Here is a 144,179-nt window from a genome sequence, read left to right on the forward strand (position 1 = left end):
TGAGGAGGGGTCATGGGACCCTTGATGTGTAGCCAGTTGGTGAAAAGTACAGGAGGCTCAGGCTTGTGATTGGCACCTGAAGTGGGGGCAGTCTTGTGGGACTGAGCCCTGAACCTGTGCGTTTTAATGCTAACTCCACACAGGTAGTGTCAGAATTGAATTGAATTGTAGACACCCAGCTGGTGTGGGAGAAGTGTTCAGTGTGAGTAGTACAACAGACAAAAGGTTTTTTTTCTTATTTAGAGAGAAACAGAGCAAAGCATATAAGGAATTTCTCTGCATTATTTCTTACTATTGCATGTGAATCTATAATTATCTCAATAAAAATTTCAATTAAAAATACATGCAATATAGTAGTATGGAAAGTGAAAACTGAGTCTTCTCTCCACGGCTTACCCTAATTCCATTTTCTAGAGGGAATGTTAACACTATAATGTATATCCTTCCAGACTTTTTCCTGTACTTACACATATTTCTCAACAAAAAATGGGGCTATGCTCCTTACCTATGTCAGTAGCTTATTTTTTTCACTTAGAAAACAGACATCTTGGGGCCGGCCCGGCCGCACAGCAGTTAAGTTCGCACATTCTGCATTGGCGGCCCCGGGTTCGCCAGTTCAGATCCCGGGTGCGGACATGGCACCGCTTGTCACGCCATGTTGTGGTAGGCATCCCACATATAAAATAGAGGAAGATGGGCATGGATGTTAGCTCAGGGCCAGTCTCCCTCAGCAAAAAGAGGAGGATTGGTGACAGATGTTAGCTCAGGGCTAATCTTCCTCAAAAAAAACCACACACAAAAACACAGAAAAACAGACATCCTTCCATGGCATTTAGGGTCACCAGATATAGCAAATAAAAACAGAAGATGCCCAGTTAAATCTGAATTTTGGTTAAATAATAGGTAACTTTTTAGTATAAAGATGTTACTAGTATGTTGCCATTTTGTCTAGCAACCCTAGTGGAGTATACTTACCTAATTCTTTTGAAAAATTGGTTGAGTAGTATTCCATTGTACAACATTTAGCTTTTGCCTATTGATGAGGGTGCTCTTTAGATCAGAGTGGTCATCATCATTCTCATTAATACATAAAGCCCTTATATTTGTATGGTGCCTTAAATTTTAAGTGTTCAAGTTTCTCTCACGTTCAGTTCAGCAAACATTAACTGAGAACTACAGCAGAAAAAGCCTGGGCTTCGGACCCCTGGCTCTGCTTCTTACCAGACACCTAAACTTCTTGAGCCTCAGTTTCCTCATCTGTAAAGTGGGAGTAGGAATACATACTCTGCAGGATTAGGAATGATGTATATGCAACCCCTGGTACAGTGTCTAGCAGAGATTGGAAACTCAAGAGATAAATCATTGTTCATTTATAGTAATGTTAAAGTATTGTGGTAGGTGCTAAGGAACGAGCAGAATTAAGAAACATATTCCTGACATTTTTTGTTACTTTTTATTTTGATGTAACTTCAAACTTACTGGAAAGTTGCAGGAATAGAGCAGAACAAGGAACTCCCACATACACTTTGCCCAGATTCACTAATTCTATATTTTGTCCTATCAGCATCATCATCGTTCTTCTTCTTTCCTCTCACTCTCTCTCTCTCCATGTTTTCCCAAGAACGAGGGCATTCTCTTAGATAACCACAGTTCAACTGTCAAAATTAGGAAATTTAACAAATTCCCAAAGTAGTTTTCAAATTCAAATTCCTGAAGTATTTTTAATAGGTTTTTAAGTCTATCTCTTTTTCCAGCAGGACGGTGGCCACGAACTGAATTTTGTGTGGCTTCCCATTTTCTCGTGGATTGGATATAAGAATCAGGGCGTGGTTTATAGCTTGAGGCCCGCTAACCTGGACCGCCTTGGAAGGGAAACAGCATTGCCCTGAATGGACTGAAGCCTTTGCTTCCCGTCCCCACTGATGCCCTGGCCACGTGTGGTGCTGACATTCAGGCATTCATCCTGCCACCAGAGAAGCACAGCTGCCACCCTGCCTTGCCAGGCCGTGATCCTCCCATGCCGGCAGAGTGGCTGCTTGGGCTCCTTCTGAAATGCACATCTGCTCATCTCCCTTTTCTGGTCAGCACCCCTGCCAACTCCAGCCTGGCACACATGGCCCTTCACAATGGGTCCTGCGATTACCCACTTTTCCTTTCTTGCCACACCCACATGCCCTTCTCCGAGGAGACTTGTGCTTTCTTGCCTCTGTGCTTCTGCACACATAGCTTCCTCTGGGGAATACTCTTACCTTCTCAAATTTTTCCATTTTATTCGGGGCCTAACTCCAGGACAAAATACTTCACTCCCCTGGTCAGAAATAATTGCTCCCCTCTGAGCTCTAACCAGCGGGGCTGCATGCGCTTGTATTCAGTACTTCCGTTTCGCCCGTTGTTGGAGTTGGTTGTCTGTGAATCTGTCTTTGAGCTACCTTGGGCGGAAGCCACATCTCTTTTCCTCCTTTCTCTGGCCCTGAATCGAGTCTGGCATAGGGTGGACACTGGTGACTGATGAAAGTAAACAGCACAAACTACCCTTGTGAGAGGGGAAGACCTTTGCTTATAGAGATGATGCATGTAAGCGCACATTAATTGTTCGAAAAATCGTAGTGCGGTTTTTTTTTTTTTTACTTTTTTTTGAGGAAGATGCGCCCTGAGCTAACATCTGCTGCTAATCCTCCTCTTTTTGCTGAGGAAGCCTGGTCCTGAGCTAACATCCATGCCCATCTTCCTCTACTTTATATGTGGGACGCCTACCACAGCATGGCCTTGCCAAGCAGTGCCATGTCCTCACCTGGGATCCAAGCCGCCGAACCCGGGACACCAAAGCGGAACGTGCGCACTTCACCGCAGCACCATCGGGCCGGCCCCAGTAGTGCGTTTTATTATTGCTGTTAATGGTGGTATTATTGGCAAGGATGCTACATCCCAAATGGCCTGACCCACTCAGTTAGTGACTCATGAAACAGGGAGCAGCAGAATCACATCCAACCTCTTTACTGCCCATTTGAGGAAATAGGTCCGCAGGCTCTTCTTTCAGGTCGGGCCCTGGAGCTCAGAGCCGTGCCTCCATGCACTGGACTATTTTCTCCTGGGGCATAATTATTCCCCTTAATTCAGTAATAGTTAAACTCTTTTGAGTAAGTACACTCAGAATAACTTTGAAAAACTTTAAGTAGACATCTAAATTTTCTCATCATAATTTTGAATAGTCACAAATGTTGTAATTTTTGGATCATTGTAAAATTGTTTTTTTAAAAAGCTTGGTTATTGTAAACCTCCAAAAGTAAAGCCGTAACATCACTTCTTTAAAGATAACCAATGGGGGCTGGCCTGGTGGTATAGTGGTTAAGTTTGCATGCTCTGCTTCAGTGGCCCTGGGTTTTTGGGTTCAGATCCCAGGCACAGACCTACACACTGCTCATCAAGCCATGCTGTGGCAGTGTACCACATACAAAATAGAGGAAGACTGGCACAGATGTTAGCTCGGGGCCAATCTTCCTCAAGACAAAAGAGGAAAATTGGCAATAGATGTTAGCCAAGAAAGGCAAGAGAGAAAGAGAGAGAGAGAGAGAGAGAAAGAGAGAGAGAGAGGGAGAGAGAGAGGGAGGAAGAAGGAAGGAAAGAAAGAAAGAAAGAAAGAAAGAAAGAAAGAAAGAAAGAAAGAAAGATAACCAGTGGATTAGAAATACCAGGGTGATTTGATACCCATCATCATCCACTAAAGAAATACACAACCTCTTTTTTAACATTTGCTCATTTCCCCTCCTTTTTCCTTACTGATATTTCCATTCCAAAGAACGTTATCTTAATTTAATGGTTTTTTTTTTTTTTTTTGCTTGAAAATCTTTTATGGAGCACTCTATCGTACTTCATTGCAATAAAAATACATATATAACACTATATCGCCTCACAGGTAGGTGGAGCAGAGGAGCTTTAAGGCAGTGAAGTGACTGTATAATACCGTAATGGTGGCTACATGTCATTGTACATTTGTCCAGACCCATAAAGTGTGCACCGCCAGAGGGAACCCTAATGTAAACTATGGTCTTTGGCTGACAGTGTGTCAACATAGGTTCATCAGTTACAACAGATGTAACCACTCTGATGGAGGATACTGATAATGGGAGAGTCTACACATGTGTGGGGGCAGAGGGTTTGGGGAAATCTCTGTACCGTGCCCTTAAATCAGCTGTAAACCTAACACTACTCAAAAATACAAAGTCTATTTAAAATAGACCTATACAGGGGCAGCCCTAGTGGCTTAGTGGTTAAGTGCCCTGGCTTTGGTGGTGCAGGTTTAGTTCCCAGGTGCGGACCTACACTGTTCTGTTAGCAGCCATGCTGTGCTGGCAGCCCACACACTAAAAATAGAGGAAGATTGGCACAGATGTTAGCTCAGGGTGAATTTTCCTCAGCAAAAAGATAAACAAATAAAATACATATATAAATTTATATTTAATATATTTTTTCCCATGGCTATAATTTTTTAATTTTTTTCTTCTGGATCGAGTTATCATTACAAACCGTAATTCATGATGAAAATTACACAAATAATGACTGAACAGTAAAATAGGAAGACTTCTATTACGATGCTGGGTTGGTATTTACGGTACCTTGAGTTATCTAAGGGACAATCAATTTGGCCCCTAGGGGGGTTTTATTTTTTGTGGCAACACATTTTGGTAAGATTTGGGGAGGGGAGAGGTGTACTTGTCTTTTGTTGGGTGGGAGAAGGGCCACTGGGCAAGGGGAGGATGAACACGAGAACGGTGACTACTAGCGACTTCTCTGCAGATCAATTGTAGGAAACAACGTAAGAAAGTTGAGCTATGTGGGAACTTGTCCCCGCCACCTGGAAAATCTCCCTGTGCCCCGCGGGGGGCTACCCCAGTTCGAGCACCAAAGGCTTCAGTCACCCCTCAGCAGCCCGAGGCCGCCTGGCCCTCCCAGCCCGCAGCCAGGCCTCGCAGCTCCTAGGCGACCGAGCGCCGCCGCCCGCCCCGCCCCTTCCGGCCCCGCCCCTTCCGGCCCGGGAGGTTTGATTCCTTGGCGGGCGGAAGCGGCCAGAACGCGGCGGTCGGAAAGGTTGGCAGGCGTCCTCCGCGCTCGCCGCTTGGCCCCGGACGGCAGGCCGCCGCCTCAGTCCTCCTGCCCGGCCCCCGCGCTCCGCCCTCAGGTCAGTGGCCCCCCGCGGGAGCCGCCGAGTCCGGGCGGCCGCCGCCTCAGTCCTCGGGCCCGGCTCCTGCGCTCCGCCCTCGGGTCGGTGGTCCCCGCGGGAGCAGCCGGGTCCGGCGGGCCGCCGCCTCAGTCCTCGGCCCGGCCCCCGCGCTCCGCCTTCGGGTCGGTGGTCCCCGCGGGAGCCGCCGGGTCCGGGCGGGGTGGCGCGGGGGCGGCGGCGCGGGCCCCTGGCCTGGGTCCCAGGCGACTGAGAATTTCACCGGAGCCCCGCCGTGGAGCCCGTTCCCCGGATAAGCTCGTCCCCCTTCCGACGCCCGGTCCGCTCCGCTGGTCCCCGGCTCAGGGTTACCATGGGGACCGCAGGCGGAGCGACTGACCACGCAGGCTCGGCCGGGAGGACCCCCTCGGCGTCTGCAGGACCCGGGCTCCGCGGACCAACTTCAGAGCAGGCTCGGAAGTTCCTTCTCTTGAACGGCGAAGTCTCCGGGGGCGGCCCTGTAGAAAAGGACACGCGTTACCACCCGCTTCTCAGAGTCCACATCCTTGCCGTCCCTTCGCCCCAGAGTGGGTTAGAGGCCACGCTAGAGGGGTTCAGGCACCGCGTGCTGTGGCAGTGAGAGGAGCAGCTGCTCCGGGAAACGCGTGGGGACGGGGGCCTCCCGGAGCAGGGCGTGCGGGGAGCGGCAGGCTCGAGCGCTCTGGGAGGGACGCGCTTGAGCTTTGCCTTCGGCGTCTCTGGTGGCGCAGTGGGGGAGGCGGGGCGGGATGTCAGGGGCCTGCAGGTTGCTTGGAGGCCAGCGTTCCTAACGTTGTGTTGGCATTTTGGTTTCTGGGTCCCACGTTCTGTGGGAGAAGTCAGAAAAGCCCTTACTGCACCTTCGTGGGCTCCTTTCACCCGTGGATCTGTCCACCCCGTGTGTCTCCTGTGGACCAAGGAGATGGGCAGGTCGTCCCTTAATGCCTTTAGGAAGGAATGCCTCTTGGTTGGTGCTCCCAGAAGCCTTTGCAAGGGAGCAGGACAGCATGTTAATTAAATGTATTACAAGGCCACATTATAAGCCGTCTGCCTTCTGCTTCTCATTTGAAATTTCCCCGCATCCATGTCTTTCCAAGCTCACTAGATAAGATAAATGTATTACTAGATAAGATAAATGTACTACATAGCAGGTAATAGCATAATGCTGTTAGTAAGAAATACTGTTAGTGAGAACATGTCCCCGATTTGTTGCTATCCTATAAAATTTAGTGGTAAACCTTCTCTTATTGTCTAGACAATTCCTTGTTTCCTCAGGGGAGTTCAAGATCCCAATTCTATGGCTCCCAATTCTTCTGTTTAGTTACGCTCAGGGGGTCCTTCACGTGTCTGATTGGGGTCTAGTTTCCCTCATTATCCACAGTGGAGAGGCTGCCGTCCACACTGACTGATCGTATACCTCCTTTAGCAGCTACAAGTTGGGTTATTCCAATCACATCTTTCTTGTGTTCTATATTTCCAAACCCTGGAGGATAAACAGGGCACTTAATCTTTAGAACCAGCTTCACATCCACAAATTTAAAACCGAGTAAAATCTGTTATTATTCTAGCAGTTTGCAATGCGAACACCAGTTTTCTTGTACAGTAGCAAGTACGATGTTCCCGATTCAATAGATATAATCTAGGCCCACATTGGTGTTACTCACCGAAGACATGGTGTAATTGAGGGATGGGGGTAGATAGAGAAAATGGCGAAGTTGATGCATGGTTTGAGCTCTGCTAGTTGACCAGAGGTCTGGATCTGGAAGTTCAAAGCTCATTTGGGAGAAATCTATCAAGAAGTTAATTATAATACTCTTAGATCCCTCATCTGGGGGAGTGAATTCCAACATTACACAAACTGCTCTCTCTGAGTGTGGCAATTTAAAATAGCCCAGTCCTTTGTGTGAAATTCAGATGTGTGCAATGGTGGCGATTAGGATTCTTGCATTTCCTGAGGCCTACTTCTTTCCCTTTGTCCATTTCCATCTCACGGTTTGTAAACTTTGGTCTCTGTGCTCCTCTTCAGCCTCTGTGTTCTGAGTACCCTAGTACTGCATTAGTTGGGGCTGTGCTCTCTGATGAACCTGATGGCCTACGTCCATAGCAGGCAACTTTCCAAACATTTATAGACTGACATTCCACTATTTCCAGTCTCCTGCTCTTTCTCTTCCCCCTCATCAAGATCCCAAAGATTTCTTAGTCGTGTGCTGACCTCTGTACCTTTACTGCTGTTATTGCCTGTTTTGAAATTTCTTAGTCCTGTGATTCCTGTCTGGTGAGGGTGTGCTTTCACTGCATTCCCACGTTTGCCCCGCTGACAAATGCCCTTGAAGAGATTTCCGAGATAGTGCTGCTGCTAAGGAGATTTCTCCTCCTGTGCCTCAGGTGCCCGGTGAGAATAAGTATGTCCTCTGTGGTGTCTCCTTGCCTGGAGGAACTTTTGTCACTCCAGTGAAAGCAGAACTGTTTCATTTTATACCACCAGCTTTCCCTCAGCAGCAGGCCTGACTGTTTCTTCCCTTTGCCTACCCAATTCATGCAGGCTCAACAAGAATAAAAGCTCATACTTTTTATTAAGTTGATCCAGTGCCATCTCTTTTTGGGAAATGGCTAATATTGTTTATTGGATCGGAATGTCTTTTGCTCATCATGTTTATCTTTCTAGCTTTTTCGGCTTCGACATTGAGATTAAAACCATTTTTTCTTTAAAGCTGATTTTTTTCTTGAGTTTTGATATTTTTGCTTCCAAAGCTTCTGTTCACTGACACATTGTTAGTGGCTTTTTACTTGCTGATGGAGCTTTACCTTTCATCTCCAAGTAAAATGATTCATGGAATCAGAGTGCTTTAGGTATTTTAAAAGGACATTTAAAAAAATACCCTTTGTGGCTCTTGGGCTTTTGATAATTTCATTCATTGTTTTATCCACCTCAATATAAGATGATCCATCCTTGCTGTAGTCAGGACCTACCCTGTGACTGTCTTTTCCTTTATAAACTCACCACACCCCTGACATTGCACTCACGCTCCAGGTCTTCCAAAGGCATGACCATGGTTAAAGCTTTGTAACATGCCGATCACTCTGTTCTGGATGAGGAGAGGATGAAGAACAGAGAACTTAAAGGTAGGGAACATGGTGCTGGCCACCTGTCCATCCCAGGTCCGTCATTGGGCTTGTGGGGCTCTCTGTTGGTGAAAGAGAAAGGAGACTGTCTGGCTCTAGAAATGACCACTAGCACCGGGTCTCTACTACCGAGAGGCAGTGATCAAGATGCATGAGCTTTGCCCTTTCCAGTGGGGACCTTGCTTCCCAAGTCCCAGTGGTTATGCGTGTACTCACCTAAGTGTTAGAGAAAATGGGGTCCCGGGATCCTGAACCCTGTGCTGCCATAGCTAGTCCACTGCTAGGTCACCAAGGGAGATTTGTGCACAAGGGACAGGCCAGGCAAAGGAAGAGTTCCTCACCAGCTGTATCTTGGCCTCAAACCTCTTTTTTCCAGAGCCCTGGTGTGCTGTGCTGGACCATATGGGAGATTCTGTGTGTCTGACTCAGTGACCTCCACTTGCTTGGGACCCTTTGGTTCCTGCTTGGCTTTCTAAGGGGTGTGGGGGCCTCTCTTCCCAGGGTTGAGATCCCAAGTCCTGTCCTTCCATACCAGCCTCTGGGAAGAAAAAACCCGTAGAGCAACCATTTCTGTACCGGTTCAGAGCGCTTTCACCACAGGTCTACCTATAAAGAAAGCTCCACTTTGCAGCACCTAAACTCAGTCCCTATGACTTGACCTATCTATGAGTACTTTTAGAAAATTTATTTAGAAATCTGCTTCCCAGAAACTTTCTTTTACTAAAACTGGACATGCAGAAGTTTTTAATTTTAATGTTTAATGTGTTAATTTTTTATGATTAGCATTTTCTGTTTCTATTTAAAAGATATTCTTCTATCCTGAAATCATGACAAAATTCTTTCAAAGTTTTAAAGGTTTATCTTTCGTATTTGTCTTTACTTGATCTGGAATTTATTTTTGTGTATGATATGAATAATCAGTTTTTCTTTCATATAGCTAATCAGTTTTTCCAGTATCATTTATATGCCTGAGATTTACTTATATTTGCAATTACAAGAACGGAAGAGATAACCTCATAATTGTTCCTTTTTAGATCATGTACTATTTCTGTTTTACAGGTTCTTTTTTAATTTTGAATAAACTTCCAGGAGGACTATGAAAGATTATGATGAACTTCTCAAATACTATGAATTATATGAAACTATTGGGACAGGTAATTGTTATTTTTTCCTTGGAGGCAGAGATCAAGTCTTTGAGAGTAAAGTGTATTTGGACAGTCATAAGCTTTTTAGTCTAACCCATGTAGTTTTAAAATTCTTGAACCTACTTTAGTAAAAAAAAGAAAGTGGAGCAAGAGAGTAGAGAGTAGGAGAGGCTTTGTTGGTCATTTGATTTAGAATAAAAATCACTGAAGGGTTTTGAGCCAAGGAGTGATCTGACCTTTGTTTTTAAGGGTCAGTCTGACTGCTTGGTTGTGAAAAGATGGGGAGGAGGAGGGCAAGGGCTGAAGCAGAGAGTGTGAGGAGGGTATTGCAATAATTCAGGGCAGTGATGCTGGAGATGAGGGTGACTTGGATGAGAGCGATAGTAGTGAAGGTTGTGAAGGGGTGGCATTCTGTATACAGACAGACACACATACAACATGTGTGTGTGAATTTTAATTTATTTATTGAGGTGTAACCCATAGTAAAATATGCAGAGTGCACTAATCTTTTTTTTTCCCCTCTGTACTACTTTTTTTTTTATTGTAGTAAAATATACATAACATAAAATTTGTCATTTCAACCATTGTTTTTAATTTTATTGAGGTCATATTGGCTTATAACATTGTGTAATTTCAGGTGTAAATCATTATATATCAGCTTCGATATAGACTGCATCATGCTCACCACAGGTAGTCTAGTTTTTATCTGTCACCATACACATGTGCCCTTTTACCCCTTTTGCCCACCCCTCAAACCCTTACCCTCAGGTAACCACTAATCTGTTCTCTTTATCCATGTGTTTATCTTCCACATGTGAGTGAAATCATATGGTGTTTGTCTTTCTCTGTCTGGCTTATTTTGCTTAACATACTACCCTCAGGGTCCATCCATGTTGTTGCAGATGGGACGATTTTGTCTTCTTTATGGCCAAGTAGTATTCCATTCTATATATATATATACCACATCTTTATCCAGTCATCAGTACATGGGCACTTGGGTTCCTTCCATGTCTTGGCTATTGTGAATAATGCTGCAATGAACATAGGGGTGCATAGAATTCTTTGTATTGTTGATTTCATGTTATTTGGATAAATACGTGGTAGTGGAATAGCTGGATCACATGGTATTTCTATTTTTAATTTTTTGAGTCTCCATACTGTTTTCTATAATGGCTGTATGAGCATTCCAACCAGCAATGCATGAGGGTTCCCTTTTCTCCAAATCTGCTCCCAACACTTATTATTTCTTGTCTTGTTAATATAGCCATTCTGACGGGTGTGAGGTGATCTCTCATTGTAGTTTTGATTTGCATTTCTCTAATAATTGGTGATGTTGAATGGTTTTCATGTGCTTGTTGGCCATTTGTGTACCTTTGGAAAAATGTCTATTCAGATCTTCTGCCCATTTTTTTGATTGAGCTGTTTTTTTTTTGTTGTTGAGTTGTATGAATTCTTTATATATTTTGAAAATTAATCCCTTGTCAGATATATGATTTGCAAATATTTTCTCCCAGTTGATGGATTGTCTTTTCATTTTGGTCATGATTTCCTTTGCCTTGCAAAAGCTTTTTAGTCTGATGTAGTCTCATTTGTTTATATTTTCTTTTGTTTCCCTTGCCTGAGTAGATATGGTATTTGATAAGATGCTGTGAAGACCGATATCAAAGAGTGTACTATCAATATTTTCTTCTAGGAGTTTTATCGTTTCAGGTCTTACATTCAAGTCTTTAATCCATTTTGAGTTAATTTTTGTGTATGGTGTAAGATAATGGTCTACTTTTATTCTTTTGCAAGTGGCTGTCCAGTTTCACAGCACCATTTATTGAAGAGACTTTCCTTTCTCCATTGTATGTTCTTGGCTCCTTTGTCAAAGATTAGCTTTCCGTAAATGTGTGGCTTTATTTCTGGGCTTTCAGTTCTGTTCCATTGATCTGTGTGTATCTTGTTGTGCTAGTACCATGCTGTTTTGATTTTACCTTGGTTTTGTAGTTCTTTTTTTCTCAGGATTGCTTTGGCTATTCTGGGTTTTGTTTTCCCCTATAAATTTTAGGATTCTTTGTTCTATTTCTGTGAAGAATGTTGTTGGGATCCTGATTGGGATTGCATTGAATCTGTAGATTGCTTTAGGTAATATGGACAGTTTAACTATGATTGTTTTTCCAATCCATGAGAATGGAATATCTTTCCATTTCTTTATGTCTTCTTTGATTTCTTTAAATAATGTCTTAGAGTTTTCAGTGTATAAGTCTTTCACCTCCTTGGTTAAATTTATTCCTAGATATTTTGTTCTTTTTGTTGTGATTGCAAATGAGATTGTATTTTTGACTTCTCTTTCTGTTAGTTTGTTATTAGTGTATAGAAATGCAACTACTTGTGTGTGTTGATTTTGTATCCTGCAACTTTGCTGTAGTTGATTATTTCTAATAGCTTTCTGTTGGATTCTTTAGGGTTTTCTGGATATGGAATCATGTCGTCTGCAAACAGTCAGAGATTTACTTCTTTCTTTCCAATTTGGATACCTTTTATTTCTTTTTCTTGCCTAATTGCATTGGCCAAAACCTCCAGTACTGTGTTAAATAGGAGTGGTGACAGTGGGCACCCTTGTCTTGTTGCTGTTCTCAGAGGGATGACTTTCAGTTTTTCCCCATTGAGTATGATGTTGGCTGTGGATTTGTCATATATGACCCTTATTATGTTGAGGTACTTGCTTTCTATACCCATTTTTATTCAGAGTTTTTATCATAAATGGATGTTGGATCTTGTCAAGTGCTCTCTCCGCATCTATTGAGATGAGCATGTGATTTTCACTCCTCATTTTGTTAATGTGGTGTATCACATTGATTGATTTGCAGATGTTGAATCATCCCTGTGTCCCTAGTATAAATCCCACTTCATCCTGGTGTATGATCCTTTTAATATATTGCTCTATTTGTCTGCCAATATTTTGCTGAGATTTTTGCATCTATGTTCATCAGTGATGTTAGCCTGTAATTTTCCTTCTTTGTGTTGTCCTTGTCTGGTTTCAGTATCAAGGTAATGTTGGCCTCATAGAATGAGTTAGGAAGTATCTCTTCTTGTTCAATTTTTTGGGATAGTTTGAGAAGGATAGGTATTAAATCTTCTTTGACTGTTTGGTAGAATTCTCCAGAGAAGCCATCTTTTCCTGGACTTTTGTTTTTTGGGAGGTATTTGATTGCTGTTTCAATCTCTTTACTTGTGATTGGTCTATTCAGATTCTCTATTTTTTCTTGATTCACTTTTGGGAGTTTATAGAGTCTAAGAATTGATCCATTTCTTCTAGGTTGTCCAATTTGTTGGCCTCTAGTTTATATAGTATTCTTTTATAATCCTTTGTATTTCTGTGGTATCTGTTGTAATTTCTCCTCTTTCATTTCTAATTTTATTTGTTTGAGCCTTCTCTCTTTTTTCTTTAGTGAATCTAGCTAAGGTTTTGTCAATTTTATCTGTCTTCTCAAAGAACCAACTCTTAGTTTCATTGATCCTTTCTATTGTTTCTTTATTCTCTATTTCATTTATTTCTGCTCTAATTTTTATTATTTCCCTCCTTCTGCTGACTTTGGGCTTTGTTTGTTCTTTTTCTATTTCTGTTAGGTGTAGTTTAACATTACTTATTTCAGATTTTTCTTTGTTGAGGTAGCCCTGCAGTGCTATAAATTTTCCTTTTAGGATTTCTTTTGCTGTATCCTATAAGAGTTGATATGTTGTGATCTCATTCTCATTTGTCTTCAGGTATTTTTTGATTTCACCTTTGATTTTTTTGTTGATCCACTGGTTGTTCAGTAGCATGTTATTTAGTCTCCATCTGTGACTTTCCCAGCGTTTTCTTGTAGTTGCTTTCTAGCTTCATAGTATTGTGGTTGGAAAAGATGCTTGATATGATTTCAATTTTCTTAACTTTATTGAGGCTTTCCTTGTTTCCCAACATATGACCTATCTTTGAGAATGTTCCATGTGCACTTGAGAAGAATGTGTCTTCCACTGTTTGGGGATGGAATGTTCTACATGTATCTATTAAGTCCATCTGGTCTAGTATTTTATTTAAGGCCACTGTTTCCTTGTTGACTTTTTGTCTGGGTGATTTATCCATTGATGTAAGTGGGGTGTTTAGGTCCCCTATTATTATGATGTTGCTGTCAGTTTCTCTCTTTAGGTCTGTTAATAATTGCTTTATATACTTTGGTGCTTCTGTGTTAGGTATATATATATATATTCATAAGTGTTATGTCCTCTTGGTGGATTGTCCTTTTATCGTTATTATCTGCCCCTCTTTGTCTCTCATTGTCTTTTTTATCTTGAAGTCAGCTTTGTCTGATATAAGTATGACAACACCTGCTTTCCTTTTTGTTTTTTGGTGAGGAAGATTGGCCCTGAGCTAACATCTGTTGCCAATCTTTTCCTTTCCTTTTTCTGCTTTATTTCCCCAAGTCCCCCCAGTACATAGTTGTATATCCCAGTTGCAGGTCCCTCTAGTTGTGGCATGTGGGATGCTGCCTCATCGTGGCCTGAGGAGCAGTGCCATGTCCTTGCCCAGGATCCCAACCAGCAAAAACCCTGGGCTGCCACAGCAGAGTGCACGAACTTAACCACTCGGCCACGGGGCGGGCCTCAAGAGTGCACTAATCTTGATGGTGTTTTACATGCATGTACATCCCTATCTTCCCTGCTCAGATCAGAACATAGAACATTTCCTTCCATTTCCTGCCTCCTTTCCCCCAAGATTACCATTGACAAATTTTGAAGACAGAGCCGATGGGATTTGTTGATGGGTTGGATATGGGGTGTGAGACAAAAGGGACGGGCTAAGGGTGACTCCTGGCTTTTTGGCCTGAGCACCTGGGAAAATGGAGTAGCCATTTACTGAGATGGGGAAGACCATGGGAGGGACTACCAGGAGCTTCTTTGTAGAAATACTCAGTTGGAGATTTCTTTTAGATACCTAAGTGTGGACATTTATCCAGCTTTTGATTTCAGTTTTGAAACATAATTGCTTATCTTCACAGTTTTAAAACTGAATGGAAGTTTCATATTATTTGTTTTTTGTCTCTGTACTTTATAGTGTGTTCTTGCAATGTTAATTATAAAGCAAATTTCTAAAGAATGAATTCTATTTTTCTACTTCCTCCTTACAAAATTAGAGATATACTATCATGGTGAAAAAAAAACATCTTGGCTAGACATTGGATGAGAGAGTATAGGGTTATGGCTGACACTTTGGAAGCAACAGGAAGAAAGAGCCACAAACTTCCAGGAAGATAGGGGTCAATGGAGCCTTTTAAAAGTGTGTGGAAAAGTATTTGTCTCTGAGTCCTCAGTTTGCTTGGATGATGATATTTAGGTTAGTCTTGCTTATCTCTTCATAATACATTTTCCTGTACTTAGGTGGCTTTGCAAAGGTCAAACTTGCCTGCCATATCCTCACTGGAGAAATGGTTGCTATAAAAATCATGGATAAGAATGCACTAGGGGTAAGTTCAAAATTATTTTTTAAATATTTATATGTTGGTATTGTGAATTAAAATCCAACTTTGCTCTAATGTTCTAGTTAACTGCTGTTTTATTTGAATAATATTTCTGTAGCTTTTTAAACATTTTTTAAATTGCCAGTTATATATCTATGGTTTTAAAAAGTCATTTTGGGGCGGGAGTTACTTTGTGCCTGATTTTAACGCAGGGCAGTGGTGCATAGTTGAAGTCTATAGGATCTGTTTTTCTGCAGTTGTTTCATAGTCTTGTAGGTGTCCTGGGTATTAATATTGCATTTCTTTATCCTTTCATGATACACTTACTAAATGTCAATCTATTTTATAGTATAGATAGGTAGGTCAGTCTTATGTCCCAGAATTTTATTCAAAGTGCCCTTAGAAGTTATCAGATGAAATCCTTTTCCTAATCAGCCTCTTTTTTCCTCTACATGAATGCTTCTAGAATTGAGCTACTCATCATCTCCTCAAGCAGCCCGTTCAGTTTGTGATCTTGCCTATAATGTATATAGTTTTTTTTGTTATTTTGTTGAAGGGAAACCTGTATCCTTAGATTGTCTTTTTGGGCCTTTTATACCCTTTCCAGTGTTTGAAGTCATCCCAAGTTGTCTTTTTTTCCTAGTTCTTTCTACCATCCCTCATGTGGTTTGATGTCTTCTTTTCTTTGTGCTGGTCTCCTGCTGAGAATTCACTCTCAGTATGTATCTGTGGCTATTTCTTTTTTTGATGATAAATTTAAAAAATTAAAAAAATCTTTTGTTTTCTAACCAAATATCTCTTAAGTGCTAAAGAAAAATTTTTTTTCTTCTGGATTGAGTTAGCATTATAATTACTAGTAGTATACAATTAAGTAAAACAACACAAACATTTTATAAATGTTAATAATTATCAAACATAAAAAACAATTCACTAAAATGCCTTTTTAAATTAGACACTCTGGACTCTTTTTTGGTCTCCCATGTTGCTGAAATGAGACAGAATTTAACATCACTTGTTACCTTGTTTTTGTTTTTAAGAATGTAAGTGCAGATTAGCATACATAAATAAGTCAAAGGGAATGTAAGGGATTTGTTACAGAAATGTAGCGCAATTCTTTGACCTCCTTCAAAAATATATGCCTCAATCACACAGTGACCTATATTAGAAATTATTTTTAATACTCTATCAACTGGCAGTTCAGGCTCTCTTTTAATATTTTTGTTTTTCAGTACTCAATAATGTATTTAGTTAACTAATAAAAAGGCATTAAAAAACATTTTTTCTTGAGCATTTAAACACTGATTATAAATATGATTAATTTCCTTAAATAGCTTAAGCTTGTTACAACTTTAGTATGACTTAGTCACTTGAATACTTCAAACACTTAAATGGCGAGTGAAATGTGAACTGTTATTACAAAATGTATTACCACACTGATACTCAAAACTTATAACACATCAATAACGTCAATATGATGATGTTAATTCATTATTTCTAAACTTGTTTTTATATTTTCTAATGTTATTATACTTATTTTAATTTCTAGGATTTTAATAATATTTTGATTACTTGAGAAGTTTTGGCCATCAGACTCCCACTTGCCACGAAAAAAGAAGAAACAAAGATTATCATATCAGAATAGTCAAAGTTATGACTGTTTCGTGGTCGAGACCTGATATCTGGTTGCATGGTCATTATAACTGGATCTTGAGACAGTGATTATTAGATTGAGTCTCTTTGTGTTTGTTTTTTTGTTTGTTTGTTTCTTTGGGAGGAAGATTGGCCCTGAGCTAACATCTGTTGCCAATTTTCATCTTTTTGCTTGAGGAAGATTGTCACTGAGCTAACATCTGTGCCAGTCTTCCTCTATTTTATGTGGGATGCTGCCACAGTCTGGCTTGATGAGAGGTGCTATGTCTGCCAGGATCTGAACCTGTGAACCCTGGGCCACTGAAGTGGAGCATGCAAACTTAGCTACTACACCACTGGCCCAACCCCATGTCCCTTTTTATAATAAAATTTTACTTGTTACTTCATGGATATTTGGATTTCTGTCTTTAATATGGATTTGAAAATTTTTTCATCTTGGCTTATCCTCCCCTACAACCAAAATTTTTTTTGTAATTAAGTTTTTTTCCAAGTTTTTATTTAAAACATTTCAAGCCCCTAGAAAAGTTGGAAGACTGAGACAGTGAATACCTGCATACCCTTTCACCAACATTCACTGAGTTTTAGCTCAGCTTGTTACTTAGGGACACTGCTGAGACCAAAAGTGGTATCCCGGGCATGCACAGAGTAGAGTGTCTGTCATTTTCCTTGTTTGGAATGCTAACCTTCTATAGGAGTCTGAGGTTTTTAATTTTTCTGGATGTTGTACTATTGACCCACATTGAACTTGTCTTTCATAAAACCCTCAGGCCTGTTTTATGTACATACAAATAAGCTGTGTTATGATATTTTTCTGAATTGTTGAACAATTTGTTTTGAAGCTGTTGATCATTTTTGCTGCTCTCTATTAAAGCTGCTGATATATTGATGCTTGGAGCATTTCCCAAATAGGTTTATTGTTCATTCCATATAATGTTTTGTCATAGAGCGATTTGCCCCGGATCAAAACAGAGATCGATGCCCTGAAGAACCTGAGACATCAGCATATATGTCAACTCTACCATGTGCTAGAGACAGCGAACAAAATATTCATGGTTCTTGAGGTTAGTAGTATGTTCCAGAGACCTGAAAGTATTTGGTCACTGTCTTAGTGTTTGTGCTACTATAGGAAACACCACAGACTGGGTGGCTCATGAACAGCAGAAATTTATTTTGCACAGTTCTAGAGCCTGGAAGTCTAAGATAAGTCACCAGCGTGGTCAGGTGAGGGTCCTCTTTCTGGTTCACAGCTGGCACCTTCTGGCTGTGTCCTCACATGGTGTCGGGGACAAGAAATCTCCCTAGATTATCTTTTATAAGAGCACTAATTCCATTCGTGAGTGCTCTGCTCTCATGTCTTAATCATCTCCCAAAACCCCCGCCTCCTAATTCCATCATCTTTGGGGATTAGGACTTCAACATATAAATTTGGGGAGGGGGATGCAAACATTCAGACCATAGTGGTCGCTTTATTAATAGTTAAGAGAAAAGTACATTTCACCTGAAAGATTAGAATGTTTAGTGGCTTACCTGTTTGAATTCTGTCTGTAAGAGTTTAGATCAAGTAAAGATATATAATAAATTGAAGATTCATTGTAAATGTAGTCTTGCTAATATACTTGTAATGGAGTGGTATAGTTTAGTGGATAGAATATGTTAAAATTTTGTTCCTAGAGGGAAGAATCCATTTCGATTTTACATAGTATATTAGTCTAGGGCTGTCATAACAAATTGCCACAAACTTGGTGGCTTAAAACAACAGAATTTAGGGTAAGCCCTGTGGTGTAGTGGTTAAAAGTACAGCGCATTCTGCTTCAGTGGCCTGGTTTCACAGGTTTGGATCCCGGGTGTGGACCTACACCACTTGTCAAGCCATGCTGTGGCAGTGACCCACACACAAAATAGAGGAAGATTGGCACAGATGTTAGCTCAGGGCTAATCTTCCTCAAGCCAAAAAAAAGAAGAAGAAGATTGGCAGCACGTGTTAGCTCAGAGCAAATCTTCCTCACCAAAAAAAACACACCACACAGAAATTTATTGTCTCACAGTTCCGGAGGCTAGAAGCCTGAAACAAAGTGTGGATGAGGTTGTTTCCTTATGGAGAATCTGTTCCATGCCTTTTTCCTAGTTTCTGGGGGTTGCTGGCAATTGTTGGCATTCCTTGGTTTATAGATGTACCACTCCAGTCTCTGCCTCTGTCTTCAGTTGTCAGTTTCTTCTTTGTGTGTCTGTGTCTTTGTCCAAATTTCCCTCTTCAGATAAGGACACAAGTCATTGGATTAGGGCCCACGCTAATCCAGTATGACCTCATTTTGACTGGGTTACATCTACAAAGACCTGATTTACAAATAGGATCACTTTCACTGGTACTGGGTGTTAGCACTGAAACATAGCTTTTTGGGGGACACAGTTCAACCCATAGCCTATAGTTAGCCTTCACTGTATGTGTTATGCAAACCAAACTCTTTCAGGTTTTAACTGCCCTTTTTGGCTTCGAGAGTAAAGTCTTTGGAACTTATATCATTCATCTGGTTTCATTTTCCTTAGTCTCAGGCAGATAATTTCTAACTGCACATCATTTTCACAGATTAGCACTGTTTTAAAAGCACATTTTAAAATTCATGATGCCAAAAATTTTGGACCTAGAACCATTTTCTCTTTATTACATAGTAGATACATCCACATGGTCTACAGTGGTGATTTTAAAACTTTTTTTAGTTGATCTCTTTGTCCAAATTAAATTCTTAAAGAACAGCAAAAAACCTTGAACTTAGGACAAAATTTAAAAGGTACAAGAGAGTATATATTAAAAAGTGACATTCTCTCTCCCATATCCGAGTCACCCAGTTCCCTTCCCCTGAGTCAGTCACTTGCTTTTCTTTATTTCCTGTAGATATGCCATGTATTTATAAACACCTACATATATTTTATATGTATATAAATGTATGTATGTGTTTTTATATATATACATATATATGTGTAGTTTATTCTTTTCTGTCACACAAATGGTCACATACTATAATATCATTCTGTACTTGTTTTTTTCCCCCTCACTTAACCTTTTAGCTTGGAGACCACCTAGCTACATTCATAGAGATTTTAGATGCTTTTGTTTCTTTTTATTTTATATTTATTTATTTGGAAATATAAAGTAGGCTGTTTTCTTTATGTAAATCTTATTGGATAGCATTTAAAAAATTGACAATTGAGGTATAATTGACATACAATAAAATGTACACATTAGGTATATACAGTTTGGCAAAGGTACGTACCCATGTACTTCCCACCCCAGTCAAGGTATAAAACATTCCCATCACCCCAGAAAGTTTTCCCCTGACCCTTTGAAGTTAATCCTACCCACCCACTGCCCTTCCCAGCCGTAGTCTGATATCTGTCACTATAGATTAGTTTTAACTGTTGTGGAACTTGAGATAAATAGAATCATACAGTCTGTACTCTTGTGTTTGGCTTCTTTTGTTCAGCATAATGCTTTTGCAAGTCACCATATCAATATATGCTCTTTTACACTTTGCTTTTTGCACTTAATACTGAATATTGTTTTATATTAGTTCATAAAGAGCTTTTCTTATGGCTGCATAGAATTCCACTTTATAGCTGTGTCATAATTCATATCTGTGAGCATTTGGGTTGTTTCCAGTCTTTTTGCTGTTGCAAATAATGCTGCTGCAGTGAATGACCTTGAACGTGCATTGTTTTGAATATGAGAATCTATCTATAGGAATGGTTCCTCAGTGAGGAACTATGAGGTCAAAGGCTGTATACACTTATCATTTTAATTGATATTGCTTAAATGAAATGAAATCTTAAATGGAAACCCCAGTTTGCAGAAAGTTGGAGCTGCTCTGGAGAAGAAGGGATGGAAAGCCTGGAGCTTCATGCTCTGGCACCTGTTCTCCTGAAGCCTCTGTGGACCCTGTGTAGAACTGGGCTCCTTTAGTACAGACTGAAAATCACTGGTGTTTGGGATGGAGAAGCAGTAATGCTGCTGGGTTTTTTTTGTGTTAAGTAACCACACTAAATGTGAGTGCATTAAGATGAGAATGGATTTAATACTTTGCTATAAAATATAAAACCCTGAATGAGCTTAAAAATCACAGTGGTAGTTGGTTGTACTTCTACCTACTGGTAATAAAATTGGTTGAGAAGAAGAGCTGTTTTTCTCTTTCCTAGAATCACTGTTGACTTTTTTGATCCTGAGTGTATTTTTGAATGTATTTCACTTTGTTCCCTTGCCGATAAGTTGAATTAATAATATCTCTGAGTTAAGTATAATTTTTTATTTTAAATTGCTTGGAAGTGAGTTTTGTAAGTAGTAACTGTCTCTGTGGCTGTGTTGCTGTTGAAGTACTGCCCTGGAGGAGAGCTGTTTGACTACATCATCTCCCAGGATCGCCTGTCAGAGGAGGAGACGCGCGTCATCTTCCGGCAGATAGTAGCTGCAGTTGCTTACGTGCACAGCCAGGGCTATGCTCACAGGGACCTCAAACCAGTAAGTGACTGCATCACAGTTAGACGCTCACTCCAGAGTTCAACATCATTTATCTGTTTTTACTAGCTTTCCAGATCTTCTCTCTGTTTAGGATCTATCTTGGCTTTGCTTCTTTTTTTTGTTTCACTCATCATATATCACGTTTTTTTTCCTCTTTTACTTTTGACTTCTGATGGGCTTTATTGGATGGACTTATTAGTGGCATTTTATCTGTCTGTCGATTGTGTGTGACATTATAAATGTCTTTGTAATCAGCTGTGGACTATCAACCTCAGGTGTTTATCTCTAGGAAAGAAGAATTTTGAGTATTTTCTTCAAGAGTATTGTCATTATTTCCATTCAGTACTCTTTCCCTAACCCATTTTCCTTTCATTTTAATTCATTACACCTCAGAAAGGAACAGTTCAATGGAATTGACAGAATCTACTTTTCAAGGACAGAACAAAATGTGAATACTCTTAAGTCTGCAGGCCCTGAATAATATGGATGATGGTGAACGTGGCTTTTAATGTTACTTGGTACCAGAGTCAGGGACCTAGAATTGGTCTGACAAGATATGGCAGTGTTACTCTACTTTCCCATCTGTTTATACCCAACCCTTTAATTTGAGGTCACTCTTTTGGTTTAAACTTGCCTTTGGCATACATTGTGTTTGCTTTTAGTTGAACTTCAGACCACCAAGGCGAAAACGGTTTATCCTAATATGTCTCAAGGGGAAGTGGGATAGTTATCAACATTCCTCCTCTCTCTCTGTTTATACTTCTTATCATTTCATTTTTTTAAAATGTTTTTCACTCTGTTGTACACAGGCTATTTAATATAAACAACTTTAAGTCATTTTTACAAAGGGCTAGACATATATAAGTTATATAAGGAAGTCAGTATATAGTTATGAAAATATGTTTTTGTCCCCAGGAAAATTTGTTGTTTGATGAATATCATAAATTAAAGCTGATTGACTTTGGTCTCTGTGCAAAACCCAAGGTAAGTACAGAAATAAAAATGCATTTATTTCCTTTGTAAATGCACCTCTTAATGTGTTATCTTGCATTGACTTCCACTTAGTCTTTATTGAGCCTGGTCTCATCCATTGAGAAGAATGTTAAATTTCATCCCTTCTATAAGTTCTCTAGATGATTCTACTATGTAGCCAAGATTGAGCACAACTGCTCTAGGTCCAGGATTTGTCCTGCTGAAGACCCCATGGGTGTGCTGTGAGAGAATTTGCACTGCTGAGGTGACAAGGGGCCACCGCAGCATGAATGCCGCATTGACCATGTGTTTGCAGTTTGAGTATGTTGCCACTAGATGATGCCTTTGTTCTTTTAGATATGAGTTTTGGGAATTTAGTGCAAATCTAATCTTTGTTATCCAAATGGTTATATAACCAACCATTAGTTACATTTTGAGAGATAGTCCCCTTTCCTTATAAAAGAAGAAGGAAAAAGTTCACATGCATTTTTAAATTTATACTGTTACGTGTTTCCTTAGTTTGCACCCCGCAGTTAGGCACTGGTGTTCTCCAGCACACCTTCTCTTTGAGGTGACGTTGAACTCTCCGGCTCAGCTGTCTGCAGCAGGGCTCCGTGTGGCTGCCTGTTGGAGGCTTCCTCCTGAGTTCTCTAATGATGGTTCTCACAGTCTCTAAAATGAGCTGTCTGTACTCATTCAGAATGTTGAAATTGCAGACCTGTCTCAGTCCTGTGTAGTCCCACGCTTATTTCCTGCCCCAGTGAGAATTAGCTAGGTGCAAAGGGAAGCAGATTTTGCCCCTTTGGCTGAATGTCTTATTCTTTCTGATTTTCCTCTCCTTCCCTTGGCCCTTCAGAGATCCTCAGTGGAGCCTTGTGTCTGGGAACTAAATGCTAGAAGGCATCTTTTTGATCCTCACGCGTATAAAGATAAAACATACTTTGAGCAGATAAAGTGGTTTTAAGTCACATTCTCCACAGGAGGCAGTGGAGAATATTTGACAGAGTCCTTTAGCCTTTCTTTATGGCTGCCGCAGATTCGACCCACACAGACACCATCTAAGGAAGCAGGAGTTGGCTAGGAGTGGATTGCCTTAGCTTTCTGCTGAGGAGCTCACTTCTGGGCATGTTGTTGCAGTTGTCAATGAATCTCACAGTTTCACAAGTCATTCGCCACTTGTAGAACTCTATACAAGTGTTGGGCAGTAGTAGCAATTTCATTATGTCTCAATATTTCTGTGGGAGAGCAGAGGAGGTTAAGCAGATTCCTCATTTTAACAGATCTGGAAGCTCATGTTGTGATTTGTGTTATAACTGAGTCTGAAAACAGACTCCCAAGGCACTGTTCTAGGTAGCATATTGCTCTCTTCCCTGTAAGGAAGAAGCTGCTCTTCTGTATTGGTAAAGATTTGATATTGGAGGTAAAGTCCAGTAAAGAAATAGTCCTTTTTCCTCAAGTGCTTGGAGGTGAGAAGACGTGTGTGCTTCCGTGTATGCTAAGCTGATTATCATGCGAGTGGATATCTAGGGAAATATGAACCTCACTCGACTGGGGTACGGGGGAAAGGATGTTGCTCATACCAGGTTGTAGCAGTACTGGAAGTCCAGAGAAGAGTGAACCACACATGCATGTAGGCAGAGAGCATTGGGTTGGCTGCAGAAGTCTCTTATTTGGGTAATTCTTCATCTAGCTTCTCTTTGCTGTGCTGAAAGAATGTTTATCAAGGTTTTAATTCTCTTAAGTGCTGTAATTACGAAGTGTTTCATTTCTACCTTATTGGCAGGATAACAAGGATTACCACCTACAGACATGCTGTGGGAGTCTTGCTTATGCAGCACCTGAATTAATACAAGGCAAATCATATCTGGGCTCAGAGGTAATTATTCATTGATTAATTCAGTATGTAACCAATATGCACATATTGGTGACCTGTAGTGAGTCAGGCATTGTGCATTGGGGATATAATGATGTGGTAAGAAATAATCTTGTTAATCAGAGAGTTCAGTCTGTTCAGAGAGTGAGATATGTAAAGTAATACAGGAAATCAATAACCTGTAAGAAATATAATACATAGCATACTCATGAAGCAAGGGTATATTTCTGGTGTCCTTGTTTTGGTTTCTTTGGTGTTAAACAGTGCTGTAGTTTAGACTGGTTAGTCCAGCCCAGTAGGGCACAAGGCCAGGGTTGCAGGCTCAGTTTTCAGAAATGCTGCTTAGCACAAAGAAAACCTGTGTTTTGTCCATAACCAACTCTCCGAGGCCAGCAGTCCTGTGGAGGAGGCCCAGGCTCAGAAGGCCTGGGCATTGCCTGCTTTACCGCCAGCTACCACAAGCCACTCAGCCCCTTCCATTCTCTGGAGTGCTAGTTGAGCTGATATTAGCATCATAAGATAAAAAAGGTTTAGTCGTTAAAAGCTCAGGAAATGCTGGGTTGAAGAGTTTCCTTTAGTTCAGGATATCTCTGAACCTTTAATATGTTCTTATACGGTATGATCCTTTGGGTATGGGAGTGCCACAGATAGCAGCTGATCTCGATTTTACTTGCCTACAGAAACTACTTTTTATGTGGAGCATCTTTTGGAACTAGTGTTATGTGAGAGAAATTTGGGGATATGCTAGTTTATTTAATTTGTAATGTGAGAAGACAGTAACTAACTTATTTTTGGTGAGTTTTTATTTGGATATAATCTCAAACTTACAGAAGAGTTGCAAATATGGAGTGAGGAACTGCTGTATATATTTCATCAAATTCACAATTATTTACATTTTTCCCTATTTGCGTTATCACTCTCTATGTTTATGTATATATATGTATATTATCTTTTTGAACCAATTGAGAGTAAGTTGGAGACATCATAGTTGTTTATCATTAAATGCTAAGTATATATTTCCTAAAAGCAAGGATCTTCTCTCTTATAACTGCACTTTACTTGTCAAAATCAGGGAATTTAACATTGATACTATTTATCTAACCCAGAATTCATGTTCAAAAAGTGCTAATTGTACCAATAATGTCCGTTAGAGCTATGTTTTCCCTCCAGTCCAGGATTCAGTTCAGGATCATACATTGCATTTAGTTGTTGTGTTTCTTTGATCTTTAATTTGGAAGAGTCCCTTGGGCTTTCTTTATTTTCCTTGGCTTTGACATTTTTGAGGAAGCCAGTTATTTTGTAGAATGTCTCTCAGTTTGAGTTTGTGTGATGCTTCCTTATGATGAAATTCAGGTCGTGCATTTTTGGCACAAATACCACCAAAGTGATGTTGTGGCCTTCTTGGTGCATCATAGGAAAGGGAATAAACTTTCACTGAGCATTCATCATTGTTCTGGAATCATACTAGATCCTTTTTTTTTCATTTGTGGTAAAATACACAACATAAAATTTACCATCTTAACCAATTTTTTTGAGTGTCTTAACTATTTTTAAGTGTATAGTTACTATCTTAACCATTTTAAATGTGCAATTCAGTAATGTTAGGTACATTCACCTTGTTGTGCAACCAATCTCCAGGACTCTTTTCATTTTGCAAAACTGAAACTCTACTCATTAAACAATTACTCTCTATTTGTTTTTCCCCACCCCGGGCAACCATCCTTCTTTCTGTCTCTCTGAATTTGACTACACTAGGTGCCTTATATGGTGGAGTCATACAACATTTGTCTTTTTGTGTCTGGCTTATTTCACTTCATATAGTGTCCTCAAGGTTCATGCGTGTTGTAGCATGTGTCAGGATTTCCTTCCTTCTTAAGGCTGAATAATATATTATTCTTTTGTTTGCATATACCACATTTTGTTTATCCATTTATCCATGGATGGACAGTGGGATTGCTTCTACCTTTTGGTTATTGTGAATAATGCTGATGGGAACAAATATCTCTTTGAGATCTTGCTTTCACTTTTTTTTGATGTATACCCCAAAGTGGAATTGCTGGATTGTATGGTAATTCTGTTTTTAATTTTTTGAGGAACTGCCATACTGTTTTCCATGGTGGCAGCAACATTTTACGCTCCACAACAATGCACAAGGGTTCCACATGCATTTAGGCCACAAAAATCCTTTGGAGTGAATGCTATTATTCCATTTTATAAGATAAGGAAGATGAAGAAATTGAGGCTCAAAAATTAAGTGCCTTTACAGGGTCACACAGCTGATAACTAGAGGTCAAGATTTGAACTGAGTAAGGCTTTACTACATGCCTGTGCTCTTTCCACTATTCTATCAAGTCTCCCAGAAGGAGGGATAATCATATGCCCAATGCTCACAAGATTCCTAGAGGGCTGATGATGAGGCCCTGGTGATTCGAATGCATCTGAGATTTTCCTATGGGATCTTAAGTAGTTTTCTTTTCCATTTTAGTACAACTTCCCATCCTTGTAGGACAGTGTCTTAAGGACAGTTTACCAGGGAAATGTCAGGGCACTTGTTAAAAGACACAAAGCACAGAGTGATGTCAGCATCATGGTGGAGTGATCTCTTCTCTTAGTTTCTCTCCTCTAAGATACAACCAAAAGGACATTCATAAATCAACAGAGAACATTCACACAACACAGTAGACATCTGAGAGATCCACACAGCCGTATGTCTCAAGCTTGGGGGTGCTGGATGCCCCCAGGAGGGAGTGGAAGGAGGTAAGGGGATCTCCTCTCTCTCCCAAGCGGCAGCAATCTAGGGCGTAGGACCTTGTGTGTCAGCTGCCATGCAACCCTAAGAAGAGAAGGGGGAAAATGCATCCCTGTATGGGAATGCTTGTACTCTTGGAGTTGTCTCCCAGCCTGTGGGAATGCTCCACACTGAAGTAGCTGAGAAATCGTGGGGGCATCCACACCAAGCTGAGTAGCCCAGGCAGGCAAACAGTGAGTGCAGAGTTGGGGTGCATGGGATTATGCATGTGAAAGAAAGAGCGCTTCTCCCCCTGCCTGGCACACCAGGTCAGCCAATTGGCCAGAGCAGGGGATCCCAGCCAGAATGCCTGTGCATATGTACGTGTGTAAGGCAGCAATGGCGAGTGGACAAATGCAGATGGGTCCTGTTGGCAGAGCTTCCAACGGACAGGCACATCTGCCAGGGATCACAGAGGGCTCAGAAAACACAGCTTCTATGCCTTCCCCCCGCCCTCCAGTAGTGGCAGGTGTGGAATCTGTGACTAGATACTACCACTATGCAATGGCAAAAGTCCACCCCATCAGATAGCATAAAGAAGTATATTAACACTTGAGACCAGAAGGAAAATGACAAGTACCCACTAATCAATCCTGAACTCACAGAAATTTATGATCCAAATGACAGAGAATTCAAAATAGTTATCATAAAGAAACTTAATGACTTACAAGAAAACAGAAAACAGTTTAATCATCTCAGGAATAAAATGAATGAACAGAGGGAATTCTTCACAAAAGAGATTAAAACTTTAAAAAAAACAACAATCAGAAATGTTGAAGATGAAAAACAGTGAATGAGATAAAGAAAAATCTGGAGTCCTTAAAAAACAGCTGATATTATGGAGGACAGAATCAGTAATTTAGAGGACGGAAATATAGAAATGCTGTAGATGGAAGAGGAGAGAGAACTAAGACTAAAAAGAAATGAAGAAGTTCTATGAGAAATATCCAACTTAATTAGGAAACAGATACTGCCCTTCTTACCTCTGAAAATTTTCCTGTGGCTCAAATGGTGGGAGCTGTGACTTCTCAACCAATGGTGGCATCATTATTGGCTAAGGCCAAATGTTGCTTGAATAAGTAGTTAGTGCTTAGGACTCATGGGACACATGGGTAGCTTATATAAAGGTTAAGCACCTCCTGGGATTTTGAGATTTGTAGGGCTATTTGTGCTGGCAGGCTAATTTCTGGCCTCTATATTTGAAAAGTCAGTTGTTGAACTTTGTTAAGGTTTCTCTACATGGAGGGGACTTTACAGTTGAGCTTAGTCACATTTGCAGATTATTAATGTAAATTTTAGGACTTGTTTTACTGTCCTCATGCATGTTTACATAATTCTCGTATGTAGTAAACCCTTAGGAGCACCGTACAGTTGTCTCTCAGAATCAGAGATGCGGCCTCATCTCCTTCCTTACCATGCCCAATCCAGCCAGGCCACTGGAAATTACTGTCCATTAAGCCTTAGAGTCCAGCAGTAGAGGAGAGTGCACTGAACTAGAAGTTGGGAGGTCTACCTGGGTGGCCTGCCATTGACTGGGTGACTTTGGGCCACCTTCCTTTGTGGGCTTTAGGTTCCCTGTGTGTAGAATGAGCAGGTTGAATTGGATGATCTGTGAGCTCTTTTCCAGCTCTGTGAAGAATCTGTGATTCTATTACATGTACTGCCATTCTGAAATATGTTCTAAATTTTTTTGAACTATTTTTTTCTCCCTTTCAGGCAGATGTTTGGAGCATGGGCATACTCTTATATGTACTTATGTGTGGCTTTCTACCATTTGATGACGATAATGTCATGGCCTTGTACAAGAAGATTATGGTGAGTATTACAAGGCATAGAGTTTCAATGTAAAGGTTTTCTATACTGCATACTATATACTTCTATTTATAAAAGTACAAAAACAGGCAAAAGTAACGTGTTAGAAGTGAAGATAGATAGGTTACTCTTTAGAAGTGGGTAGTGACTAGAAGAGGGGCATGAGGTGCTTCTGTTTCTTGATCTGGGTGCTAGTTGTACTTGTGTATTCAGTTTTTGAAAACTTGTCAAGGTGTACCCCTATGATGTGTGTACTTTTCTATATGTATACTATACTTCTTCAATAAAAAGCTTAACAAAACAAAAACAAATGAGAAAGTAAAGACGTGAGCTGATTTTCCTGGTGAGAGTTTTTGTTTTGTATCCTGAAATGATACCTTAGTAAGTTGCTGTGTTAAATCATATTTTCCTATTGAGTTGTGATAAAATAAGAGAAACTGTTTCTTTTTGAAGGTAGAGTTTGGCTTTAGGATATAATAAAACCACGGATAAGAGTACTGTAAGCTTTGTTAAACTCATATGTATCAGAGACAGAAAGTAGATTTGCGGTTGGGGGGCTGGGAGGGTGGTGGAATAGCACTGGGGAGTGACTGCCAATGGGTACGGGGTTTCTTTTTGGGGTGATGAAAATGTTCTGGAATTAGATAGTGGTGATGATTGTGCAACTTTGTGAATATACTGAAAACTACTGAACTGTACACTTTAAAAGGGTGAACTTTACGTTACGTGAATTATATTCAATTAGAAAACCTCCAAAAATCATATCTGGCAAGGAAAATAGTAAAATTCTTTTTAAAGAGTTACTATTCAAAAGAAGATATGTAAAGGGGAAGAAAGAGCACCATATTGTGTCCATTACAAACCAGGGTCACACCAGCAGAGCACCTTCTCTGAATTCAGCTTGAATTTAGTTCTGTTTAACAGACATTTCCTGAAGGTGTTGTTTGTATGGGATACTGCAAGGCATGGACAAGGATCTGTGAACTTGATCATTGTCCACCAGGGCCTGATTTCTTGTTGGAGACAGGTGCAAGGCTATCTAAAAAGGGCAAAGGGTCAGGGATGCCATATTGTAACACAGGTATACATGAAGGACCGGGTGAGGGATTTGGGAGAACGTCTTAGAGGAAGTGGGGTTTGAGCAGGGCTTTCAAAGAAGGGTAGTGTGGTTCAGAAAGGGATGTGGGAGACAGCATGCCTGGTAGAGCAGACGGTGTGAGCCAAGGCATAAGGTGGGAGAAGCATGGGAGAAGTGGTTGGAAGTTTTATGTGGCTGGACCATTGGGTCTCTAACGGCCTTTAGGGAGGGAGACTACCTCAGTCAACTCTCATTTCTGTGAAGTAGCGCTCAGAGGTGAGTGGTCATCCCATTTCGCTCATTGCTTACCCTGTAGAACACAAAGTCTCAGAGCTCTGAGTTCAGTCTTTATTTTTTAGTTTATTTGACTTAATAGTTTTTCCTATATCTCACCCTGGAAAAGCCTTTAAAATAAATGCCAAAACTACAAAGAGTAGTTTTGGGAAGAGATGGAATGGTAGTAGTCGCAACTCTCTGAAGGCTGAGGCGCTCCAGTTCTGCAGGGTCGAAGAGAAGCAGTGTTAGCAGTAGCTGTTAACCGCTGCTGGGGGAACTGTGTTTGTGGGTTTCTCCTTGGGAAGGGGAGGTGGACGTGGCAGTGGGCTGGAGGCCGGCTTCCTGGGGAAGCCAAGACAGCCTGCATTTCCTCCCATCCCTTCTCAAGAAGCTTCCTCTACGCTTTGCGGGGTAGCAGTCATTGCTTTGGCTCTGTCTGCTGACTGTGGCCGCAGTTCCTGACTACACAGAGCTACACCCCGCCGTGTCAACAGCAGGAGCAGGGGAGAGCAGCATTAGGATCGCTTTGTAGCTTCAGCATCAGTTAACAGAAGTGGAGCCGGGAGGAGGCTTGGTCTTTGGGTGGCTCAGCAACAATTTTCCAATTATGCTTTTAAAGAACATTGGGTTGGCCTCTTGAATTATTTCCTCTTTTCACTACTCTTTTCTCTGAAGTAGAGCTGTGTTTCTTGTTCTGAAAGTAATTTCAGTATTATAAGCTACTAGTATATTTTACCCTACTCCTTTTTGGGGAACTCCATGCCAAAGAAATAAACTGACAAGACAGATTTCTCCAAAGATGAGCTAGATTTGGATCTGCTAGGTGATGTAGCCCCAGGCTTATAACTTTTAGAATTCCAGAAAGACAGTGTGGGGACACATAATCATAGAATTTCCCTGTTGGAAAAAATCTCACAAATCAAGTTTGTCACTCTGCTGCTTGTTTCATATTTAAATCCTCACTAAAACGTCTCCTGCCTTGGCTGTGTCCGGGTAATCTCTCTCGGGGCAGGGAAGCCTTAGCTAATGGACTTGGAGCAGGGGTTCGCAATCCTGGCTGAACGTTCGCATCTCTTGGGGCACTTTAAAAAATACTGAGTCCAACTCCTAGAATAATTAAATCTGAATCACACTGGTATTTTTAAAATCCAGGATCTCTCCTTTCTGTCACTGGACTTTGGGAAATTAGCCTCTCTGTGCCCCACTTTCTTCATCTGTAGAATGGATGGAACGATAGTATTTTTAGCATAGGGTTGTTAGGATTAAATGAGTTAATCCATGGAAAGCATTTTGAGTAGTGCTCAATAAATGTCAGCTATTATTATTAACATACATTTCTAAATTTAGTTTGCCAATATTTTGTCCAGGACTTAAAATTTGTTTGCAAATTTTCCTTTCTTGAACTATTTTATTGGTTCCTTGGGTGTTTTATGGAATGTGTTTGTAAGTCCATCTCCATCAGTGTCTTCTTTATGGGAAGATTTTTAAATAGCGTGTAAGTCAGATCACATCACTTTATTAGAACTCTCCAGTGTCTTCTTTCCCATCTCAATCAAGTCAAACCAGACTTGGCCCTGTGGGCTGCAGGCTTTATCCCATGTGTACTGGCCTCCCATTACCTCGATGCCCCCGTCACCTACCGCTCCTCCCTCCTCGCTTGCTCCATTCACTTGTACTCCTTGTTGTTTCTTTCTGTCCCCTGGTTGCTTGAACATGCCAAGCATGCATCTGCCTCAGGGCATTTGTTCTTGCTCTTTCTTTCGCCTGAAAGGGTTTTCTCCTGGATAGACACTTTGTTCCCTCCTCTCCTCAGGTCTCTGTTCACACGGTCTCTAATTAGAAAGGCAGCTGTTCGTTTGTTGTTCTTTTGTTAGTTTGTTTGATCATTTGTTCATTTATCCATTCATTCAATGTTCTTTCACCTTAGGAAGCAGTTCAATATTTATTGAACACCAAATCTGTGCCATGTGCTTTTTTAGTTGCTTGGGCTGTATCAGTGAGTAAAACAGATGGAGGGTCTCTGCCCTCGTGGGGTTTATGTTCTAGTGATAAGGATATAGAAAAAGACAACTAGCATGATAAATAAGTGAATTATATTAAAAGATGCTACTTGCTTTAGAGAAAAGAAAAAATTGAGCAGGGTAAAGAGGAATTGGGAGAACAGATTGGGGTATGGAGGAAGTGGAGGGTAGGTTGCATTAATAAATAAATAAGGTGGTCAGAGTGAACTTCACAGAGGTCAGATCTGAGCAAGACTTGAAGGAGGTGAGGGTGTTAGTCAGGTGGCTATCAAGGAGGGGAATGTTTCAGGCAGAGGAAACAGCAAAGGCCGATAGGCAGAAGCATACCTGGTATAGTCGAGGGAGGGCAAGAGGGCTAGTGTGACTGGAGTGGAGAAAATGCGGAGAGCCGTAGGAGGTGAAGTCTTGGGGAACAGGAGATCTGACTGACGGGCTTCGTAGACTCTCGTAAGGACTTCGGCTTTTTGTCTAAGTGAAATGGGGAGCCCTTGGAGAGTTTTGAGGAGAAGAGTGACATGGTCTGATTTAGGTTTTAACGGGATCACACTGGCTGCTGGGTGGAGATAGAATGTAGGGAGCAAAGAACCAGGGAGACTGGTTAGGAGGATATTGTAGAATTTTCAGATAAGAGATGGTGGCCATCGAGGTGGTGAGAAGTGGTTGGATTCTGTTTTTTTTTTTTTAATTATTTTTAAATTAACGGCATAAAATGTGCTTTTGTGTGTGTGTAGGGGTCTACAAATTTTAACACATATATAGATTCATGTATCCGCTACCATAGTCAGGATATATGTTTAGACTAATCTGTAGTCTTTTGAAGGTATAGCTGACATGATTTGCTGAAGGACGGGATAAGGAGAGTAACCTGAGCGACTCCACAGCTGGAGCTGCCCCCAGCTGGGATGGAGAAAACTCCTGGTAGAGTGGGAGGATGAGGAGTTCAGCTTGGAACATAAAGAATGTGTCCATTTTGTCTAATTTTTCAAATTTATTGGCATAAGGTTGTTGACCCAGCGACAAAGTGTATATCAGATTTTATGTATTTTTTTCAGATTAGTCTATATATATGGAAGGAATCAGGTATTTTATCTCTTTTTGCTACTTGCTTCTGAGTTTTTTCACACAGATGGTAGCATACCACAAACGCTGTTCTGCTTCTTGTTTTCTTCACTTAACAGTATGTCTTGGAAATCATACCACCTCATACCCAGTTCAGAACCTTTTCACTTTTTTTAATGACTGCATGAAATTGCAGTGTATACATGTACCTTAATTTATTGAACCAGTCCTAGGTTATTGGACATTTAAGTAATTTCCAAGTGGTCATTTGTACATTATAAATATATCTGTATGAAAATTCCTAGAAGAAGAGTTACTGGTCAAATGGTATGTGAAGTAGTAATTTTGATAGATATTGCCAAATTGCTTCCCAGCGAAGTTCTATCTGTTTATACAACAAACCTGCAAGAGCGTGAAAATGCCTATTTCTCCATATCCCCATCAATATAGTGTATCTCTTTTTTTGATCTTAATGTTTAAGATTTTGTTTTGCTATGGAGGAATTTTTAATTTTTATTTAGTCAAATTTATTCATCTTTCATTGTTGTATTTGGAAAGGTTTTCCTACTCATTTTTTAAAATTCTTATCTTTCCTTCTAGTAGTTTTACAGTTTCATTTTTTTATGTTTAAATATTCGAGTCCCCTGGAATTTGCTTTAGTATGGTTTCTTGACTTTAAACATTAATAAAGAAATTGTAGAGATTTGTTTTCATAGTCTAGATTCTGGTTTTCAAAAATCTTGTAATTATAGTGGCAACATAGCCCTATATACTTATATATATATATTTATTTATTTATTTTGTGTGTGTGTGTGTGTGAGAGAGAGGAGGAGTGGGGGAAGATTGGCCCTAAGCTAACATCTGTTGCTAATCCTTCTCTTGTATTTTATGTGGGATGCCACCACAGTGGGGCTTGACGAGAAGTGCTAGGTCTGCGCCCAGGATCCGAACCTGCAAACCCTGGGCTGCCGAAGCAGAGCATGTAAAATTAATCACTATGCAGCCAGGCCAGCCCCGCATATATACTTATATTTGAGGGTCATTAACAATGCACGTAAATCTGTATTTCAAATAGTCTTGATAATTTCAAGTTTCGAGACAATTTGTTGGATCTGATTAGGTCTTTTTCTAACCTTATATTTTGGCTGATGGGCTCATGCTAAGAGTAGTGGTGTTAACTCTGTTATTGTTATTTGCTTGTGCTTGTATTTGTAGTCTTATCTTTAATTTGTGGTTTCTTTGCAAGAATCTTCTTAAGCCACTTGGCTATTTTGTGAGGATTTAGTTTAGTTAAGCCAGATGCTATAGCCTGTAAATCCATTGAACTGGGCTTAGGTAAAGCACAACACTTCACAATATACAGAGAGTGGGGCAAGATGGAGCCACTGTCATCTATCATGTGTCACTGTCACAGTCAAGGAAAAATTACCTCCTACTGTAGGTTATTTAGGGACTAGTGAGGGTCCCAGTGCCAAGCCATATACTAAATATTAATAAAGCTTAATTTCTGTCCTGTTTTTTAGATAGAAAATGAATATAAATAGAAGTCCTAGCGTATGCTTCCCACACCCTAGCGTATCTTCTTACATACCCGCTGGGATGCACGTGTCCCACCACTGAAGACCACCCATCAAGAAGAATGAGTGGTAGACTCTACATATTCTTTAGATAGTCCCTCAGTTAATGTCATCCCTCTCAGCCAAGTTATCAAGTGTCAGTGAATTAGGGATTGTCGTCTCTGGAAATATCCTGAAGTTGTGGCTATGCTGACTAAGGACAAAAGCGACTGTCAGTTTAACTGGGGCTGGGATTGACATCCTTCTGTGAACACTGAGCCTTCTAAGGATACCTGACTTCTTCTTGATGAGTATTTAGCAATTGCAGTAAGACATTATGCCATGAAGGATGACTATAATAACTTTATCCAGGAAAAGGTTTGAACATTCACCTCGTCCATATGACAGTAAACGTGTCCGACTTTGAGCAGTCTAACTTCCATATAGCCATTGGAGATACACCTAGTAAGACAAAATGAGGTACCGTATGGATTTACTAACTGTAAACTTTGATTTTAGAATAATTATATCTCTTCTTTATAGTGATGATTATACAGGGCTGTACTCTTTGATTTGCAATGTTAAAATGATGTAATCCACCTGTAAGAGGAATACTTGGCCGGAGGGCAGGCATTCAGCTCTTCCAAATAATATCTAGGCATTAGGGGCAAGTTGAACAGAAGGGGAAGGTGGTGGGTGGTGGAAAGTATTAGTCCATCTGTTAAGAAATCATCCTACCAACCCTGACTCTTGGATAAGTAATGTGATGCACAATTCTGTAGATGTGTGAATAGCTAGGAGTCTGTGTTGCATTAACTGATTCCTTTCTAGAGTGTTATAAAGGCCAGGAAAGCTTGGTTAAAACCTTAGTCAGTCTTCTTGGCTAGGTGATAGAGACCAGAGGTTGGCAATCCAAATCTGGCCCACTGCCTGTTTGTTTAAATAAAATTTTATTACAACACAGTCATACCTGTTTGTTTAGGTACTCTCTGTGGCTGCTTTCGAACAGCAATGGTGGAGTTGAGTAGTTGTGACAGAGATTGTATGGCCCACAAAACCAAAAATATTTACTGTCTCTTTACAGAGAAAGCTTGCTGCCTCCTGGTGTAGAGTTAGTGATCTCTAGTAGACTGACACTCCCCAGAGGCCGCCTGCTCCTTTCCCAGAACGTTGGCCTGGGATACCCAGGCTTGCAGTTTATCAAGAAACTCACATTCAGTGAATTGTTTTTAATTGAAAAACAAGTAGGTATGGTAAGAAGTTAAAACTTAACTTCTTGAAGCATGAGTACATAATGAACAAGAAGCTTCCTGCCCATGCAGCCCCATTTCCTTCCACAGAGGAGAGTATTAGAAATACGTTTGCAGGAATTATCTGTACTTGTATATAACCTTTGGAATTATATCATCCACACAGTTACTGGACCTTGCCCCCTCCTCCTTTTAAATTTAATGCTCTACTTTGAAGATTGTTTCATATTAGTCCCTAGTATGTATAGGTTTTCATTATTTTTTTTAATGGCTGCATGTTACTTGTGAAATTTCCTTTATTCTATGTTTGTGTATATCATTTTTAGAAATTATTTTTTTTTTTTTAAAGATTTTATTTTTTCCTTTTTCTCCCCAAAGCCCCCCAGTACATAGTTGTATATTCTTCGTTGTGGGTCCTTCTAGTTGTAGCATGCGGGACGCTGCCCCAGCGTGGCTTGATGAGCAGTGCCATTTCCGTGCCCAGGATTTGAACCAACGAAACACCGGGCCGCCGGCAGCGGAGCGCACAGACTCAACCACTCGGCCACGGGGCCAGCCCCTAGAAATTAATTTTTAATTACACAAGTAGCGCATGAAAACATTCTCTGTATAAAGAACATTGCAGATGCTTAAAGTTCTCTTGACATCTCCTCCAATATCTGTCCCCCACCTGGCAGCCTTCACGCAGGTAACCACTGTTATCACCCTGGGTCTGCCAGGCCTTTTATTTGTATTGTAGTAGAGTCGTGCATCTCTTCGTGATGAGGATACATTCTGAGAGATGCATCGTTAGGCGATGTTGTCATTGCATAAACACCCTAGAGTGTACTTACACAAACCTAAATGGTATAGCCTACTAGACACCTAGCCTCTGTGCTATTATTCTTATGGGACCACCATTTTATGTGTGGTCTGTGTTGACTGAAACATTGTTAGGCGGCACATGACTGCATTTTGTGTTTTTTTCTTACCATAAATGGTATCATACTAATATTATTCTCTACCTTCCTTTGTTTACTCAACAGTATGTGCCATGATACATATAACACATTCATTTTTATAAATAGTCTATCTGGCTCTTCCCTTGTTGAACATTTTAGGTTATTTTCTATTTTTCTCACTAATATAAGTGATGCTCAGTGAGCATCCCTACACATACCTCCTTGGGTATCCTAAGTAGTAGAATTGCTGGGTCATGGGGTATGACATTTGAAAAATTAACAGATGTTGTCAAATTGTGCTCCAGCATTTTTTTCAATTTATATTCCCGCCAGCAGTATGTGAGAATGCCTGTTTCTCCACAGTCTCTCCAGTATTGTTGTTTATCAAAATTTTAGATCTTGGTCAATTGAAGGGTGAAAATGGCATCTGATGTTTTTACTCATGTGTCTTTAATAATTAGAGAGTTTGAACTTATTTTAAATGTTTGTATATTTTTTTCTGTGAACTGCCTATTTATGGCATTTGCTTATTTTTCTCTAAAGTTGTTGGTCTTTTTCTTATTGAATTATAAGAACACTTCTTCAATAAGGAATCATAATAATTGCTACCATTTATTGAGTGTTTACTATGTGCCAGGTGTTGCTATATGCTCTCTACCTGGATTAGCTCATTTAATCCTCACGATAGTCCAATGAGGTAGGTACTGTTTTCACACCCTTTTTAAAGATGAGGAGAGTGAAGCAGAGAGAGGGAAGGTAATTTGCCTAAAGTTATCCAACTAATTATTGGCAGAATTGGGATATGAATTCAGGTGGTCTGGATCCAGCACCTGTATTCCTAACTACGATGCTCTAGAGCATCCCAAGAAAATTAACACTTTGTCCTGTGTTTATCTATAAATTTAATTTTTTCCCCATGTTTTTTCTAGTACTTTTACATTTTTAATACTAATTCTTTTATCTACCAGGAATTAATATTGGTATAGCAAGTAATAGAGACCCAACTTCTTTCTTTATTAATAAAATTTTTATTTCAAAATAGTTTTAGATTTACAGGAAAGTTACAAAGATAGTACAGAGAGTTCTCATTTATCCCTCACCCAATTTTCACTGTTATTAACATCTTACCCTACTAGGTATGTTTGTCACAACTAAATAACCAACGTTTGGTACATTACTATTAACTAAACTCTGTATTTTATGTAGATTTCACTAGTGTTTATCTAATGTCCTTTTCTGTTCTAGGATTCTTCCAGGATACCATATTATAGTTAGTTGTCATGTCTCCTTAGCTTTCTCTGATCTGTGATAGTTTCTAGGAATCCAGTTTCATCCCTTTAATAAATAAAAATAAATAATTTGTTGTCCCAGTACTATTTATTTAATAATCCATCATTTTCCCATTTATTTGAATTGATGGTTTTATTAGATATTAAGTTCCTACATTTACATATTTCTTTTTCTGGGCTCTTTATTTCGTTGCATTTATCTTTTTATCTATTTTTGTCTTATACGCAATTGTTTTAGTTTCTTTTTTTTTTAAAGTTTTTTTTAATTTTCCTTTTTCTCGCTAGAGCCCCCCAGTACATAGTTATGCATTTTTAGTTGTGAGTCCTTCTAGTTGTGGCATGTGGGATGCCGCCTCAGCGTGGCTTGACGAGCAGTGCCATGTCCGAGCCCAGGATTCGAACCAGTGAAACCCTGGGTCGCCGAAGCAGAGCGTGCGAACTTAACCACTCAGCCACGGGGCTGGCCCCTACTGTTTCTTTATAATACCATTTATTTAATGTCTGGTAGAATTAGCCTCCGTTTATTATTCTGTTTTTCCTGTAGAATTTTCCTGGCTGTTCTACTGTGATTGTTTTTCCGTGGTGTACTTTTTAAATGAAATATTTGGAAAGCTAATAGGTTCATAATTTGATGGAATAAAGTCTGTTCCATTTTAAAAAGGGATGATTTGGTATGTATCTCTGGTGTTAATAATGGTGAATGAATGAGCCAGGATTGGAGATCTGGCCCTGGGTGTTTTAGTCCCTTCAAAGGGTCTGTATTCTCACAGCGCAGAAACACAGTTTTGTGTACTACTTGACCACCTTTTTATTTCTTAATTCTTTCGGTGTCCTATTAGTCCTGTCTTTTTCTTTTGGAAACGTTGTTAAATTATAGTACATCTTTTTTTTATTGAGGTACCATTCGTTTATGACATATGTATTTCAAGTGTACATCGTTATATTTCTACTTCTGTATAGACTGCATCGTGTTCCCCACCAAAAGTCTAGTTACCATCCATTACCATACGCATGTGCCCTTTACCCCTTTTTCCCTCCTCCCACCCCCTTAAGGTCCGTCCATGTTGTTGCAAATGGCAAGATTTCATCTTTTTTTATGGCTGAGTAGTATTTCATTGCGTATGTATACACCATGTTTTCTTTATCCATTCATCTGTTGATGGGCACTTAGGTTGTTTCTGAGTCTTGCTATTGTGAATAATGCTGCAGTGAACATAGGGGTGCATATATCTTTTTGAATTAGTGTTTTGTGTTCTTTGGACCCAGAAGTGGAATACCTGGATCATATGGTAGTTCTATTTTTAATTTTTTGAGGAATCTCCATACTGTTTTCCATAGTGGTTACACTATGGAAAATTTATATCCCACTGGCAGTGTACGGGGTTCCCTTTTCTCTGCATCCTCTCGCGCACTTATTATTTCTTTTCTTCTTTTATTAAATAAGAATTTATTTTTTATTTATTTTTTCCTTCTTCCCAAAACCCCCCAGTACATAGTTGTATATTTTAGTTATGGGTCCTTCTAGTTGTGGCATGGGACACTGCCTCAGCATGGCCTGATGGCGGTGCTAGGTACCATGCCCAGGATCCAAACCAGTGAAACCCTGGGCTGCTGAAGCAGAGCACGAACTTAACCACTTGGCCAGGGGGTTGGCCTCTTTCTTGTCTTTTTAGTAATAGTCATTCTGATGGGCATGAGGTGATATCTTATTGTGGTTTTGATTTGCATTTCCCTGATGATTAGTGATGTTGGACATCTTTCCATGTGCCTATTGGGCACCTGTAGATCTTCTTTGGAAAAATGTCTGTTCATATCTTCTGCCCATTCTTTAATCGAGGTGTTTGTTTTTTGTTGTTGAGTTGTTTGAGTTCTTTATATATTTAGGATATTAACCCCTTATTGGAATATGTAATTTGTAAATATCTTCTCCAAGTCAATAGGTTGTCTTTTTTTTGAGGAAGATTAGCCCGAGCTAACTACTGCCAATCCTCCTCTTTTTTCTGAGGAAGACTGGCCCTGAGCTAACATCCCTACCATCTTCCTCTACTTTATATGTGGGACGCCTACCACAGCATGGCATGCCAAGCGGTGCCATGTCCACACCTGGCATCCGAACCGGCGAACCCCAGGCTGCCAAGAAGCAGAACATGCGCACTTAACCACTGCACCACTGGGCCAGCCCCTGTCTTTTTCTTTTGTTGATGGTTTCCTTTGTCACACAGAAACTTTTTGATTTGATGTAGTCTCATTTGTTTATTTTTTCTTTTGTTTCCCTTGCCTGAGGAGACATATTCAAAAAGATACTGCTAAAACCAATTTCAAAGAGCATACTGCCTGTGTTTTCTTCTAAGAGATTTATGGTTTCAGGTCTTACGTTCAAGACTTTAATCCATTTTGAGTTAACTTTTGTCTATGGTGTAAGATAATGGTCTACTTTCCTTCTTTTGCATGTGGCTGTCCAGTTTTCCCAACATCATTTATTGAAGAGACTTTCCTTTTTCCATTGTATGTTCTTGGCTCCTTTGTCGAAAGTTAGCTGTCCATAAATGTATGAGTTTGTTTCTGGTCTCTCACTTCTATTTTGTTTGATCTGTGTGTCTGTTTTTCTGTCAGGGCCATGCTGATTTGATTACTATAGCTTTGTAGTATATTTTGAAATCAGGGAGTGTGATACTTCCAGCTTTGTTCTTTTTTCTCAGGATTGCTTTGGCAATTCACAGTCTCTTTTGTTCCATATAAATTTTAGGATTCTTTGTTCTATTTTTGTGAAAAATGCTGTTGTGATTCTGGCAGGGGTTGCTTGACTGAGTAGATTGCTTTAGGTAGTATGGACATTTTAACTATGTTAATTCTTCCAATCCATGAGCACAGAATATCTTTCCATTTCTTTGTGTCCTCTTTGATATCTTTCAATGATGTCCTAGAGATTTCAATGTATAGATCTTTTTCTTTTTTTAAGATTTTATTTTTTTCCTTTTTGTCCCCAAAGCCCCCAGGTACATAGTTGTATATTCTTGGTTGTGGTTCCTTCTAGTTGTGGCATGTGGGGTGCTGCCTCAGCATGGTTTGATGAGCAGTGCCGTGTCCGCGCCCAGGATTCAAACCAACAAAACACTGGGCTGCCTGCAGCGGAGCACGCGAACTTAACCACTCGGCCACAGGGCCAGCCCCACAATGTATAGATCTTTAACCGCCTTGGTTAAATTTATTCCTAAGTATTTTATTCTTTTTGTTGTGATTGTAAATTGGATGGTATTCTTCATTTCTCTTTGTGCTAGTCTGTTGTTAGAGTATAGAAATGCATCTGATTTTTGCGTGTTGATTTTGTACCCTGCAACTTTACTATATTTGTTTATTATTTCTAATAGTTTTTTGATGGTTTCTTTAAGATTTTCTATATATAAAATGATGTCATCTGCAAACAGTGACAGTTTTACTTCTTTCTTTCTAAATTGGATACCTTTTATTTTTTTTTCTTACCTAATTGCTCTGGCTAGGACTTCCAATACTATGTTGAGTAAGAGTGGTGACAGTGGGCATCCTTGTCTTGTTCATGTTCTTAGAGGAATAGCTTTCCCGTTTTTCACCACTGAGTATGATGTATGTTAGCTGTGGATTTTTTGTATATGGCCTTTTATGTTGAGATACTTTCCTTCCATACCCATTTTATTGAGAGTTGTTGTCGTAAGTGAATGCTAAATCTTGTTACATGCTTTCTCTGCATCTGTTGAGATGATCATGTGGTTTTTATTCATTTTGTTAATGTGGTGGTATCACACTGATTGATTTGTGAATTGAACTATCCTTGCATCCCTGGAATAAATCCCACCTGATTGTGGTTTATGATCTTTTTAATATATTATTGTATTCAATTTGTTAATATTTTGTTGAGGATTTTTGCATCTATATTCATCAGTGATATTGGCCTGTACTTTTCCTTTTTTGTGTTGTCCTTGTCTGGTTTTGGTATCAGGGTAATGTTGGCCTCATAAAATAAGTTAGGAAGTGCCTCTTCCTCTTCAGTTTTTTGGAAGAGTTTGAGAAGGACAGGTATTGAATCTTCTTTGAATGTTTGGTAAAATTCACCAGGGAAGCCATCTGGTCCTGGACTTTCGTGTTTAGGGAGGTTTTGATTACTCCTTCAATCTCGTTACTACTGAATGGTCTATTGAGTTTCTCTCTTTCCTCTTGATTCTGTTTTGGGAAGTTGTATGATTCCAAGAATTTCTCCATTTCTTATAGGTTATCCAATTTGTTGGCATATAGCTCTTCATAGTATTCTGTTATAATCCTTTGTATTTCTGTGGTATCCATTGTATTTTCTCCTCTTTCACTTCTGATTTTATTTATTTGAGCCTTATCTCTCTCTTTTTTAGTGAGTCTAGTTAAAGGTTTGTCAGTTTTGTTTATCTTTTCAAAGAACCAGCTCTTAGTTTTAGTGATCTTTTCTGTTGTCTTCTTAGTCTCTATTTTGTGTATTTTCACTCTGATTTTTGTTTCCTTCCTTCTGACTTTGGGCTTCATTTGTTCTTTGTCTAGTTCTTTTACGTGAGTGTTAGGTTGTTTATTTGAGATTTTTCTTGTTTCTTGAGGTAGGTAGGCCTGTATTGCTATATACTTCCCTCTTAGTACCGCTTTTGCTTCATCCCCTAAATTTTGATATGCTATGTTTTCATTTTCCTTTGTCCCCAGGTATTTTTGATTTCTCCTTTGATTTCTTCATTGATCCAATAGTTGTTCAGTAGCATATTGTTTAGTCTCCTCATATTTGTGACTTTTCCAGGTTTCTTCCTGTAGTTAATTTCTTGTTTCATACCATTGTGGTCAGAAAAGATGCTTGATTATGATTTCAGTCTTCTTAAGTTTATTGAGACTCGTTTTGTTTCCTGACATATGGTCACTCTTTGAGAATGTTCTGTGCACTTGAAAAGAATGTGTATTCTTATACTTTTGGATGGAATGTTCTATGTATATCTATTAAGTCCACCTGGTTTAGTATTTCATTTAAGGCCACTGTTCCCTTGTTGGCTTTCAGTCTGGATGATCTATCCATTGATGTAAGTGAGGTATTAAAGTCCCCTGCTATTACTGTGTTCCTGTTAATTTCTCCCTTAAGGTCTGTTAATAGCTGCTTTATATACTTTGGTGCTCCTATGTTAGGTGCATATATATTAATAAATGTTATGTCTTCTTGATTGATTGTCCCCTTTATCAATATATAATGTCCATCTTTGTCTCTTTTTTCTTTTTTGGCTTGAAGTCTATTTTGTCTCATATAAATATGGCTACACTCACTTTCTATGGCCACTTGCTTGGAGTAGCATCTTGCATCCCTTCACGCTGAACCTATGTTTGTCTTTAGAGCTGAGATGGGTCTCCTGGAGGCAGCGTATTGTTGGGTCTTGTTTTGTAATTCATCCAGCCACTCTGTCCTTTGATTGGTGAATTTAGTCCTTTTACATTTAGGGTCATTATTGACATATGAGGACTTAATACTGCCAATTTATCTTTTGTTTTCTGGTTGCTCTATATTTCCATTGTTTCTTTCTCTTTATGTTTGTCTACCATTCGGTTTGGTGGTTTTCTGTCATTTGTTTCTCGGTTTCTTCTTCTTTTACGTTTTGTGACTCCACTCTGAATTTTTGTTTTGATTACCCTGAGGTTTATATAAAAGATCTTATAGATGAGATAGTCCTTTTTCTGCTGATAATATCTTATCTTCATTTGCCTATGCAGGTTTCATCCTTGTCCTCTTCCCCTTCCATGATTTTATTGTCACAAATTATCCCTTTTTTGTATTGTGAGTTCATTACCAAATTGAAGTGGTTATAGTTTTGGTTTTCTTTTTCAAAAGATTTTATTTTTTCCTTTTTCTCCCCAAATTCCCCCGGTACATAGTTGTATGTTCTTCATTGTGGGCCCTTCTAGTTGTGGCATGTGGGATGCTGCCTCAGCATGGTTTGATGAGCAGTGCCACGTCCGTGCCCAGGATTCGAACCAACGAAACACTGGGCCGCCTGCAGCGGAGCACGCAAACTTAACCACTCAGCCACGGGGACAGCCCCTGAAGTGGTTATAGTTATTTTTAATGCTTTCTTTCCCTTTAACCTTTATGTTATAATTAAGTGTTTACTAACCTATCCTGATATAGAGTTAAAGTTTTCTGATTCTGTCTGTCTGTTTATCATCTTGCTTAAAGCTTGTATTCCTCTGCCTTTTTGTTTCAGGTAAGAGAGGTCATTTCAAGATTTCTTGTAAGGTAGGTCTAGTGGCAGTGAACTCTCTCAACTTGTCTTTGTCTGGGAAAGCCTTTATTTCTCTTTCATATTTGAAAGATGACTTTGCTGGATAGAGTATTCTTGGCTGACAGTTTGTATCTTTGAATATTTTGAATATATCATTCCACTCTCTCCTGGCTTGAGTGTGTCTGCTGAGAAATCTGCTGATAGCCTAATGGGGGTTTCTTTTTAGGTTATTGTTTTTTTTCTCTCTTGCTGCTCTTAATATTCTTTTTTTGTCATTGACTTTTGACAGTTGTTTTTTTGAGTATGATTGGCCCTGAGATAACGTCTATGCCAATCTTCCTCTATTTTGTATGTGAATTGCCACCACAGCATGGCTGATGAGTGCTGTAGATCCGCACCTGGGATCCAAACCTGTAAACCAGGGCTGCTGAAGCAGAGCACACTGAACTTAACCACCAGGCCATGGGGCTGGCCCCCAGTTGTAATCAGTCTTTTTGTATGTGTGGGAGGAAGATTGACCCTGAGCTAACATCCATACCAATCTTCCTCTATTTTGTGTGTGGGATGCTGCCACAGTATGGCTTGATGAGCAGTGTGTAGTTCTGCTCCGGGGTCTGAACCCGTGAACCTTGAACTGCTGAAGCAGAGTATGCAAACTTAACCATTATGCCACTGGGCCAGCCACTTGACAGTTTTAATGTAATGTACCTTGGAGAAGATCTTTTTGTATTGAGATAATTAGATGTTCTAATAGCTTCATATATCTAGTATTTGTATATCCACTTCCTTCCCCAGGTTTGGGAATTCTCAGCTATTATTTCTTTAAATAGGCTCTCTGCTCCCTTCCCACCCTGTTCTTCCTCTGGGATTTTATGTTGCTTTTCCTAATTGAATTGGACATTTTTTGTATGTTGTCTCCATTTTGAAAAAATCTTAGTTCTCCTCTTCCACCTGAATCATTTTTACATTTCTATCTTTGAGCTCCCTAATTCTCTCTTCTATGTGGTCTACTCTATTTCCAATGTTTTCTACTTTATTCTTCATCTCATTTATTGAGTTCTTCAGCTCCAGAATTTCTGTTTGTTTCTTTTTAGGTTTTCAGTCTCTTTGGTGAAGTACTCCTTCTGTTCTTTAATTTTATTCCTGAGCTCATTGAACTGTCTTTCCGAGTTTTCTCATAGCTTGTTGAGTTTCTTCATGTCAGCTGTTTTGAATTCTTTGTCAGTTAAATCACAATTTTCCATGACTTCAAGTTCTGAAGAACTGTCATTTTCTTTTTCTGATAGTGTGTTATCATAATTTTTCATGGTGCTTAATGAATTATTCCTCTGTTGATGCATTTGTAGTAGTGAACACCTTTCTTATTTAGGTAAGACTTTATTTACTTTATTTCTGAGCTGCTTCTGGTTTCATCTGGGGGCTTGTGCTTTCCACCCTCTGTTGCCTCTGCCAGAGGTGTCATCAGTACCCTCATTGTGCTGCTGGTCCCTTGCTGCTTATGCTGTCACTGCAGTCACAGGTGTCACCACTAGAGTCACAGGGCTGGCAGGCACCACTACTGCTTCCAGGATTACCTGGGTTGTGTGTTCCTCCACCATGGTTGGGGGAGGGTGAGAGGTGGAGTGGGAGCTGGGGTCCTGGGCACCTCTACCATCTCTGGGCTTGTTGGGTCTTCAGGTGCCACTGCTGCAGGTGGGGGTCCAGAGTTGCAGGTGCTGCTGCAGCTGGAGATGGCCGGGGTTGTGGCTCTCTTTGGCCTTGGGCACTGCTGTGGTTGGGGGGTTGCTGCCACACTTGCCACCTCTGCTGCTGCTCCTGGGTTTTCTAGGGGTGCTGGCACCACCACTGTGAGGGGTACTGGATTTGCAGGTGTCACTGTCACTGCTGGGTAGGCTGGGGTTCTGAGCACCACCACCACAAGGGGCAGGGGTACCTGGGTCGTGGGCACTGTGGTTCCTGGAGCCTCTAGTCTTGGGTGCTGCTGTGGTTCCCAGAGCCTCAGGTTGTGGGTGTCACTGCTGCTGCTAGGGGAGGAGGCAGGGCTGTGTTGCAAATGTTGCCACAGTTTCTGGAGTTTCCCGCCACAGGTGCCACCACTGCAGTTCCTAGAGTCTCTGGTCTTGGGCACGCCAACATTTCCTGGAGTCTCAGGTTGCAGGTGCCACTGCACAGTTCCTGGAGCTTCTGGTTGCAGGCACTGCTGCCATTCCTGAAGCCTCCTGTCTTGATAGCTGTGGCTGCTGCTCCCCTGGGTGCACTGCTTCCCCAATGTCCTGTCCATCCACCTTCAGACATACAGCTGTATGGATCTCTGAGGCATTCTGGTGTGCTGTGCAGAGGATCCTCTCTTGGCCAATGGATGTCCTATTGCTTGTAACTTAAAGGGGAGAGACAAAAGAAGCAACTCACTCCGCTGTGATGCTGATGTCACTCTTCTTCATCTTTATGGTAGAATACTCTACAGCCATAAAAGTGAATGAGGAAGTTCTTTAAATACTGATATGAAATGATATCCAAGATATATTGTTAAGGGAAAAAAGCAAGGTGTAGAATAGTACATATAGTATACTGTCATTTTTGTAAAAAGTAAAGAGGAGGGAGGTATATTTATATTATTACTCGTATGTGAAGGAGATACAAGAAGTTATAGTTGCTGTTCCTTCTGGGGAGGAAAATTGAGAGAGAGGGATGGAAGCAAGACTTTTCATTCTCTGTGCTTTTGTACCTCTTAAATTTTGAGTCATGTAAAGGTTTTATTTCTTGCCTAAATGCTCTGGCTAGGACTTCCATTACCATGTTGAATAGAAGTGGTAAAAGTGGGCATCCTTGTCTTATTCTTGATTTTAGAGGAAAAGCTTTCACTCTTTCACCATTGACTATGATGTTAGCTATGGAGTTTTCATATATAGCTTTCTAAAAATTCTGTTGAGGTAGTTTCCTTTTATTCCTAGTTTGTTGAGTGTTTTTATCATAAAAGAGTTGAATTTTATCAAATGCTTTTTCTGTATCAATTGACGTGATCATGTTTTTTTTTCTTTCATTCTGTTAATGTGGTGTATCACATCTGTTGTTATACAACATTTGTGTATGTTGAATGATCCTTGCATTCCAGGAATAAATCCTGCTTGGTCACGATGTATAGTTCTTTTTTTTTTCTTTTGGTGAGGAAGATTGGCCCTGAGCTAACATCTCTTGCCAATCTTCCTCTTTTTCCTTCAGGAAGGTTATTTCTGAGCTAACATCTGTGCCAATCTTCCTCCATTTTTTATGTGTAATGCTGCCACAGCATGGCTTGATGACCAGTGTATAGGTCCACTCCTGGGATCTGAATCTGTGAATCCTGGGCTGCTGAAGTGGCGCATGGAACTTAACCACTATGCCACTAGTCCAGCCCTATAATTCTTTTATTTATTTATTTTTGTATTCTTTTTTTTTTTTAAGATTGGCACCTGAGCTGACATCTGTTGCCAATCTTTTTTTGTTTTCCTTCTTCTTGTTCTCCCCAAAGCCCCCCAGTACATAGTTGTATATTCAAGTTGTAGATCCTTCTGGTTGTGCAATGTAGGGACGCTGCCTCAGCATGGCTTGATGGGTGATGCTAGGTCTGTGCCCAAGATCTGAACCAGTGAAACCCTAGGCCGCCAAAGTGGAGCGCACAAACTTAACCACTCAGCTACAGGGCCGGCCCCCACTATAATTCTTTTAATATCCTGTTGGATTTGGTCTGCTAGTAATTATTTTTTTAAAAGTAGAATGATAAAGTTTTGTGTGAGTTTTGAACCCCTAAACCTAATGTGGAAAGTAGGGGCAGTGCCTTCTGCAGGCCAGGTCTGAGTCTGTCTGTAGGTGTACAGAAAAAGAGTTCTGTGTTTGAGTTGTGCTGAAGTTTCTTCTGCCTACAGCATTTGCATCAGTCTTTTTGTTGTTGAATTTTTTTGCCTTTTCTCCCCAGTCCCTTGTTTTTCCTCTAAGGAGATAGAGCATTCTGAGGTATATAAGTTTCATATTTTCCTGACCCTTGCACATAATTGCTCAGAAAAAGTAAATGTTTGCTGGCATGTTTATTCTTAGGCTATCGTAACAACAGTAATACTTACCATTCATGAACTTTTCTTATTTACAGTCTCAGCTCTAAGTGAGGTAGTTGCTTTTATTTTCCCCCTCTTATGGATGAGGAAAGTAAGGGGCAGAGACCTTAAATAACTTACTCAGGGTCTTATAGCTAGTAAGTGGCAGAGCTGGGATTTGAACTCAGCTAGTCAAGCTCAGAGCCCGTTCTCATAACCACCATGAAATGGTGTTTCTCAACTATGTAGTTGCTAGTATGAAAAGAATCATACACTCCTAGAGGGGAAAGCAGTCCCCATCCTGAGCTTCTTTTTGTGTCTTTAACTTGGGAGTGTTCTCAGACATTCCAGCTTTTCAGATTTACCAAGACGACGAGTTGGTTCTCCTAATTCTTATGAGGTTTTGTGCATCAGCTTTTCTACTTACCTTAGGTGTCACCCCTGGTAGGGCAACTTACTAGTCCTCATTTTCTTCACTGGAAGTGTTAGAGCATTGCTGTAATCAGTGATTTCCTAGGTCCGTTCCAGCTCTGAGTAGTGATAAGTTCCCTGACTTCTGTTTATTCACATTCAATTTTCCTTATTTGTTTTAGCCTAGCATTCTCCTCTCTTGAAATTTGAGTCTTAATTCTGATCTCATGTAACATCAGCTTTCCTTGCCAGCGTTGTGCCATTTTGCACATTTCTTAAATATCTCTAATCCAAGTTGCCAATTAAAAAACTGAATAGAACAGGACCATCCCTAAGTGTTCTGGGTATTGGTTTTTAGTCTGTATCAGATAAACTTAACCAAGACTTTGTGGTCTTATCCACAAAGATAAAATAAGTGACTGCTAATCCCCTACTGAAACTGAACTACATTCTGTCAGTGGTGTTCCTCATTATTGGCTTAACTATAAGCTTTGCTGTTTTTGTTTTTTTTTTAAACCTATTTGGACCTAAACTTCTGTGCTGTTTATTTGCCTTCGTTTGCTGTTACTGCAAGTTCACACTCATTTGGCAGCCATGGAATTAATGCTCTTAATTATTAATGTATTGTTCCACCAAAACAAGGTGAATGTACCAACATACCGATTTCAGTGTTCCCTACTTTTATTTATTTATTTGAATTTCACCAGTGGGTCTTGGATTAATCCTTCGGGGGAGAGGAGTTACCTTAAGATATTATAAAAATGTTGCATTCTAATAATAGATATTAGATTCAAGTTTTGATGTTTTCAGTAAATCAAATATTTCTGCAGTGGAATGATAGTAGAAAATGTCTAATTCTTGTTCAGTACAGATTTAGCCTTCCTAATTAGTATTATTTACTAATACAGTATATTCTTTGTTTCTCCTACTCTGAATTTCATTTTTTAGTTTTTCATGTGTTTGCAAGTTGAAAATTGATTCAAATTAGGACTTTTATGCATTATTGTGGAATTTAATTTCACACATTATAGATTTTGAAATTTATTGTAATCTTGGCTCAGAACTATTGTTCCGAGTCGCAGTGTAATACAGTCTGCTGGTTGAATCTAATTAAGGTGTCGTATCACTTGCATGCAGTATGTATCTTTGCCTGGAATGTTCTAAATTTCCTCACTTGGGAATAACACTTCCCTCAGTTCTTGGTGTGATTGAAAAACCGGCAATATTTGACACACTGTATGTAACTTGTTTAAGAGACAGACTTTGTTTATCTTTTGCATTTGTTAACTGTTTTAACCAAAATGCTCAACTGCAATTTCCAGCATGATTACTAATAGATTGAGTATTAACCTTATGAATGTGTCCTATATTCGTTAGCTGCTACTGCATTCAATAACAAGCATGACTGTACTCCAGTTCTGGGTACACAAATATTAGGGAACTATAAATAATTTAGTAAGTGAAAGTTGAGTATCTTGAAAGTAAAATTGCTTTCTAGCAAGTATAATTTACAATTTTAAAGAAAATGAGCAAATTCTCTCTTTATGGGATTATATTTTACCATTACAGAGTTGACTCCAGTACTATGATTATGTGTTGAGAGATCGCTTGCCTTTCTTGGCACCATGTGAAAAGCGAACAATTTCAAGCCTGTTAGAATTCACAGGATTATCTTGCTTATTAGCCCACAAATCTTTTCCCCTCCCACTTGGTTTCACCCTCTATTACCTGTTTCTTGCTCTTGTTTGCAAGGTAATCATCCCTTAAATAAACAAGAATTCTCCAAAGATTTAGTGGAAACCAGGGTTAAGGGGCACAGCCCTGGCTGACACAGGCCTCTTCCCCAGCAGAATTGTGCCTCTCAAGGTCTTTTCTGACTGATCCTTACATGTAGACTTTCAATATTTAAGTAAGGAGCCTTTCTGCCTGTCTCCTTCGAGGCTTCCTTAGACTTTCCAGCACAAAAAACCCAAAAAGTTCTGTCTCTCTCTCCTAGTCCTAAATGTATGCCTTTTTTGCTCTACAACAATGTTTCTCAACTTGGGCACTATTGACATTTTGGACTAGATGATTCTTTGTTGGGGGGCTGTCCTGTGCCTTGTAGGATGTTTAGCAGCATCTCTGGCTTTTACCCACTAGATGCCAGTAGTAGCTCCCAAGTCATGACAATCAAAAATGTCTCCAGACACCGCCAGATGTCCCCTGGGGACAAATTCACCCCTGGCTGAGAACAAGTGCTATGTAATATTGAACAAGCACTTGATTTTTCTGGCTGAGACGCAGTTTCCTCATCTGTGTACGGTGGTTGATAATCCCCACCTACTGCGCAGGATAAAATACATGTACGAGTGTTTTAAAGTACATCTACAAATAACAGGTTGGATGAAGCCTGGCAGCAGCACTAAGCTCTGGACTGTATTTCTGCCAGCATTTCGGTACAGAGAATGAAGCTGAAGGTCAGGTGATGGTCACGGTCACAGGTCTCATGACTTGTTGTGGATGGTACTCTACAGAGCTCTTCTGTCCAGATAGGGAGAGCGGGCAGGTACATTTCAGGAGGTGATGTGAGTAGGACTTGACTAGGTGATGTGTTCCTTACCAGGCAATCCTGAGACCCTGAGGCAGCTGCATTGGGCCAGAGCTCCCTTGGGAGGGCGTGTGGCGTTCCTCAGAATGACTTCAGCCTTTTGTACTGTACTGAGTCTTTAGCACTCTGGCATGCGTGGCTTTTGGCCAACGTGCCCATCTTGGTCCACTACCTGTTTGAGCATCCCTATCTCCCTCTCTTGTTTATTTCCGGTTGTCTCTACATGCAAGGCATAGTGCTGGTGCTTTCACAAACATTCTCTTCTGTTCCTTTTGGAATCCTGTCAGTGGTGTTACTTGCTTTACAGAGAGTAACAATAGTAGTAGCAGTGATGGTAGTAGTAGTAGAGGCAGGAGGAGTAGTAGAAACTAACATACATTGAGTTCTTACTGTGTGCCTGGCCTTGTGCTAAGTGCTTTATATGTGTTAAATCATTGACTCCTAGCAACAGTTTATGGAGTAGGTACTATTCTTCTTCTTTTTACAGATGAGGAAACACAGCAAGGTTAAATAGCTCATATACAGCTAGTAAGAGGTAGATCCTGGATTCGAATTTGGGCAACTTGTCTCAAGAGCCTACTCTCTTAGGAAATGGGGTCAGAGAGATTAAGTAACTTGTACGTGTTCAAGGAGCTAATAAGAAGCAGAACTGAGAGTAAAACATAATGTGCGACTCCAATGCATTGCTGTTTCCCACGTGTCAAGCTCCACACTTATTCATCTGCTCTCCCTGCCTCTGCCTGGGTGGGATGGCTTCTGTGGTGCTAGCTTAGAGCTCAGCACAGGGGTCCATTAAAAGATACTTCATGAATTCAAGGTGGGGTGACGAAAGAGTGATAAAAAGAGGCAAAGAGGAACTTGGAATCGGTCTGGTGGAGCTCTTCTTATTCAGTACTTTGTTCTGAATATTTATTTTTACATCTCGTTTCTGTAGAATTCTACTTTGAGTTGAGTGCTTTTGTTTTGGATGGTAGTTTCTGGATTTAAAGGCATAACATTTCTTTTATTATTATAGATCTGGTTGTGGGCCTTTTATCTGTGTGTTGGAACAGACCAGAAAGGGCTAGAACCTGGAACCAGACTTATCCTGGGGGTGGGCAGGTGCTGACAGGAGAGAGGTAATGCGAGGAAGTTAAACCTTCATAGGTGGTGTGTTAGTTTCCTAGAGTTGTTGTCTCAAAATACTACAAGGTGCTGGCTTAAAACAACATCTATTCGTTCTCTCGCGGTTCTGGAGGCTAGAAGTCCCAATCAAGGTGTGGCAGGGCCCTACTCTCTCTGCAGACTTTGGGGGAGAATTCTTCTTTGCCTCTGTCTAGCTTCTGGTCTTTACTGGCAATCTTTGGCATTCCTTGGATTGTAGCTGTGTCACTGCAGTCTCTGCCTCTGTCTTCACGTGGCCTTCTCCCCTGTGTGTGTGTGTCTCTGTGTCTGAATTTCCCTCTTACAAGAACACCAGTCATATTGAATTTAGGGCCCACCCTAAGCCAGTATGATCTCATCTGAACTTGATTACATCTGCAAAAGGCCTTATTTCTAAACGAGGATACATTCACAGGTTCCGGGTAGACATGAATTTGGGGGGACACTGTTCAACCCAGTGCAGATGATATTCAGGGTAAGCAGCAAATGGCTCGCATATGATCAGCATGAGGGAAGACCCGCTGGAGTACATGGGGTTCTGCCTCGTGAGTGAAGCCTGACGGAGGTCACTCTGAGCATGTTGTAATTGGAGATTCAGGTAGGTCATGACCATTTGATCAGTGTAAGCAGATAGGAGAGTCCTTACCCCAGGCTGGTCTCTACTTTCTACGTGACCCTGGCAGCAGCAAGCTAAAATGTCTGAAGTATCAGGCAGATGGTCAGTTTGCCAAGAAGAGAGCAAGTCAGGCACCCAGGATTTGCATCATGAGAGGCCTTGGGCTCAGGAATAAGGAAAAGCTCAGAGTGGGGCCAACTAGGTCAGGGCCAGTCCTGCAGCAACTGTGACTTGCTGCTGAGTCCCAGGGAGTTGGCTGAAGCATCTAAAAACCCCCCAATTCTTGGGATAAGGCCTGGAGCCCAGGCAGCACTGAGCCTTCAGCTCGGGGTTCGGTTGGCTGTGGATGAGGGACACTAAGGAGAAGTGAATTGGAGGCTTCATCATGATAATTCAGAAGCAAACTTTGTCAGATTCTGACACTGGCAAGTGTTGAGGGGCCCTGGCAAGGTGTAAATAAGAGTGGGCTCTCTGGGTGATAGCGAGTGCTTTAGGGTAAAGGAGGATGAAAAATTCAGTAATATTAAGTGTCATCTGTAGAATGAAAGCTCTTGCTCTTCCTAGGAAACACTTTGTAGGTCAGCCTGTCTGCTCTCACCAGAGAGGCTGAGTCAGAGATTGACTTGTTTTGATGTCGGCACATTTTCTTTTTAAATTCATTGCTTGATAACACTTGTTTGAAACCTTGATTATTTCTTTAACACAATCAGAATCCAGCCTGTTGTAGTCCTAGGACTCAGAATGACCCACACCTGTTTCTGCCCTCACCTTTAAGCTGGACTGATTTCTGTAAGAAGTATGTCCTAGACAGTTCAATGGTGGTGCCCTTCAAAGGCTTCTCCACCTCCCTGCCTTCACCCTTCAAGCCTTATTCAATTACTGTTGGCATTTTGTGTTTGTGTGTGTGTGTGTGTGTGCGCGCGCGCTTGCTCTTGTCTCCCTGGACCTATATTATGTTTCTAACCCAGGATCCTTATTCAGTTAATTTTGTCTTCATTAGTTGTGGGCACCCTTTGGAGTTTGCCATTAGACTATGTTCCTTAGTTCCCGAAGTTATCTTAAACAATTCTGTGATGAATGTTACTGTTCAGCAGTTTTTGTATGCCAAATTATTTGCTTGGGATAAATTGCTAGAAGTGAAATTGCTGGATCAAGGATATGCAATTTTGAATGCTTTTAATACATATTTCCAAATTACTCTTCAGAAAAGTTTATACTCTCTCGTAAGCACTCTTGCCCCTGAACTCTTATTAACAGTGGGTAGTGTTTTTTTTTTTCAAGTTTGTCAGTTTGGTAGACAACAGATGGTATCATAGTTTTGTTTTAAGTTTATTGCTTTTTTATTACTAGATGAGTTGAACATATTTTCATGTTTATTGGCCCTTTAAAAATTCTTGTTTTAGAAATTACCTGTGAGTATTCTTTGCCCATTTCCTTTTGTAATGTATGTTTTTTAACCCATTCCTTCATTTATTAAACAAATCTTAATTGAAACACCTTTTCTATGCTAGGGCCAGACACTGTTCTAGTGAACAGCACAGATAAAATCCCTGTGATTGAGGAGCTTATGTTCTAATGTAATGAGGCAGAGAATAAATAAGTATTCAATATGACAAGTGGGGAGAAGGACTGTAAGGAAAAGTAGGCATGAAAGGGAGGTAGAGAGTGATGAGGTGGTCAGGGGAGGCCTCACCGCACCAGTGTTTTTAAGTGGAGGCCTGAGGATGATTAAGGCGCAGGGTCTGCTGGTATTGGGGAAAGCCTTATAGGCAGAGGGAACAAAGAGGGCAAAGGCCCTGAGGCAGGACTGTGTTTGACTTGTGACCGGAGTTCTGGTGAATGACGGGGAGTTAGGAGGTGAGTTTGAGCGGTAGCAAGGAGTCGGGTGGGTGTGGGGACAGACCATGCAGGGCCCAAGGGCCAGAATAAGGAACCTGGATTTCATTCTGAGCAAGATGGGGAGCCATTGGAGAGTTCTGAGTAGTGAAATGACATGACCTGACCCAGTGTTTTAAAAGAGCATTCATGGTGGTGAGTGGAGACCAGACTGTGGAGGGCAGTGGTGGAATCTGGAAAACCAATTAGGAGCCTCTTGCAGTATGCCAGATGAGAGAGGCTAGTGGTGTGGTGGATTGGAGGCAGTGACTGGTGATTCTGGGTATGTTTTGAACATAGAACCAGTAGATTTTGCTGATGGATTGGACGTGACGTTTGAGAGGGAGAGGAGCTAAAGATGACTGCAAGGTTTTTGGCTGAGCAACTGGTAATGCAGCCATCTGCCAAGATGGAAGGAAAGGTGGGAAGAACAGGTTTGGTGGTGGTGAAGTCTTAATGATTTGTGAGAGCTGTTTATGTGAGGAAGCATATTAATCTTTTGTCATTTAGGTGGAAAAGGCTTGTTTCCTCAATTTGTTGTTAATTAACTTTGTTAGTAGTGTTTTGCTGTAAGAAATGTCAACTTTTTATTTTGTCATCTGTTAGTGTTTATAGTTTTTGGTTTTGCTGTCCTGTCTAGAAAGATTCTATGAATAACCACCCAGGATGTCTTTAAGGACTTTCATGGTTTTGTATTTGCATTTAACTCTTGAATCTAGCGGGAATTAATTTTGATGTAGACTGAACTGAATTACAATTCAGTCTTAATTTTTCTTAAATAATTACTCTGTTATCCTAGCATCGTTAAACAATTTGTTTTCTGCTGGGAGAAATGATTGTATCCTTTCCTCTGAATTGAGGCAGGTTATACAGAGGTGTTCAGTCACGAATGAGTACGACGGGCCCCTGGTCTTAATTTTTGGTTGATGACTTGGCAACTCTAATTTCTGAGTATACCAGGTTGTAAGCATAACTCTCCTCCATTCCCAAAAGAGGCCCTTGCCTTAAAGGATAGGGTGGCTTTCATCAGTTTCCCTTGATAATTGTGAATTCTGTCTTGTGGATGATATGTGACCTGTTTTTAAGCACAGCCTATGTTCTCCCACTGAACATGCTTTTCTGCTGCCTCATTTTGTCAACAGATAATTGCTCTAGGGTATGTACTAAACTTTGGTTCAGCAATACAAAAATGAATGACAATGTTTACTTGCTGTCAACTTAATCATGCTGCAGATTCCAAAGCCCTATCACATTTGTGTTTTTCATTGTTACATTCTCTGTGCTCTGGTCCTTCTCTGATATGTGGATAAGTTAGAGGTGACAATAGTATTAAATTTACTGGATTTTCTTCTTTAAGGCAAGAAATTGATTTCTTATGTTATTAATAGTGTTTACCAAATCTTATAGTTGGATGAAGTCTTCAAGCTTGGAAATAAACCTCCAGCATCTTGTTACCTTAGAAATTTGTGTCAGGGCTTATTGAACCTAAAGCTCTTAAATATTTTTGTTTTTTTTTTTTGTTTTTTGTAGAGAGGGAAATATGAGGTTCCTAAGTGGCTCTCTCCCAGTAGCATTCTGCTTCTTCAACAAATGCTACAGGTAAACTTTGTTATTAATTTTTAAATAATAGAAGACAACTGCAAGTATTTGATCCAACTTTAAGATGTCAGTGGTGCAGCTACATTTGGAGGACAGGCCACTTATCTATTAGCCTGAAAATTCCATTCATTGTATCTACTGTGCAGACATCCTCTACCAGATGCTTTCTTCATTATGTTGCAAATGCGTTTGTTTTAGACCTCTACCATATGTCTTTGCTGGTGTGGTTTCTTGTCCTTTTTTTGAGCATTCTGTTTTCTCTAACCAGCTCTTGCTCTACTGTCTTCTGTTTCCTGCTCCCACTCTCATACGTTAGATGTATGGTAGATACTGAATAAATGCTTGAGTGAGCTGATACACAATTGAGTGGGCCCCATGATCTAGTGAGTGGTTCTCAACTTTAGCATGTTTCAAAATTGCCAGATGGCTTGTTAAAACAGATTGCTGGGCACCATCCCGAGAGTGTCTGATTCAGTAGATCGGGGGCAGGACTAAGAATCTGCGTTTCTAACAAGCTCCCAGATGACACTGATGCTGCTGGGACAGACTTTGAGAACCACCCATTTAGTGAATGGCCTCTGCGGGTGGAAGATAGGAATGCTGAAGTCTAGATATCTGCCCTACCAATCGATAGGCAGCCACCTAACTTAGTTCTAATCCCTAAAGTGGGGATTCTGAGCCTGCCCTCACTGCCATGTAGTGTGATGAGGATAAAATGAGATTAATAGGAAACTCTTTGAAAATTTGAGTACCTTATTAGTGCAATTCTTTTTCCATTATTACATATTCAGAACATCTCCCAGTTTTCCATCTGTTAAGCCATCTCCACTTTTTACTCAGAATTCACCTCAGGCTCACCCACCTTGAGTAAGTAGGGCCAGACCACCATATCTCCATAACGAGACTGAAAACACCTCAGCCTTTCTTCTAAGCTCCAAAAGCCTTAATCTCTCTTGATTAATTTTCCTCTGCTCACATTTGAAAATTACAAATGGAAAAGAAAGGTGTGCTTTTCAACTTTGTTCTCTGTGATTGTAAGCTCATCGGAGGTAGAGATTGCATATTCACTATGAATGCCCTGCATTGTGGCTGCTCGAATATTAAATTGGTGAATATTTCCTGTGAATAGGTTTTCCAGCAAAAGACTATTACATCATACAATGGGTTGACGGAACTTCATGAATAATGTCCATACCAATGAAGTTCATGTTTGCTAAACATTTATCTTCTAAGCCTGTGTTGGTTGCTCTAGTTTTTTTGCCTCTGATGCTTTTTTGTGAAGAATTTGTTCCTTGCCAGCATTTTTGTGATGATAAAGTTTACATCTGTTCTGATGAATTTTGAGTTCTCAAGAGGAAAAGAGTTCTATGTTCTCTATTTTAAATGTTAATCTCTCGTTACTTCTTAATGGCCACTAGGTGGACCCAAAGAAACGGATTTCTGTGAAAAATCTATTGAGCCATCCCTGGATCATGCAAGATTACAACTGTGCTGTTGAGTGGCAAAGCAAGACTCCTGTAAGTAAAATGAAATCCAGTAGGATGTTTTTAAAACTTTGTGTGATCTTTGTGGGGATTCAGGACCTCCACTGATATCGTCTAAAGAGAAAAGGAAATGTGTTTTGTAGACTTTTTCATCAGACTTGTAACCTAATTATATGTTTGCTGTTAATCTCTTAGACAGTGGTTCTTAACCCAGGCTGCACATGAGAATCGCCGAGACCTTTAAAAAAATGCATGCACCCCATCCCAGCAAATTAATGGATATTTTTAAAAGTGCCCAGGGATTTCTCATGTGTAGTCAGGATTGTGAACAGTGCTCTGGGAATTATGGGCAAGTTACTTAACTTTGCCAAACCTATTTATTCGTCTGTAAAAAGTAGGTTAAACCAGTTCTGTCTACTTCCTGAGGAGTTATGAGGTTATAGCAGTTCTCAATTTTTTTGTTTTTTTAAGATTGGCACCTGAGCTAACATCTGTTGCCAATCTTTTTTTTTCCCCCTTCTTCTTCTCCCCAAAGCCCCCCAGTACATAGTTGTATATTCTAGTTGTAGGTCCTTCTGGTTGTGCTATGTGGGATGCTGCCTCAGCATGGCCTAATGAGCAGTGCTAGGTGTGTGCCCAGGGTCTGAACCAGTGAAATCCTGGGCCACTGAAGTGGAGCACACGAACTTAACCACTTGGCCATGGGACCGGCCCCATAGTTCTCAAATTTTTAAGTCTGAGGACCTTTCTACACTCTTAATACTTATTTATTCATTTATTTAAAAATAACAGTAGTAGGGGCTGGCCCCGTGGCCGAGTGGTTAAGTTCGCGCGCTCCGCTGCAGGCGTCCCAGTGTTTCGTTGGTTCGAATCCTGGGCGCGGACATGACACTGCTCATCAAACCACGCTGAGGCAGCGTCCCACATGCCACAACTAGAAGGACCCACATCGAAGAATATACAACTATCTACCGGGCTTTGGGGAGAAAAAGGAAAAAATAAAGTCTTTAAAAAAAAAAAATAACAGTAGTAAACATGTTACGTTTTATCAAAAATATTGTTATGAAAAATAACTATTTAAAAATTAAATTTAGTGAGAAGAGTAGCATTGTTTTACATCTGTGCAAATGTAAAACAATTTAAAGTCTGGCTTAATAGAAGACATTTGGATACTCATCTGTTCTCCATTCAATCTGTTTTGGTATGTTGTTTTGATTGAAGCATGTGAAGAAAACGCAGCCTCACATAGATATGTAGTTAGAAAAGTATTTTAATATTTTAAAGAAGTAGTATTTTAATAGCCTTTTCAGATAATTGGGGATATTCTCTGGTAATCCACTGAAACTTCTGCAGTGAGGTGGCATATGTGCACGGGTCAACAGAATAGCTCGGAGGTGTGTCTCAGACATGCCACAGTGTGGACTTGGTACAGCTGTGTGGTATTTGCTTTCTGTAATAGTCACACCAATAAACATAAATTACTCTTCCTAATGGCCAGCTGGTCTTGGAAAAACAGACTATGCTTGTATTTAGCCCCTTCTCACTAGTCTGCCCACTGCTCTGGCCATGTAGCCTGAGCTGAAATCCGTCCTGATTCTCCCATGACTGTCAGCTCCTAAAATTTCTCTTCTCTTGTCATGTCGGCCCTTCGTGACGTCTATAATATCTATTGAGCAAATGCAATTAGAGCTGCAGCTTAGTTCTGACGACTCTCCTCACTGAGAGCCTGGGAACAGTAGACTGTGGAGGAGTCTGGGCAGTGCAGCAGCAGGGCCAGGGAAGCTGGATGTGGCCCTCGTGAGCGGGTGGTGCCAATGCCTGTGTTCCACCATTGGGGGTCATCATTTCTCCATATGTAGGAGGGCTCTGCATGTCCTCCCAGCCGTGATCCTATTAGGATAGGATAAACAACTATTTGCAATAGAGCAGATGCCAAAATGAAGAAGGCCTCTGATTTCAACAACATAAAAATGATTTAAAATTGAGTCACAGTATAAAGTAAATACATAGTTTTGAATGTTCCAAAAAAGTATTATTTTCCTTACTTCTTAGTATAATAACTGCTAATATTGATGGAACACTTACTATAATAGAATAGTGTGCTGTTATAGTCGATCCTCTGCACGTGATGAGACTGCAGTGTAATACAGATGGAGCCCTTCGGATAGTACCTGGAGGAGTCAGGTGCAATTCTATGGGCTTTATGTTTTTAACTCATTTGATCCTCATGCCAACCCCTGAAGTAGATACTCTTATTGTCCCCATTTTGCGGATGAAGCAGCTGAAACACAGAATCATGAAGTAACTTGTCTGAGCTCAAACAGTAGTAAGTGTAGAGCCAGGATCTGAACCCAGACAGAAGGACTCCAGAATACAATGGATTCAGTAGGCCAGCTTGTTCAAACTCAGGGCCTGTATATCCTGCATAGCTGTAGCCTTTGTGACAAGCTTTGTTTGGTCTCTTTTGGAATAGCTGGGAGCAGAGTCATGGAGAGGTGGCTTTGTGTTGTGGTAGCAGAAACCTGGGCTGGGAACAAAAAATGCCAGTCTCGGGCAGATCACATGAATGGCCCTGAGTCTTCATTTTCTCACGTCTAATGTGGGTATTCTAATGTCATCTCTTGGTGTATTTGGGTTGTGTTTTGTCGTTTACAGAGTGCCTTTACATGTTATGTCATTCGTCTGTGTTGCCCACATTACAGAGTTGTTGGAGGGATCACACGAGTTATAGACAGAAGAGCTATACGGGATTAGTGTTGCTTTTTGAAGTATTTGCTTTTGTACCTCAGTATTGTGTTTCGTTAAGAGTGAACTATAAAAAGTAATTCAGATTTACTTGGATATTTAAAGTATAGATGCTATTCTATAACTCTGCAGGATCTATTATTTTCACACATGACTCTAGTACTCAAGTATTGTATCAAATAGAAGTTATATTGAGTTCTATTTTCTGCCCTACTGAACAGGAAATGTAGTAGGCACGGATAATCCAAAATAACTGGTTAGCTTTTGGTATGCATGTTTGTATTTAATTTAACATGAGTACATGTGGCTGAGAATTCAGAGTATTTAAAGTATTAACCTTCTTGGGAAAACCAAGCTTGAGATAAACCGTATTGTTCACACTTCAGTGTCTTGTCCCCCAGCCCTCCGCTCTTTTCATTTTTTCCAGTTCAGGAACCTGGCAAAGAAAATAGCACCTGCTTCCTCCCCTTCCCTCCTTTCCTACACACACCTTGTGGTAAAAGTGCGGAGCAGGAGGCTGTGGGAGAGAGGGAAGGCTTTTTTTTCAGGAGAGTAGCTTAAGATCATGGAGGAAACCCCAGAAAGGTTTCCCTTCTTGCTTGAGTAGTGCTGTCACCAAGATGTTGCCCAACTGGGTGGAAAGGTGTCTGGGCTTCTGAGGTTGAGCCCTTCCTGCAGCGGGAGTTCACAGTTCTGGGAGCTGCCAAGGTCAAAGGGACACAATGGAAACTTATTCTTCACGTTTTGGACTTCCACAGTGCTGTTAGGATAAACCTTTGTGGTCTCCACATTCTCCGTAACCCATGCGGTGCTCGTACCAGCCAATTGTGCAGGTCATTGTCTATACCGTTCCTCTGTTTTCATGATGGCAGCGTGACTTTCTCTTGAACCCCTTGTTACAAGTGTGGTGTCCAAAACAAGGGAAGGTCATGATGTTGCTCTGCCTTGTGCTGGGCAAACCTCTCTTGGCATATGTTGGGTTCTGGACACCTCACCTTGAGGGTCAGTGACATCTTGGACTGTGTGATCTAAAGAAAGGGCTGGAATGTTAAGGGGAGCTAATCATTAAGACAGTGGTTAAAGGAACTGGAAAGGAAAGAACTTGGAGAGGAAAGGTTGTCTATAATAGGAATGAATATTCAGATTTCTGAAAGGCTCTTATACCAAAGAAGAAATAGAATTATGACTGTTAGTAAAACTAGTTAACCGTTTTTTGAGGGCCCACTCTATTTAGATGTTGTACAAGGCACTCCAGCTATGTTACATGTATTGCAAGGCTATCTGTATTTTTTACATGTATTGCTATCTCTATTTTAGAGATGATGAAACTGAGTCTCAGAGAGGTATAGTAACATGCTCAAGGTCACACAGTTATTCAGTGATGTCACAACTAAAACCAGTTTGTCTAATTCCAAAGCTTCTTAGCTGTCAGACCGTACCGACTCAGGTTGGGAAGGGATCACAGGGAGACAGACCTTATGGGACAGGAGGGAGAAGCTAACCTTCCCAGCTGTTCTTCAGAGGAGGACTTTAGCCAGAAAGTGAAACATCGCTTACTGGGGCTGTTGTAAAGAGAATTCTTACATTGGAAAAATGACTTTAAAATTACATTTCTTATGATTCTCTTCCCATGTGATTTTCTGAACTCCTGGTCCAGGTCCCCGCCAGGCCCTTCCTCCCTGTTTGTTCTCCGTGATCCTAGTTTGGTTCTGAGAACCATTTGTGGCTCCATCTTTGGTGAGGTCCCATCATGCATGGCTCAGAGCACTTGGGTAACTTTTACCCTTAAGCAAAGTGAAGTTTGAGAGAAGTTCTCCCCCTTCTTTCTAAAATTGTACTTTGCTAGTACCTTCAGCGTGACGGTGATTGGGCAGCGTCCATGGCACCATCCTGAGGGCTCCTCGGACTGTGCTAAACCCAAACATAACCTGAGGGATGATTTGCTACAAGTCTGAGTCACTGAATTTAGGTGCCTAGAAGACTGCTCTTTGATAAAAACGCCAGTGCAGGTCTTGTGGTAGGGAAGGACAGTGGCTGCACAGCAGAATTTTGACACTTGATCAGATGATGATGAGGATGTGAAGGGCTGGGAAGAGGTCATCTTCTTGAACTTCTTACTGTCGTCTGCTTATATCTTAAAAAATTATGGAGAATGTTTGTTCTTACCCAAGAGTTTGACAAACTCATGTTGTTTTTACATATTGGGGTTTGATTTTATAGAGTAATTATGGTAATTAAAAAATTTCAAAACAGTAAATATTTTGTAATTTTTTTGTTAATAAAGTTTATAAAATTTCTTTTGTAGTTTATTCACCTTGATGACGACTGTGTGACAGAACTTTCTGTACATCACGGAAACAATAGGCAAACAATGGAGGATTTGATTTCGTTGGTAAGAAATACAGCATGAATTTGAAAGTAATGTCTTCTGTTTTATTGTTATTTGTTTTATGAGAACATTAAAAATAGTATAACATTTTTCACACCTATGATTTTGTTATTTGTTTAAATATTGCACTTATTTTATATTTTATGTATCATTTCCACTAACTCTTTTCTGATGTCTGCTGGATATCCTTTTTAAAAATGATATTGATTAAAGAGAATTATAATGAAAAAAAAATGAAGAAACAAAACAAACTAGTCCAAAGAATTGACAGAATTCTGGTTTCAAATTCTCTAACATGGAACTATGCTTCTGCTGTAGGAGTAAGGTGAACACAGAGTTGTTCTCTTCTTACCTAAAAGCAGCCCTGTGTCACATCACCCCCAAGCTTATGAACCAAATACCTGAAATCATTATCATGATTTCTGGTGTTGGGTCATTTTAGCTCTTTCACATGCTTAATCTCTAGATTGCACATGTGTTTTTTTCTAGAGATGGGGACATTCATAGCTGTCTCAGAAAATAATCTAACCTGATGGGCAGGGACTGCACCCATATGTGCTCCTGGTTCAGTACTGTGTCTTTCAGCACCTGTGATTTCTATTTGTTTTTTCTGTTTTCTAACTTGCAAGGTAAAGGCCTTAAGCAAATTTTTTTTACTAAACAAAGCTTTGCTAAGCCACAGTTCTTTTCAGTAAAGAGGAGATATAAAGGAATTCTTTTGAATGACGTAATAAGCAAAGGCTCTAGAATATGTCTGGAAAACAGAATGATAATTTACTTTTTCGCAGAATGGAATGAAATGTCAAGAATTGGGACTTGCTGCAAGATGTGTCAGGTCCTTAGTCTTTTACAATGAAAATTTGAAGTTTCCATATAAGCAACTTAAAAGAATTGTGTGACTTTCTTGAATGATCTTTAATAGAAGAATATATTTCAGATACATAAAATTTCTTTTTAAGTTTTTATTATAGAAATTTTAAACACCTATGAATGTAGAGAGAATAGTATAATAACAATGATCTTCCATGTGCTCATCATCCAGTTTCAACAGTTATTAACATTTTGCCAATTTTGTCTATATCCCAGCATCCTCCCCAATCTGCCCTTTCCAGGTAGAGTGTTTCAAAGCAAATCCCATACATCATGTCATTTTATCCAGAAAAAATTTAATATGAGATCCACAAACTTTTAAAATCTGAATCTTGAAAGTAACATACTCAGAATTTCAAGAATCATTTTTAAAAAAGTCTTTAAAATAGTATCCTTTATGTGGTCTTTACATAAAATTTTCAAACTTAAAAGTGAAATGGAAATAGGAATTATTTTCTTTACTTCTGATACAGAAAAGATATATAATGAAGCACGGTAGAGATTGTTTTCTAGTGTTACATCTCTCTAAAGACCTCAGTTATTCTGAAAGCTAGGTATGACCAGCATCAAGAATGCTGTGAGGAAAGTCATAGTTTTTCTTTACTCTTCCCTCATTCTTAATTGCCTGTTTATACTTATTTTCCACTCCTAGGGGTGAGTAGAATACATCTTCTCATGCTTGGCTGAACATTGGAATCACCTGGAAACTTTAATCCTGATGCCTAGGTCCCACCCCCAGAAGTTATGATTTCATTGGTCTGGGTTATGGCCTAGGCATCAGGGAATTTTCAAAAGCTTCCAAAATGATTGTGGTGTACAGTCAGGAGTTGAGAAGTACAACTCTAGATTCTTTCTATTCAAAGTATGGTCTAGGACCAGCAGCATCAGCATCACTTGGTGCTCATTAGAAATGCAGAATCTCAGGCCCCATATCAGACCTACTGAATCAGAATCTGCATCTTAATAAAACCCCTAAGAGATTCATATGCGCATTAAATCTGGAGAAGCATTGGTCTGAGTCAGTTGTTCTCAACTGGGAGTGATTTTGCCCCTCAGGGGACATTTTTGGTTGTTACAACTTGGGTGTGTGTCTGTGCTAATGGCATCTACCCAGGCAGAGGCCGTGGATGCTGCTAAATATCCTGCAATGCACAGAACAGCCCCTCGCAACAAAGAATTATCCAGGTCAGTGTCAACAGTGTTGAGGTTGAGAAATCCTGGTCTAGGTAGTCTCAGAGAATTGGCATTGGTCCTAGGTGCTTTCCAGTTTAAACAGCCTCAGGAAAAGCAGGTTTGAGATCAACTGTAGTCGCTTATATTTTTTCTGGCATCTTGGGAGCTCTGCCTCTCCTTTTGGGGCTGTTTAGACAGGACAGAGAGATATTAGTTTAGTGTGCCCCATGTTGGTATGGTGCTGCTGATCGGTGTGCAGAGAGAGAGAAACAGTATTATTCCCAAACATTCAACTCGTGAAACTCCCACTTTTATATTATATACATGAGCACTCTTAAAACTGCTTTTTATATGCAGAAGTGAGAATTTCACACATCTCATGATTTTGAGCTATCTTGCTGTAGCCCTCTTGAGATTCCCAGCAGTGGTGCTAGAGCATCCACCTCATTGGTTTTCTTTCTTGACCCCTATTCTTCCAGCTGTGAGTGGCTCTGGGTTGTGGGAGCCACCAGTCTTCTCTTAGGGGGACTTAACTGAGGGTCACATGTGCATACAAGAACCTATTCAGACCAAGACAGATCCCTTCCCACCCCGTACCCCCCCACGGTGCAAATACCCGTATATTCTAGTGGCGGAAGTTTAAAGATTGAGGGCCTTGGGAGCCAGGTCAGGGAGGGGAAGGATGGAGGACTACTCCCCGGTTTCTCAAGCCCTCTGTACCAGGAGCTGCCTCTCCTCAGCCCAGGTGCCTGGGCAGTTCTTTACCATTTGGCCTGCCTGAGCAATAACTGGACATTTAAAAATGTTTTTAGTTTTCTAGAAATGGAACCTTCTTTATAACAGGTAAGCCTATTGCTTTACTTTCAAACGTTTGACTTTGAAGACGGAAGTGCCTTAAGAATAAGGGAGACGTTGGTTGTATCAGACTTGTAGATTGACATCACTTGAAAGCGTAACTAATGTGTTGATTTATCTGTTATTGAACACAGAACTCCCCGTGCATCTTATTGTAATGAGTATGCAGTGGCTATGGCAAAAAAGTTATAAAAAGGATGCTTTTTTGCCTCGGGAAAAAGAGGGTTTAGAGGATGATTGTAAAACTCCTAGGGATGTTTAGAAAACTCCATCTCAAACACTTAGCACTGTCTAAGTATTGTGTACAATGACCAGGTTATGCCATTGTTGATGAGCAAGTGACAACTTGTTTCTGAGCCGTTGTCTCTAATCAGTTTATGGCATCTCTTTCAAAAAGGTGGCTGTCATACATGAAACCATAGATGTGGGAGGAGTGAAAAAAATCTTTGTGTAGTTTTTGGAAACTGGAGAGTGATTGTAACTACATAGTTTTCACTCAGATCCCGAGTACCTTCTCCATGAAACCTTTTCTGTCCTTTTACCCACTACCCTGTCTGGATTAAAGGCAACATTCTATGATAATTTATCATAGTAGTTTATACTTCTCCCACTAGATTAATGGGTCCATTATGCAAACTTCAAAGCACATACTATGATTTTGGCCATCTAAAACATTAACTGATAAAATTTATTAATAAAAACAGAGTTGGTAATAGACCTCTTTGGATAATGTACTTTGTGAGGAGATACATAGCATTAAATATTATTCAATATTATTAATTTTTTAAATTGAAGTAACACTGATTTATAAGGTTGTATAAATTTCAGGTGTACACCATTACATTTCGCTCTCTGTATAGACTACATCATGTTCCCCACCAAAAGTCGAGTTGCCATCTGTCACCTTATGCACGTGTCCATTTACCTCTTTTGCCCTCTCCCCCTTCTCCCCTGGTAACCATCAATCTGTTCTCTGTTATCTATGTGTTTGTTTTTTTATCTTCCACATATGAGTGAAATTGTATGGTGTTTTACTTTCTCCATCTGACTTATTTTGCTTATCATAATACGGTCAAGGTCCATCCATGTTGTTGCAAGTGGCAACATTTCATATTTTTTGTGTGGCTGAGTAGTATTCTGTTGTATGTATAGACGACATCTTTATCCATTCATTCATTGATGGGCACTTGGGTTGCTTCCAAATCTTGGCTATTGTAAATAATGCTGCAGTGAACATAGGGTTGCATATATCTTTTCAAATTAGAGTTTTCATGTTCTTTGGAGAAATACACAGAAGTGGAATAGCTGGATCATATGGTAGTCTATTTTTAATTTTTGAAGAATCTCCATACTGTTTTCTGTAGTGGCTTCACCAGTTTGCATTCCTACCAGCAGTGTACAAGGGTTCCCTTTTCTCCACATCCTCTCCAATGCTTGTTATTTCTTGTCTTTTTAGTGATAGCCATTCTGACAGGTGTGAGTGGATATCTTTTTGTAGTTTTGATTTGCATTTTCCCAATAATTAGTGATGCTGAACATCTTTTCATGTGCCCGTTGGCCATTTGTATATTGTCTTTGGAAAAATGTCTGTCCAGATCCTCTGCCCATTTTTTAATTGTGTTGTTTGGTTTTTTTTGGTTGAGTTGTATGAGTTCTTTATATATTTAGATTATTAACCGCTTATTGGATATGTGATTTGCAAATATCTTCTCCCAATAGGTAGGTTGTGTTTTTCTTTTGTTGATGGTTTCCTTTGCCATTCAGGAGCTTTTTAGTCTGATGTAGTCCTATTTGTTTATTTTTTCTGTTGTTTCCCTTGCCTGAGGAGACATATTCAAAAAGATAGTGCTAAAACCAATGTCAAAGAACGTACTACCTATGTTTTCTTCTAAGAGTTTTATGGTTTCAGTATTATTAAAATCCGACACTTTCGTAGGGCTGAGAGTCTCATAGTCTTGTGAGTAAATTATTTAGAAACTTTCAGTTAAACATGGTGGATTGAACAGATGTGTTTACATCCAACACTTCCTAAAACCTCACTAAAATAACAATAGGGGGATAAAAAGGCAAAAAATTCACAAAGATGAAGAGAATAAAAGAGGAGACAAAAGGAATGTCAATAAAGTTTTGCAAGTTATAAAATAGATAAGTGGTAGCTAATACAACATTTTGGAGAAAACTGAAAGCTAAGTGCTTGCAGTGGGAAAGAACAATAAGCAAATTGATTAGAGCCCTTGAGCTCCAGAAAGGCTCAAGAATCAGAGGTACTAGGATCCCCCGAAGTCAGGGAAGTGAGCAGGGTGGAAACAAGGAAGATTGATTGAAAGTCTGTATTAGAAGGGGTTAGACCCCTAGGTCTTTTTCTCTACTTTGTGCTGCATGACAGCCACCCCTTCCCCAACCCCAGCAGAAGATTGGAGACATTGAACAAGAGGCACTCTTGTACCAGACAGAGCTCAGGTGGGGGTACCCAACCATTCTGAAATGGATGCATGGACACACACAGTCGTCAGATTGAGCAGTGAACCACTACCTCTAATCCCCTTCCCTGTTCAACTCTGAGAATGCTGGAACCAGGATGTTATCCTTATTTGCAGTGGGAATGAGGAAACTATTGTAAGATTCATTTCTAGGGAAAAGCCAAGAGAGAAGACCTAGTATACCAGTCGTTAGGAGTTCATGTTCCTGTCTGCTCACATTTGAGAAAAGCCCCAAGGTGATGAGCGTCCCCAAACTACAGAGAGCCTTTAATTATATGTAGTCTAATTCTTCACTTTTAAATAGAAACAGATAGCCAAAGATCACCAGGCATTTGAGGAAAGCCTGTAACACGAGAGTCAGAGATCAAAACAAATGGCATGGGTTGGGGGAAGAAGGAAGAAAAAGTAAAGGTACTCAGAAAAAAGAGATTAAGCAGGAAGTGGAAGAAAATGGCTAAGAAACAATAATTAATATTCTTAGACATAAGAGAAGCTATTTCTTTCTTGAAATAGGAATAGGGATGACTAGAAAGGAACATTTGAAGAGATAGCACTTGAAAATTTAAGTTATGAACACAGAAATGAGAACCTCAGTAGAAATGTTTGAAAATGAAATTAATGTGAAATTTTTCAGGTATGAGGGGCTTCTTGATCGTTTCTTTTGTGTAGGGGAGAATCTTGTGCTGATGGACTCTCTCACCTTTTATCTGGGAAGGGTTTTATTCCTCCATTGTATCTGAAGGATATTTTTGCTGGATGGAGTACTCTTGGCTGAAGGTTTTTGTCTCTCAGAATTTTGAATATATCATTCCACTCTCCTAGCTTGTAAGGTTTCTGCTAAGAAATCTGCTGAAAGCCTGATAGGGGTTCCTTTGTAGGTTATTTTCTTCTGCCTTGCTGCCCTTAATGTTTTTTCTTTGTGATTGATTTTTGCCAGTTTTACTAATATATGCCTTGGAGAAGGTCTTTTTACATTGATGTAATTAGGTGTTCTATTAGATTCTTTTACTTGTAATTCCAGCTCCTTCCCCAGGTTTGGGAAGTTCTCAGCTATTGTTTCTTTGAACAGGCTCTCCACTCTTTTCTCCCTCCATTCTCCCTCTGGAATACCTATAATCCTTTTGTTGATTTTCCTAATTGAGTTAGATATTCTCAGAGAATTTCTTCATTTCTTTTAAGTCTTAGTTCTCTCTCCTCCTCCATCTGAAGCAGTTCTGTTTTTCTCTCCTCTAAATTGCTAATTCTGTCCTCCATATCAGCTCTGTTATTTAAGGACTCCAGATTTTTCTTTATCTCGTTCATTGTGTTTTTCATCTCCAACATTTTTTATTGGCTTTTCTTTATAGTTTCAATCTGTTTTGTGAAGGATTCCCTCTCTTCATTAATTTTATTCCTGATTTCATTGAACTCTCTGAGTTTTCTTGTAACTTGTTGAGTTTTTTTATGATAGCTATTTTGAATTCTGTCATTTAGATTGTAAATTTCTGTGCCTTCAGGATTGGTTTCTGGGTGTTTGTCTTTTTCCTTCTGGACTGGAGTATTAGTATACCTCTTCATATATTTGATGGGGTGGATTTGTGCCTTCACATAGTGGCACTATCTGGTAGAAGATTCCACCTGCCACCACTGGGGGTGGGGCAGGAGCTGTGTATTCTGGGTCTGCCACAATCTGTGTCAGCTGTGCCTGTCTGAGCCTGGGCCACTCCTTGGGACCACAGCAGTCCTGTAGTCTCTCCCACCAAATGGGAAAGTGATCATGTTGGGGCTCAGAGCTGTCACCGCCTGCTTCCACAGTGTCCCACTGAGGCATGCTCCACCTTCAGGGCTGCAGAGATACTGTGGGCGTTCGCAGCAGCCAGGAACTCGTTTGCCCGGGCGTGCAAGTCCACTGCCACCTCTTCCTAGATCACACCGTCCATTGTGCTTGGTGGGTGGGGCCTCCCCACTGGGTCTGAGCCTTGGCCACTCTGGGACCATGGTAGCACTGTGGGCTCTCTCACGAGACAGGAAAGTGATCATGTGGGGGCTCAGGGCTGCCATCACCTGTTCCCACAGTCCCGCTGAGACATGTTCCCACCCTTGGGGCTGCAGTGGTACTATGTGCACTCCAGCTGGGAGAGCAGTCACACGCATGTACAGTGCTGCCGAGGGGCCAGAAAGTGCTCACCTATCTCCACCACCACCACCACCATCCATCTTCAGATGAATAGTTTCTTGGGTCTCAGGCATCCTGTTGTGCTATGTGGGTATCCTCTGTTGGTCAATGAATGTTGATTTAGTTGTAGTTCAAAGGGGGAGAGATAAGGGGAACAGCTCACTCTGCCATGTTGCTGATGTCACTCTGAAATCTTTCAGAAGTAGAATCTGAAGACAAAGAGATGCACAAATAGAAGAGAAGTGGTAAGAAAGGTCCAACATACAAATAAAAGAAGTTGCAGGAAGATAAAACAGAGAAGAAAGAGGGGAAGAAAGCATCAAAGAAATAATTCAAGAAGAAATATTCTAGAACTGAATTTCTAAGAACAGAGAGGCTTAACCAGGACTTGGCAAAATGCGTGCAAATAGATCCACACAAAGGCCTTAGTGACATTTTGGAAAACTGGGGAAAAAGAAGATCCAGAAAATTTCTAGAGACAAAACCAAAAGATCAGAAACCCAAAAGCTTGGGAATCAGAAAGATTTTAGATTTTTCAGTTGCTATACTAGAAGCAAGAAGATCATGGAACAGTGTCTTAAAAACTGTGAAAATGGTTATCAACCTAGAATTCAGTACTCAGCCAGACCAGAATTAAGTGTGAGAACAGAATGCAGTCATTTATCAGACATGCAAGATCTCAGAAAATTTACCTCCCATCCATCCACCCTCAAGGAGTTACTGGAAAATGTGTTCCACCAAAATAAGAGAGTAAACCAAGAAAGAGGCATCTAGGAAACTGGGAATACATTGTAGGATAGAGGTAAAGGGAATCCCTAGACTGACAGTTGAGCTGCAGGCTGAGAAAAGCCAGAGTGGAGCATGGAATGCAGACATCAGGTGCTGTGTCTGCAGAAGGGAGACAGAGGAGGAGACAGATTCGCTGATGTGTGTGAACATGTTGAGATGAGGTGAAAAGTGTTAGAGAGTGTGGAGTTGAATTAGTAAGATGAATAACTGTCTCTTTTTCATTTTTAACTTCAGGAAAAACAAAGTTTCAAAGGAAGAAAGTGAAGGGACAGCACGCTGTGTAGTTTAGCTGCCAGGCTGATATTCAGCCAGTGTGGCCATGCTGGTTGTTAAGATACTAGCGTATTTATAGACTGAGTGGTAAATAATTACTACCTCGAGTGACCTCCCTCTTGCCCTGTTACCTCCTTTAGGCCCCTTTGGCACCTCCCTCCAGTCCTGCTTCGCATCCAGCAATTAAAAGGTTAATAATTGGCATGGCAGGAGTCCCTTTAGGACCCTACTCACCTCTTGGCCTCTGCTCTGATTGGTTGGTGTCGGGGTACCAATTAAACATTTTGAACATTACCTTTGCTTAGTTGTGAATACTGTTTACATAATCATAATATAAATATTGATCTAACTAGAAACTGTAATAAAATTAGGAAGGAGACGTTTGGGGAAGGAAGGAGTTGTAGTAGAGTTAAGTTCTTGTTTTCCATAGTAGGAAATCTATAGTTAATATCTGAAGCTGAAAAAAAAATTAAAGCTATATAGGCATTAATTTAGAAATATAGAAAAAATAGCTAAAAGTGTTTAAAAGTAATTCCTTCGGGGGAGTAGAAATTGTGTGTTGGGGGAGTATGATGTAGGGGATTGCTGTTTTCATTATATGCCTTATAAAGCTAAAAACATTTAAAATCCTGAATGTCTGTTACATTGAGGAAAAATTAATTTAAAATAGAACATTATTTCAAAAAACAACTTTAGTCTTCTAAACAACTTGGCTTTCTTTTCTTCCAGTGGCAATATGATCACCTCACAGCTACCTATCTTCTGCTTCAAGCCAAGAAGACTCGAGGGAAACCTGTTCGTTTAAGGCTTCCTTCTTTTTCCTGTAGACAAGTCAGTGCTATCCCCTTCACAAACAGCAAGGTAAATGTTAGAACCTTCTTTGTGAACACCTATTGCTCTAGGCATGTGCCTGCCCTGTTGATGGGTGGATACACCACTGCAAAAGTTAACTTTGCTGGTGTCAAAATCCAGAGGCAAGACATTTTATGATTTAAATATTTTTGTTGAGGAAAATGGGAAATTCTGTACTTGAACTCTAAGCTTTTGAAGATTAACATGGCATTTAAAAATTCTTCCCCTCCCCTTTTTTTCACAAAAGTAATTCCTGATTGTTATAGAAAAAATTTTAAGCCACAGAGAAGCTAAAGAAAAATAGTGTTTACCTGTAAACCTACCACCTATAGATAATATAGTTTATATTTTACTGTGTCTTTCCAGTCATTTTTTAGTATGCTTATTTATATAATTTATGTACGTTTGTGCTTTTAAAGGATGCAGTATTATTGAATTGTAATTAATCAAAAAAATTGTTGGGAGTAAGACCTATGAATACAGGACATGTTATACTTCATATGCCATGAATATTTCAGTGACTATCTTGATACTCATTGTGTTAAGAGTTTAGGTTTTGTTTGTTGTGAGCAGTAGCTATAGCTCATGCAACCCAAGTTCCTTGTATGAGTTAGTTGTAACCAAATTATTTTTTTTCTGTTTTGTTGTCTTTGTCTCATTTTCCTTGGTCATGAACATTTAGAATGGTAGAGAAGCTTTATGTATTTGGAAGTGCTGTGTCATTCCTAAGTGGTCACGTTAGTCTGTTTTCACTGTGATTCTTTGTATCTCCATGGCTTAAAATTGTGCCTTCTGAATACTTTCGCAGATGGGTGTGGAACTTTGTAATATAATCTTCCCTCAGATTAATTCAGGTTGCAGTTGAAATGATTTTAGCACTAGGAAACTCTACTTTTGTTATTCTCAGAAAGAGGTAGTTGGCCCTCTTTGGGAATCCAGTATAGCCCAAATGATTATGTGGGTGAGGTGATTTTTTGTTTCTCTTTCTTTAGGTTTCAAAACTCTGTAAAAAAAAAAAAAAAAAAAAAAATGTTAAATGCTGCCTCTTTGATGATTTTCTGTTGAATTCCCTGTCCCCCACCCCCTTGGGTTCCTTTAACACCTCATTTAGATCTCTCTCTGGCCTTGGTCAATCATGTGCTGCAGGTGTAGTGGGTCTTATGTCCCTGCCAGACTAACTTGTGCCCCTTCTTCCCTCCCTAGTTGATCTTTTGACCAAACTAAGAAGTAAAAATTGTTATGGCAAGTGGCTACTGTGTAAAGAAATCTGTGCAGTGAGATAATCGTATTCCTGGGATGGTTTTATAGTGTGTTCTTAGAGAGTTTATTGGGCTGTTGAATACCCCATACCCCGGCGATCTTTTATCCATGGGCTTTGTGTGAATCAGCATCAGGCATCCGGCCCACATCACCAAACACTTTCAACTTTCAGATTCAAGTTAACACTGTTAGGTCCAAGAGGACACAAAAGCGTGAACTTTGCTTCTGAACCAGGTAATTTCAGAAAGACATTAGATACCTCTGTACTTAGAATAACCACTTCAGCTAAATTTTTAAATTTATGATATCTCAGTTAAGAGGTTTGAGACATTTTCCTAAGCCATTGGATTTTCTTATATCTGGACTCCTGGACTCAATTCCTCTGCTTATATGATTCATAAAGTGTACCAGTGGACAAGATCTGGGAAGATATTTACTCTTATCTTCCATCTAATGAGCATTTACCTAATAATTTAATTATTTGGGTATTCATATATTTGAATCAATTTTTATAGCAGAGAGATTTTTAATGACAAGAAATGAAGTAGAAATCAAATTTTGGGTTCTTTTCTGATCTTTATGCAAGTCATTGAGATCTGAAGCAAGCCACAGAGTCTCTTTGTACTTTTCTTCCCCTTGATGGAATCACCCTTTTCCTCTGGGGAGTTGTTGACAGGAAAGTAAGTAATTCTGAACTGTTAATAAATAGATGGCACTTTTAGTGAAACAATAATACAGTCTGATTCAAGAATCACAAAAGATGACATCATCAACATTATTAGCATTTTCAGGCCCCATGTTAGGCGCTTGGGAAGCAGATCTCTGTAAGGTGTGGTACTTGGTGAGGCAAGACATATACAGAGACAACACCACATCGTAAAGATGGTTAGTGCCAGATGAGGGGCTAGAGGTGTGCTGTAGAGAGGGGCTTTAGAGGATGGGAGTGATCACCAGGTGATCCAAAGTGGACTCACAGTCAAGTTTAGAAAAATGGAAAGGAAGGAACACAGTATTCACGGCAAGACAAATGGGATTAGCAAAAGCTCAGGTACCTGAATGTGCTTGCTATGTTCTGTTGACAGTGGCTAGACTCGTTTGGTTAAAATGAGTTCAAGTAGGGAAAAGTGAGAGGAAGAGAGAGAGCAAGTAAGCTGGAAGGGTAGTGAAAGCTGGATTGTAGAGAGGCTTAAAATGCCACGTCAGAGGGGTTGGGCTTTTATGCCATAGGTGATGGGAACCATGGATTTTGAGTAAGATGTGGCAAGTCACTGACATGACTAATTTTGAAAAATTCATCCAGTGGAGTATAGAATTGTCAGGGATGTGTGTGCTGTTACTGTCTACTGCAGTACCCATGACAGCCATCATTCATTCAACACTGTACTTTCCCCACTGAGCCTAGCTTTAGCATTCTTCTCAGCCTGGCACCCCGTATAGCTAGATCTCTAGTTGATGGTAATTGGCAATCCTAGAGAACTCTGTCATCTCCAGTTGAGAGGGTGGAAGGATTGGTGGCACAGACCATATTGTATGTTTGAACATTTCAGGTCTGAGAAGATTTGTCCTTGAATCAGAACAGTGGCAATGGGACTGGAAAAGAAAGGATGAGGTGTGAGAAATTCAAGTAAAGTTGCCTGGCCACGTTAACTAGATGTTGAGGGGAAAAGGGGAGGAGGGAGAAATAAAAAAATCCAATTACACTCCATAGTCTTAGAATTTAGGGTATATTTGGTATACCCTTAGCTTATAGAGGGGGAAGAATGAGGGACAATAAATGATTCTGGTGGTATTGTTAGCATGGGACCACAATACCTGTCCCCAGCGAATCTTTCATAAGGCTAATTTATTCCTACTAGAAACTGCTAACTACCCTCTGTGTTCTTACAACTAAGAAACCTGTGTTTCAAAGTTGTTTCCCTTCCATCTTCTACTTTGTCAGAGCTTTTTATTTGTAGATCTGCAAAGAAGTTATTTGTCTGGTGTTATAGCAGCTTTCTGATAATGATGAGCTATGTAGTATGCCGTATAACATCAGAATGTTCCAAGACATATTGTTTGAGAGTCAGAGATTCTCCTATCTAATAATTTGAATGAAATTTTTTGACTGCCTGCTTTCTATACTGAATGATGAGCTCCTTCAATATACTGTCTCTCTCAGTTTCTGCTTCCAGGGCCTTGCTCTGTGCCAGGGATATACTATTTTAAAGTATAGCGTGTCTCTAAGTTCTTCTGTTTTTGAATAGTCAAAGAATCTGAGTCTAGAAGATGTCACCACAAGTGATGAAAATTATGTGGCTGGCTTAAGAGACTATGAATGGTGTGAAGACAATTCATCGACAGGTGTGGCTACTCCCCAAACACCACAGGTTGGTTATTTTTATTACTATTTATAGCAGGATATATTGTCTCAATTATAAAAACATCTAGGCTGTAACATGAGATCTAGTATGTTCTTGCAAATTTAGTGAATTCCTAAGACATTGAAAACATTAATGGGAGATTGTTGGAATATGAATGAAAGGGAAGCCAATTGTTTTCAAGTTGAAGAAAGCCAAGATTCCAGTTTGGAGCACTTTACCACCCCTTTTTTCTTTTCCTTTTTTTTTCTTAAATGAGATATAATTTCCATGTAGTTAGTTAAATTCACCATTTTAGTGCACAACTCTGTGTGTTTTGACAAATGCATAGTCGCGTCACCACCAAAATGAAGAACAGTTCTGTGACCCCCCCCCAAATTTGCTCATGTCCCTTTGTAGTCAACTCCCCATTCCCCCCAACTCAGAGCAGCAGCTGATCTCTTTTCCTCTCCCTTTGATCATCTTTTTCTCCTACTTGGAGTTTGTTGAGCATCTTGAATGTATAGTTAATATTTTCCCTCTCTTGTCCCCGAGGGAGCCAGGCAGGGTGCACTCCTTTCTTTCTCAGGGAAGCGCAGCCGCAGGCGTACGTGTTTCTGCTCAGGGAACTTCACCAGACACTCAGTCCAAAGTTTTCCCTGGGGGCTGGTTACAAAGGCACTCTGCCTATGCAATCAGTCACAGTCATAGAAATCCCAGACTTCCAGAAGGAAACCAGGTATTCACTGTAACTCACACTGTTTGTGCAGTCTATATAACCTGGTATAGCAGGTCTCAGTGCCCCAGCCGTGCAAACAGACTTATCTGTGTCGTGAACTTTTTAAAAGCTGAGTTTCCAGGCTCCAGCCAGGACCTGCTCTGTCAACTCTTGTGCACAGCCAAGGCTCCTGGTACATATGTGTGAGAGTTTGAGTGGAATGAGTATCTTCAGCCTTGCCAGATAATACCAGCTTTTCCCCAAAGTGGTTGTATTTTACTTCGAATAGCAGTTTAAGAGTGTTCCCATTGCTCCACATACTTATTAATACTTCATATTTTTAGCTATTTAATATTTTCTAATCTGGTGAAGGTAAAGTGATTATCTCATTGTGGTTTAATTTGTACTTTTCTGACTACTTAGGCATCTTTTCGTATATTAATTGGCCAATAGGGTTTCCTGTTCTGTGAAATGGTTTTTCAAGTGCTTTGCATATTTTCCTTTCTTTTTTTTTTTTTTTGAGGAAGATCAGCCCTGAGCTAACTGCTGCCAACACTCCTTTTTTTTTTCTGAGGAAGACTGGCCCTCAGCTAACATCCATGCCCATCTTCCCCTACTTTATGTGTGGGACGCCTGTCACAGTATGCCTTGCCAAGTGCTGCCATGTCGGCACCTGGGATCCGAACCAGTGAACCCTGGGCCGCCAAAGCAGAATGTGTGCACTTAACTGCTGCGCCACTGGGCCAGCCCTGCATATTTTTCTATTGGATTGTTTCTCTTTTTTTGTTTTATCGAAAAAGTTCTTAATCTTAATTCTAATCCTTTGTTGGTTATGTGTTGCAGATATGTTATCTGAGTTTGTTACTTGTCTTTTTACTTTCATGACAGAAGTCATTAATTTTAATGAATTAGAAGTTGTCAGTATTTTCCTTTATGGTTTGTAATATTTGTGTCTTTTTAAAGAAATCCTTCCTTATCCAGAAGTCATAAATGCATTCTTGTATATTGCTTCTAAAAGTTTGCAACTTTTCCTTTCACATTTAAGTCTTCAATCTATCGGGAATTAATTCTCCTGTATGGTATGAGGTAGGGAACCAATTTTTCCCACATATAATCAGTTGTGCCGGCATCACTGAAAATTCTCCTTTTTCCCCACTGATCTACAGTGGTCATTCCATCAAATATAAAGTTGTCATATGAGTGTGTCTGTTTCTGGGCTATATTTTGTTTATTGGTTTATTTGCACCAATACCATACATCTTAATTACTTTAATTTTATAATTGTTCTTCTATCTGGTTGGTCGGTTTTCCTCTCATTTCATTCTTCTTTAGGACTGTCTTGGCTATTCTTGCCCCTTTGCATTTCCATATACATTTTAGAATCATTTTGACAAATTTGAAATACACTCAAAAATTGAAATTACATTGAATTTAAGATTCAGTGTGGGAAAAATTGGAATCTAGACCCTCAAATCCCCCCTCCGTAAACACAGTACACCTCTTCCTTTATTATGTTTTAGTTAATTAGTTTCAATAAACTTTTAGAAGTTTCTCCAAAAAGGCCTGACGTATCTTTCGTTAGATTTATTCCTAGGTTCTTTTATTTTTTATTGCTATTGGGAATGGTAGGTTTTTTAAAATCACATTTTCTAACTGACGGGTACTGGTGTACAGATAAGAGATAGATTTTGTGTATTGATCTTATATTCCACAACTTTCCTAAACTCTTTTTAATTCTTATAATTTGTTTATTCTTTTGAGTGTTCTGTATAGAAAATTATATCATCTATGGATGACAGTTTTGTTTCTTCCCTTCTAATTCTTTTGCCTTTAATATCTTTTCTTTTATTACCTCACTTAGTAGTCCTAGCAGTGTAGCAGGCATTCTGTGTTCTTCCCAATTATAAAAAAATGCTTCTACTGTTTTATCATTAAATACATTTTTTCTCTCTCTCTCCTTCTTCCTTCACCTTCCCGCTTCCCATCTCTCTCAACTTCCTTCTCCCTCTCCCTCTTCTTTCCATTCTCCCTCTTCTCCCTCCTGCACCCCCCACCCCATATTTTTCAGGCTAAGCCTTTTTTTTTTTTTTATCTAGTCCTGGTTTGCTAAGATTTGTTTAAAACTCATGAATCTCTGTTGCAGAAAAAGAATTAGATAAAATTTATCTATTGAGATAGTCATCTTCCATTTGTTATTGAAGTACGTTATGTGTTATATTAATAGATCTGATGTTAAACCAATTTTGCATTCTTTAGATAAGCCCTATTTGGTCATGATGTATTACTGTCTTTTTTTTTATACCTTGCTGGGTTTAGTTTCCTAATATTTTGTTTAGGATTTTTGCTTCTGTGTTCTTAAATGAGATTGAACTATAATTTTCTTTCTTAAATGACTCTTTTTTTCTTTGGAAAATGTTAATTTTATTATTACATAAGTAATACATGGATACATTCATCTTATAAAAAATTCAAACAATATAGAACTATGCTGAATAGAGTGAAAGATTTTCTTCCTCTTTCGTTGTGTCCATCCCATCTTACATTAATCTCATCTGATTTTGGTTTTAAGATTATATTAGTCTTCTAAAATCAATTGAGATTTGTTGCTTTTTTATTCTCTGGGATGGTTTTCAAGAGCTGGGAATTATATTTTTCCTGAATGTATGATAGAACTTATCATATAACTGTCTGGGCCTGGAATGTTTTTATAAGAGGTTAGTTAACGACTGATCCAATTTCTTTTGTGTTTATAAGAATATATATATTTCTGTTTTTTCTTGACAGTTTGGTGAGTTTTGTCTGTCGTGTCCATTTCATCTAAGTTTTAAAATATATTGGCATAAAGTCAATAGGAGAATATTATGATCTTGTGAATATCTGTAGTATGGTTTATATTCCCTTTTTCATTCCTAAAGTGTATTTGCTTTTTTGCAGCTCTTTCATTTTTTCGATCAGTCTTGCCAGAGTTTTGTCAGCTTTATTAGTCTTTTCAAAGAAGCAGTTTCTGGCTTTGTTGATTCTATCTATTATATCCTTGTTTCTTTTCTTTTTTTTTCCCGAAAGATTGGCACCTGAGCTAACAACTGTTGCCAATTTTTTTTTTTCCTGCTTTTTCTCCCCAGATCCCCCAAGTACATAGTTGTATATTTTAGTTGTGGGTCCTTCTCATTGTGTTTATGTGGGACACCACCTCAGCGTGGCCTGATGAGCAGTGCCATGTCCGAACCCGGGATCCGAACTGGCAAAACCCTGGGCTGCTAAAGCCGAGCATGCAAACTTAACCACTTGGCCACAGGGCCAGCCCCGATATATCCTTGTTTCTCTTTTGTTATTTTCTGCCCTCATTTGTCTGTTAGATCAATCTTAGTAAATTCTACTGTTAAATCTTCTATGTCCATATAATTTATTGTCTGCTTGATTCATAAATTTTTCTGCTTGAGCATGGGATCTGTTACAAATCTTCTAATGTGATTGTAGTTTATAATTTTCTCTTTGTAATTCTATTTTTGCCTTATACGTATATTTGAAGCTATATAATTAGCATCTAAGTTCAGAATTTTTATTGTGGTGAATTGAACCTTTTATCGTTTATAGTGATTCTCTTTATTATTAGTAATGTTTTCTCCCTAAGTTTGTTCCTCTGATATTAAGATAGCTATATTGATTTCCTTTTGGTTGTAATTTGGTGTATATTTTTTCATCTTTTTATTTACAATCTTTCATGCCCTTATATTTTAGGTAGATCTCTTTAAAACTACGTAGAATTGCATTTGGAGTACAAACAAAATCTTTGTCTTTTGAATTGAAAGCCTGATAAACTTACATTTATTTTGATTACTGATGTATTTATCATATATCTGCCATCTTATTTTGTGTTTTCTTTTTTTTTTCTCCCCAAAGCCCTGGTACATAGTTGTATATCCTAGTTGTAGGTCATTCTAGTTCTTCTGTGTGGGACACCACCACAGCATGGCTTGATGAGCAGTGTGTAGGTCCACACCCAGGATCTGAACCAGCATGAAGCAGAGCACATGAACTTAACCACTTGGCCATGGGGCTGGCCCCTTATTTTGTGTTTTCTGTTTGTCCCACTTTTTCCTGTAATTTTTCCCATATTTCTTGTTTTTTATGTTAATTTCCCCCCCTCATTCCACTGGTTTCTATTTCATTTCTAGTCTTTTAATATTTACTCTAAATTTTTAACATACTATTTAATTTAACCAAACATAATCTATCTTTATTTTCCCTCCAAATATATGAAGTCCTTGGAACACTAATCTCTGATCCCCCTTCCTGGATCACATGTTATTGATCTTGTTTATGATTCACTGTGCTTCTTATATATGAAGATTTGTATCTTTAATCAATTTTGCAAAATTCCTTGAACAATTGCTGCTTTTTCATTATCTCTATTGTCTATCTCTGGAATTTAGAACAGACCTATGTTACACCATCTCACTTCATTTCCCATTTATCTTAAATTTTCTTTTATATATCTCATATCTTCTTTTTTCTGGACTACATTCTGGATAATTTCTTCAGATTTATTTCCCATTCATAAATTCTCCTTTTATTTCTATTTAATCTACTTTATGACATGTCCATTTGAGGTTTTCTTTTTCTTCCCTGCTTTTTCTCCCCATCCCTCCAGTATATAGTTCTATATTTTAGTTGTGGGTCCTTCTAGTTGTGGCATGTGGGACCATGTCAGACCTCAGCGTGGCCTGACCAGCAATGCCATGTCTGTGCCCAGGATCTGAACCGGTGAAACCCTGGGCCACCGAAGCAGAGCGTGAGAACTTAACCACTCAGCCATGGGGCTGGCCCCCCTGAGGTTTTCATTTTTGTCATTGCATTTTTTTGTCTCTTGCGATTTTTATTCTTTTTCAAAGCTACTTTGACATTTTTGGTAATCTCTTTCTTTTCTCATGTTTTCAATTTCTTTTATTATTTTAAACATAAACATATTTATCTTCTGTATTTGGTAATTTTAATATCTGACATCTTTATGGACTTGATTCTTTTTATTTTTTTCTGCTGACTTTTGTTCATGATGTTTGTATCTTTTGGAACTATTTTATGGGCTCATTTTTCTTGGAACTCTGTGGGAATTCTTTGAGGCTTGGATTAAGGTTGAAGGCTTGGATTGTGTTGCACTGAAGCTTTTCTTTCAGATAGGAGTTGCGTTTGCTTCTACCATGCTCCTGAGACACAACCTATTTAAGACTATTGTAAATTAAAGTTTTGGCTTGAGATTACAGGAACCATGCAAACAGAATGAATTTGGGCCCCAAACATCTGTGAAGACTGTCCTATGGTTACTTATAAATTATTAAAGGAGATTCTTTTTTTCTCCTCCAGAGCCAAGGCCAAGGTAGACATGTTTTCTTGCTGACTCCTTTGCAGGGCAGATTTATATTTAATTCCCCCTTTCATTTTTGTTATAACCCCTCCTGGCTTTACAGGGGAGCTTTGAACCTAATTTACCACCTTACATAGGTCTAAGGCTTCCGTGGCTATTAAAACCTATGCTGTAGATTATCTGCGAAGGTAGGTAGATGCCCTTAGGGCAGTGGATGATTTTGGCCTTGGTTTCATCTCTGGATTCAGTTACTTCTCCTGTTTTTAGTTTGGCCTCTGAGGATTTTCCTTTCTTTCTTTGCTAGCTCAACCATAAATTCAAAAGGATTAAAAAATATTTTCTATCCAACATTTATGTTAGAGTATTTTAACGTGGTTTTTCTGCCTAATCATTGACTAAACTTTTATTTTTTGGTACATATTAGAGACAAACCATGGCAATCTAAGTATGGGAAGCAATTCTTAGGGATTTACTTCTAGCCATTCTCAGTATTACCTAGGATCTTGGTACATTTGATTATTTGGCCTGAAACATGTTGAAAATTACCTGTCAATAGAATAGACTATCGTGATCTTCATGTGTTAAAGAGCACTGAATATACTTTTTTAAATTTCATGGTATTGCCAATAATATCCTTTTGATGGTATTTCCTTTTAATAAAAATGGTGCAAGGTAATTTGCAAATGATTAAGGCATGTTGTAAAGAAATTGACTTTTCTCCTTCTTCAGTGTGCTTTATCTAGTAACTTTTTTTTTCCAGTTTGCCAAGCATTGGACAGAATCAAATGGTCTGGAATCTAAATCATTAACTCCAGTATTATGCAGAGCATCTGCCAATAAATTAAAGAACAAAGAGAATGTATATACTCCTAAGTCTGCTGTTAAGAATGAAGAGTGCTTTGTATTTCCTGAACCAAAGACTCCAGTTAATAAGAACCAGCATAAAAGAGAAATACTCACTACACCAAATCGTTACACTACACCCTCAAAAGGTATTTGCTATGTGGATTAAGCAGTGGTAAAATACCTTCAAATTCCATGCTTCTTACCGTGCTAAATAAACATATAGCAGGTCAGAAATGACTAGCTTGCTCTCAGGAATTTCTGGAAGCCAAGCTACTTTTTTATCATGTGTTATTTGCGTTAGTTGAAATGAAAGCATGTAAGTCAACTTCTGATTTTTTCTTAAATGATATTAACTCTTTTTCACATATATAAAGTTGAATCACAGCATCATAGAATATCAAAGCTGAAAGGCAAGTTAGAGCTTCTTTAATCCACCTGCCTTTCCACAGCTGAAGAACCTGAGACTCAGACGAGTGATTTGCCCAAGGTCGTGTATCCAGGTTTAGACTTGACACTTTGTCCCCACTTATAAGAACAAAAGCTGAAGTCTCTGCTGAGCCCTTCTTCCTCGTCTGGATCTCTGGTTCTGGTATCTGATCTTTCTCTGCCCTGTTGTATTATTGCCCATGCCCCAGCAGACAGGATAAATCTGTGATGCCCTTCCAGATGTCTCTATCTATGTCCAAATATTACAACTCTCTCATTTCCCTTGGTTTCCTCTTCAGCTTTATCACCACCAATGATTTAAGCTGTTTTCTTTATGACACCCCAGTGTTTTGTTTGCTGGTCTCATCTGGATGCGTTCTCTTTTGTCAGGGTGCCTCTTAAAACACAATGCCTAGAACTGAACCCAGTTTTTTAGTCCTGGGGCTCACCAGGGTAAGACAGTCATTGTTGGGAGAGTAGAGACTCTGTCTGCCATGTTTACTGCAGCATCACTTAGTACATGGTAGGGGCCATGTTTGTGGTCTGATGCATAGTAGGCGCCCCATGCCTGGTACAAAGTGGGGGCTATGTCTGTTGAATGAAGAATGAATAAATTAGAGAGAGCCTGAAGGGATTTTATTTACTATGATCGAGTCTCTGTCACTTTATAAATGATGCCTAAACTTTATTAAAAGCCTTTTTTCCAGCAATTATGACCTACTCTTTTTTTTATGTTATGACTCTAATGAACCCAAACCCTGAAGCATTGTCATGTGAACTGCTGCTAAACCACATCCTGCCATTATGCTCCCAGTTTGCTAATGGGACTGATAGCCATTGGATCCAGAGGTCTGCTTCTTATACATAAAGATGTTATGAAAAACCTCGTCAGAATATTTGCTGGAGATTTTATTATTATGTTAATCGCATTCTCCAGTTCATCAGCTCAGATAACACTTTCCCCAAAATTGTGGTGCTACTTTGCTATGATGTGTGTTTGTGTGTGGCTGCCTATGGTTGTTAAGAGGGCTCAGTGAAGTAACATCTGCATGCAGTAGGACCTCAGTGGGAGCTGCCACTGCATCTTTTCCTAATGAGGGAGGCTCTGTCTCTCTCCCCTTATTTCTCTTAATATAGCCACAACATCCTTTGTGAGTCAGGGAATTGGCAGGGAGATAAGATAGACCTTAGTTCATTGAGGGCTGTTTTGTTTTTAAAACTTTGATGCTTATAGTCCCTTCTATTATTGATAAATTTTACTTTTTAGCTAAATTGAACGTTTTGAAATATAGATATTTTGGAATTTATGATCTTAAAGTGGCATCAGTTTACATGTCTTGTCCCTGTGAGAAAGATTGTGTTGGTCAAAAGCTATGATTGGCTGTTTTTCTTTAAACGTAAGAGCCGCTTTGGGAGCAAGTGGCCGAAGCCCTGACTGAGAGCTCCCATTAGTGCTCTGCATTTTACTTTCACTCTGAGTCATTTTGACAAAAGCATTAATTTCACTTTTCTGAATCCTGTACAATCCAGTTAGTGACAGTTTGTTGCAGGGTAACTATATCTGGTAGTAGACACTGTTAGTATACTAAGATGAAAACTTTTCACAGATGTTATTGATTGATCTTATCTTCTTCTTGTGGAACCAGTGAGAATAGTGCTAAATAGGCATAAACAAAACAAAACCCTCGACTTCTTTTAAAAAAATTGATATATATTTATTATAAAGTGAATAGTATTACAACTTTTAGATCATGAGCAAAAAGTTATCAGTGGTAACCAGATTTATTATTGCAAATTTGTCACAAACTGTCTGGGATACAAATACCCTACTAGAATAAGACACAAAACTCTGGAGTTAGGGAATATAAAAATAACCAAAGCTCATACCTCTTTAGTAACTGTTGTCAGGTTTTCACAAGGGACTGTTCTCTGAGCCTAAAAGGGTCAAATAGGGCTCTGAATTGAATTCACCTCTTAATACTATATCAATTAAAGGTATAAATTGAGTCCTTGTATAAATATAGACTGACTTTTATTTATAGAAAAGAGAATCAGTAATCATGAAATCTGCATTTATATGATATATTTAGATTTGTCATATATTTATAATAAAATCATAAGCATGGCCTCAGTTTTGCAGTGAAGAAAAAGAAGAGCCACACGTGCAAAGCAAAATATTTTGTTTTTATTATAAATCACATGGAAACATTTCTTTAAAGAATTAGAGCTTTAATATCACTGGCCAAGTGATTATAATATTTCTGAGTCAGTGAATGAGGTGATGTCTACATTGTTGATAGAAATTTTGAACCATAGTGTGTTGGCTACATTTGGTTTGTGTTTGCTTTTTTTCTAATAGCTAGAAACCAGTGCCTGAAGGAAACTCCAATTAAAATGCCAGCAAATTCAGTGGGAACAGAAATATCAATGACAGGCGTCATTAGCCCTGAGAGGCGGTAAGTGTTCTGTTTTTCAGACTCAGATCTTTAGCGTATGTAACCAGATTTCCTTCTTTCATACATGATAAACCTGATTAAGGGAAACCATCAAGTAGAATCTGTCAGACTGTAGGAATGTTTGTCCATGGCCATTACTGGAGCTGAAACCACTGCCTCCTTATGGGGTAGAATTTTGAAACTCATCAGCAGTAAGATTGGCACCTTACCTTAAATACAGCAGGCTGAGAAGATAGTGGCCCTGGCCCCAGCCAGATGATTCCCTCTCTAAAGCCCATCTTTCCTGCACTTCTACCAGCAGAGTATAGACATCCACTAACAGCATCACTCAGAGAGTAAAGATACTAAAGGATGTTTCAAAGAAAACCCATTCCTCTTGTATAAGCAGTTCTGCTGCATGGGTGACCCTTCATTGTCTTTTATAGCAATTTTTTAAAGCAGGATCCGTTGTGAGGACAGTTGGGGGGAATTAGAATGGGAACTAGATATTAGATGATACTATGGCATTGTTAATTTTCTTGATGTCTGAATGGTATTGTGGTTATGTGGGAAAACGTCCTTATTCATTGGTAGTGTATGCTGAAGTGTTTTAGAGTGAAGTATCATGACATCCTCAGAGGGGTTACTTTCAGATGGCTCAGCAAAGATGTCCATGTATTTACTGTATTTATTGTCTATATACGTGGAAAAAGCAAGTACGGCAAAATAGTAGCAATTGTTGAATCTAAGAAGATTTTTGAATATTCATTGTACTATTCCTTCAACTTTTCTGTATATTTGACATTAAAAAAAAAGGAGTGGAAAAGTAATTTTGCCAAGTGGCAGTTGCCTAGGGGAAGGGTGACGGCTGCTTTCCAGTGGGAGATGGCTTTCGTGCTCCCTGAGGCGGAGTGGGATGGTCTGGCCCTGGCAAACCTGAGTGAGGCTCACCTAACGCACGGCTTGTGAGGGCCCCAGCAGGCAGGAGGCCCAGCTCAACTCCCAGGCTTTCTGTGTTTTTTTGAAGGTGTCGCTCAGTGGAACTGGATCTCAACCAAGCACATGTAGAGGAAACTCCCAAAAGAAAAGGAACCAAAGTGTTTGGGAGCCTTGAGAGGGGTTTGGATAAGGTTATTACTGTGCTCACCAGGAGCAAAAGGAGGGGCTCTGCCAAAGATGGGCCGAGAAGACTGAAGGTGAGTGGACTGGGATTCTTCACTGTGGATTTCAGAAGCGGCTGCTGACTGGGCCTCTTTTTTTCTTTTCTTTTTTTTTTTTTTTAAAGAAGAGTACTGAATGAATGAATTGATTAGTATTTTTTATTTACTTATTCATTCATTTGGTTAATACATATTTTTTGAGCACCTAAAATATGCATGTTACTATGCACTGCGCGTTGAGAATGCAGAGGTAAGTTAGATACAGTCGCTCCTTTCAAAGAGCAAATAACTGTAACTCAGATATTCAAGTTGAGGTAGAGGGATTCATCACAGAGGCAACAGGGAGGTGGGGAAGCATGGGGCATATATGGGGAACTGAGAGCTGCCTTAAGGACGGGCACTTGAGCTCGGTCGTCATCTCTCTGACACATAGAAGAGACCCTGACACGTGGATACCCTTGTGAGCCCTCACAAAATGAGTGTTTGGGAGGTTCATTTGAATGTGGAGTGTGGTGTATGTGAAGAGAATGGTGAGCAGCAGACTGGGCAGATAGGCTGGGAGATCCTCACAGGCCTGGCTGAGAGGTTTGGACCTTATCTGATAGATCTATACAATGCTTCAAAAGGTTTGATGTGTCAGTCGTGTGGGCAATGTATTTGGTCAGGAAAAGAAGTTATCAGTAGATATAAAATACTTCTTACTCTCTTGGATTCTCTCTACACATTCATTTAATCATCTAATGAATGGCATTTGTCGGGGGGGGGAAGTAACAGGTGAAGGGTGAATAAGACATAGCCTGTGTCCTTGTCCTTGAGAACTCAGAGTGGCAGTGAAAACAGGCAGGGATGTTGCTCTGACACCTGGGCTTCAGTGCTGTAATAAAACATGTTTCCAAACATGTGGGGCCCAGAGGAGGGAGGAAAAGATGGTAGTGTTCCCCATGATTTGGGACAGGGTCTGTAATTAGCTTCTGCACTGAGACACTCATTTTGAGCTAATCTGGCAGGTTTGGGGGAAGGGAAATGCTGGGTAGAAAAGTGCTTCAGGGGAGAGTGTTCTGAGATCCCATCATGTCCTGTTTTAAAGAAGGTAGGACTTACCCGTTAGTGACTGTTGCCCTGTTGGCTTATTAGACTGCCGAGTTTTATGTTGCATATGGCTGTTTATTAGGCATGTTTTATCCTTTTATTCTAAGATTTCTCTAGTCGGAGACAGTTGTGAAGTATTCTAAACCCTGTGATTGCAATTAAGAAAACTATAGTGCCGTTTCCCTGAAAAATATTAAATAAAGAAAAGTTAAGGAAACTTGTCCAGTTATATACATTATTGAGAAGCCAAGCACTTATCAAATGCTGATGGATAATATTCTAAAAGTATTCACCTCTGTAAATTGTTTGGAACCTGACTGCGTTTTTCATTAGGAACTGCTGTAATGTCAGCTGGTGTTCTAGTACCCCCCCGTCCTTCTAGAATATAGGGAAAACCCGCAAAGTTGGGATAAGAAGACGTGGATTCTAGCCTCAGCTTCTCCTTGTGTAGCTTGGATATGTCATTTTATCCCCGACTTCCTCAGTTTTTTCATTTGCAAAAACTGGAGATAATGTCTACTCAGCAACTTGACAGAGCTTGCATGTATAAACAAGACAGTCTGTATGCAGTGCTACGTTGCATATGAAATGCTTATTAAAATAAGCTGTTCCAATGTCAGGTATCATTATTATTAATGTTGAGCGTTTCAACCCCAGTGTAGCAGAACCACAGTCCTAATGAGTACAGACCCAAGATCTGAAACTTGACCTAACTTTGGATCTTTAACCCTTTTTAATGCTTTAAGTTTCTGCAGTACTGTAGGACCTACTGTAGGAAATTAGCCCCATTTTTTCCACCTACTTCCTAAATTAAAAAATCATAAACTTACAAAAAGTTAAAAGGATGATACAAAGAACACATTAGTTTTTTAAAATAGCAGAATCATATGTTAGGAAGCAATCTATAAAAATCTGAAATTTAAATAGATGAATTAGGATTAATTATTTTACAAAAGAATCATTAAAATTGTGATTTGAAAGTATTCGTTTTATTATTATTTTGACAAAGCCAATTTAGTTTGGTGAAAGAGAACTGGACTGGGACCCAAGACACAGATCCTGTCACAACTGTGCCACTTATTTCTTTTATGACTTGAAACTGGGGTCCCCAAACCCCAGTCCTTTAACACTCACCTTCATATCAGCCTAGAGGGTTAGAGATATAATTGGCATGCAATAAACTGCATGTATTAAAAATGTGCAGTTCATATCCTTTGGCATTATATAGATACCTGTGAAACCATCACCACCGTCAAGATGACCAGCTTTTTAAAAACTTGGATTTATTTAAAAGGAAACTATATACCTTTAGTTTTTGCTGATTTTATCTCTCTAAATCAGATTGAAACAAATACATAAATATAAAAATAAAAATATTTATCCATGTACCACCTAGAGTTATCTTGTATGTCTCGAGTGATAGTTTATATCACATTTCAGGAAAGCCCGCCTTAAGAAATATGTATTTCTTCTTTGGGCCACAGGTTGTTAATTTGAAAAGTAAGGTAGTTGGATATTTTCCAACCCCAGCATTTTTGTTATTTATAAAAGGAACTCAAATCTGAAAGACTGAGAAAGTATGATTTTTTTTTTGACAGTGAAAGTACCACCAGGAAGATAGGGATTTTTGTCTGTCTCCAGGATGAAAACAATGCCTGGCACCCAGTACACATTCAATAAATAGTAGTTGAATGAATGATGGATGGATACTGATTAGGAATGTAATTGTTTCTGAGAATTATGCTCTCTGTCAATGAGAAAAAAATAGCTTGACATTACTTTTTTAAAGGAATACTTGTTATGTTCATTTTCTGATAGACTTGTCATAGAATCAGCTCCTGCAATGCTATAATATTCTTATAGTCAAGAAAGAATTAAGGAAAGCTATCCAGCTATATACAAGCCAAAGTTTCTAGGGCATTTGTCTCATCCTCCCAGTTTGCCTTTCAGGACTGTTGATGTCTCTATGATAGTATAGGAAGGGAGCAGAAGGTGAAGCTCAAACAGATAGATAACGTTTAATATTTATTTCTTTAAAAAGATTGGTGGGAGAGGAAGATGAAAGTGTAAAAAGGATGATATGGATGCAGTTACTAATAAACATGATTTCTCCAGGCTTTCTCAGTGCCATCTTATTCCAGCTCACCAAGAGTTAGCTGTCGATTCTTTCAGCATTTTTCTTGAAATATTTTCTTTTGAGAGGGTACCATACTGAGGAGTTTTGGGTCTCTAAATCAGGCAGGATGGTCTCTGTGTTGATGTAAAGATTTACTTCTCATCTTTCTTTTTCTTTTTTAAGCTGCACTATAATGTGACTACAACCAGATTAGTGAATCCAGATCAACTCTTGAATGAAATAATGTCTGTTCTTCGAAAGCAGCACGTTGACTTTGTACAGAAGGGGTAAGCAGCACACTCACCAGGCCGTTGCAGTTGTTATTTGATATCTTTTCAGCTTTGAGAGAACTTAGGTTGATTCACCTCTCCCCTTTTGAAAAAATATATTTCTTCCACCTTATTCCAAAAAGCTTTTATGGTAGAATCATTGTCCATGATTTTTTCTCTTCTGTTTTGTATGAGCCATAGAAGTTTTTTAAGTGCCCATATTGTCACCACTTTCAAAGTAGGAAAATATGAACTTCTTCCAGTTTTTTACATCCTCTATTCTCCTTTGAAGTTCTGCTTTATAATAGTATTTATAAATTATAATCTAGATTTGTGAGACACCGCTAAGAAATCAAGGATTTATGTAAATGCCTTCTCTGTATGACTTGCTATTTCGCAGAACCAGATTTTCAGTACTTTAGGGAGATATTTCCCCTTAAACTCTTGCCTACTGTGCAGTGAACTGCCATCGAAGCCTCTTTGGTTTGACCTCATGATCTGAATAGCCAGACCTCTGCTGGTTACCTAAGATGTTTGCATTTCTAAGCACTTCCACTCAGTTTTGTGTTTTAAAATTTCACTGTTTTATATATATTCATTATTATATATTATATAAAAGCAGCCAAGAAGAGCCACTAATAGTTTTGACAAAAATATTTAAATAGAGTAGTCAATATAGAGTAAGATTTTAAGAAACAGTCTTTGGCAAAAGTAACTTTCATTTTCACTGTCTGTAAACGTTGGCAAGCCTTCCTGACATGAACCCTGGCTTGCTTCTTTGGACATCGTTAGGACACATGAAACTCACTCCCACCTGTTCTTCATGCTTGGGTTTATCCACAGTTCCAGAACCTCTAACCAAATCTACATCAGAGAGTTTTTGATCATCTTTCCTTCAGCCGTATGATCTCTGTCAGATCACTGACTGGCTGTTAATCAGTAGTTTGTTCTTCTAACTTCCTGATCAACCAGAAGGTCTCTGCCTTGATCCTTTTTTTAAAAATCTTCTCTGTTTTCACCTTTTTGTGACAAAGCAGAATAACAAAAGCTCAATTTTTCAGTGGCATGATGTTACTAATCTCAGTTATATTCCATTGTTATCTTTTTCCTTGTTTTATCTTATATCTATTTAAATTGCTCCATGCTTCATCTTCCCATCAGGAACCTTAACTACAGGATACTCCTTTTAGCATTTCTGATATTGACTGCTTATTTTTAAGAGATCCATCCCCAAAACATATGATTAAGTTAGCGAGAAAAAGAATGATATTTTGGGGCTGGCCCGTGGCCAGGTGGTTAAGTTCATGTGCTCCACTTCAGCAGCCCGGGGTTTCATCGGTTCGGATCGTGGGTGCAGATGTGGCAACACTCATTAAGCCATGCTGAGGTGGTGTCCCACATAGCACAGTCAGAAGGACCTACAACTAGAATATACAACTATGTTCTGGGGGAGCTTTGGGGAGAAGAAGAAGGGGGAAAGAAAAGATTGGCAACAGATGTTAGTTCAGGTGCCAATCTTAAAAAATTTTTAAAATTTAAAAAAAAAGAATGATATTTTGTGAAACCTTATAATGCATAACAGATACAGTGATTTCTTTATACTTCTGTGGGATGGTGCCTAATCATGTGCCCATAAATATTTAGGAACTGAAATTTTAAATTGATCCTATTGTTTATTGTTTATTGTTTGTGTTTATTATTTATTTAAGATTTGTGAGACAAACTACAATATAATGTAAACTAATTAAAAATTGACTTGAATTGACATGAATTCAATTTATGCAACTTTTCGGAAACATACCTATTTCCTAAGATGTGTCTTCATTTAGACTGGGCCTTTCCATTAAGAATGGTTATTTTGGCAGTTCTGATTATATATGCCATACATTTCAACCATGGGAATGTACTATCTTGAGCTTTCTTTTTAACTCTGCTATAAAGTGCTGTAACAATCATAACCTCTTATTAGTGTTAGAAAAACCTCAAAAAACATATTCTTCTGACAGATGGGTGGCTTCAGTTTTATTTATGTGAAAGACAATTTCTAATGAGGTGTGTGCAAAAAAATATTCTTAATCTTCCCTGCACTTTCCCTGCACTTTGTTGTGAACATTATGGAAATGGTCTGATGTTCACAGATTGCACTGTTGAAAGAGTTGCATAAAGGATGCCAGATTTCTTGAGCATGAATGGCATGTATAACTGTGAAAGAAGGGCTTTTCTTTGGAGCAAGGGAGAATTCTAGTAAAGCCTTTTCATCTTTATTCTTTCTTAAGATCTTAGTTCAGCTTCTAGGAAAACACCAGTCGTACTCCATCACTAAGACATAGCTAGGTCATTCGGAAACTGTAAGCAGTAGTATACCTATTGCTTAATATGAAATAATGGTTCATTTTTTCCCTGGCCTCTTAGAGGCTTAGAAATCTCTTGTAATATTCAGAATATTCATAGTTCTCCTACTAACTGGCTTCTTTTCTTGTTTTTTACAGCTACACACTGAAGTGTCAAACACAGTCAGATTTTGGCAAAGTGACAATGCAGTTTGAACTAGAAGTGTGCCAACTTCAAAAACCTGATGTGGTGGGTATCAGGAGGCAGCGGCTTAAGGGTGATGCCTGGGTTTACAAGAGACTAGTGGAAGACATCTTATCTAGCTGCAAAGTATGAGTGACGGATAGTTCCCATCCTGCCGGATGAGTGTGGGTATGATACAGCCTACATGTAGACCGGTGTGATGGGTTTTTGATTTTTCAAGTCCATTGGAACTACAAACTCGTTTTTAAAGAGCTATCTTAAAGACCAATATCTTTTTGTTTTTAAACAAAAGATATTATTTTGTGGATGAATCTAAGGCAAGCCCATCTGTCATTATCTGTTACTTTTTTAATCATGTGGCTTTGTGTATTAATAACTGTTGACTTGCCTAGATTCACTTCCATATGTGAATGTACGCTCTTAACTATGTCTCCTTTTAATGTGTAATTTCTTTCTGAAATAAAACCATCTGCGAATATAACAGGCTTCTCTCCTTTGTATTTGATTTTGATCCAAATAAAACCTCAAATGGCTTCCTGACTATTACGTAGAGACTATTTGGAGTATGTTTTATCTGTTATCAAATATGCCTTGGGCAGAAAAACAGATGAGAATTCATTTGCATAATTTTTTCCTATCTCTGATTTAAGTAGGATTTATTGAGATCATTAACTAAGTCACAGCTGTGGTTACCAGATTTAAACAACACATTTAGTATGTTGAGTAAAAGAGTATAGACTCCAGTAAGTGTGTTTGGTCAACAATAAGTATCTGAACTATGAACCCCCATGAAATGTTCTTTTATGTAATTTTCCTTAAGTCTCATTGTTGGCTCCAAATTTGTATTTTTTATTTCATTTTATTGATCTCTAAATGTCAGCAATTAAGTTATATTTTGTATGAGTTTTACCAATTAAACTAGTTGGGGAAAAAAATAACACTATTTCTAACTGGTAGTGAGGGAGTGTTTTGTCATTCATTTATTCAGTAAAAATTTAGTAAGTGCTTACATCATTAGGTCTTGGGGCTGAAGATGATACTGTCGCATAAGCTCAAGGAGTTGAGAGTCTGTTAGCGGGGGCAAATGCATAAATCCCCTATAGAGGGGATGATCAACTTTGGAGGAGTAAGGGACGATTTCTTGGAGGAAACAGTATTTGATCTTGAAGGATATATAGGAGTTTAACAGAAAGAGAGGAAGGAGTATGAATTCTTGACAGAATAGTTTGTACAAAGACATGGGATTGTAAAGTGGCATGCTGTACTTAGGGTGGAGTCAGGAGGTATGGTGCAAGGGGGAAATAGCAGATGAGGGGGGTGAAAGTTTAGCTGGAGATAAGTGATGAAGGAACTTGAAGGAACTCGAATGCTCCACTAAAGTGTTTTGGCAAAGGAGCTGTCAAAGTGTTTTACATTTTTTTGTAACAGTTTTTTTTTTGTTTGTGCTGTTGAGTTGTGTACCCTGTGTACGGTTGCGACCCTGTCTACAGCAGAGCAGAATCCCACTTAGTCTTTTTGCGCCATCCTCTCACCTTCTAGCACTATATCAGACAATGCTTTGTTGCTGTTCATAGAGTTTTCATGGCCAATTTTTTTTGGTAGTGGGCTGGTCAGATTCTTCTTCCTAGTCTGTCTTAGTCTGGAAGCTCCACTGAAACCTGTCCACCATGAAGACCCTGCTGGTATTTGAAATCCTGGTGGCATAGCTTTCAGCATCACAGCAACCACACAGCCGCCACAGTATGACAACCAACAGACGAGTGGTGTGGTTCCCTGAGCGGGAAACGAACCTGGGCCATGGCAGTGTGAGTGCCAAATCTTAACCACTAGTCCATTGGGGCTACACACGACTTGGTAAGTGAGGGCATTTAGGAGGCAGAGAGAGAGGAGACTCACAGAGAATATTCATAGTTTGGAAAACCATGAACAGGAATAGCCACAACAGGCAAAGCCAGTTGAGTGGGAGGGCCAGGAGAGGAGACAAATGTGGAGTTTGGTGCTGACATACTGAGCACGAGGGACCTGTGGCACGTTCAGGAGACGTTCAACAGGATACTGGAGATCCAGGTCTGAAGTTCAGGAGAGAGGAGGTTCTAATCCCAGCAATGGTGGGCAAAGGGTTTAGGGCAAACTTTTCTGCTGAAAACAACCAGAAGAGCTGGGGAAAAAGTTCAGAACACTTCTTTGAAGGCATCAGAGGACTACCAAAGCAGTGAGGAACTGGGGCCCAAGTTCTAGGAGAGGAGGGAAGCCAAGGAAAGTGAGCCTCACACTTGGAGCCAGCTTCCTCTCAAGGAGATTGTTAGTTCTGAAAGCAGAGGCCGAGAAGCTGAGTAGAGCTTCCGTGAACAGGGCTGAGGAGAGCAACACTTGAGGGCCTGCCAAGAGGGAGGGGCCCTGATAAATGTACCAGGCTTTTTGTTGGGACCCTGTGGGCTACACGCTAGGAATAAAGGTGAAAGTAGACTAAAGCCCAGCTTTGAGTCATATCAATCCTTGGTTGAATTAAAGTGATCCAGGCTTTCTGGGGCCCTTAGCCTAGAGCAGCCCAAGACAAGCAAAAGTGAATTCTCTGTGATGGAAAAAATTCCATCCAAAAATAACTAAGCACGTAAAGACGCATGCTCAGAGACATTTTCAGGGACAGACAACAGAAATCCCGGGGGATTCACATAATGGTGTTATCAGACCAGATTTAAAATAGCTATGACTAAGGAGTTCAAGGAAGTGAAAGAAAATATCAAGAATTTCAGCAGTTTGAAAATCTGAGAACTCAAACTTACAGTATCTGATACTAAGAATTCAGTGGATAAATTTAGTAGTGGGTTAGACATAGCTGAAAAGAGAATTAGTGAGCCAGAAGATAGAGCAGAAAAATATTCAGGCTGAAACACAGAATCAAAAGGATGAAAAACACAGAAAAGAACATAAAAAAACATGAAATATGAGGAATAGATTTTATAAAGATTTAATTTTAGCTATAAGGAGAGGAGAGAATGGAGCATTGTTAGGAGAGAAAATGGCTAAGAATTTCCCAAAATTGATGTAGAAAATCAAGACACAGATTTAAGAATCAACATTAACTCCAAGGAAGATAAAAATACCCTCCCTAAACGAATTTTTAAAAAATCTACAGGCCTCTTGTGCATTTTAAATTGACATCTAAATTTTTTCATAATAATTAGTTGCAAGGGATGTAATTTCTAATATATTGTAAATATCGATTCTTTTCAATAAAATCGTTCCATTGCTCTTTTCAGTGTATCCAATGGCACCTAGATAGCATGGTGATTTGTTACCATCATACATTAAAAAAATACATGACAAAGCTTTTCATTAAGAAATTTCAGATTCTAACTTTTGCTCCATGAACAAATACTACCATTCCGGCACTTGTTTCTAAGTTCTATCATATTAGAATTTTTTGTGTTGAAAGACATTTATTCATCAACTTAACAGACTTCTTTGTAACATAATCTTTGTACATAATCTTCTATGTAATATAAATATTGACTTTTAAAAAATATCCCATGACTATAAGGCTCTGACTGTTAAAATTTTGTTTCGGACTGACATTATTGTAAGTACTAGTAGTATACATTTAATTAAAGCAACAAAATATACCAGAAAATTTCATAAATAGTTATTCAATATAAAAAGTATAATTTTATTAGAAATTCCTGCCTTAAAGAGATAGATGAGCTTGTGTTATCTATTGCTGTGTTATAAATTATTATAGAACATAGCACCTTAAAATAAACATTGTTTCACACAGTTTCTGAGGGTCAGGAATCTGGGAGGGCTTCACTGGCTGGTTCTGACCCGGCATCTCTCCTGAGGATGCAGTCATGCTATTGACGGGGCAATAGCTTTCTCAAGCCATTGAAAGCTTGATGGGGAAGAGTAATCCACTTTCAAGGTTGCTCACGTGGCTGCTGGCCGGAGGCCTCAGTTCCTTGCCACGTGGGCCTCTCCAAAAGGTTGCTCAAGACACAGACGTCATCATCCTCCAGAGTGAGTAATCCAAGAAAGAAAGGATGACCAAGACACAGGCGTAGTATCTTTTTAATAACTTTATTGAGATATAATTCACATACCATGCAATTTACCCATTTAAAGTGTACAGTTCAATGGCTTTTAGTATATTCACCGAGTTGTGCATCTATCACCACTGTCAGTTTTAGAACATTTTCAGCATTACTCCCAAAAAGAAATTTTGCTCATTTAGTCACCACTGAGTCTTCTCAACTCTCCCACCTCCAACATTTTTTCCATCGGACTTCCAGAAAGAGAGGAGAGACTGTAGAGCTGGGAAAACATTTGAAGTAATAACAGCTAAAAACTTCCCAAATTTACCAAAAGACATAAATCTACAGATTCAAAAAGCTGAGTGAACCCTAAACAAAATAAAGGCAAAGAAATTTATAACCACATGCATCATAATAAAACTGTTGAAAACTAAAGGATATTAAAAGATCCTCAAAACTGCCAGACAAAAATAACATATTATTGACAGAGAAACAATGATCTGAATGATTGCTGAATTACCTCAGAAACCATGAAGGTCAGAAAGAGGTGCTAGCACAACATTTTTAAGGTTGCTGAAAAAAAGAACTATTGAGCCAGAATTTCATATCCCGTGAAATAACCTCCATAATGAAGACGAAATAGAGACATTCTCAGAAGAAGGAAAAGTAAGAGAATTCAGGGCCAGCCAACGTGCTCTAAGAGAATTGCTAAAGGAATTTTTTCAGAGAGGAGGGAAATTACACCAAAAGCACACCTGGAACATCAGGAATGAAAGAAGAGCAACAGAAATTACAAACATCTGGGTAAATATAATAGACTATTCTTTTTCTCTTAAGATATGCTTGATGTTTGAAGGCAAAAAACAAAAAACAACCTTAACAGTGTCTGCTAGGATTTCTGTGTAGGTGTAACATATAAGCCAACTATCAAATAAAGGGAGAGGGTAAAGGGACTGAGATGGCAGTAAGGTTTTTATGCTCCATCAAAGTAGTAAACTGTTAATTTCAAATAGACTACAAAGTTCATTATGTATATTGTAATCCTGAGGACAACCACTAAAAACTTTATACAAAGAGTTATAGTCAAAACACAGTAAATTAAAATGAAACAGTAAACAATGTTCAAATACTCAGAAGATGGGAAAGAAGACAGAGGAATGAAAAAGAGGGGAAAAATAGAAAACAAATAATAAACTGGTAGACCTAAATCCAAACATTATCAGTAATGGCATTAAATGCAACTGTTTAAAACACTTCAATAAAAAGATCAGAGGTTGTCAGAATGATTAACAAGACATGGACCAATTATATTCTGTCTATGAGAAACTCACTTCAAATATAGTGATATAGAAAGGTTCAAAGTAAAAGGATGGAAAAAGACACTGTGCAAACACTCATATCAGACAGACTAGACTCAAAGCAAGAAACATTACAGGGGATAAAGGCATATATTACACAATGATAAAAGGGCCAATTCACAAGAAAACTTTACAGTCCTAAATGTGTATTATGTAACAACAATGACCTCAAAATACAGGCAGCAAAAACTGACAGAAGTGAAAGGAGAAACACACAAATCCACAACTATAGTTGGAGACTTCAACACTCTTCTCATAAACCTCTGTAGAACTCACAGAAAGAAAATCAACAAGGATATAGAAGGAATGAAGAGCACCATCAACCAACTGGATCCAACCAGCATTTAGAGCACACTCTATCCAACAGTAACCAAATATACATTTTTTTCCAGTGCACAAGGACAGTTCACGAAGACAGACCATGCCCTGGGTCATAAAACAAACCTTAACAAATATAAGAGTTGGAAAAAAGTACAGTGTATGCTCTCTGCCCATAATGGTGTCAAAGTAGATATCACCAACAGAAAGATACGAGGAAAATTCCAAACCTTTGCAAATTCAACACTTCTAAGAAATCCACGAGTCAAAGAGGACGTCTCAAGAGAATTTAGAAAATATTTTGAACTGAATGAATGAAAATACAAATATAGAGTGTGTGAGATGTAGTTAAAGTCACTTTTAGAGTAGAATTTATAGTATTAAATGCTTACATTATAAAAGGAGAAAGGTCTCAAGTAAACAAGTTCCCAACTTAAGAAACTGGAAGAAGAGGGATAGAGGAAGAAAGAAAACCGTCCCTATTTGCAGTTGATGGGACTGTCTGCAGAGAAAATGTCAAGGAATCTACCCAAAAACTCCTAAAATTAATAAATGAGTTTAGCCAAGTTGCAAGGAACATGATCAACACACAAAAATCAATTATAGTTCTATACAGAGTACTAGCAATGTATGATTAGAAACTAAAATTTCAAAAATATCATTTACAATATCTCCATTTGATAACTTTACAAATAAAACCCTGAGTGAATATATAGCAAATAGAATCCAGTAATATTTTAAAGGAATTATATAATTACTTAATCTAATAATTATGCAAAAACATATAGTATTTTAAATTAAAAAAAATACACAACACGTCATAACCAAGTTAGGTTTATCCCAGGAACAGACGGAGGGTTTTACATTGACAAATTAATAATGGGGACTTGTCCTATTAATAGATTAAAGGAGAAAACATGCTACTTTCAGTAGATGCAGAACATTCAATATCTATCACGATAAAAAACTCTTAGCAAACGTGGAAAAGAGGAAATCTCTGCAAAGAAAAAAAACAAGTAATTGTTTATACATGATCTAATTGTGTATGGAAAGTATGGACATGTCTACAAGTAAGTTATTAGAAAGTTCTTTACATATTCCGAACCCAACTCCTTTGCCAGGTAGGTGATTCTCAAACATTTTCTTCAATTTGTGGCTTGTCCTTTCATCCTCTTAACAGTTTCTTTCCCAAAGGAAAAGATTTTCATTTTGATGAGATCTAATTTGTCAATTTTTTAATGGATCATACTTTTGGTGTCATATCTAAGAAATCTTTGCTTAACCTCAGATTACAAAGATTTTCTCCATGTTTTCTTCTAAAGTTTTGTAGTTTCACATTTTACATTTAGAGCTGTGATTCATTTTGCCTAGAGAGAAGATATTTACATGGACAACTGATAACGGGCTCACAACCAGAATATCTGAAGATCTACAATTTACTAAATACAAATTCAACATATAGAAATCAGCTATATTTCTATAGACTAAGTATAAAAGGACGAAATGAAATTTTTAAAAATACAAATATGTATATATGTGTATTTATATGTACATATAATGTATGTACTATATATACCCACACACAGACACATAATTCTAAAATGTCAAGTTCCTAGGAATAAATCTAACCAAAGTTGTGTGGGTCTTCTACAGTGTAAAGTATAAAACTTTAAGAGAAATTAAAGAAGACTCCCCAAAATGGAGAGATATACCATGTCCATGAATTTTAAAAATTGACATTGTAACTCAATGAAATTTCCCTAAATTGGTCTATAAATTCAGTACAATCACAACCAAAATCCCAACAGGTTCTTGGTAGATCTTGACAAGCTAATTCTAATCTGTGTAGGAGATGATCAAGCTATGGTATTGGCACAGCTCAGACAAATAGACAATGGAGTGAGAGAGCCCATGAACACACCCACTCGTGTATGGACATGTGATTTACAACACAGGTGGCACTGCAGAGAAGGGGGAAAATTGGTGCTGGGTCAATTACATATCCATCTGGGAAATTCGTGACCTCTGAGTAGAGAAAGATTTCTTCAAGTATCAATAAGCAGTAACCAAAAATGAAAAGACAAATCAGACTAAGTAGATTAAAATATATGAGTGAAAAGGCAAGCCACAGAGTGGGAGAAAATATTTTCCACATGTGTAACTGAAAAAGATATTTTCCACATGAACACCTCCAGAATGTATTAAGAATTCCAACAAGCAAATAAGAGAGGACAGTCAACCAAATAGAAACAAGAAACAAATGTTTCCCAAAAGAGGAAATCCAAAAGGCCTATAAACATGAAAAGGTCTTAACTAATTATCAGTCAAGAGAATGCAAATGAAAATCACATTGAGTACTATTCACGTCTGATTGGCTATAATTAAAAAGTTGGACAATACTAAGTATTGGCAAGCATGTAGAGCAACAGGACTTCCTGTACACTGCTGATGGCAATGTGAATTGGCACAATCGCTTTGCAAGAGTCTGGCATTATCTAGCAATGAAGACAGCAATTCCACTCCTAGGTATGTGCCCTGGATAAACTTGAGTACACCTGCACCAAGATACATTCACAAGAGCAGCATTGTTTGACACTGCCCAAACTGGAAACAACCCAGATGTCCATCAACAGGAGACTAGATAAATAAAATGATGGATTCCTGTGACACAACACTATACAGAAGAGGAATGGAAGGAAAAGAAAGAATGCTGAGCAAAGGACAAAGAGTACAGTGTCGTCAGGAGACACTTGGGGGGCATGGTGGGAACAGAAGCCAGGCTGAGTGGGTTAGAGACTGATCTGGAGCCAGAGAGCACAGACAACATTCAGGAAGCTCAGCTGAGGAAAGAGATGGGCAGATGGCAAGAGGCAGACCTCAGAGCTGAGGAGGGTTTGCTTTCAGGATAGGGCAAACTTGAGAATATGTGTGGGATGAAGAGAAGAATCGGGAAGGGGATGTGGAGAGAGAGGGAACCAAGGAGGCTGAGAAGTTGTGAGGGGACACAATGAAGACACAGCGGAGGCACGAGCTTTGAATCGCGGAAGGACACCTCTTCCTCCGAGGTGCTCAACAGCAGCAGCTCTGGGGAGAGTTTTGGTGGACATGGGACTGTTTGTGGAGCTCAGGTCATCTGACTCTATTTCTCTCGAGCTCTGGTGCCAGAATGAGAGGTAAGTGGCCAAGAAAGAAGACAGGGGAAGAGCGGGGCCCCAGGACCCCAGAGAGGGCTGGAAAATCAGCTGTGGGGAGTGGCCTCTGGAGTCAGAGAGAAGGGACTCAGTGGTCAGCTAAGCCTGGTGGGGTGGGGAAGGGGCAGCTGGGCTTAGCTGCATTGATCCGTAAGACCCTGCTCTTCCAGCTGGAGGACGGTAGAGAGGTGAGCAGAGGAGGGGGCTGCCCAGGGTTGGAGAAGTGAGAAATGTGGGAGAAGTTCCAGGGTAGAGAGGGTCAGCTGTGAAGTCCAAGGTCCTGGCCTGGAAGGAGGAAAGTAAGGCCTGGGCAGAGGGTAGGCTTTGAAGAGAGAGGCCAGCCAAGAGAGAGGTCAAGAAGATGATGCTGAGCAGGTGGAGGAGGGCGGAGTGAGGAAAGGAAGGAGATGGAGCAGATTTGAACCATGGGGATATGTACAGTATACGGCATTGTCTGATAAGAGCCACTAGCCTCCTGGGGCCTTGTGCCTGTGGCTAGTCCAAACTGAGCTGTGCTCTAAGTGTAAAACACACACTGGATTCCAAATACTTAGTATGAAAAAAAGAACATTAGATATCGTATTAATAAATGTTTACATTGAATACTTATTTAAATGATAATATTTTCGATATATTGAGTTAAAATTAAAATTAATTTCACATGTTTCTTTTTACCTTTTTACTGTGGCTACTAGAAATATTTAAATTACTCATGTGGTTTGCATAACACTCCCGTTGCAGGGCACTGGCACAGATACGCCCTCCCAGGGACATGGATTGTCTCTATCATGCCTGTGGCCCCAGCACCTGGAACAGGGCCCTGCACAGAGAGACCTCAGTGATGGTGTGTGTGTGAAGTGGTCATTGGAGGAGAAAGTAAATTCATGGATGAATGAGAGACGGGATGAATGAGGATTCTACAGCTGTTGCAGGACACGGTCAGTTCCTTCTAAATTGCTGAGGATTATGTCTGAGTACACACATGACGGAAAGGGAAACAGAGGGAGTTAGAACTGAGGAAAGCTCACTGAGGCTTTGAGGGAGGGGATCTCAAAGAGCATTTGATGGGACCTCACTTAATATAAGGACCCAAGAGCCTGGACCCTTGCCTCACCCATTTTTTTCTTTCTAAAAAAGTACTCCTGTAGCCCTTTAATATATGCCAGGGACTGTCCTTGGCATTTTGCATGTATTAACTCATTTAAACTTCATGTCACCCTGTGAGGTAGGCACTCTTATTGTCCCTCTTTGACAGATAAGGAACCTAAGGCACAGAGATGGTAAGTAACTCACCCAGGATGACCCAGTAAGTGGTGTAACTGGTATTTGATCAGGCCATCTGTCCCCAGCGTCTATACCCTAACTACTACACCACCCTGTCTCTCTCATCCTGTCATCTCGCCTCATCCCCAAGCTGCTCTCCAATAGAGACACAGGTTTCTTTTCTCTCCCTTGATGACCTCTCGATCACCTCCAGTCCCTCAGACTCACATTCCTGGAGAAAGTTCTCCATGAAACTTGCTCTCTGGAAACAAGTGTTAAGTAACCCCCAAGTGCCTCACAAATGAGTCACAAACACATCACAGCTGCGTGGTCGAATACAACAGCCAAGTCACCCTGCCTCCCCCATTCCCTCTGCCTCATCCCCGAGCCTGGCCCACACCGCCTTCTCCCTTCCCAGCCAGGAGGCTCCTCTCCCAGACCTGGCCTTGGCCCACCTGCCTTCCCGGGCAGACTCGAGGGAAGTGAGTGTTGGAGGAGCCTGAGGCCTCACAGCTCTAAGCAACTGCTTCACCTGTCAGTCTAGCACATGCTGCCAGGTGACTGCAGGGGACAGATCAGGGGGTTTCCAGACACCACCCTGGCCAGTGCCCGGGAGATGCCTCAGTCCCCTCCACCAGGAACTCCATTCCACCTCAGCTTGGATCCCTCCAGTGAGAGCAGCCCTAGCCCAGGATCTCCCCTTCAGGGCCAAACACAGACAGGAACACTAAGAAGGAACCCACAGGCCATCTTCCTCTCTTTCTTTCTCATTAAATTGTGAATAATAATGCATCTAATTATTCTCCCAACTAAAAGTGGTTTAATTCCTTTGAAGAATCTTGCAAGGTAGCTTGGCTAGGCAGCAAGTGGGACAGTCCAGTGCCTCTGGTGGGGGGGCCAGGGTCTTCCACTCGCCTGTCTTTGGGTCCAGCAAGTAGGCGTTTGGATTGATGGTGTAGTCCCTTTTCTGAACATCAGTGGCTGTGGTGACACCCCCACATACAAACACCCTGCCATCTCCGATGGAGCATATAGCATGGGACACATCCAGGGGGCAGCTGTTGGGCAAGAGAGGCAGTAACGTGCTCATCTTGTTGGCCTTTGTCTTCTGCAGGTTGATTTCCATGCTCTGCCTGTGGCTGTGCATGCAGAGGATGTTGTCCTGATTGAAAGAGAGCAGGGGCCGGTGGTTGAACTCAATGGGGAAGGTGATACTCTGGACAACCTCCCCAGTGATGGTGTCAAAGCAGTCCACCACTCCAACTCGGGAGATATAGCCCTTCACCAAGCACCGCCCAGTGACAATGTACAGGTTCTGGTCACCCCTGGTGATCACGGCTGTGCCATCCATAGGGATGCTCATCTTCCCTGCCAGGCACCAGACCTCTTTCCATTCATCATAACAATAGATGTTAGAGACATACTGCCTTGGGGCAATGCTCCCACCCACTGAGTACACTGTCCCCCTACAGGTCACCATGGTGTGGAAGACAAGACCAAGTGGCAGGTCAGGCAACTTGGTCCAGGAATTATCATCCATGTCATACCGCCAAGACATCTTCAGCCCTGAAATCCGGTCTGTGGTGCCACCAGAGATGTAGATGTAGCGACCAGTAGAGGTGGCACTAAGTGCTGCTGCTCGATAGGGCATCTCTGAGAGCTTCAACCACAGGTTCTCCTGGATGACATAGGCAAACACTCCATCGTTGAACTGGCCCTGGGCCTTTTGGCCACCAAGGATGACCACCGAATCAAGCAGGGCCCCTTTCCGCTGGTAGCTCAGCAGGCTGGATGGCCTGTCCTGCTGTCGTTCCACAAGGACACTCTCAATCAGGGATGTGTGGCCTGAGCTGTTCTCCATGTCCATCAACTTGTTGCTGGCAAACATCAGTGTCTTGTTGGAGACGGCATTGAGATTGATGTAAGAGAAGAACTTCTTGAAATACTTCTCCCGCTCATCCTTCCGGAAGTACACCCAATGTAGGAGTGCACTGAGAGCCTGGTCCTCATTGAGCACATGCAAGTTTTCATCTTGAAGCAGACGGCCAAAGATGACAGGTGGACAGCACATGAAGTCCTCAGGCATGGAGCCCTCAGGACTGGCCCAGTAGTGGAAGTTGTCGCGGATGCCAGAGTACGCCAAGTCTGATACCTCTTTGAGCCCAAACATCTCGGCCAAGATGAGGTAACGCAGGCAGTTGGCATGGCGGATGGACTTAATCAGAACATCATTACAGTGGTTTCGAAGGCGTGGTGTGTTGAAATACTGGGCCCCACGAAGGAGTTCCTCCACATTCTGCTCCGAGATCACCACCTTGCCGCTGTAGAAGTAGTCCAGGAGCTGGTCCACCGTGGCCGGACTCAGGTAGTTGGGATCAAGGGTGATAAAGAGCTCATTGGTGCTCTTCACATCATTTCTGGAGATGAGGCTTTTCACTGCTGGAGAGATAGCAGCCAGCACGTTGCGATGTGCAAAGAAGACATGGTTGTCCACAGTCAGGGCCACGTCCCAGTACTCTTTGCGTTTCCTCTGTTCATTGAGCTTCTGCAGCAGGAAGCTGTCGTAGTTTTTCTCGGTGAATTCCAATTCCATGATGTTTCTTGTTAGCTGAGGCAGAAGGTCAGCAGCAGGTACTGGAGAAAAGATTCTCTCAGGCCACTGGGATTCAGATTCATGGTCATTTGCAGAGCAGTTGATGGGGGAGGAGTAGAGGATGGGAGAGAGGATGATGTCATAGAGTCGATGAGGTCATCACAATGCAGGTCCCCCTGAGGCCTTCCTCAGAGGCTCAGGGTCTTTCTCCCCTCTGAAGGCTCCAACCTGCCAAGGCCAGGTACCCTATCAGGACTTGGGCCCAGGGCCCAGATCTCAGGAGGAAACTCAGAGATGGGTTATGACTCCTGGGACCTTCAAAGCTCAGTCCAAGGCTGCTTCTGGAATATCAGAGCCAGTTGGGTAGGTGGTGGTGCAAGGAGGGATAAGGGAGGCTGGGGGAAGGAAAGAGATTATTAGATCATCCAGAAGAATCGTCTCAGTGTACAGGAGGGAAACTGAGGCCCAGACGAGAGAAGGGACTTGCCCAAGATCACACAGCCAGTTGGAAATAGAAAGTAGAGCAGGGCCTGGAACCCAAGCCTTCTGGAACTTAGTACTCTTTCCACCCTTCCCGGAAGCTCCTCACTACTCAGCTTTCCCCAGTCTCTGATTCTCAGGCAAGGAAATAGCTTTCTCTGCCAAGGTTCTGGCCATCAGAGAAGAAAGCCTCCGTCCTTTGGCTTCTGACCTTTGTGGCCACAGAGACCACTCTTCTTTAAAACAGAGGGAGAGGTGGGGACCACTCCATGGAGCAGGGATGCCAGAGTCAGCATCCAGAGAGTGGGGATGGGAGGGCCTCTAAAGCCCTGATTACGTCAGTTCCTAGGCAAACCGGGACGTCCTCTGAATATTTCCAAGGCTCTAGTTGTAAAAGGTTGGGGGCTGCGGTGGGTCAGCTCTCCCCATCAAGTGTGGACTTGGACACATTGCCCAGACTCTCTAAACCTCAGTTTCCTCAGGTGTGAGATAGCTTCATAGGTTGTTAAGAGTGTACATGAGAAAAGACTAGAGAGGGTTAGCACAGAGTTTGGCTCACAGCAAATGTTCAATAAACGCTAGGTGCCATATTGTTGTTAGTGCCCTTGAGTGGATTCGGACTCCTAAAGACCCTGTGGACAGCAGAGCGGAGCCCTGCCTGGTCTTTCTGTGCCATCCTCTCACCTTCTGCTGCATCAGACAATGCTCTGCTGCTGTTCACAGGGTTTTCATGGCCAATTTTTTCGGAAGTGGGTGACTAGGTCCTTCTTCCTAGTCTGTCTTAGTCTGGAAGCTCCGCTGAAACCTGTCCACCATGGGTGACTCTGCTGGTATTTGAAATCCCAGTGGCGTAGCTTTCAGCATCACAGCATCATGCAGATGCCACAGTATGACAACTGACAGATGGGTGGTGGAGTTCCCTGAGTGGGGAACAAACCCAGGCTGCAGTGATGAGAGCACCAAATCTTAACCAGTAGACCACCAGGCTGTCTATAATAGCTCTATTGAAGTATAATTCACATACCATAAAATTCACCCCTTTAAAGCATACAATTCAGTGGCTTTTAGTATATTCATAGTTGTGCAACCATCACCACAATCTAAATTTAGAATATTTTCATTACCTCAAAGAGAAACCCTGTGCTGATTAGTGTAGTGGTCACTCCCAATTCCCCTACCTCACAGCCTATGGCAACCAGTAATCTACTTTCTGTTTCTATGGATTTGACTATTCTGGACATTTCCTGTAAATGGAGTCATACAATATGTAGCCTTTGGGGTCTAGCCTTTTTCCCTCAGCATAATGTTTTCAAGATTCCTCATGTTGAGCCAACCCTGAGGGCCTAGCAGTTAAAGTTCCGCACACTCTGCTTTGGCGGCCCAGGTTTGCTTCCTTGGCACAGAACCACACCACTCATCTGTCAGTAGCCATGCTGTGGCAGTGGCTCACATAGAAGAACCAGAAGAACTTACAACTATACAGAACCATGTACTACGGCTTTGAGGGGGAAAAAGAAGGAAAAAGGAGGAAGATTGGCCACAGATGTCAGCTCAGGGTGAATCTTCCCCTGCAAAAAAAATAAAATAAAATAAGATTCATCATGTTGTAGCATGTGTCAGTACTTCATTCCATTTTACAGCTGAATAATATTCTGTTGTATGGATATATCACATTTTATTTATCCATTTATCAGTTAATGGGCATCTGGGTTGTTTCTACTTCTTGACTACTATGAATAAGGCTGCTGTGAGCATTGTGGACAAATTTTTGTGTGGACTTATGTTTTCAGTTCTCTTGCGGATATACCCAGAAGTGGAACTGCTGAGTCATTTAACATTTTGAGGGACTGACAAACTGCTTACCATTTTATGATCCCACTAGCGATGTATGAGGGTTCTAATTTATCCACATTCTCTCCAACATTTGTTATTATCTGTCATTTTTATTTTAGCCATATGAAGTGGTATCTCATTGTGGTTTTGATTTGCTTTTCCCTAAGGACTAATGATGTTGAGCATTTTTTCATGTGCTTATTGGCCATTTATACATCTCTTTTGGAGAAATATCTATTCGGATCCCTTGCCCATTTTTTTTTTTTATTAATGTTATGATAGGTTACAACTTTGTGAGATTTCAGTTGTACATTTTTGTTAGTCATGTTGTGGGTACACCACTTCCCCCTTTGTGCCCTCTCCCCACCCCCCTCTTTTCCCTGGTAACCACCGATCAGATCTCCTTGTCAATATATTAACTTCCACCTATGAGTGGAGTCATATAGAGTTCATCTTTCTCTGACTGGCTTATTTCGCTTAACATAATACCCTCGAGGTCCATCCACATTGCTGCGAATGGGCCAATTTTGTCTTTTTTTATGGCTGAGTAGTATTCCATTGTGTATATATACCATATCTTCTTTATCCAATCATCAGTTTCTGGGCATGTAGGTTGGTTCCACGTCTTGGCTATTGTAAATAATGCTGCGATGAACATAGGTGTGCAAGGGACTCTTGGGATTTCTGATTTCAGGTTCTTAGGATAGATACCCAGTAATGGGATGGCTGGGTCATAGGGTATTTCTATTTTTAACTTTTTGAGAAATCTCCATACTGTTTTCCATAGTGGCTGTACCAGTTTGCATTCCCACCAACAGTGTATGAGGGTTCCTTTTTCTCCACAACCTCTCCAACATTTGTCGCTCTCAGTTTTGGATGTTTTTGCCAGTCTAACGGGTGTAAGGTGATATCTTAGTGTAGTTTTGATTTGCATTTCCCTGATGATTAGCGATGATGAACATCTTTTCATGTGTCTGTTGGCCATATTCATATCTTCTTTTGAGAAATGTCTGTTCATGTCCTCTGCCCATTTTTTGATCGGGTTGTTTGTTTTTTTGTTGTTAAGCCGTGTGAGTTCTTTGTATATTATGGAGATTAACCCTTTGTCGGATAAGTGGCTTGTAAATATTTTTTCCCAATTAGTGAGCTGTTTTTTTGTTTCAATGCTGTTTTCCCTTGCCTTAAAGAAGCTCTTTAGTCTGATGAAGTCCCACTTGTTTATTCTTTCTATTGTTTCCCTCAACTGAGGAGTTACAGTGTCCAAAAAGATTCTTTTGAAACTGATGTCAAAGAGTGTACTGCCTATATTCTCTTCCAGAAGACTTATTGTTTCAGGCCTAATCTTTAGGTCTTTGATCCATTTTGAGTTTATTTTGGTGTGTGGTGAAAAAGAATGGTCAATTTTCAATCTTTTGCATGTGGCTGTCCAGTTTTCCCAGCACCATTTGTTGAAGAGACTTTCTTTTCCCTATTGTAGGCCCTCTGCTCCTTTGTCGAAGATTAGCTGGCCATAGATGTGTGGTTTTATCTCTGGGCTTTCAATTCTGTTCCATTGATCTGTGGACCTGTTTTTGTACCAGTACCATGCTGTTTTGATCACTGTAGCTTTGTAGTATGTTTTGAAATCGGGGATTGTGATTCCTCCGGCTTTGTTTTTCTTACTCAGGATTGCTTTAGCAATTCGCGGTCTTTTGTTGCCCCATATGAATTTTAGGATTCTTTGTTCAATTTCTGTGAAGAATGTTCTTGGGATTCTGATTGGGATAGCATTGAATCTGTAGATTGCTTTAGGTAGTATGGACATTTTAACTATGTTTATTCTTCCAATCCATGTGCATGGAATGCCTTTCCATCTCTTTATGTCATCGTCAATTTCTTTCAAGAAAGTCTTGTAGTTTTCATTGTATAGATCCTTCACTTCCTTGGTTAAGTTTATCCCAAGGTACTTTATTCTTTTCGTTGCGATTGTGAATGGGATTGAGTTCTTGAGTTCTTTTTCTGTTAGTTCATTGTTAGCGTATAGAAATGCTACTGATTTATGTATGTTGATTTTATACCCTGCTACTTTGCTGTAGTTGTTGATTATTTCTAATAGTTTTTCTATGGATTCTTTGGGGTTTTCTATATATAAGATCATGTCGTCTGCAAACAGCGAGAGTTTTACTTCTTCGTTGCCTATTTGGATTCCTTTTATTTCTTTTTCCTGCCGAATTGCTCTGGCCAACACCTCCAGTACTATGTTGAATAGGAGTGGTGAAAGTGGGCACCCTTGTCTTGTTCCTGTCCTCAGAGGGATGACTTTCAGTTTTTGTCCGTTGAGTATGATGTTGGCTGTGGGTTTGTCATATATGGCCTTTATTATGTTGAGGTACTTTCCTTCTATACCCATTTTGTTGAGGGTTTTTATCATAAATGGGTGTTGGATCTTGTCAAATGCTTTCTCTGAATCTATTGAGATGATCATGTGGTTTTTGTTTTTCATTTTGTTGATGTAGTGTATCACGTTGATTGACTTGCGGATGTTGAACCATCCCTGTGTCCCTGGTATAAATCCCACTAGATCATGGTGTATAATCTTTTTGATGTATTGCTGTATTCGGTTTGCCAAAATTTTGTTGAGGATTTTTGCATCTATGTTCATCAGTGATATCGGCCTGTAGTTCTCCTTCTTTGTGTTGTCCTTGTCAGGTTTGGGGATCAGAGTGATGTTGGCCTCATAGAATGTGTTAGGGAGTACTCCATCTTCCTCAATTTTCTGGAATAGTTTGAGAAGAATAGGTATTAAGTCTTCTTTGAATGTTTGGTAGAATTCTCCAGAGAAGCCATCTGGTCCTGGACTCTTATTTTTGGGGAGGTTTTTGATTACCATTTCTATTTCCTTACTTGTGATTGGCCTATTCAGATTCTCCATTTCTTCCTGATTCAGTTTGGGGAGATTGTAGGAGTCTAGGAATTTGTCCATTTCTTCCAGGTTGTTCAATTTGTTGGCATATAGTTTTTCATAGTATTCTCTTATGATCCCTTGTATTTCATTGGTATCTGTTGTGATTTCTCCTCTCTCATTCCTAATTTTATTTATTTGCGATTTCTCTCTTCTTTTCTTGGTGAGTCTGGCTAAAGGTTTGTCGATTTTGTTAATTTTTTCGAAGAACCAACTCTTTGTTTCATTGATCCTTTCTATTGTCTTTTTTGTTTCAATATCGTTTATTTATGCCCTTATTTTTATTATTTCCCTCCTTCTACTGACTCTGGGCTTTGTTTGTTCTTCTTTTTCTAGTTCTGTTAGGTGTCGTTTGAGGTTGCTTATGTGAGCTTTTTCTTGTTTAGTGAGGTGAGCCTGTATTGCGATGAATTTCCCTCTTAGGACTGCTTTTGCTGCATCCCAAATGATTTGGTATGTCGTGTTCTCATTTTCATTTGTCTCCAGATAATATTTGATTTCTTCTTTAATTTCTTCAATGATCCATTGTTTGTTGAGAAGCGTGTTGTTTAGTCTCCACATTTTTGCACCTTTCTCTGCTTTTTTCTTGTAGTTGATTTCTAGTTTCATAGCATTATGATCAGAAAAGATGCTTGATGTTATTTCAACTCTCTTGTATTTATTGATGTTTGCTTTGTTTCCCAAAATATGGTCAATCCTTGAGAATGTTCCATGTGCACTTGAGAAGAATGTGTAACCTGCTGTTTTTGGATGAAGTGTTCTATATATATCTATTAAGTCCATCTGGTCTAATTTTTCATTTAATTCTATTATTTCCTTGTTGATTTTCTGTCTGGATGATCTATCCATTGGTGTTAATGGGGTGTTGAGGTCCCCTACTATTATTGTATTGTTGTTGATGTCTTCTTTTAGTTCTATTAAGAGTTGCTTTACAAATTTTGGTGCTCCTGTGTTGGGTGCGTATATATTTATAAGTGTTATGTCTTCTTGGTGGAGAGTCCCTTTTATCACTATATACTCTCCCTCTTTGTTGTTCTTTATCTGTTTTGCTTTGAAGTCTACCTTGTCTGATATTAGTATAGCGACACCTGCTTTCTTTTGTTCATTATTAGCTTGGAGTATTGTTCTCCATCCCTTCACTCTGAGTCTGTGTTTGTCTTTGGGGCTGAGGTGTGTTTCCTGGAGGCAGCATATTGTTGGGTCTTGTTCTTTGATCCATCGTGCCACTCTGTGTCTTTTGATTGGGGAGTTCAATCCATTTACATTTAGAGTGATTATTGAGACGCGGGGGCCTACCACTACCATTTTGTGTCTTGTTTTCCGGTTTTCTTCAGTTTCCTTTGTTTCTCGTCCCATGGTTTAATCTGTTCTGATGTAGAGCTGCTACTCTCTGTTGTTGTCCTTCTACTTATCTCCTCTGCTCTTGGTTTTGTAGCCCCTTTTCTTTTTTTTGATTTTTCAGGAATGAGGGTTTTCCTGAGGATTTCCTGAAGAGGAGGTTTTGTGGCAATGAACTCCCTTAATTTTTGTTTATCTGGGAAAGTTTTTATTTCTCCATCGTATTTGAAGGATATTTTCGCTGGGTAGAGAATTCTCGGCTGTAGGTTTTTGTCCTGTAGATTTTTGAATATATCATTCCACTCTCTTCTAGCCTGTAAAGTTTCTGCTGAGAAATCTGCTGATAGCCGGATGGGGGTTCCTTTGTAGGTTAGTTTCTTTTGCCTGGCTGTCCTTAGTATTTTCTCCTTGTCGTTGACTTTTGCTAGCTTCACTACTATATGCCGTGGGGTTGGTCTTCTTGCATTGATAAAGTTTGGAGATCTATTGGCTTCTGTCACCTGAAGATCCATCTCTCTCACCAGATTTGGGAAGTTCTCAGCTATTATTTCTTTGAATAGGCTTTCTGCCCCTTTCTCCTTCTCTTCTCCCTCTGGTATACCTATAATCCTTACGTTGCATCTCCTAATTGTGTCTGATAATTCTCGGAGAGTTTCTTCATTTCTTTTTAGTCTTACTTCTCTCTCCTCCTCTGCCTGCAGCATTTCTATATTCCCATCTTCCAAATTGCTAATTCTTTCCTCCATATTATCGGCCCTACTGTTCAGTGCATCTAGATTTTTCTTAATCTCCTCTATTGTGTTCTTCATTTCCAGTATTTCTGTTTGGTTCTTCTTTATCGTATCAAACTCTTTTGTGACATAGCTCCTGAACTCGTTGAGTTGTCTATCTGAATTCTCTCTTAACTCATTGAGTATTTTAATGATGGCTGTTTTGAAGTCATCATCATTTAGGTTATATATCTCATTTTCTTTGGGATTGTTTTCTGTGTATTTGTTATTTTCCTTCTGTTCTGGAGATTTAATGTATTTTTCCATATTGCTTGATGTTGTAGATTTGTGCCTCCGCATAGAGATAGAGTTTAGTTGCTCCTTCCACTTGTTTCTGCTGGTGTGGTGGGGGAGGAGCTGTTTATACTGCACCAACCAGGAACCCTATCCGCAGTTGCTAACTGGGCCTGGGCCCCTCCTCGTAGTCACAGTGGTCCTTTGGATTCCCTCTTCTGCCATGGGGGCCATCACGGGGGGGCTTCAGGCTGCTGGTGCCTACTGTTGCAGCCCACCTAGACGTGCTCCCTCCTTGGGGTCTGCAATGGTGTTATGGGCTTTTCCAGTGGCCAGGGGTAGGATCACTTATATTTGCCGCTCTGTCACTGTCGGCACCCACAAAATCTCGCTTGTCCACTATGGGTCGCAGCAGAGCTATTGGCATCTTCTACAGTCTGTGGTTAGTTCACCTAGCTATGCTACTTTTGTCCCGGGGTCTTCCAGCCTTGTGGCTGCTGGATGGGTGCTCTCTACTAGTGCTGTGCAGAGGCTTTTCCTGAGGCTGCTGTGAGCCTGTAGGGTTTCCCCCTAGGCTACGGAGCTGGGTCACTGGAACTCCACCCAGCCCCAGTCCTGTTCCCCAGGAACTCGGGGAGCCCTTTGCCCTGTCTGGGGGATAACCGGAGATCCTTATTTCAGCGGTAGCTGGTCAGCTGCTGCCCTGCCTGATAGTCTCCTCTCCAGGACCCTCCCGGTGTTGTGGATGCTGGGCGTAGCCCCTCCGCTAGTGGCAGACAGAGAGTTTTGTCTGTTGCCCAGGCGGAACTCTGGAGCTTCCCCTCCGGGGCGCGGAGCTGGCCTCTGGGGCTTCACCCAGCCCCAGTCCTTTCTGAGATCTCCGGCAATCCCTTACCCCACCGTGCAGGCAGTGGTAGCCGGGGGGCCGCAGTACCCTCAGTGATTCTCTCTGGGACCCTCTGGGCGCCGTGAACACTAGGCGGGATCTCCCCGCCAACGGCGGGGCTAGACTCTCCCTGCGGGCTCAGGTGTGTAACTCTAGAGTTTCCCTCTGCATTTAGGAGTAATTGCGGGGGGTTTAGGTAGGGTTCTGGTCACCTGTTTCCACTGTCGCTCCTCTGGTGTGTGCTCACTCCTGCCCTAGGTGTGTGTTGATCTTCTGGGGGCATCCATTGGAAGAAACCCGCTTGCAGGTACTAGGCTGTTCGGTCGGGGTCGGAGAGTTTTCACCTATCTCCACATCCTCCTGGAGGGAAGTCTGTCCGCCTTCTGATGTATAGTCGCGTGGGTCTCTCAGACGTCCTGAGATGCTGTCTGGATATCCTTTGTTAAGCAATGAGTATCCAAATAATTGTAGACTCGAAGGGAGAGAGACAAAGAGGACTACTCACGGCGCCATCTTGGATCCTCCCCTCTCCCTTTGCCCGTTTTTAATTGGGTTGTTTTTCTTTTTATTGTTGAGTTGTAAGAATTCTATAGTTCTAGATATAAGTTGCTTATCAAATATATGATTTGAAAATATTCTCTCTAATTCTATAGGTTGTCTTTTCTACTTTCTTGATGGTGTCTTTTGAAGAACAAAGTTTTTAATTTTTGAAAATTTAATTGATCTATTTTTATAAAACATGAGAGAAGAATCACCCTTTTATCCCTGTGACAGATGGCAATAGTTTGGAACAGTGATTCTCAAAAACTTTTGACCATGACCCACAGTAAGCAGCACATTTTACTGTGTGATCCATCACACTAAACATATTTATAAAACACTGCTTAGCCTTACTCTAAGTGATGCTATTCTCTATTTTAAACATCTAGCCTGACAACTGTAGTCTTTAGATTGGAGTTTTTAGTATATTTACTTTAAAATTTAAAAAATTAAAAACAATTTTGGGGGGATCATTTCAGCCTAGAAATGCAATTATTAGTTCTACTACCCATTACACTGGATCAAGTAAAAATAGGTAACCCAACTGCTATTTAAACTAAATCTTGTTTTTCTTTATGGAAAATAAAATGTTAATGGTTACTATATCATCTCAAATTTATCACTTAGCTGCAACTCCAAAGAAACGTAGAAAATTAAAGGGATATAACTGTGGGTTAAGTGAATCAGGCTACATTCGTTCATAAGAAGCAATATGGGGGGCTGGCCCCGTGGCCGAGTGGTTAAGTTCGCGCGCTCCGCTGCAGGTGGCCCAGTGTTTCGTCGGTTCGAATCCTGGGCGCGGACATGGCACTGCTCGTCAGACCACGCTGAGGCAGCGTCCCACATGCCACAACTAGAGGAACCCACAATGAAGAATACACAACTATGTACCGGGGGACTTTGGGGAGAAAAAGGAAAAAATAAAATCTTTAAAAAAAAAAAAGAAGCAATATGGTTTAGATTTGAACTAAATCCGCATAGTTGTAAGTCGGCTCCACTCTCCATTGTCCAGCCGCCCTTGGGCTTCTTCGTAGGATGTGTGTGATTTTATGTGCAGAGGAAGGCAGAGTGAAGGAATGACAAAGGAGCTTGTGAAGACATGTCCAAGGAATCGAGAGTCTGGAACCTGGAGAATACGTAGGGCATTATCCTCAAGTACCCGAAGGTCTGCCACGAGGGGAGATTATGGGACTTGCTTTGGTGACAGCAGCAGGCAAAGAAATTCCAGTAAGAATTTGGAGATAGAGGTCATACCTTACTCATCTTTGTGCCCCAGCACATAGTGGTCGTGTCTGGAACAAAGCAAGGACTCCGTATATACTTACGATGTTGAACTTATGATATTGAACTTAAGCTCACAATAAAGAACTTTCAGACAAACTCCAAGCTGCCTGACAAGAGAAAGAAGGCTTAGAAATATGGTGGTTTCCCTGTCATTGGAGGTGTTCAGACGTGTTGGACAACCATTCGTGGTACAGGTCGTAGAAGGGAGTGAGACATTAACCTGAACCAATAGTCCTAAAGCTCCTGTCTACCTTAGCATCTGTAGTCCAATAAAAGCGTGGAGGATAATAAATCAATTCTTTGGATGTTGAGAGTAGAGTGACCCAAGAAGCTTTGGCAGCAGTATTTTAGGAAGTTTTGGATGTTTTGGAAGTTGGGAGCAATAGAATGATGAAGGAGTGACAGGAGCAATAAAAGATTGTGTATGTTGGCTGTGATAGGGAGAAATAAGGCAACGATCATAGTAGCTATCAGGTATTGAGCGCCCACCTCATGCCAGACACTTCCCTGGATGATTTACATCAGAGCTCAGCAAACTATGGTCTACGGGCCATCTTGCAGCCTTTTTGGGTAAAGTGTTGTTGGAACGCAGCCATGCTCCATGGCTCTCTGACTGCTTTGTGCAACAGTGCCAAGTTGAGTAGTTTTGACAGGCAATGTATGGCCTGCAAAGCACAAAGTAACTACTATCATCAAGTATTTACCGAAACAGTTTGCTGACCCATGATTAGATAAATGTTTTCAGATCATCACAACATGTATTATATATATTAACTCATTCAATCTTTACACTAACTCTGAAAGGTAGGTGGTACCTTTTTATGGAGGAGAAAGCTGAGGCTCAGAGAGGCAAAGTGATAACTCTCTCAAGGTCATAAAATTTATAGGCTCATTGGATTTGAACCAGGTGTGACAGGCTCCAAAGTCCATGTTCTTTCTTCCATGAGAGATGGAGTCACACCTCTCTCCTGAAATAGCCCCATATAGGGAAACATGACTATATACAAGACTTATTAAAAGACTGCTTTTTTATAGCAGCAATTTTACACAAACTAGTTAAGATATAGGAAAGCTTCACTAATTCAGACCTTATTACAGTGTAATTACTACAATTGTGATTTTTCTTAGTAAAAGTAACAAGTTTGAAGTGTCTTCCTCTGAATAAGGAGAATACTTAAGTTTACTAAGGAAATAAGAATTGAAAGATTTTCAGCTTCTGGGTTCCACAGCGATATCAGGCATTTTAAAGAGCTTATATTTATGATTATGATTATTATGTAATATAGGCCTACAGAATTATATATTTAAAGCCTTTCTGTAGGCTCTGAGGTATCGTCCATTTCCTTGCCTTTTCCAATTTCTAGAGGTTGCCAGCATTTCTCAACTCATGGCCTTCTTCCTCCATCTTTAAACAAAGGCAAATTGCGTCCTTCTCACAGCACAGCACTCTGACGTCTTCCACAGTCACATTCCTCTGACTCTGAACTCTTCTCATCCCTCTTCCACTTCTAAAGACTCTAATGACTATATTGGGCCCACCCAGACCATGTAGGATTATTTCCCTGTCTTAGGGCCAGCTGTTTGGCAACCTTAATTCCCTCTGAAACCTTAATTCTCCTTTGATGTGTAGCATACCATATTTGTAGGTCCAGAAATTAGGATGCAATGTCTTTAGTAGCGGGGCATTCTTCTGCTTATCACAATGGTCAACTGATTTTTAACAAAGATGCCATTACAATTCAACAGGAGAAGGAATAATCTTTTCAACAAATGATACTCAGATAAGTGGATATCCACATGCAAAAGTGAAGTTAGACCCCTACCTCACACCACATAAAAATTAACTTAAAATGGATCAGAGACGCAAATGTAAATGGTAAATGATAAAAATTCTTAGAAAAAATACAGAAGTAAATGTGACCCTGGATCAGGCAATGTTTACTTAGATGTGACATTAAAAGCACAAGCAACAAGAGGAAAAATAAATACACTGGACTTCACCCAAATTAAAAACTTCTGCGCTTCAAAAGATTCCATCAAAAAAGTGAAAAGACAACCCACAGAATGGGAGAAAATATTTGCTAAACACATATCTGATAAATGACTTATATCCAAAATATAAATGAATTCTCAAAACTCAACCATAAGAAAACAAATAACACAATTTAAAAAATGGGCAGAAGATCTGAACAGATGATTCACCAAAGAAAATATGCAGATGGCAAATAAATGTATGACAAGATACTTAACGTCATTTGTCATTAGAGAATTTCAAATTAAGTGAGATACCATTACACATCTATTAGAATGGCTAAAGTCCAAGAAACTGATAATACCAAATGCTGACAGGGATGTAGAGCAACAGGAACTCTCATTCATTGCTGATAGAAATGCAAAATGGTGTATCCACTTTGGAAGACAGTTTGATAGTTTTTTACAAAACTAAACGTAGTTTCACTATATAATCCAGTAATTGCACCCTAGGTCTTTACCCAATTGATTCGAAAACTTAGGTTCCACACAAAAACCTGTGTGTGAATGTTTATGTCAGCTTTATTCATAATTGCCAAAAATTGGAAGCAACAAAAATGTCTGTCAATATGCGAATGGATAAACAAACTGTGGTACATCCAGACAGTGGAATATTATTCAGCAATAAAAAGAAATGAGCTGCCAAGGCATGAAAAGACATGGAGGAACATTAAATGCATACGGTAAGTGAAAGAAGCCAGTCTGAAGAGACTATCTACTGTATGACAACTATATGACATTCTGGAGAAGACAAAACTGTGGAGATTAAAAAGATCAGTGGTTGCCAGTGGGATATGAAGGAGTATTGAATAAGCAAAGCACAGGGAAATTTATGGTGGTAAAACCATTCTGTATGATACTATAATGGTGGGCACATAATACTACGCATTTGTCAAAACCTATAGAAGGTTACAGCACAGAGTAAACCTTAGTTGTCTTAATCCATTAAGGCTGCTATAGAAAAGTACATAGACTGAGTGGCTAAAATAAATTTTAATTCTCACAGTTCTGGAGTCTAGGAAGTCCAAGATCAAGGTGCTGGCTGATGCCTGCTTCCTGATTCAGAGATGACCGTCTTCTTGCTATGACCTCACACTGTGGAAGGCGTCAGGGAGCTCCCTGGAGTCTTTCTAAAAGCACTAATCTCATCCATGAGAGTTCCATTTTCATGACCTAATCACCTCCCAGAGGCCCACTCCAAATACCATCGGTTGGGGATTAAGAGTCAACATATGAATTGGGGGACAGGAGGCAGACACAAATATTCAGTCTGTAGTATTACTGCATGTGAATTTTTAAAAAATCATTAAAGAAGTTAGGATATCCCAGGAAGGAGTGTATATTGTGACAAGAGAATCTAACGGTATTATAAACGTGTGAGACAACTTTACTGAAGGGGGTGGGGGGGGGAGGGTGCTAACCTAAGTAACTTTGGAAATGAGAAGACTGTGTAAGACTCAAGGCAAAAGGAGCCACATGTAGCACTGTCCTCTAGAGGGTAAAGTCGTTTCCCATGGAAGTACAGGTTAGCAGTGCTGACGCTTGTATACTGGGATTGAAGTAAATGGTTGGTGGATGGTGGAATCCAGATTTCTCACTGTTAGAGTGGGAATTTACAGATAAGCAAGGGAGGGAGACTAGAATGATCCATATGATAGTGGATTAGGGTAGGAGACATCAGTAAGAACTCATGTTTACCTTAATATAGACACAAATGGTTACATAGAGAAATAGCTATAGGTATGTATATATATACAAGTTAGTATTCACACATATATTCCTTTGTTCTGTCAGTTGAGAAGGTCTGAAAGACACCTCAGTAGCAACAAGCAGACCTACTGCCCAAATCTTGGTTTCTGACCCCACTCCCCAATAAAAGGAACCAGGGCTCATTGGAGAAATGGCTGGTTCTAGGACTGGGGCAGGAAACATACAAGATGAGTCTGGAGCATCTTGTAGTGCCAGAAAGGAACGAAGTGCTGACACCCACATTGGTGGGAGTATATCACGAAGTGGGGAAGAACTTGGGGATGTTGGCAGATTTTTAAAAATTTAAGATATTTGAAATGGCACTTACTGTAAAAGCTCTGTTACGTCCTGGCAGGGAGACTTTGAGCAATTGTTTGGCCTCTGAAAGCTTCAGGTTTTCGGCTGTAAAACAAAAAAAATAGTGCCCTCCTCAAAGAGTGGTTGTAAGAATTGTCAGAATATACGTGCAGCTCATAGCACAGGGCCTGCCAGAAGTAGGCCCTGGAAGGTGAGCCCCACGGTGTTCTCCTGCCTGATCTCTGTGCAGAGACATCTGGTCAAAACCCAAATCTGCCATGTGTGCCTGCCCTCAGTTCCTCTGCTACCAAACTTAACACCTCCCAGATGATTAGCCAGTTGACCCAATGCCATTCATTGAATATTTTTTCATTCTTGACTCACTTTTAATTTCATTGAGTTCAGTTACTCTGTGAACATTTATTGAATTTGAACTTCATAGTTGGCATTAGGGGGGATGTGGGAAAGAATATATGTATGATTTTGCCATCAAGGTGCTTCCGGCCTCAACAAGAAATACACTAGGCGGCACCAGGATGTATAGAAGTTCACACATAGGGTTTTTCAGTGTCTCCTTTCCACATGATCCTCACTCTAAGCCAACTTTCCAAGAGGCATGTGTTTCTCATAGCATATGAGGAGAAGGGTCTGGGGTACGACCTCTTATTCCTGCTTTGAGGCATCGTGAGACTTGTCTCAGACCCCCTGTGGCATTTTGTACCACTGTCTATGAGACCGTGCACTGTAGTAGGAAGAGCACTGGATTCTGGGACTCAGGCTCTTGGACTCTAGACCTGATTCGGCTGTATGACCTGGGGTAAGTCACTACCCGTCTCCAGGTTTGTTTCTATAAACATGACACACACATGCAAACACCTGCAAACCTCTGTTAGGGTCCCTCCTAGCTGACACCACAAACAATATCAAGGTTTGATGTGTCATTTGGAATGAAAGTTTCAGCCAAGATAGTAGCTCCAACAGGATAGCTCCAAAGGCCTCCCCATGCGACATAAGTATACACTCAAAACACAGCACTCCTTCCAAAGGACACTCTGGCCGGGATGACAAACTTTCCCTGTATTAAACGTCCATTCTGCTGGCCTGCTTGGTGTTCTGAATTCCCAGTCTGGTTTATACACTCTGAAGAGCCTCAGGCATCGGCTTGATGGAGAGAAATAACTTGCCTAGAAAAATATTTTTAATTACTAAGCACAGAGTTATAGAGCAGAAAGATGTAATTCCATAGCAGATTTTCAAAGAAATTTGGGGTTGATGGGAAATTCCTTACTTTTGTCCTGAGAGACATAAACTGTGCAGAAAGCCAGGGTGTGCTCAGAGGTGAGAGGGTGCACTTTGATTTTTTAGTGTTGGAGATGTAAAAAAAGGCTTTGGGGGAAGGAAGCGTCTCTCAGGATTTAATTTTAATTTCACTTCTACGTTTTAATGTATGTTTACTGTTAAATTTGACTCTGTTTTTGGCTAGATATTAGAATTAGGAAACATTGGTTTGTAGAATTTTAGAGCCAAGAGGGGCCCTTGAGATAAAATCTCCTGCCCTTGTCCTCCCGCCAGCCCTGCCGTGTCCTCAGCTGAGCGGAGGATCTCTTTTTAGAGACAGAGATGGAAAGAAATCACAGGGGACAAGTCCAGGGTGACAAGATCCCCCATGCATCATGGCTCCTGACCACGAACAGTTGGAGCCTTTCTCTTTCCTCTGTGGGTTTTTTTTAATTAACCTTTTTTCATTTTTCCTACTTTAGAATTTCACATTACAGGCCTTTGTTCCTTCTCCTCTTTTCTCTCGATAATGAAAATGGATATAATATGAACTTAAACTCACTTGCCCTGGGTCATTGCCAGTGCTTAATAAAAGTGTATTAGTATTTGTAGTAATGATAATAACCCACAGATAATGATGTCGCTAAAGACCAAAGGGTCCCCTTGCAGGAGCAGCCCCCCCTTCCAGTCGCCTAGCTTTGCCGGGTTTAACGGAGACCTTGACTGCTTCAGATAGTCATTGTCCCTTTTAAATTATCAAGGTTTCATGGACACAAGCATTCTTCACTTAAGGGCTTTCCAGACTGTCTGATGCGCTGGGCTCTGGATAACCTTGTTTCCATGTCATCATATGTCATGCTGCCGCTTGGAAATTGTTCCCTGATGTTTGCAAAAATGAACTACTTAAAGGAAAACCAAAAGAAATTCCCTTTGTTCACACACACACACACACACTTCACTATTGGAAAAGGTTACGCGCAGATAAGTGGGTCAGGGTCATGAGGGCATTCGAAGCTGTGTGGTGCGAGGAATGGTGGAAGGAATGGAGGTCGCCAGATTTTACAGAGACAAGACTGAGGAGGACAGGTGTCAGGCATCTTCAAAGATCGGAAGATATGTGAAAGAGGGATTTCAGCTTTTCTGGGTGGACCCACTGGGGAGACCCACAGGAGACCAAATGCACGGGTATGGTAAGAAGCTGGATATGGTTTGATAGGCTGTAGGACTTTCTTCTTAGCCATCTGGAAAGGAAAGACGCTTGCCTAGGAAGTGGTCAGTTCCCTGTTCCTGGAGTGCTGAAGCAGAACAGGGATGTCCCTTGACTGGGACAGCTGAGGAGGAGTTATAAGGATTAGGTGATATTTGAACTAAATCACTTGAGTTTCCCTTGTAACCCTAAGAGGCAATAATTCTATGAGGTTCTTGACATGAGAATCTAGGATCTGAATTTTAGGTTGTAGAGTGGGAGTCCCAGGGGTTTCTTGGTAGAAAGCTCCAGTCTAATATCTGGCTTTAGGAAAGGGAAAATGGGCCCTTTCCAATGGCCCGGGATCTCTCCTGGCCCCAGGGTTATACAACTAGGTCTAAGGCCCCAGGGAACCTGGCAGGTGAACCTGGCCTTTGTCAATCACATCTCTGAAGAATAGGAGAAGGAGCTGAGAGATGGGAGAGGAAATAAGAAGTTAGCAAAGCCAAGAGATGAGACCTTTGAAGGAGGGATAAACAGCAGTACTGGATGCTGCATAGAGGACAGGGAGGCTCAGGAATGAGAAGAGGGCATTGGATCTGTCAAGGAGGAACCAGGGGTAACCTCAAGAGTGTGGTGGGCAGAAGCTTGACCTCAGGAACACCAGAAGATTGCTGAGAAGTGGAGGCAAGAAGTCCAGGCCACATGCTCACAGATTTGGCTGCAAGGATGATTGGCTGAAGGCTAGACAGATAAGACCTACGATTATGAAGATCGAAGGCAGAAGGGAAGGAGAATGAAGATGGGGAAAGAGAGAGAACTTCAGCATGGTATTAATAGTTTGCAAAGTGCTTTCCAGGTCCATGATGCCATTCAATCTTTCACATCGCACTATCGTCTTCAGACACCATCTCTGTTTTTCAGATCCACAACCAGACTCCATTCACATGGGACTAGGTTTAAGGGAAAGTGAGAAATCTTTTGGTCTAAAGGGGATTTTAGAAAGTGGCTACAGAGGAAACCGCACAGAGGTAGAGAGTTAGGGGGCACCACTGACCTGTTGTTGCTGAATTCGGTGACGACGTTCTCTCTTCCTGGCCCCTGACACTGATCACCGCTTCCACCATTTAGAACTCTCTCTGCTTTTGATTTTATCCTTTTCTGGTTTTCCTACAGCTCCTGCTCAGTCTCCTTTTCAGCCTCTTCCTCTGTCTGCCCCTTTGGTGTTAATTCCAGGCTCCTGACTTTGGCTGTCTTCTACTCTTCGCATTTCTTTAGATGTTCTCATCTTTCCTATGGCTCATGATGGCTCCAAGTTGGTCTCTCTGGCCCAGAACTGCCTCCTCAGCTCCAAGCCTCTGTGCCCACCTTTCCACAGTACAGCTCCATTTGGATGTTCCATAAGCACCTAAAAGGCAGCATTTCTAGACCCAAACTTATTCTTCCCCCTAAACTCTATTTTCTCCTGCAGTCCCCATCCTTAGGGTGATTGTACATCCCAGGTTGCCTGGGATGGTCTCAGTTTAAGCTTATTATCCCAGTATAATTATTAATAATCCCTCCTTTTACTCTAAAAAATGGTTTGAATTATACATTATATGGCCATTTTATCCATTTTAGACAATAGCATGACCAGTTACTTAAATGCCCACGCCAGAAACTTCATATTTCTCCTAAGCCCTTTCTTGCTGAACTCCCACATTCTGTATTGTTCCTCTCTCTGCAGGAGATGCTGAGCCCTCCAGGAGTCTTACTCTCTTACTCACTTTGATATCCCCAGTGCCAAGCACAGAGTCCGGCCTACAGAAGATGCTCAATAAATGTCAATAAAGGACACGAGGATGGAGTTCGAAACCATAGAATATTGGAGCTGAAAGAGTGGGCTCTTACTCCTACATTCTCATTTTATAGATAAGAAAATTGAGGCCCAGGGTGGTGAATGGACTTGACAGAAGTCACATGGCCAGCTGGTGGCAGGTCAGTATTGCACCCAGGTATGCCAGAATCTTTCTAAGGCTCTTCTCTAGGTGGTTCAAATGTTCAAATCTTCTTCATTAAGTAGAGGGATCGCTCAGCAGTCAGCCTTCATGAGGCCCCTGTGTGTGTGTGTGTGTGTGAGTGTCCTGGGAGTTTCATGGCGAGGCATGAAGGGGAAGAATAGATATTCTTGCTTCCAACAAAGTTCAAAGCTGCTGAGCAGACCCTTCAAGGCTTGCCTGAAACGCTTCATGCTAGTTTTCTATCAGAGACATTTTCAACTCTTAGTGTTGCCAGACCAGGTTAAATGAAGTGTCATCTGATGGTGGCTCAGGACTTGACTTCTGTTTTTGTCTTTAAACTGAGAATCAGATGCTGTGAAACACATCCTCAGCTCGGCGGGTAACGGGAGGCTATGACATCATTCACTGCTCGACCTGGCAGTTGTGTCGGTGGACACAGGAATTCTGGACGAGAGGCTGTCTGACCACCTTCAGCAGAATGCTTTCTCCCTTCTTTTACTTTACTTCTGACTCTTCTCTTGGCCTGGTCATGGCTAATGAATCATTGGATTTGGAAAAAATCCTTCTCTTCCCCGAACTTTGTGTTCCTCATTTGTGAAATGAGTAGGTCAGACTAGCAACTCTCAGAGCGGCCGTGGCCCTGAGTCCTGTCACGTCGAGGCTACTCAGCCTGCTGCTGTGAGCAGGCTGACATCCGCATCCACCACGGCATCTCTAACACACACTAGGTCTGTGTGTTATTATATTATTATATTAGAGATACAGAAAACTACACTATTTTAAACTATCAAAACCTGTATCTCTGCTTTGTTCCTGGCCAGACTGAATATCTTTCGTATCCTTACACTGGATACTTAAATTCATCATTTCTTAAATGTCCAGTCGTCTTTCTTTTCTAAACACTCTCTAACAAGCTTATTATTTCAACCATTTATTTTTAACATTAAAGTTTAATCATAAAGTTGTTAACCATAGAAAATTATTAAATAAGCGGTTTTGGAATGAACATGGAACAGCTTAAAAAAAATGAGTGAGTATTTCAGAATGAGCACTTTGGAAAAGAAATTTATGCATAGAAAACAATGGAGAATTACAATTAAGAGCTCTGGGGATCTCAAACTGATTTGTCCAGCTATTACACAGTCATTTCAATTTAAATTAAAATTGTAACTATTTTCTAGTCTACTAAAAATATGAGGTGTCACATTAAGAGTTTTAATGGTGCATTCTCTGGGGAACGTAGAAATGCGAGATTGTAGCATGTAAATAACTGTATAGCGAAGAGCGAATAAATTCTCTGCCAAAAATGAATATGATAAAAACAGAAATGACAGTGGATTATTTTATTCCCTCTAGTGAAGCGCTCACACATTAGAGCAAAATAACGGTTCACAGGGTGTCTGATTCCATATCACTTTGTCAGAGCTGATGAAAAGAACAGCACAAAAATTTTAACTGGTTGATGAACTCAGGCATAAATGAGGCCATATATTTTGTTCCCAAAGTCAAATGTTTTTTTAGCCCTAGAAAGTAGGTTGATATTAATATTTGATAGCCCTGATTCATAGAAAATTGGATTAGTCAATTGTAGAACGTTGAAGGCAATCAAACTTCTGGAGGGGAAAAAAAGATTAAGGTGGTGTGGCTTCTTAGAGTAAGCTAAGCCCTGGCTTGTGTGTGTGTGTGTGTGTGTGTTCATGTGTGGTCCTGGATGCTAGAATTGTTGGTTAGAGTGGGTAGAAGTTCTGACGATAGGCCACAGAAGGTTCGGGATTTTATTGTAATACAATTGAATTAAGATAAAAGAAGCAGCATCTGGACATCTGGAGAAAGGAGGGAGTTAATTGAAGTAAGAACCAGGGACAAGAGAGTTACTGTGGTTAAGTTTGGTTGAGCTTCCTGGTAGCCAAGATAAAAAGGAAACTAGTGGGTTTCGTAAATTGTGTCTTCTTGTTCCTATTCTTAAGTTCTTGGAGGAATTTGTTGTTTAGAGCAGTGGTTGTCAAGCTTCAGTACACTTAAAAATTATCTGAGGAGTTTAAAAAATACTGGTGTATGAACCCTACTCTGGAGATTCTGTTTGATTTCCCTGGGGTGGGACATGTGCATCTATATTTTTTAAAAGCTCGTCTTGTGGGTTTGATGCACAGCTGGGCCTGTGGCTCAGTGGTGTATAACGTTATGGAGAACAAATGAGTAATCATTGTTCTGTAGAAGATGCAGAAACTCTTAATACAACCAATTAGCATATTGATTCTTCATATAAGAGGAATATTGACTTGTAGTTCAGTAAAGGCATTTCTAAAACAATTCAAATTCAATTTTCCTGCCATATAAAATTACAGGCATCTGTACTTTCGGTAATCCATTCCTGAAAATCAGACCTTTTTTACACAAATGTTAACTGGGCACCAATTTTCCATTATTTTAAAAGAAAAAAATTCAATGTGTTACATGCAATCTAAACCCCTCAACCAAATTTTACCAAAACGTGGTCAAATGCCTTTATAAATTTAAGTTACAAATTACAGGACTAGGATGTGAAAAGGCTCACAGCATCCCTTCCCGTCATCCTCTATGAGCAGCTTTGTTGGCAGCTGTCTGCGCACAGTGGCGAGGCTCCTGTTAGGGCCAGCGCCATCTGGGACACGCCTCTTGTCTGGTGGTTTGCCTCTCAAAATCTTATATGAGATTCTGACGATCTACTAACTATAGTTGGAAGGAAGTTGAGATTTTGCTCATACATTGCTTTGTTAATGTGACAATGACTTTTTGTGATACATTTTTAATGAATTAAAAATTTCTTCCTTTCTGAATATTGGCTGCAATGTTATATTGAAAAATATGTGCGTCCTAGGAAATTTGGATGTTCCTATTCTAAGAGGCATTCTACCAGGAAGATGTCAAACAGGGAGACATTCTGTATTTAGAAAGTCCAAGATGGATGATGACCAGGGTTGAGAATTGAATTAATGAGGATTTTTGTTTTGGCCGCAAGTAACACAACACCTTCCCTCATGAAGTATTCATGGCAAGAAGTCCAGAGGTAGATGGTCACAGAGTTGGTCCAGCAACTTAACAATGTAATCAAGTGCTGTGGCTATTCCCACCTGCTTTATGCTTTACTCCACTCCCAGTGTTGGTGTTGTTTCCCCTCATGGTCACAAGATAGCTGCAGCAGCCCAGAGCACCATGTCTTCAGTCAAGGGAGTCCAAAAGTAGGAAGAGAGGGCAGTGAGAGAATTCATCCTATTGAATCTCTCTTTATATCAGGAGCAAAATCTTTTTCACAAGCCTTCAAGCAGAATTCTCCTAACATCTCATTAGCAGAAATGGCTTACATGGCCATCCAAAGCTGTAAAAGAGGCTGGGACAGTGGCTATCTTGCATCTACGACCTCTATCATGCAAGGAAGATGGGGGAGAGGAAAGGCCAGTGGAAGGTCAACAGAGTGCAGATTCTGTCATTAATGAGCTCTGTGTCCTTGAGCACGTCTCTTACCCTCCCTATATTGATAGGGTTTTCTGACAGAGCACTTTTGCATACATTTTAAGATGTTACTTATAAAGGTTTGTCTTGATTGGAAAAGAGAATTTCTTTGGAGATTCTCAGGGCACCTTGGCATAAAAAAATCTCTGACAAGTTCTGCAGTAAGGAGAACAGTTTAACTGTCCAACCCAGCGTATCCAAAATTTATTTGACCACAGAAACTGTTTTATAAACCATAGACTTGTTCAGACCTTGTGCGTCCAGTGTTTGATGGAACTCTTCATTGAAGCTACTCATGGCTCCCATCTCACTTCCTCAGGGAAGACATCTCACCCAACCAAACTAGGTCGGATGATCCGTATGTATATTTCCTGGCTTATTTTGGTTTATACCCTGTATAAACACGTCCTGTCCTCCTCCTTTATAACACCCAATTGCAATAGGTTACTGGGTATGATTATGTATGATCTGTCTTGCCAGACAGACTGTGTGCTCCCTGAGAGTGCGGTAGTCTCTTGTTCACTGCTGTGTCTTTGTGCCTACCACCGAGGCTGCATGTGGTTGGGGCCCAACACATATTTTGAATAAATGGATGCCTCACACGTGGTGGACTATGGAGGCATTTGTGTCATGGACACCTTGTATTTTGTTTCTCAGTGCTAATCCGCAACCATCTTCTTCTGGAATTTCTCCCTCTCCCCATTCTATGCATATGGTGGGAATTGGTCCAAGAGTGAGTCCCTGGGCCAGTAAGCTCCCTCTTGGGGCTTTTAAAATTTGAGGTAGAAGAAAGGCAAGATTTCTTTCTTCCCAGTGGTTAAAAACATAAGAAGTAAAGCTCAGGAACTGTTGGCCACCATATTTCCTTGTCTTTGAACCTGAGAACTGGAGAAGACTGATCTGGGGAGAGAGACAAAGAGAGGGAAGAGATCATAGATAGCCCAAGAAGGGAGATGAAGAGTGTGCTGACCAAGACTGAGCTTCTGAGTTTTGTACTTCGGACCCAGGCACGTTCTTGTTCTTGGGTTTCATGAGATTCTCTTTAATTCTTATGATAACTTCCTCTTTCTTTCTTAAGCTCGTTTGAGTTGACTGTCTGCTTCTTGTGAATCTTAACTAATATAATTTGCTAAATGAATGCGCTATTGAGCTTGAGTCTGATGGAAAAAGAAAGAGGATGTAGGGCATTTGGGTTCCTGAGTGTATATAAAACAGTGAGCAGAGGGACTGTGTTGAATTCAAACTTTGTGAAGTAGGATGCAGGCAGAGCATGCCAGACTCAGGAGATGTCTATTTACGGACAAGGTGACTTTGAGGATCAAACGAGTTAAGAGGCATAAACGTGCTTTCAAAACTGAAGTAGAAGGAAGCTTTTCAATAAACCCAGAATATGCATTCTAGGGAGTGGGATGGGGTAAATAAACTACAAAAAGCCTAAACCACAGGCATTACCATGCAGCCTGAAGGCCATGATTCTGCAGCATCTTCATCCCCTCCCCTGTCTTCCTCGTAACGAGCACTCAGCCCCACGCTGCCACAGCACCTGGCTCGTCGGCACTCTGCAGGCATCTTCAAAGTCATTCTGCTTCTTGTTCCTTGTCTGCCCTACCTGGAGGCACTCTCAGACTGTGTGAAGGACATCATCAGGGCCACTGTAGGGTGACTCTGGTTTCTGAATAATGCATGAAACCAGCAGTGGGCAAGGGCGAGCCTCCGCAAGTGGGTGGTGGGTTGAGGACAGGGTCTCGTCTCCATCTGTGGGAACCCGACTTTCCCATCCGTGGGGTCTTTCAGACTGATGGCTCTGTCCATATGGATGAGGTACCGATAGTAGGTTTCCTGAAATGTTTATTAGCTGTGCTGGAAGCAGGTATGGACTGACAAATTAGACACCAGTGCTTATAGTTTACAAAGGAAGCTGATGCCCCATTCATCTCATTCGGGCCTCACAATAGCAACAGCTCTGGGAGGTGAGCAGGTCAGAGGTTGTTATCTATCATCTGTTGACAAGGAAACTGAGACTCTGAGAAAGTATGACTTGCCCAAGAGAAGATTAATCTTCCGGAGTGACTTTTTTTTTTTTTTAAATACTCTTAGATTAACTGAATTCCCAAGATTCTTCTGTTCTTAAGACAAATTGGAATGTTTTGCTTGCTGTCCCTTTCTTATTTAAAATTTTTTAAATTATGGTAAAGTATATATAACAAAACATCAGTTTAATCATTTTTAAGTGTACGATTTAGTGGCATTATGTACATTCACAATGTTTTACGACCATCACCTCTATTTAATTCCAGAACTTTTTCATCGTCACACATGGAAACTCTGTGCATTAAATAATAACTCTCACTCCCTCCTGCCCCCAGCCCCCTGCAGCCACCATTCTCCTCTCTGTCTCTATGAATATGACTACTCCGGTACCTCATGTAAGAGGAAACGTGATATTTATCCTTTTGCGTCTGGCTTATTTCACTTAGCATAATGTTTTCCAGGTTCATCCATGCTGTAGCTGTGTCAGGATTTCCTTCCATTTTAAGGCCGCATAATATTCCATTGTGTGGAGAGACCACATTTTGTTTATCCGTTCATCCACTGAGGGGCACTGCATTGCTTCTACCTCTTGGCTATTGTAAGTAATGCTGTTATGAACATCAGTGTACAAGCATCTGTTTGAGTCCCGGCTTTCAATTCTTTCGGGGATATACCTAGGAGTGGAATTGCTGGATCACGCGATAATTCTGTGTTCAACTCTTTGAGGAACCGCCATACTGTTTTCCAGAGCAGCTGCACCATTTTACATTCCCACCATCCCTTTCTGTTCTTAAGCGGAATTCATCCTCTGCCACGGCTCTCCAGCATCTCCCATTCATCTTCACTCTCCAAACATTCACCCTGTGTGCAAAGTGGATGTGCCTGTCCCACTTAGGAGAGAAAAAAAAGTTGCATTAATAGTTAAAAGTGTGGTATTACGGCTGGGTTTGGCAGAAGGTGATTGATGGCCTCCATTACACCCCATTAGATATTTTATTCTTGTTAAATGAAGAGCAGCCAACTTCGGCAAGTATTTTTCGTTCCCTCTGGTCTTGTTGGTCCGATCTATTCTTCAGGACGGCCTGTAAATGGCCACATATGGCTGAGTGTCTGCAGGACGGATGGCCGTGCAGCTGGCGTTCATTGGCCACCAATTTACCCCAGCCCCCTTCATTGTGAGCCTGACAGCACCGGGGAGCCTTGTAGATCTAACCAAATATATCTATTTTCTAATTGTCTATTTATCACCTTCTGGGGATCTGTGGGCCTCCTATCTGAAGGCAAAGGGAGGATGGCCTTGAACAATGATCCTTGTCAAGTCTCTCGCTTGCTCTAAATTAGGGCCTAGTTGCTAAATAACTAATTTAGTCCTGCTATCAAGCTGAAAAAGTGGGTATTCAGCACAAAGTGCCAGCTGGGGAATTGATTATGTCTTCTCTCAGAGAGTGTGATAAACCTGCCGCCGAGCCACTGTGGAAGGCTGGAGACGGCTCCCCGGGGGCGGCGGCCTTTCATTGCGGAGCATTGGCAGAGGGGCCAGCTCCACTCCCTGCGTGGCAGCTGAAGTCCGGGGCGTCGGGCTGCTCCGCCACGGGGCCCATGGGGAGTCTGGCCCTCGAGGCCCCCTCCTGGTCTGTGGCTTCTGCTTGGAGCCGTGGGGACGTTTGCATGTCAGAGATAGGACCAAGGTGAGAACTGGGGAGGGGAGAGGAAGGTCATCCTGACAGCCCCAATTTCCAACTAGAGTGAGATTGTTGAAGGTACCAGGCCTGGAGTGGGGGAGGTAGGAGGAAATAAGTGGGAATAGGAGGTTCTTAGGAAAATGTACTAATAACGACTATCAGGTTTTGAGCAGCGGAGGGCACCAGGTAGCTGAAAATAGAGAGTTGTGGTTTACTGCTTGAGAAATCTACCCACCACAGCAACCACCACAATCGATTCCTCAGCCCTGCCCTGTGCCAGCCACTGTGTGGGGTCTTCAGATCCATGATCTCCTTGAATCTTCTTGACATCCAGGCAGATCAGGGTTCCTACCCCAACTGGTGCTTGGAGAAAAGGAACTTCAGAAATGTTGCCTAATCAGCTTGTTGAAGGCTGTCTCCCCCCCAGCCCAGTGTTTCACAATGCCTGGAGCACCTCTGTCACCCCTTCATTCAACTGTCACTAGGGAGTCTGTTCTGGGTGCCGGGCCCAGTGGGGATCCAGCGGACCAGGCTCTGCCTTCATGGGGCTGATCTTCTGGAGAGGAGATGACCTCACCGGTGGCTCACTACAGATAATCAGACTGAAGGCCCCTTTGTAATTCAAATTTTGTGAATGGCTCCTTCAACACCCTGAAATTAAATTCACAGATAATGCATTCTATCTATTCACAAAATTTAAAAAATCAATATAGCATTTTAACTGTAATATAATGGAAAAATGAAAGGAAAGCAATTTTAATAAAATAGTACGTATTTCAATATTCAAATGTTTGGTCATAAATACACCAGAAAACATCATTACTTATAATGAATGTTTGAATTTAAGAAAAAAGAGATAATGTCCAACTGAATGTTGATGACATTTCTCTTTATCTTTGACATTTTGAAACAAGGGCTAAAAAAAGATATTGGTAAATCTACTTAGAATCGCTTTGAATGTACCTTTGAAGGTGACAGCTACAAGTGCACACTGATACAAGAGGAGTAACGGTGGTTCAAATACCATCAACAGTTGCCATTGATGGCATCTTTTTCTGCAATGAGAAAACTCCAAAGTGAAGACAGTGAAATAATCTCTTGGTTTCCGGGGTGGTTACATTCCTGGAAAAGTCGATGTGTATCAAACCAAGCATACCACCCTTTGTGCTTGTGTGTAAGATGGACTTTGAGTCTAGATTTAGATAATTATAAATGGGTTTTGATCTACATGGGTGTCCAGTTAAAATTCAAATGTTGTGAGCATGTGAGACAACCCATGCTTTGCCTCCTAGTCACTGAGGGTTGGCTCTGCCCCACTGAGAATCACTGAACTATGTAAAAGACCAGGAAATAAACAAGAAAATAATAAGTAGCAATAACTACAGTGATCAAAATAAAACTGGGTGATGGGCTAGAGAGCGAGTGAGAGCTACTTTGGATGGGGAGCTCAGGGTTTCTGGCTTGGGTTAAGTGGTCTCTCTAAGCCCAGATACTCCTGGGGAGGAAGACGCACGAGCGTCCTTCTCCGGAAGACCCAGGTCAGGAACTGTTCTATGGGTCACTGACTGACCACTTTTCGCTTCATGAGCCTCAGTTTTCTCATCTGTCAAATGGAAGGAATGACGATCACACTGCCCTCCTTCCAAGTTAAGGAGATGATCGAAAGTGAGGGGAGCAAGTGTTTTATCCACCATCAAATTCTAACAGTCCTTGTTTGTAATGGGAAACACCAGAAACAACTCAAAAGCCTCCAAAAAGAGGGATTGGTTTTTTTTTTTTTGAGGAAGACTAACCCGGAGCTAACTGCTGCCAGTCCTCCTCTTTTTGCCAAGGAAGACTGGCCCTGAGCTAACATCATGCCCATCTTCCTCTACTTTATATATGGGACGCTGCCACAGCATGGTGTGCCAAGCGGTGCCATATCCACACCCGGGATCCGAACTGGTGAACCCCAGGCTGCCGAAGCAGAACGTGTGCACTTAACCGCTGTGCCACCAGGCCAGTCACAGAGATTGGTTTTTAAAAAACGCATGGCACATTCACCCAGTGGAGCATTAAGTAATCATTAAAATGGTTAAAGTTATGGTTACTGCGACAGAAAGGTGTGCACGGGTGTTAAGTGAGAAAAGCAAGGTACAAAATCGTATGGAGAGTAAGACCCTATGTTTGCAATTAAAAGAGCGAAAACAAGTAAACAAGCAAAAACCAACCAACCAACAACAAAAGAAGTGGAAGGATGCCTCCGGAAACAAGAACCGATGCTGTCCCTGGGAGTTAGCATTGATTCTGATTTTCTTTTTGCCCCTCTGTATAATGAACTGCATCATTTTTGCAATAAGAGAAACAGACCACAGACATGATTTTTAAGGTGCTTGTCACACACGAAGACCCCTGCTAGAATCACTGGTACTGTGTCTGGGTGGGTGGTCAGCTGACTGTCTTCTTTCCTGTATTTCACATGCGCAAAGATCAACAGTGTGGCCACACGCTGTCCAGGGAAAGCTGTGTCCTTCCAAGCAGCACCTGGCTCTCTTTCTCTATTGTACTGTCTTCCCTCAGAGTCAGCAGCCCCAGGTTCCCACAGGCAGAGCTGACAATGTACTGGGTCTGGGCTAGGTACTGATATTTTAACGCTCATGACAGCGCCATGAGGCAGACATTATCACCGTCATTTGATAGGTAGGAAGAATAAAGCCCAGAAAGAGGAAGCGACTCTCTCCTGGTCATCTGTCTTCTAAGCGCAAGAACAAGGGATTAAACTGGGAATAACTAACTCCAAAGCCAGCTCTGAGCCGCCAGGCATAAGTTTGTAACCACTCAGGGGGCTAAGTATTGGGCAGGCTCCCATGTCTCCTTAAATGCAGTGGAGAAATGCCTAGAGCTTCAGTTTCCTCATGGCCAAATGCAGCTGAACACCCAGCTCACGGCCTGGCTGGGAGACCCAGCTGGAGAGCAGAGGAGAAGGCTCCAGGCCTGTTGGTACAGGGCCAGCACGTGGTAAACACGGCCTCCTGTCTCTGGCTGGGGACTGAGTCAGGGTTACAGCCCTGCCGCCAGCCTCTGCCCAGACTGGAACCCGTCACGCTAGGCTCAGTGGAAGGAAATCCTGGTGGAGGACGCTCGGGACCTGGAGGGCGGCCCTGAGGGGAGGGCCTTGAATTTAGCCAAAGACTCAGACATTCACCTGCTCATCCACCAGCCACTCACCCACGATCTCTGAGAAGACAAATTTACTTTCAAGTACCTTTAAGTCTCTCACGTTATAGGGTTCCCTCTCAATCTCTTAATTTTGACCCAGAAAGCACTATTTGGGGATGACATATTAGCCTCCAATAACCTCAGTCAACGCTCTGCTTCAAATGCTTATAAAGGTCACTTATTGGAGCAAAAATGGAAACAAAAACGCTAAGCACAGATTTAGTCATTTTTCCTGGTAATTGCCAGTGTTGGATGTTGTAAACAAGCCTTTTAAAGATCCCTTTAAAAAACAATGCTCTAAGTGGTGACTTTGCGGAACTCATGAATAGAGAATGGGTACTTGGGGCTGGGGTATAATTTCCAGTGACAGCGTCATCCATGGATACAAAACGTCCTGTATCTTAAATGACTTAGATGCGCCCTGGAAAGCTGTGTCAGATGACTTGAGAGGTGGCCCTAGTGGTGTCAAAGATACCAATGTCAAAGATGTATGCGAAGAGAATGAATGTAATTGTTTCAGGAATTAAATGTGAGCATGGAAAAAAAGCGGTGTTTCTAAGTACGCTTGTAATTCATATAAAATTTTATATTAACATGCTAATTTTAGATTAACATTAATTTATAATACTGCATTGCCATATCAATATGTTTTATATGAGTTATTCTAAATATATGTGGGACCGAATTTTTAAATTTATTAAATAAATACACCTTTGATTATCTCATCTGTATTCCTAAAAGTTTATACATACAAGTTGGTCAAAAGCTTTGGGAAAAGGCAAATTACTCTAGACTTGGAGTGTCACGGGGGCAGGCATACTTACTGTAGGCCTACTATGTGCCAGGTACAGTGTCAGGCACAATGAGGCAGGCTTGATGGAGGAGAAACCAGAGTCCCAAGCACCGCCTGAGTCCCAAGGTTCTGTGTGGGGAGAGGCCTGATTGACCCCTTCGTCTTGCTGACGGCCAGACTGCTGGGGCCCAGAGGGAGGTGAGCACTTGCTCAAGGTCACACAGAAGAAAACCCAAGTTCTGTGACAAGGAGAGGAATGACAGCAAGCAGCCCAGCAAACCTGGTCTGATAGCCAAAGGCCATCCTTCCCACAGAGCAACTTCCCCACCCCTGAGCCTGAGCTTGGCCTAAAGAGAAGCCAAGAACAAACGCTCCCCAAAGGGAATATGTAATCTGCTGGGCAGAGGATGCAGCCACTGACGCAGGCAGGCTGATGTCTAAAGTGTGGTTGACATCAGTGGGGTTAACAATTTTTGCTCAATGCTCCCTAAAATAATTTTGAAAATCTATGTCCCTTCTTGAAAATTTTAAAATTGACATCTGAAAAAAAAAAAAAAAAAAGATTGAAAGGGGCCGGCCCTGTGACTGAGTGTCTAAGTTCGTGCGCTCCACTTCGGCGGCCCGGGGTTTCACTGGTTCGGATCCTGGGCGGGGACATGGCACCGCTCGTCAGGCCACATTGAGGCAGCGTCCCACATGCCACAACTAGAAGGACCCACAGCTAAAAATACACAACTATTTACTGGGGGTATTTGGGGAGAAAAAGCAGAAAAAAAAATAAAAAAAATAAAAAAATAAAATTGACATCTAGAGTATCTTAAACAATTTTGAATAAACAATTTTAAATAATTACAAAGGATGTAACGTCTGGTGTATTATGAATATAGGAATGATAAGATAAAATTCTTACATTGCCATTTTAAATCTGTCCAATAAAACACAAAATCATAGCAATTTGAAACCCACCACCATCCTTCTAAAAAATACAAGAATGAGCTCTTATTTAACAGTAGGAAATTGTATTTCCAATCCACTTCCCCCACAGAATTTTATTCTAATGTAATGTATTTTTATGCTTGAAAGTCTTTTATTGATTTTCCTATCATACTTCTCTGCAACAAAAAGATGTATATAAATGGAATTTTTTAATTTCCTGTGACCATAAGCCTCTAAGAATTAAAAAAAAAATTCTAGATTGAGTTATCATTTCAACTATTGGTAACACAAACTTGATAAAAATAACATGAATGTATTGGAAATTTTGATAAATAATTATTTCACAGCTAAATTTTATTGGAAATGTGTCCCAGTGAGATGGATGGGGGCAGGACCACCCCATACAACACGCAGTCTGTACACCACAAAACTCCAGGGAGAGCCATTCATGCAGACTATGATATCGATGGCAACCCCCGGAATTATGCAGTGAACAACCAGCACAACTATACGTGGTGGCCCTGGATTTGGGGAGTGGTTGGTTATAGTGTCTTGATTAAAGGTGACATTGAGAACACCATTTGTGGAATTGTCCCTCATTTGATGCCCCAGAAGTTTTGACTCAACAGGACAAAGCACCATAGTAAGAGTCAAGGTGAAGAGATGCATGAGTTTGTTTGCACCATAGAAGAAGGGGGGTTATAGGGAAGGTGGGAGTGGAAAACAGCCTGATGCCTTCACCACGGGCAGATCAGTTTTAGGAAAGAACTCATATAGAAGTCGAGAACCAGGGACTCAAGTCCCTTAAAGTCACCTGTGCTGAGTATTCCCTGGAACGTCTTTACACCCCCAGGGGGCTGTGAACCTCTGGGGCATCTCCGCAGTCCAGCCGAAGATGCCCGGGGAGCTGTTGGTGGTGCTGACCATATTGGAGACTTTCTGCCATCAGCCAGATCCTTTCCCCCTTGGCCTTGGCAGGCCCTCTCAGCCAGGACCCCCAAATCCACCGAGACCACCACAAAGCCGGACCCTGACTGTGGGCCTGGTGGGTGCCTCCTGCTAGCCTAAGGAAGAGCACAATAATAGTGCCCACTTGTTTAGAATTAAGTGCCAGGCAATATTCTCAGTATTTTACTAATCCCAGTTAATCTTCCCTCAAAGCCAATAAAGTTGGTACTGTTATTCTCAATCTCCAGGTGAGGAAACAGAGGCTTGCACAGATCAAATAACTTGCTCAAAGTCATGGGAGCGCATGTGGAGAACGGAGCTCTCACACCCTGTCCAGGTCAGCCACGCTCTCCAGCCTGGGTGCTTCTCTGCCCCACCACGTCTCTCTAAAACATGAAAGGAGAGTGGAACTATCGCACCTATGGGGATGTTAGGGGCAGGCGCTTTGCACATTTATCACATTTAAATCTCACGACCATCCTGCAAGGTAAATGCTATTCTCTTCTTGTTACAAGTGAGGAAAGTGAAGCCCAAGGTAGTAAACAGTAGAGCTGGAGTCTGACCTGGGTCCACCCATCACCAGAGAACCCCCCTCCCTCAGACAGCTCCCTGGCTGGGACGCCAACTCTCCAGTCACTGTCATGCCCATGGCTGAACACAGAGTCCGTTACCCTTTACTAGAAGTCCCTTGGTATAAACTACCTTGGATTCCCTGCAAAGAACAAGGGATGCAGAAACACTAAAGCCACAGTTGGAAAACTTGGCCTCTAAGTCCATTCGGCCCAGCTGCACATTTTCCTGAATGGTTTCCTATAGGCAAAGGTATCGGACAACAAGAGCATGTTTTTTCTCCCTATCTGCTTAATCTGTACATAGAACATGTGATATGAAAACCTGGGCTAGACTCAGATGAAGCAGGAGTGAAAATTGGTGGAAGAAATATCAACAATCCAAGATATGCAGATGACACCATCTTACTGGCAGAAAGCAACAGCGACTTGACACGACTTCTGGCGAAAGTGAAAGAAGAAAGGGCCAAAGCAGGACTGCATTGACCATCAAGAGGACAAAACTCATGACCACAGAAGAACTACCCAACTTTAATGTAGACAATCGAGACACAGAAGTTGTTAAAGATTTTGTTTCCCTTGGATAAGTCATCAATTTAAGTGGAGGCTGCAGCCAAGAAACCAGGAGAAGGCAGCGACTTGGAAGGGCAGCAATGAAAGAATTAGGAAAGGTCATCAAGTGTAAGGAAGCGTCATCAGAGACCAAGGCCAAGGTGATCCTCACCTTGATACTCCAGTTAACATGTACAGATGCGAAAGCTGGACAGTGAAGAAGGCTGACAGGATGGAATGGCTTCATTTGAAATGTGGTGTTGGACGAGAGCTCTACAGATATCCTGGACTGCCAGAAAGATGAACAAGTGGGTCATGGAGCAAATTAAGCCTGAACTATCACTGGAGGCGAAGATGGTAAAACTGAGGCTGTCCTACTGTGGGCACATCAGGAGAAGGCAGGACTCCTGGAAAAGACATGAATGCTGGGAAAAGTAGAAAGCGGCAGGAAAAGAGGAAGACCAAATAGGAGATGGACTGACTCCGTAAAGGAAGCCATAGGCCTGAGTGTGCAGGAGCTGAGGACAGCTGTTGAGGGCAGGACGTCGTGCACATCACTCATTGATAGGGTCACCAGGAGTCAGAGTCGACTCGATAGCATGTAACAACAACACATTTTCCACAGTTATTTTGTTTAATTTGATTTCAAGAATGTTCCTGAGCCCTGGCCCTGTGCCAGGTACCCAGCCAGATGCCGCCAAAGGCACTGAGGATGAAGGAAAAGGTGGTCCCTGACCTCAGTTGCTGCCACTTGACATGCGATCTTGTCTTAAATTCCAGAAAGACAGTGGTCAACATGGAGTCACGGGAGCTGGAGGAGGAAGTTGATTCTGACGGGGGCGTCAGTCATCGGCTTTATGAACAGGGCGGAATTTGAACTGGGGTGTCATTGCTGGCTAGTTAATTCTGTCAAAACAGGCAGCTTAATCGGAAGGATCTGGAGACCTGTGGCCACATGGTCATAGCTTGGAGTGGTGAGCCTGTCTGATCTGCTGGTCAGGAGTTCCTAGGTCACGTCCGTGCAGAGCTCTCTGCATAGTAGTTTACTGGGCAATCAACGATTAAGTCCTTCATAGTGTTATTTTGTGAAAATAGTTCCAGCCTAACACACTTTGGCTTCTCACAGGAATAGAACAGGAATGAGTTCTTAGCCAGCCTGCTCTCCTCATTTCCCTCGCAGGTGGGATCGCTCAGGGGCCCTGCGGAGTGGAGTCACCTCTGGGCTCTGCAGACCTCAGGAGCCCCATGGATGTTTCCAAACCTGACCTCCACAAAATCCCATGCCTTTGCCAGACAGCCCCCACAGGACTGCCCCGAGACCGCCCTGGGAGGACGGCGCTGCCTGTGCCCTCTGTCAGGAGAAGCGGGGCTTTTCCCCTGAACCACACCTAGACAAGTGACAGGGACTGACAAGGAACCCTACTTCCCTGCAGAGTGGGCACCACCGGTTGTGGGGCAGTGTTCTGTGCGGCGGCCCTCAGAGGCGTGACCTGGGGAAGGCCAGTCCTAGTCTTCGACAGGACCTTGAGAACCGGGCTGGGAAAGGATGCCAGCACCTCTCCAGGCCACGCCCACTGTCTGAGTATATTGTGCTGCAATCCTGGGCCATTGGACTTCTCTGAGGAAAGATGACAAGCTTTGGGACCACACTCCGTTCCTAATTTCTTTCTGTCAAACCTCTAATTCTGTCATGATGTTTTGCTTTTGCTTTATTGCCATTAAAAGGTACTTTTTTTTCTTTTTGGGTGACTTTAGAATCTCAAGACAACGAATCTGGTGGTGCCATTGGCATTAGCACCCTTACTGAGCTCCTGCCAGGTTCTGGGTGCTTTTCCTGGCTGTCTCATTTCACTCTGCAGAGTTGGCAATGTCGGCCGAATTTTACTCGTGAGGAGTCTGAGGCTCAGAACAGTGGAGTGATTTGCAAGGTCACAGCTGGTAAGTGGCAGGATCGGGGTCTGAACCCAGGTCTCCCAAACTCTAGAAAGTGTGTTCCCTGCATGGAGACTCCTGAGCCAGCTCCTCTAGGCCTGTCCCCTGCCTGTCAGCACCCTCTAAACGGTAGCATCTGTCACTAAAGGCAGCTCAGAGTAAACGGAAGCACAACTTTCCTCGATCCACCAGAGGCACTGATGAAGCATAAGGAGTGGTACCTACCTTGCTGTGTGGCCTTGGGCAAGTCACTCACCCTCTCTGGACATGAGGTTCCCCATCTATAGAAAAAAAGCCTGGAATGGATGATTTCTTTGAACTTCCAAAGTCCCGTGCTTCAAATGCCACCATAAATTTAAGGGCTTTGTGGAGCTGCAGTCCATCTGATATTCTCCCCAACTTGACCTTTTCTTAAATTCATTTCATTAATTCTCTTATTCATCAGAATGCGTTTTCATTTCATGGTTCCTATGTTTAGTGCTTTCTCCTGATGCTGCTGCTCTTCCCTGGTATAATTTTTTGTTCCATTAATTTCCAAGGACCATTTTGCCAGATCAGAGTGTTAAGAATCATTCACACCTCTTCCATTTGTCTAACCAACCGCTCATCCATTTCTCTCCAGAAATAATTGTATATGGTTCAATAAGCTTATTGTTCAAATCTGTTTACACTTCAGGATGCATCTCATCAGGATTCGCTAGAAAGGGTGGAAGCCAGTTTCCAATTATCATTATATCTGTTTCTCGAAGTTTTCCAAAGATTCTTTTTCTTCATCTTCAGGAGCTTTTTAAAATTGTTTTAAACTTATTTTCCTTTCATATTGAAGACAGACTAAACGAAAAAACCACCACTTCGTTTCACTATTTCTTTGCCGCCGTTTTCCAGCTCCCTGGGAGGAGTGAGTCACCTGGCCGTGATGCTGGGCTTTTTCTGTCTCCAGCACAACTCTGCCTTTCTTTTGTGAGGTTCCCCAGTAAGGGCTCGCCAGGTCTTTGTGACTCTACCAGGCTGCAAACCCAGTGGGCAGAGGGGAATTCTGAGAAGGGAGAGAGGGAGGCGAGAAAGAAAGAGAAGCAGAAACAGAAATCTAGAGTAAGAACCGGAGAGAGAGTTTACAAATGAAGACATTGGCCAGTCTCAGGACAGACGGCAAACCAGGTGCCAGAACAGCCCCGGTCTGCCTGCCCCTGAACCCTCCAGAAGGTGGGGAGCGCAGCGGATAAGAGCTTGGCGGTCTGGGGCCAGCAGAGCGGGTCCCAGTTCTGTTCCTTCAGTTAGGAGCTGGGCCATGTGAGTCCATTCCCTAACCTCTCTGTGTAAGTGGGGTGAGAATAGTCCTTGCTCTGTAGGGTCGTGTGGTGACATTTATATATCCATTCATTCAGCGATCACTGAGTTTCCTACAATGTGCTGAGCTCTGTCCTGAGCGCTGAGGGTATAGTTCAGAGCAAAGCCCAGACCATCCCTGTATTTGTGGAGCTGTGGTCAGGCTGGGCTAACATATGTGGATGTATTAATTGTTCATGTAAATTTACCAGGACTACAAGGGAGTCCACAATGCCCTCGAGGGCCCCAGGAAGCACCCAGGTGAGGAGAGGGGACAGGGCAGTAGGCAGAGGCAGGGATGGCCGGGCAGAGAAGGGAGCCCAGTTCATGCTGAAGCTGGCGTGAGAGGGCACCACAGATGCTTGCACGTCCTAAGTAAAGCGGTGCTCAGCTTCCCAGGGGCTGCAGCGTCACCTCCTGAGTGGGAACGGAGCTATTTAATGCCTCCCGGCCAACTGTGGGACAGCAGTGACAGGCCCAGGAGGAAGGGGCTAGGGTCAAGGGTCCCAGTGGTTGGGACACTGGGAGTCTGGACCCACCTGAATGGGGGCCCAGTGGCAGGAGGGTCTGGAGTGATGAGACATGAGGCAGGTCTCATGAAATGTCATCAGCTGTGGGGCATAACCTTTAGCAGGTATCAGAACGCCCAGGGGAATTATTTCAGATGCAGACGTCTGGGCTCCATCCCTGAGGCTGGTTTGTCAAGTCTGGGCCAGGGCCCAGGAATATGCACCATAATGAGAGCTCCGGGTTGGGGTCCCCCAAGAAGCACTGCCCAGTGGCAGCCTGGCCTTCTGAACAAGCGTGGGCCTTGTCTGGATTCCTGCAGCCTCTGTCGGGGGGCTGAGAGCTTCTCACAGGGAAGGAGCCGCCCCGCTTTTGTCCGAATATGCTACCATTAGCAGTTTCCCAGAACCCGAAGACACTGAGCTTCATGTCAAATCCATGTAGCAGCAAGAAACCAGAATGGAGGAGCCATCGCCTGGTACATAACTTCAGTGAAGCGGCGAGAATCGGACCAGGTGTGCCATCAGCTGTGGGAACAGCCCAGCAGGTCCAGGGAACTTCTGGATCTGGCACTGCTGGTGGCAGACACTCAGGGAAGGTGGGATGTGGGCGGCTTCCCTGACACTGAAAGCGGAGGGGCCGCTGGTTCAGACGGGGACTCGGACCTGGAATCCTGCCAGGCCGAGGGCCTGTCCAGGGCAGGCCCTGGAGACGGTGGAAGCGGAGAGGGCAGGGGGCATGGGAGACTCTTGGGCTTGGTAGCAGAGTGACCAACCATCCCGGTTTGTCAGGGGCTTTCGAGTCTTAACACTGAAAGTCCTGTATTCCAGGAAACCCCTCAGACCAAGGCACACCCGGATGGTTGGTCACCCTACTTGCTGACAAGAGAATTGCGTTCTCCTGGGAGAGCTGGATTTCTCAGTGGTCACCAGAGAGATTCTGCCCACCCAGAGCTGGATGGCAATTATGGCTCCACCACTATGGTATGATCTTGGGCAAGTGTCTTAACTGCTCTGTTTTGGTTGTCTGATCTGTCAAGTGGTAATAATATTGCTTCCTTCATAGGAGGATTTTGGGGAGGAATAAATAAAATGATGCATGAGACCCTTAGCATAGTGCTAGGCACATTTGACAAACATGCTTTGGCCACTATGGCCGCATTTTACTATATTTCATTGAATGTAAGATGCATCAGTTGTATGATGCACAGTGATTGACCTTTTAAGGAAAAAAATGCTGCCAACTAAACTTTGACCTGTGATTGACTGCAAATTGTAGCCCACCTTCAGAGATGTGAAAATGTGAGAAAACGCCCCCCTGCGAGGCAGTGAGCTTGGGGCAGGCTGGGAGCCACGGGACACAGGGACGCATCAGCTCTGCCCTTGCTCCATCTGCAGCTCAGCAAGCTTCCGGTGTGGGGATTTTCCAAAAACCCCTCAAGTGT

General features: G+C 40.9%; 2 protein-coding genes across 3 annotated transcripts; one reads left to right on the forward strand and one right to left on the reverse strand.

The window, feature by feature from the left end:
- Window positions 1-4,987: 4,987 nt before the first annotated feature.
- On the forward strand, window positions 4,988-93,655 carry MELK (maternal embryonic leucine zipper kinase). 2 transcript variants are annotated; one of them, XM_001504318.6, is made up of 18 exons: window positions 4,988-5,176; window positions 9,377-9,471; window positions 14,863-14,948; window positions 17,537-17,653; window positions 20,956-21,099; window positions 22,015-22,083; window positions 23,855-23,947; window positions 28,449-28,547; window positions 56,489-56,557; window positions 57,976-58,074; window positions 63,092-63,178; window positions 72,500-72,631; window positions 76,126-76,248; window positions 83,059-83,290; window positions 85,930-86,026; window positions 87,033-87,201; window positions 90,554-90,657; window positions 93,129-93,655. In XM_001504318.6, exons 2-18 carry the CDS (start codon window positions 9,414-9,416, stop codon window positions 93,304-93,306), a joined length of 1,956 nt encoding a protein of 651 aa, XP_001504368.2. In that variant the 5' UTR covers window positions 4,988-5,176; window positions 9,377-9,413; the 3' UTR covers window positions 93,307-93,655. The 2 variants fall into 2 exon arrangements, with proteins under 2 accessions (XP_001504368.2, XP_005605685.1); XM_005605628.4 differs by lacking the exon at window positions 56,489-56,557 and having other exon boundaries at window positions 5,027-5,176.
- Window positions 93,656-104,078: 10,423 nt separating this feature from the next.
- LOC100066986 (calicin) lies at window positions 104,079-107,992 on the reverse strand. Its single transcript, XM_001497133.5, has one exon. It carries the CDS (start codon window positions 105,923-105,925, stop codon window positions 104,153-104,155), a length of 1,773 nt encoding a protein of 590 aa, XP_001497183.1. The 5' UTR covers window positions 105,926-107,992; the 3' UTR covers window positions 104,079-104,152.
- Between the last annotated feature and the right edge of the window lie 36,187 nt (window positions 107,993-144,179).

Source organism: Equus caballus, chromosome 25 (assembly GCF_041296265.1).
Source record: "Equus caballus isolate H_3958 breed thoroughbred chromosome 25, TB-T2T, whole genome shotgun sequence".
NCBI classification, from domain to species: domain Eukaryota; kingdom Metazoa; phylum Chordata; class Mammalia; order Perissodactyla; family Equidae; genus Equus; species Equus caballus.

Excerpts from the sequence above, each read along its gene's own strand:
- MELK (XM_001504318.6), top strand. The coding sequence starts at position 9,414 with ATGAAAGATTATGATGAACTTCTCAAATACTATGAATTATATGAAACT. Across the intron at positions 17,654-20,955 it reads AAATATTCATGGTTCTTGAG|TACTGCCCTGGAGGAGAGCT; the intron begins GTTAGTAGTATG and ends TTGCTGTTGAAG. Across the intron at positions 90,658-93,128 it reads GTTGACTTTGTACAGAAGGG|CTACACACTGAAGTGTCAAA; the intron begins GTAAGCAGCACA and ends TGTTTTTTACAG.
- LOC100066986 (XM_001497133.5), bottom strand. The coding sequence starts at position 105,925 with ATGGAATTGGAATTCACCGAGAAAAACTACGACAGCTTCCTGCTGCAG.